The sequence below is a fragment of the Phalacrocorax carbo genome, chromosome 7 (genome assembly GCF_963921805.1).
Source record: "Phalacrocorax carbo chromosome 7, bPhaCar2.1, whole genome shotgun sequence".
NCBI lineage: Eukaryota > Metazoa > Chordata > Aves > Suliformes > Phalacrocoracidae > Phalacrocorax > Phalacrocorax carbo.
Window position 1 is genome coordinate 32338494 of NC_087519.1, and position 144179 is coordinate 32482672.

The window sequence follows — 144179 nt, forward strand, 5'->3', positions numbered from 1 at the left end:
TTTCAGCTCCCAGCTTCCCTGCGTGTGCCCCAGACACTGCTGCCCCTGCACTGCTTGTGGCTGGACACCACTGTCCTAAATTCACACCTGTGAGCAGCATAAATTCGTCTGTTTCCCACAGTCCATCGTGACAGCTCAGTGGCAGAATGGTTTAATACTAAAATAGATATGAGAATTACTTGGCAAGCTTCAGAGTTAGGCTTTTGGGTTTAAAAAGCTGAAGAAGAAAAAGGGTTGTTTTACAGAATATAAGGAAAATCATTCCCACCTTCATCTGACAACAGAGCTCATTCCTACCTTCTTCAAAGATACTTTAGACAGGAATCCCTTGATATCACCTAATACCTGAGAGGAGTTGCTGGACTCATCTGATCTTCTGAATTATCCCTAATGCCGGGTCATTTTTACTTTTTTATAACTTTTTACAGATATATTGGTGTACACTGTTGAATGTTACAACCACATATACAAAGAATTTCTTCTGCCGAGTTCAGAACTAATCATCCATGAGATACAGGAACTATAGAACACCTTTGCACTCTCCTGGAAGCACTTTTTTCTGTTTGTCTATAGAATAATTATCTATTAGTCTTGTTCAGCCTAACAGCAAACAGCTCTTATTAAATACCAGTTGCTGATATAGTTTCTTACATTGGTCATTTCTTTGATATTATTACTCACACAGCCTACCAGAGCAACTTTTCTTACCCCTGTAGGCTTGGCTCCCAAGCTTTACTGTGGAGTACCTGTGATATAGTCCTATAGCAAAACCTATGACAAAAAACGATACTTCAGAAGAATGAAACCAAAGAATCAAATCTGTAGATTCTCTATAAATTGATTCCCCATTTAGCTCTCCTGCTGGAGAACTTAACAGCTGTGTTACTACTTAGCAGTTGAGAGAGGAAGCTTTATAGAAATACATCCATGGGAACATTTTTTGGAAAAGACAGTTTTCAGAGGATCAAATCACAGCCTAAGTTCAAAGCTGAACAAAAGCTAGAAAATTGGAGAAAGCCGCTGGGCTTGAAGAGGTAAGCGATTATTATTTCCAGAAATTTCTGAATGAAATAACAGCCAAAAGAACTACTTTCAAGATTATTTTAAGATCCAGTACTGTTTTCCATATTGACTGGAAGATCTTACTGCAAACTTATAAATAAATAAATAGATAAATAAATAAATAAATAAATAAATCATACATTTATATAGCTTATCCTTTTTTCTTTTTCCATAAAAGATTGCCAAAAGCCCTTACATACACAAGTTAAAGACTAAAATTGAGATATGCAAAGCCCCCAAGTATTTCCTTACTTTTAACATCCTGCATATATTCAAATGGCAAACAGACTACAGATAACATATGCGAAATTTATGTTAGAATTCATTATAGCATATATATTCATATACTCATATATATATTATATATAAATTAGAATGGTTATCTACCACAATACCTATTTTTTAAATTTTTTGTTTTGTGCGGTTTTTTTTCAATAGTAACCAAAGATGTGTTAGGATTCTTACAGGCCTAATAATATTTAGCTAGGAATAATATTTAGTTTATTGTAGAAATAATGTTAAACTTAAGACAAGCTAGCACAAGAAAGAACACTTAGATCAAAGACAAACATTTCACAGCTTACTGGATCTGATTCAAAGTCAGCTGGAAAGTCCATGGAAATATTCCTATTTTCTTATAAATAGGCTTTCAATCAGGTCAGTGGATAGTACATTATGTACTAAGACCCCTTCGTGACAACTTCATTCGGTGCTGCTGGTCAAAAGAACAGCGGTTGCTGGCTTGACTGATTTTTGCCCCCGTTTTTACTAGTTTATGTCAAAATTGTAACGTTTTCCTGCATGTTTATTTGTGCACCTACTTAGTTACCTATGCCATGCATTTAATTTGAAACTACTTATGATTAAAAAAGTGTCTGTGCAATTACTTCAAAATGAAGAACCATCAGAAACATTATCAGAGGATTTAAAATTAAGATTAATTACTACAGTTAAGACATCACATAAAACCACACCACCCTGTACTGATATTAATTCCAGAAGCCATTCCAATATTTATTTGTAGCAATTCCAAAGGCCACAAAAACCCATTAAAAATATTTCCCTTTCTACAATTATTTATTTTCTTCCCAGTTGGCATTATTATGTTCACTTGAAAATTCTTATAAAATGTTTTGCAATTGTAGATATCTTCTTTTAATTAATTCACCAACAACTGATGTCCTCTTTTCACAGTAATGGACTGCTTTAACACTCTCTGATGAACTGCATTTATCCAAATTAAGGGGTGAAACTCTAGATGAGAAAGGTAAATTTAGGTAACAGGGAATTACTTAGAAAGTATTCATGAATTAGAACAAATACTTGACATAAATACTGCATAAAGAATGGCACTATGCACTATTTGTATTTGATTGTATTATGTTTTGGTTTATTTGACTTAGTAATAACCCAATTTCAATTTTAGGACTGCTGTTTTGATAATAAAATAGTTTCGTACGTAATTTAGGCCTGACCTTAGTTTCCCCTCAGACATATAAAACACAGTATATAAAGGAGATCAGTTTTAAAAATAATCTTGTACTGCTCTATTGATGAAGTGATCTAACTTCCTAATTGATCCAGCAGCTCATTACACACTTTATATTGCTCAAAATGGATTAAATGATAATTGCATTTGATGTAGGTCTTATACCACAAAACAAACCAAAAAATGATGAGGCTGCAGACTGGACAATCGATTGATTCATGCAACATTTATCTCATACTCTAAAATATATCTCATGGTCTGAAATATCAGAAAACTGCACTACTTGGGCTGTTAATTTTTAACCCCTTCCTGTAATATTTGTAGATAAGAATATTTACAAGATCAGACATGCTGAAAGAATTACTTTCCTAACACTTCCCAACTATCATTGAAAAACAGCAGTTGTTCAGATTACTGAATGCCCAGGCAGCTGTATTTGGGTCTCATTTGAACACATGCTGACATTTCAAGTGACAAAAGTAACAAAACAAAAACAAACATACATCTGATTTTTCAGTTACTTCTGTTTTCATTGGCAAATGATGCTCCTTCAAAGTCAATGTATGGGAGTGCCAGGAACATGACTTTGCCTTGTCTCCTGACTACTGAAATGGTACCAAAAAAACACTGCAAAAGGCAGTTATACAATTGTGTCCTCTGGCTTGATTTAATATTCCTCCATTGATTAAGTGCTAAGAAATAAAGCTCAGCACACTAGATCTCTTTCCCCTCTCTCAGAGGTTGCTCGAAGCTGGTGCAGTCTGGCCAGTGCTACACGAAGCAGCTGTAAAAAGTGAACTATTAAATCACTTGTCTGACACTTTCATCTTCCTTTATTTGCCTGTAGTTTGATCATAACCGTGGATCCAAACAATTGTCCTGATTCCATGATATTGCAATCGTAAGTGACTTATTTTGGGATGTTAGGTAGTTCAATAAAAAGAAGGAAGGGGAAAAGATTTACAAGTGATTGTGAAGAGACTGTAGACACAACAGAATTTTAAAACAGAATAATTAACCACTGTATGGGATATTTCATATACCTGTTTTATATACCTGCTACATCTGAAGTATTCTTTGCACACAATGATTTGTATTATCGGTGTCTCAAAGCTTCCATTCCTTTTGAAACATTAAGATCAATGGAATGGGGCTTAAAAATGCCAGCTGAGAATTCAACCCAAGAGCTTTTCAAATAGCTATTTTTCTCCAAAAAATAAACAGTGTATCAAGAAACTACCTGTTGTAGGATCTCATTGATTCTCAAAGTGTTGGTATACTGCTTTGCTGCAGATGAGGTACTATTATTGTGTCATATAAAGCATGGACTACTAGTCTGAATCCACTAACATCAGTCAATAACAAGAGCTGCTCTCAAAGAATGCTTTTACCTGCAGAAACCATTTTTTTCAAGGTAAAAGTACCTTGGTGCTGCATATTGGGAGCAGCTAGCACTCTTCACAGGACAGTGAAAACCTCAAGACGGACGGATGTAGAACAGAGGAAAAAACAGAAGCAATAGCTGAGCTAGAGGAACTGAAATGATTTATTCTGCATCCTGGGTGTATTTTATTATTATTTTTAAAAAGTATTTTTCCTGGTCAGTGTTTAGACTGTATAATATATTCAGAAAACTAAGCAGAAAAGGTTTGCATTAGTTCAACTCATTTCAACTTATCTCTAGGTCTATAATTTCCAGCTGGACTGCAAAATACTTCCAGAAATACCAACGATCTGTGTTAACCAGATCAGATAAAATAATCGTAGTTTTAGAAAAATCCTATTAGTATGTGAACAAACTATTCCAAACATTCCTATGGTAAAAAAAAGACCAAACAAACACACACCAAAAAACCACACAAAAACCCTCAAACAACACAAAACCCCCCAAATCAAACCAAAAACAAAACCCAGGACATGTTGCTATGAATGCCTGGCTATTGCTAGGACAGGGATAGGGAGAGCTATTTGCCAGGCTTCAGCTCACAATCCTCTTCCCAAATGATCTCAATAGCCCCCTCACTTCCTTTAAGGACAGCGCACCGGCAATTTACCCAGGAGTAAAATTTGGGTAAAAAAAAACTAACAAAGCCTATCTGAAAACCTCCTGGAAGAGAGTATTGCCCTGTTTTCCCTTTTAGGAAAAAGCTATTCCTCTGCAGTGTTCAAGGGACAGCCTAATCCATTGTAACTTCTCATGAAGTGCCACAAACGTGGTCTTGAGCACTGGGCTACTACTGGATGCAAGACTTAAGAGAATTAGGTATAGTTCTACCCTCAAGCAACCCATTTTAATGTTTTTCTTAAATTTCCCAAACCAATGGATTAGGCTGACCCTTGCTGGACACAACTCTCTGCTAGAAGGCCAATTAGATGCAATTTCGTATTAATTATGCTGCCCAAAAAGCCTGTTGTTTCTCCATTGGAACCTTGGCCTATTCATTTCGAATACAAAGATGGACAAAATTAAGATTTCTTAGTCAATCCAAAATGGTATTTTCCAAACTTTTAAGTGTTGCCATTACAATCTGAATATATTTTTATTTTATATATATATATAAAATATATATTATATATATGATTATATACACCATTCCTATTAATATATCAGGAGAGCCACGTCTTCTATGGCCTTTTTTCCAACTTGAGATCACATTCCTCTTTGCTTTTACCTCTTCTAGTTTTGTAATTTTCCCGTGACCTTTGTCACATTTGACCTTAGATATTTTTGCTTCTGCTTACTTTAGTAACGTTGCTTTCCTCTGTTGTAAGTCTCCCATATCTTCAAATGGAAACCACTAAGAGCTAAATATCAATTACTGTTGGTATTCAAAAGCTCCAGCTCTTAGCTTGGAATTGAAGAGATGGAGAAACTTGAAGGATAAGGCATTTTTCATTGTTACAGTCTTTACTTGAACATACGTAACAAATGTGCTTGACAACCCAAGTATGAAATTGCTACAGGCAAAGGGCATTAACAAATTGGCAAATCTGGTGCCTTAGGGAAGTGAGCAAGATGAAATTGCCTATCTGAAACTGCTGCTCTGTCACTGTCTAAAGACACACTTTCTTCAAGTGCTGCAGGGTGTAAACTGGAAGCTGTAACTTGCTGAGGGGATGCTGACTGAATGCTTTGAAGGAAACTTCATTTGTGATGGCAGAGAAGTACATCAGTGCACTCCAATGATATACTCAGCTGAAATTTCCTTCATTTTTAGAACCCTGTATCACAGATCTGTATGGAGTACCTTGTCAAACTCATTACATCTAGTGTAACTGGAACTATTTATAAGGCCAAGCACATTGAACTACAAATTGTCTATTTCTGCACAGGCCACAAGAGGTACTTCATGGTCTTTTCCTGTCTCATTCATTATACAGTATACACTAACCTGTTCACATGCATATTAGTCTTCCTTATAAAGGATATATTGAGATTGATATCAGATTGATATGCAAAGCAATGAGGCAAAAGTATATTTTCAGACTAATAAGCAAAACTTGTCCACTTGGTAAGAAATGGCATAAGGTGGAAGAGTTTTAAGAAAGTAGAGGATGGAGCAAAGTTCTGAGACCACTCTAACTGGAATTTTGGTTAGTGGTTAATTGTGCTTATAACTATGTGTGGTAGAACATCATCCTTACTTTAGCTCTAAATAAATACATGAGTAAATAAATGCTTTACTGCTACTGCTGGTGATATTAGCAAGGAATGTAGCTGCTGTCTGCCATGCACCATCAAAGCTGACAGGAGTTACACAGTCACTCATCAATGATTTCTGGGAGACTTTGGAGTGGCCTGGTGTTCAGCCTTACAAGGCTCTGGTAAATTTGCAACTTCAGACAGATTGCAGCGTTAGTGTTACTGACTTATAATGGCAGAAAAATTCACACAACTGAGGTGAGAGCACAGATCGTTTCCAGGACTTTGTGTGAATTAACAGTTAAAAACCTAAGAGCAGTATTTCCTGAGAAAGGCGAGAACTACTGCATAAAACATTTCAGACAAGGTTAGGCACAGCTGAGAAAACAGGGAATAGCAAACACTATTCAAACATGAAAAGAGAAGCATCTTAAAGTGTGATGTAAAAGTGCAATTTTTGTAAGTAATATGCTGTTCAGTGGGATGCCAGGCAGCAGCAATCTTTCAGCACTTGAGTATACATTCATTTGTGATTTGAGCTGTATAACCTGGTTATTTGCTGTATTTTGATTCTTTCAGAACTTGCATAAAATACCCCCATTAGGCAGTATTACATGTCCTAATCTGATTGTTGCTCAGGCAGACAAAACAGCTCTTCCAACAGACAGAAAGCTAGGATGTCTGCAAAACAGACCTTCAGTGATTAAGGATAAAGTTTCTTAAAGATCTATCAAAATGGCCATTGTACCTCCAGTTTTAAAAGTTATATTGTAGATAATGAAGTCACCCTCAGAACAGAAGCCACTGACAACTTTCTAGCAAGGGATGTCAACCACTAATTGGAATTCGAGGGTGTTAAACTCTGCTCTCATCTATACTGCAGAAACCCATAAGAAATTCCACTGCGTGCAGTGGTATTCTCTGTCAGTAAAACCAGTGCCACCGAGAAGAGTGGCAGGTGACATAATCAATTGCAAGGACTCTTACTCAGATATCCAGTGGTAAGTGCATTTCCATTGCCCATGGTAACCCTAATAATAATAGTCTGAACACTATTCAGACAAAATCATTATGACAAAAAGTTACAGTACACATTTTACTTCCTTTTTTAACCAGCCAGATCTCCTACTACAAAGGGATCCAAGGAGCCAAAGTAACAAAATATAAGAAAAATTTAAAATTACATTATACTTCTTTCCATTAGTCTGTCATCTCTGGAATACTTCACAATGTGACACATGTTGCCAGTGCCAATCCCAAAGCTTTTCTAATTTTAGGTCCTTCAAAATTTCAGTTGATAGAATAGTATTACTTCTACATTGTTTTCGTTTAGTCAGAAGCTACGCCACATTGTTTGTTTAGTCTCAGCACAACATGATGCCAAAGCTCAGCACCTGAATTCATCGAAGTGGTCAAGAATAAACCTTAGCAGAGCTAAGTAATAGGTACTATTACAATTCTTACTAAGAAAAAGGATTCATCACTGAAGCATCAAATATACAGCATAGTCATATTCTAATGGACCTTGGGAAAATGAAAACTAATTAATGAAGTTAATCTGCACCATAAAGTAACTGCTGTTGTCACTGATGCAAAACTGCAAGCAGAGGTAAACTGTGCATATCCAGAGAGCAAGAGACCAAGTGGGTACATACAGAACTACAGTAAAGAACAAACACATGAAAGATATGTTGCCTTTGCACTTTTAAAATTACTTGTATGTGTGGTTGAGCAGTTGCCTATTAAAATCATGATTGTAAACCAACAGTTTCATCATTAACAGTAATCATCAAAGGATCACCTTGTACAGCTCCCAGTTTTAGAAAATGATGATTGTCCCACCCACGGAAAAATAATGACTTCAATATATCTCACACTGCCCATAAATTAAGGCAACAAAAATCCTTTGGTTTTTTTGTGGAAGAAAACTGTTTTCAGCATGTATCTGTGGAGAGTTTGATAAAAATCAAAAGCAGCAGCTGTTACTGTCTCAGAGCTCTGTGATTATTGTATACAATTAACTAGTAACCTCAGTGCCCTTACTGGATAAATACTCACAATAACCAAAGGCATACTTGGCATTGTGAGTGGCAGCCATATTAAAGCAGTTGATTAAATCACCATACTTCTATTCCCTCTGTCAAAAAAACCTGAATCTTATTTGTACGTGGGAAAGTACTGACTGCAATGTATATGAATTCTGACTGAATCCATTTCAAATATTTAGAGCTGTGCAAACACTCATTTCCTCTTCATCGAGTTGCAATTGCAAAAATAAATCTGAGAATGGTGATTATATTTTTCTTTAACTCTATGACTTTTTTCCTCACTCCTGGTGCTCAGCATGTTTAGGAGAATCATCTACTGGAAATTTTGGTGTCTAGCTTATATCTAACCTGCTAGGGACATATATCCAGGCAGTTTAGGTGTTTGATTGCTTGGATGGAATATCTAGAAATGAGAAAACCACTTACAAGACTAGAGATATATAAGGCAGCAGTATCTGATATACTGTATATCATAAGGAGGTTTAGAGATCAACCTAGCCCAACAAAAAATGGAAAGTGTTGATCAGACTCGTAATTAGAATTTGTGGCAGGAATAGCAAGAGATTAATTCCCTCAGCAGGTTCTGTTTGAACTCATTTCTGAGTGAGCTAAGAGTTCCATATTTCTTAAGAGAACAGGGTCATAAACTTTATTTTTCAGAAATACTTACTACCTTTAGAGATATTAAAGCATCAGTGCAACGCCTTACCCACACGAGCAAATACACGTGGCTTTCTAAGAAGGATGTCAGAGGTTACCTATTTCACCATTTTCAGAGAGTTAACAAAGTCCATGTCTCTACCAACTGTTACTGTTTAACTTGTGGTTGTAACACACATATTCCTAGGTATATTTCTTTTAAGTAATCTTGCTCAGAGAATCAATCTAAAAATACAAAACGAATAAACAAAACCTCAAAGTTTTTAGGCCTTTCATTAGAAAAATATTCTTTTGATTCTAAGCTAAACATAATCATCTTGTTTACTGAGACTCCTGTACAGTTACTTCATTTCTATAACTGGCAGTGTTTGAGCAGACGAATTATAGTGCCTTTCAACATGGTGGTTAAAAATTAATAGTAAGCTAAAAAGCAAAAAGCAAATGCCAAATATGTAAATAGTGCTCAATAAACCATAAAAAATAAACCACTTAAATCAACACAAATTAAATGGTGACAAAGTAGATAGCGTTCAGCACTGTAACCCCGACCCATGACCCTTCAAACAATGCAGGTTATACACAACATTTATGTACTGCTCAGGAATAAAGCTCTCTGAACATATAAGATCAGAGCAGTGGCACCCCACATTCTTCCTGTATGGGCAGAAGACTAGCAAAAGGATTTACATTTTAATCTTGCATAACATTTTCCAGCAATCCTCTGTGGAAAGTCACGTATGAACTGACTTACGGTTGAAAAATAAAATTTCTCCTTGAGATGGTCAACCAATTTATATTAAGCTATACACATGTTCACTACAAGTCATACCTCCAAGTATTGATCAGCAGCTGAAATACTGACTGGCAAAATTAAAAATGACATTTAGAATGCCAGAAGCAATGAATTCCTTCAGAAAATGCCCAAATAAGTTCTTTTTTAGTTGAAATAACTTCAACAGATGCAGCAGAAGGAAGAAGATAAAGGCCAGTGCAACCTATCTGAAATTATTTCAGGAATCAATCACAAGTAACTCAGAGAGGCTTTATGAAGCAGCATAAGGCCTTCAGCTAGTCCTTCTATTTATTTAAATCAGTGAAACTTGACTGGTGAAATCAAAAATGGAATAGAGGAAAATTCAGCTCAAACCTCTCCAATCTCTTAACAGTCAGTAAACAGCATTTGAAAATGTAAAAAAAAATGCAGATTGTAAACATAAGTGTGTGTGTATTACTGATAACCTTGGCCTGCTTGTTTCTGTTGCATCAATAGGTGGCTCTTTTGAAAAAAAAAAAACACACCACTTTTTTTCATTATTGAAATATAACTTTTTATTGAACTTCAAGTATTTCAAGGAAGTATTATCTGTTTTGACAGACTTATTTGGAATAGAAAGACATTCAAAACAGCTAGAAGATTTAATAGTTTAGGCACTCTGGCAAGCAAGGGAGGACCCTGGTCCAAGTCTCTGTTCTGTTATTCAATATTTTGGGAGAGAAGTGCTAATTTTGTTGTCAAAAATATGAAAACATTTCTGCTGCTTGTGACTGCACTGAAAACACATCTTTTGTTAAAAGCTTTTTGGTTTTGTTTTTGTTTTTTTTTTTTTTTGTTAAAATAGTCTTTTTCCAACCAAACTCCATTTCTATTGAAATGATCAATGGCAGATAGCTGGATCAACATTTAAATTGCCTTCCAAATCAACACCCACCAATATAAATAGCATAGTATTTGTTTAATCTATTTGTCTACCTCAATTCATTCAACATCACTGCTCATATTTTATATTTTCAGTGTTTTCTTTGTTTTTATAACTAGAAAGTAAATTTTACATATTTCCCATATTAATCAACTGACGAGGTACATTTTTAATTACCTAAAAAGTTCAGTATAATCTAATAGTTTTCCTGATGATCTTGACCCCAAGTTAAAGAAGAAAACATGGAAAACATATTAGCAAATAGGTACGAAAAGCAGATGAAATGTGAAAAATTGATATGATGAAAAAAAATATTAAAATTTTAAGAGACTTTTGAGACAGTCATACATCTGGCACAAAGGCTTAGCTTTGGGAGAAAACAACAGATGTTTTTCTGTAAGAAACAGCAAGAATGAAGAAATGAAGACAGCTATTCATAGCTATAACAGGCCCATATGTACTGAAGAAGGAAACAAGATCTGTAAAGATACAAGGCAGTGGCCAAGAGGTTAGTGCTGGTATTACCATCACTGCTGCAGCACCTTGACAGTAGTTCTCTTCAGTGCTATGCTCCTCAGTTTTCATCTCATTTTGACTTACAAGAAACCAGTTGGTGCCAACAGAAATTACACTTTTCTCACCATTTCTTTGTCTTTTTTTTTCTAAACAGTAATGATTTTTTACCTGAAATAACCCCATTTTTCTCTACAAAATAACTGTGAATTAGGTACTGTCAGTCATGGTAAGACAACAGAGTATGGGAAGACACATAAGACACCATAAAGTTGAACCACTGCTGACCATGCAGCTTCTGATTCAGCCCATGAAAAAGGCTCAAAAAATCGGGCTCAAACCCAAAAGCTCTCAGAATAAAGTATATTACCTCCTTGACCTTCACCTGCTGCTGGGCTCTGACTCACAAGATTGTGTTTTCCCTTGTGGTGAACATTTGTTAAACCTCAGCCTCATTTATCATGAATGCTCACACAGACCTTTCACAGAAAAGAGCTAAATGCCAAAAATGAATTGATCTTTTTCACTGGGCACCTGGGCAGGCATTACAACAATGACACCTGAGGTGGACCCCTCCTGTTATTTGGCTTTAACCACGTTCCTCTTCCATCATCTTGTTGTAAACAGAGCACCTGCCTGGCAATTTACTAAAGGTGCCACTTAAAAGAAAGGATTGGAAAAGTTGTTAGATACTGAAGATTAAACTTAACATAAATTTCTTGTAGTTTTTTATAGTGATATAAAGTGATGATGAGAATAAAGGACACAAAAATTTAGCATAGAAAAAAATCCTGTTTCTATATGCTAGTAGTTCCCAAAGTATAGCCTTTGATAATTCCTTTTCAGCTGGTTGCCCAAAAGGGCAAGTTTTGTCTTTATTTCCAAGTGCTATATCACATATATTAGGGGCAAAGTTGCAGTGTTTTCCAAAAATCATCCTTCCAAATAGCATTAGAAACTAGGAGATAAGACAAAATGGAGGCAATGTCTGCTATCCAGACTTAGAAGTACAGCACTGGAAGCATGCACAGGTAGGAGGGAATCCTGTTCTTTGAAATATTCACCTCAAAGAGTGAACTACTCAGAAAAAGAGGTTTCAATAACTTTTTTTTTTCCTCAGCAAGAGGAGCATACAAGGCCTTTGTTGCATTAGAAGACATTTACAACATTCAGAGTTTTAAAAATTCTAGCCCTGGTTGAATACCCTTGCTTGATCTTAAGTATAACCAACCAAATCACAGCATCATTTCCTCTTGTCAGGCTGGTCTTTATCACCCATACCGGTCTCACCAACTGTGTTTGAGGTTCACAATAGCAGTCAGGGAAATGCTTACAAAAGGCACATGCTGTGAGCACTGGATCCTCAGTAACAGCAGTGTCACTGCACAGATGTGCTCTTATTATGCCACATTCATGGTAATGTAGATACAGCCTCTATCATCCTTCTGACCCCTGGCTCAGTGAATTTAACATGAGCCTAACAACTTCTTAATGCATGGTTATCTACCAGTACTTAAAGCCTGAAATAGATTAGCCATAAAACAGATTGTCATAGAAGACATAGACTGGATTAGAATAGGCTTTTGCAGGCTGGAAATGTAAAAAGCACCATGAAAAAGTCAGGTAGCAACTGGAGCTTCTTGTCAAGTGAATGGAGAGAGAAAGCTGGGTTCAGTCACAAGAAGTGCCTACTTTGAGCAACTGCAGTAACACGGGATAAATCACCCTCAGGAGGCATGTATTTCCCATCAGGGTCTGTAAGAGGAATAGATGCCTAAAGTTGGGTGAAATACATCCAGCTTTTAGAGAATCTACTAATTAGAATTACTTCTAATCATAACATGATGTGTGCTTAATTTTTCCACTTCCATACCACCACCATCCCTGTTTTTTAAAAGAGTAACTTTTTAGTTTAAATGTATACACAAAAAGCAATGGGCCTAATTAGGGGAGCATAAAGCAATATCCTGAAACGGAAACGAAAAGCAGAATTCATCAGCAAATTAGTTATGTCAAACCATCTGCTGAGTTTTTAAAATAACATATGTAACAATACTTCTCTACTTGTTCGCATAGCTCCTGCACCATGTATTCAGCTCCCTTTGTGTTCCCTTGTTTTGTGCTTGTCATTGTGGTTATCATTAAAAAACATCTTCCTTTTTTATTCCTATGGAGCTTTTGGGAGGTTTGTATGAAAAAACTTGTGTTATGTTGAGCACCATTAGATGCAGCCTTCCAAACAGTGGTTTGAGAGTCTATAAATGTATAACTTATGAAAGTGATCGGTTACGTGACATTCCATCATATTACATACTTAAATTGGATTCTTTTCTATTATAACCTACACTTTCTAGTATCTAAATTGCATTCATGATGACTTGCACTGATTTACTGTCATGTAATTTACACCATTTATGACACCACTAAATTTGGCTCAAGCAAAGCTCCTGCAAGTGGCAGCATGCTGTGCTACAGACAGATCTGCTGGGCTGGACCAGATGGTACAATTCTGTTTTGTGATTGTACTGGGAGGTGGGGGGTGGAAGTGACAAGACAAGAAAACAAAACAAAAAAGTTCTCACAGGAGAGAGACTAGAAAGCACTAGAAACAAGGAGGCACGGTTAGAAGGCAGATTAGCCATATTTACGGAGCCCGTTTAAATAAGGAGGTTCTGTTTCTTACCGTAACTCCTTAGAACTAAGCTTCATTTACTATAACAAGTAGAAGGTATACAAACAGGTATTAGTTCACTGAGATGATGTGAATAATAGCTATTAGGCAAATCATATCTTTCATTGAATAGTTCTGGGAAAGAAGGGAGAAGAGACCTCTCTGGCTTAGGTCATCTGCCTAGTACAGGGGAATTCTGATGCCTAATGGAGGACTTTCTATACCCAGTAAAATACTTAGAAAGTGCTGATTCTGTCACACAAATTATGCAAGCTCAGTGATATTACTGGGATCTGAAATTCTCAATGTCTGAAAAAAAAATGCAAAACAAAAAAATTCACAATTAAAACAAATCAGAAAATAAATTGAGAACTCTTTTCCCTTTGTTAACGGCAGTACTATAGTTATTATCGACCTAAACAAAAGGACAAGAGATCTCCCATTCCAGAAGTTAAAATTCTTATCACAGAATCACAGAACAGCAGGGGTTGGAAGGGGCCTCTGGAGATTGTCTTGTCCAACCCCCCTGCTTGAGCAGGGACACCTAGAGCAGAGGGCACAGGAAGGCGTCCAGGTGGGTTTGGAACATTTCCAGAGAAGGAGAGTCCTCAACCTCTCTGGACAGCCTGTTCCACTGCTCTGTCACCCTCACAGGAAATAATATTTTCCACATATTCAGGTAGAACTTTCTGTGTTACAATTTGTGTCCATTGCCCCTTGTCCTGTCATTCGGCACCACTAAAAAGAGTACAGATCCATCCTCTTGACACCCACTGTTTAGGTATTTATAAGCAATAATAAGATGCCCCCCTTAGTCTTCTCCAGGTGAAACAAACCCAAGTCTCTCAGCCTTTCCTCATAAGGGAGATGCGCCAGTCGCCTGATCATCTTCATAGCTCTCCGCTGGACTTGCTCAAGCAGTTCCACATCCTTCTTAAACTGGGGGGCCCAAAACTGGACACAGTAATCCAAATGTGGTCTCACTAGGGCAGAGTAGAGGGGGAAGATAACCTCTCTCAATCTGCTGGCCACACTCCTTTTCATGCATCCCTGGATACCATTGGTCTTCTTGGCCACAAGGACACATTGTTGGCTCATGGGCAACTTTCTGTCCATCAGCACTCCCAGGTCCTTCTCAACAGAGCTGCTTTCCAGTAGTTCAGCCCACAGCCTGTACTGGTGCATGGGGTTGTTCCTCCACAAGGGCAGGACCTTGCACTTGCTCTGGTTGAATTTCATGAGGTTCTCCTTGGCCCAGCTCTCCAGCCTGTCCAGGTCTCGCTGGATGGTAGCACAGCTTTGTGGTGTATCAGCCACTCCTCCCAGCTTGGTAACATCAGTGAACTTGCTGAGGGTACACTCTGTCCCTTTGTCCAGGTCGTTGATGAATATATTGAATAGGACTGGACCCAGCACAGACCTCTCGGGAACACCACTAGTGACAGGCCTCCATCCAGACTCTGCTGTATTGATCATGACCCTCTGAGTTCTGTTGTTGAGCCAAGTCTCTGACCACTTCACTGTCCACTCATCCAACCCACACTTCCTAAGCTTGTCTGCGAAGATGTTATGGCAGACAGTGTCAAAACCCTTGCTGAAGTGGAGGTAAACAACATCCACTGCTCTCCCTTAATTGACCTAGCCAGTCATGCCATCATAGAAGGCTATCAGGTTGGTCAAGCATGATCTTCCCTTGGTGAATCCATGTTGACTGTTTCTGATAACCTTCTTTTCCTCTATGAGGCTGAAGATGACCTCCAGAACAAACTGTTCCATCACCTTTCTGGGGATGGAGGTGAGGCTGACTGGCCTATAGTTTCTCACGTCCTCCTTCTCGCCCTTTTTGAAGACTGGAGTGACATTGGCTGTCCTCCAGTCCTCAGGTACCTCTCCTGTCCTCCATGACCTTTCAAAGGTGATGGAGAGTGGCTCAGCAAGAACATCTACCAGCTCCCTCAGCACTCGTAGGCGTATCCTGTCAGGGCCCATGGATTTGTAAAGATCCAGTTTGCCTAAATAATCTCTAACCCAATTCTCCTCAACCAATGTCTTCCTTTCTATAGATTTTCTCTCTCACCTCTGGGGGCTGAGATGCCTGAGGGCCAGCCTTAGCAGTAAAGAACAAGGCAAAGAAGGCATTCAGTAACTCCGCCTTCTCTACATCCTCCATCACCGGGGTACCCCACCCTCTTTCTGCAGTGGGCCCACAGTTGCCCCAGTCTTCCTAATACCGATGATGTATTTAAAGAAGTCCTTGTTATCCTTGACATTCCTTGCCAGATTAAATTCCAAGTTGCCTTGGCCTTCCTCATTACATCTTGGCGTACCTTGACAATGTTCCTATAGTCCTCCCAAGTGGACAGTCCCTTTTTCCACATACTGTGAACCTCCTTCTTCCATCTGAGTTTCTCTAGAAGCTCTTTGCTCATCCATGCAGGTCTCCTGGCTCCTCTGCCTGACTTCTTCCTCCTGGGGATGCACCGATCTTGAGCTTAGAGAAAGGGGTACTTGAATATTGAACAGCTGTTTTGGACACCCCTGCCTTTCAGAACCCTAACCCATGGGATTCCTCCAAGCAGGTCTTTGAAAAGGCCAAAGTTGGCCCTCTTGAAGTCCAAGGATGTAACCTGACTCATAGCCCTGCTTCTACCTCGCAGTATCCTGAGCTCTACCATCTCATGGTCACTGCAGTCAAGGGTACCCCCAACTCTTACATCCTCAACCAGCCCTTCCTTGTTTGTTAGGATAAGGTCAAGAGGCACATCTTGTCTCATTGGCCCCGCCATCACTTGTGTTAAAAATTTGTCCTTGATGCTCTGCAGGAACCTTCTGGGTCATGCATGTCTCGCTGTGTTGCTTTTCCAGCAAATATCAGGGTGGTTCAAGACCCCCGTGAGGACCAGGGCCTGCGCTTGTGAGGCTACTTCCAGCTGTCTGTAGAAGGCCTCACTGACACCTGATCAGGTGGCCTGGGGCAAATGCCCACAACCGTGTCACCCATATTTGCTTGCCTGTTAATTTTTACCCATAAGCCATCAACTCATTCTTCCTCCACCCCTAGGCAGAGCTCAATATATTCCAGTTGCTCCCTCACATAAAGGAGCAACTTCCCCACCTCACCTTGCTGGCCTGTTTTTCCTAAAAACTATGCAGCCATTCTTGGCAGCTTTCCAGTCATGTGAGCTATCTCACCATGCCTCTGTAACTGCAATGACAGCATGGCCCTGCAACCGCACACAAATCTCTAGTTCCTCCTGTTTATTCCCCATGCTGTGTGCGTTGGTGTACAGGCATTTCAGAGAGGTAACTGAGCCCACAGGTCAACCTGGAGGGGTGCACAAGGATCCACTATAGCCATGCACACCCTTGCAGTTGTTGGTCCTCTGATTGTCATCTCATGAGGCAGCTAAGGCATCTTTGTCACTGCTCTGGTTGGCCTGGCTTATTCCCCAATTGGATGAGATCACATTAGCATTGCCACTGTGGACCCAGCCCACTGTGTTCTTCAGTTTAAAGCCCACCTCACTGAGTTGGCCAGCCTGCTGCCAAAGATTCCCTTGCCCCTTCTAGACAGGTAGATTCTATCCCTCCCGAACAGCCTATGGCTCCTGGGGAATGTCCCATTGTCATAAAAGCCAAAACACTTGCAACAGCACCAGCCGTGTAGCCAATAGTCAGTTTGCATTATTCACCCGTTACTGGCTATCCATTTTTCTCCAACTGGTAAAATAGAGGAGGACATGACTTGGGCAACAATATTTTTTCATTATTATTTTACATATATTATATAAACATATATGTATACTTCAAATATCCAAAGTTCTTTAAAAGCAAGAATGAGGAACTTTCTATGTATCTTTAAGGGCAAATTCAGGTGAAGGTGACCTGTGTTGTTTTGACTTGGTATACAAAAGATATAAAACAGATTTAAAATTTATCATTCTTGCAAATAAGAAAATATGAACAGGCTTGTGTTTTCAATATTCTTGTTAAAGGCATAGTTCTACCAACAAAAAGTAGAGTTCCATGCATTAACCCTTGGCTAGGGAAAAAATGACAGTTTGGAGTTCAATAAATAGAGCTTTTACCACTGTTGGATTCAAAGAGCTAGCGATGTACATTACAATTCAATACAATTTTTGTTGAATTTGACTAATTTCTCCAAAAAAGTGTTTTGAAGTGTTTTGGTTTTAAGGTAACTTTTTATTGTTCTTGTTGTTTTTGGTTGGGGTTTTTTGTTTGTTTGCTTTTCTTGAGTGGAAGAGATAAAAATTTTGAATCAGACTCTGTTGAGAACTAGGGGTAGTTTATCACTGTCATCAGTATCGAACTCATTTTGTAGCATTATGCAGTAAGCACTAAATGATGTGTGAAATAAAAAAAAATTAAAAGAAAGAAGAATGCCTGGATGATCAGAGGAGCAGAGTTCATAGACAGCTGGATGCTGTGGTGGTATCCTGTTGTGCTGGACAACTCACTGTAATATTCTTTTCCAATAAGAAGAAAACACCTATGAGGTCCAGAGGTCACAGAACAGGAAGAAACACCTACACTAATCAAGTTTCCACTTTCAGGATTTCTTTTAGGTTTTTGGTTTTGGTTTGGTTTGGTTTGGTTTTTTTTCAGTACTCTCCCTCCCTTAACCTTCTCTTCCCCATTCATTTCTTTTTTCTCCTCCTTACAACATTCCTTGTAGTCAGTGTAGTTGTTCACCTGAATGCACTCGGGTAGAAAGGTCTTCCATCTGTTCATTTAAAAAACTTCACAGCTAACAAGCACAGAATCTATAAATAACATGTTTTAAAGAAACCTTTAAGAAGATCAGTTCTCTTTCCTTGTTTCTTCAGTCACAGAGATGCTGGACTGCTGTCTGAGAACTGACATGAATTAAAATGGCTATGCATCACTGCCAGGATTCATGGCAGAGGAATTATCAGATAGAGATAAATTTGTTAAACAAAGTCGTCACAGTCTCTCTTTTTCACCTATGCTGCTTTTCCCAAGCTAAAAATTATGCAGATTACAAAACATGTATCCTGTAGTATAGTGACTGTTAAAAAAATGTCACTTATTTTGCAGAAATGTTTGGTCTGAAATTCCTCCCTGCAAAGTCATATTATTTTGACAACAAAAAAAACCTCCTGTGTTAAATTTTTATTTCTTTAAGGGCCATAAAATCCATATATAAAAGATAAAAGCATGTTTATTTTCCACATTGTGGAGGAAAAATTATATGGACAACGTTGCCAGCAAGTAACTCTTTCTAGTAATTCCGCATTTTGAGTAAACTTATAGGAGCATACAGTGGTGCCAGGTCCTACCATTCTATCATAGTTCTCACCCTATATGGTGGAATTCATTATTAAATATCTAAAATAAATGTTTATTGTATTTATTGTGATATTTTTATTGCATTTAAACCATTTTAGTCCTGTAAATAAAACAGATTTTTTTATTTTGGACTCTAAGGAAACTGGAACTGAGAATAACTTTTAGTTAATTATGTAAACAGTCACGTCAGTTAAGATTCTGAACACTATATGGCTGTTTTAGAGAAAGAGTAGAGTAAGTATTGCTTTTGTAAATTAATTTTTTTTGGTCTTGATATTTTGATATTAGTAGATACAAACCTCATCTTTTTGTTTTTTTCTCCCTGAACATCCTAAACAGACAGCAGTGATTTTTCTACAGTACCTGGATAATATAATGGTGATTAGAGCTCTGGAAATTCAAAGACCAAATGCAGGACATTCATGGTCACAGACCAGGCACACTATACTTGTCTAAATTATTAATCGACAACCCACAAAATAATATTAAATACTTCCTCCACTTGCTGCCATAAAACCTGCCAAGATGCTGAACTGATCAGAATACACTGCTGTACTCAGACAACTGCTATGAACATGCAACTTTTAACTATGCCTCTAATGTACAATGCAGCCTTCAGAAAGCAAAACATCATTGTGGCTGGGTTGAAGAAAACCAATAATAACTCTTCACAGTAAAACAAATAAATGTGCCAAGACACCTGAATGAATCTTTTCAGAAACAGGGCATACATTGAGAATTATTTGTTGTAACGGATTAGGAGCACCACACACGTACACAGAGGGGATAGGAACGCAGGAAAATACAAAGGCTATATTCTGAATTTACATAATGAGTTTTATTTTTCCCTCTCATTCCAGAAATGGGGAGGGAAAAAAAAGTGATCAGGTACAAAATTCATAGTTTCAACAATATTTTCAACAATACAATAGTTTCAACACTATTAGATAGATATTATGTACTGTGCAAACGTTCTGTCCCTTTTCTTAAAATGGTTTCTGTATAAGAATGTACGCATAGAAGAAGGATATTAAGACAAAACTTTAAAGATGTATTTTGTACTAGGAAATCACACACAACTCTCTAAGATGTGTCTGGAGTTATAGAGATGTAATCAACAACCTTACTATGAAGTCTTTGGAAAGAACATTGGTGTTATGTTCCTTTTGAAATATTAGAACTCAAAATGCCAAATACTGAAATGTTACATTTTGCAATTAAAGACTGTCATGGTTTTAGCTGGGGTAGAGTTAATTTTCTTCACTGTAGCTGGTATAGTGCTGTGTTTTGGATTTAGTATGAGAATAATGTGGATAACATACCGATTTTTTATTTGTTGCTATGTAATGCTTGTACTAGTCAAGGACTTCTAGCTTCCCATGCTTTGTTGGGTGTACAAGAAGCCAGGAGGGGAGGGGGCACAGCCAAGAGAGATGATCCAAACTGATCAAATGGATATTCCATACCATATGATGTCATGCCCAGTGTATTAACTGGGGGGAGTTGGCCGAGGGAGGCAGTGATCACAGCTCGGGGACCAGCAGCATCGGTTGGTGGGTGGTGAGTGGTTGCATCAATTGTTGTTTAGTTCCCCCCAACCCCCGCGCCAAGGTTTTGCCTCTTTCTTGTTATTTTCCTTTTCATCATCATATTATTGTTATAATTATTATTACTATTACTGTTTTATTTTAATTATTAAATTCTTCTTATCTCAACCCATGAGATTTCTTACTTTGACCCTTCCGATTTTCTCCCCCATCCCACTGGGGTGGGGGGGAGTGAGGGAGCTGCTGCGTGGGGCTTAGTTGCTGACTGGGGCGTAACCACAACAAAGACAAAGTAATATTAATACACTAACTTCTGTGATCATATAAATATAAGAAAACTCATTGTCAAATGTCATCCAAAAAGTAATATTTTCTACATAAAGACATGGCAGTATAATGGTTTTGTACCACACTTATTTAATCTTTTACCTAAAGTAATAGCATGAATCTCATCAACTTTTTTGTGTGGTTATGGTGGGTTACAGTAGAAGACATGCATTACCTATTGTTGACTTGAAATGCTGTAGAAAGCTGAGAGCAAGCATTTAATCTTTGCAAGTTTGCCTATATTTTCAAAAAAAGAAATGTCTCCACAGCCTTGCTTTGGATATTTTCACATGCAAATCAGCAACAGCAGGACTACCATTTGTATGGCAAGGGACAAGAAGAAACTAATTTCTAAATGCACAGTCCTTGTTGTTCAAATATTCACTACAACCTGTAAAATATTGTATCACAATCTGAAGTTACACTAATCTCATAAGGGATAGTTTTCAATTCAGCTTTAAGTCTTTTTACACCAGAAGTACAGAAAGTAGGGAAATTGTTGTGAAGATACAGTGTTTCAAGAAATAGGGCAAGATGTAGGCAAGAGGATGACAGCAGACCTAGGGAGAGAGGGTAAGACCACAAAGACGATGTAAGGCAGAATGAAGAAGGGAGATCTAGATTTTTCAACATGCCTTGTAAAATAGTCTTTATATTAAATAAACTGCTGGATTATCTAACAAAGTCCTGCAGTGAGAGGGGTGCAAAACGGCTACAATTTGGGAGCTATTCCATGAAGAACAGAGAACCATGCTTAATAAAGCTAAGGATTTTCTGCCTTAATCTATATGGAATAAAGCTCTATTCAGAATTTTTGTAAAAGGGTGCAGCAGAGGCTACTTAGTGTGCCTGCTCTAATCCAGTGCTAGCACCAGGCATTTTTTGTATTTATTACAGGTATTGTAGAGACAGGAAGCATTTCTGGCAGGTTTTGTCTATTTAAATTAGTTTATTACCCAAAATTGTTTTTATAGAACTAAGAAAAAATGTCAGGGTTATCATTATTCAGGCAAATGTTGGGCAATAACAATGCACACACTATTTTAAGGGATGTTGAACACATTCTTTACAGCAAAAGAAACTGACACCTCTGATGTTTCTTGTTAGAAACTCAGAAAGCTTCTCTAGAATTTATGGACCCAAAAAACTACAAAATAATTAAAGCAGTTCACAAAACTTGTGAAACTAATTCTAATTTCCCCCACGTTAAAAACACAGACAGCCCCAATGATTTATCAAGACCAAGGAAAGGATCCGTTACATGCTCATCAGGACCCTCGTATCCCAGTTCTTCCTGGGACTGCTCCTTATTTATTGGCACCCTTCATATCCAATCTGTCATTCATCCAATGCTCTTCTTTCTTCATCTTACCATCATTTCCACACTACCTACAGAAGACTCCTGGTTATAAGCAGCTGACCACCACCCACATTTCCTGAGCTCCAGAAGTCATTTTAGCCTCAGGGAGGTCCCTTCCTGGTAAACACTGTAATTAGGGGTGTATTCATCCTCAGAGCCAAACATGTTCCAGAAAAAAACAGGCCTAGTGCTTACTGGATACAGTATTTGAGGAAAGTCATGCCAAGTAAGCTCTCCTTTCTTCGGTTATGTGGTTGCTCAAAGTTGAAAACAAACCACTGCAGAAGGAAAGGAAAAAAGTCCTCCCCAGTAGCTCAGCCAACTTTTTCAGTAGAGACATTCCCTTTTTTATTTATATGATACAGGCTTGGAGGCAGAACATCACACCCATTCATTTCTTATTGTGAATTGTAGTTTAAAAGCCTTTCTTCAACAGTAAATTACCTATTTCTACCATAAACACAACCCACATGACATGGGTTAATTGAAAGGATGTTTCCTAAGGCATTGACGTCCACTGTGGTGGAGCATTTTTCTTGTCAGCACTGTTGAATGGATGTCATTGGGAAAGAGGAATACATGGCAAATACTCAGACTAGAAAGCAGACAAATGATCGCAGGCAGAAGCTGGGAGCAGGACAGTATCTGAATAGCTAATCAGTTCAGGAGAGTACTAGGGTAAAAAACCCTGCTGAATTCTTTCCTTTGCGTGCAGCAGTTATGATAACATTCTTTAGCTTTTGGGGTTTCCTTGATGAAAACTTTTTACTAGTGCAGATTTCCAGGCCACAAATGATTGAAGGTTCTTCCTTAAATGATACGATAGTAGCACGTATTTTTAGTGTCCTTGGCAGTTTGTACCTTCACAGCACCTTTCAGATAACAGGTAAATAATCTGATTTACGCTACTGGAAGAAATTCTAAAGTCGTTTATCAGACTCCCATTGAAAGGCAGTGAATACTACTATCTCTTTTATAGAGGTGTGGCAGATTACTCAACCTTTGTACACCTTTCTAAAATTTGGCACTTTTTTGCAAACATTTGAGGAATTTGCTCAACTATAGCAAGTGGATGTGAGCTGAGATGCAGAGCAAATTAATTCACTACTTGTTCTCTTCTGCACATCTAGATGATTGATCATTTACTGTTAGTTTTTAGCACATTTGACTATGCTGAATGACATAGTGATGCAAAGCCTTTGTTCAGGTTTGGGATTAGACTGTTATTTTGCACAACTATCCACAAAGTACTAGCAGCTAAAAACAATATTATGAAATACGTTACAATAAAATAGCATGAAAATTAGCCAACAACAAGCTGGATGCCACAGTGTTCAGGTCTTAGCAATTGAACGCATGGACTTTGTAGTGAGAAGTATTTGTCTAATATTACAGCAAGCAGCCTCAGACTTACATTAAGAAATAGAGAAAAATCAGCTGCAACTTGACTTCCAACCCTTGCAAGGATTTATTCGCTTGTCTCAGTCCTGGGTTCATGATTTTTCTTCTAGTGACAAAAGCAATAAATACTAGAAAGAAGGATTTCAGTATTTACAACAGAAGGCAACAGGGCAGAAGCTGTTAAGAAGGAGCAAAAGAAGATGGTTAAGCCACCTTCTTTTCTTGCTTCCTTGAAGTTTAAGGTTCTGTTCTCTGGAGATTTTTCAGGTGTGAAATTTTTAATAGTTTCCTTTCACTGGACCATTATTTTAGGATATGAAAAGTGCATGGAATCTGGCAGCACTTACAGTTTTAACGCTTGTTTAAGCTATTTAGCAAAAATGCAAAAAGTGTATTTATTTTATCCTGTCAATTTTTGGGAGCACATCCTGTCAAATGTGTCTGGGGTTATACCAACACAGAGAATAGGCACATGACAGCTCCTTTTGAAAAGCGCAGAGAGATGTCAACCTTTACAAAAATCACGTGCTCTTGGACAATAGTGGGTCATCTCAGCTATGGACAACTGATCTACGCTTTAGTAGTTCAGCAGGCAGCCTAAATACTGCAGTCTGCAATCTCAAAGATTGCAATTCCTGCAAAACTGTGTATTCCTACACAGGTTTACCACACAGATTCTAAAAGTACTGTTGTTCCGCAGAACCTCTAAGTCATATAATACAGGCATAACCCAGAGTGTCCCAGGCAGCCAGTGCCCGAAATACAGCTCAGTTACTGTTCATGATGATCATCTATGATGTCCTGAAATAGAGAAAGCTCTGGAGTTGGGTGTTTCTAATTATGGTACTACTATATCATACAGGTAAGGGGCCTGAAGTGTACTTTGTGCCCCCGGGACTCTTTGCTGCAATCTTTAAGGTAAATATGTCCACTTAACTTTACCAGGCATTGCTACAGTTTTCAAGTGCCTCAGGAATATCCCTGTTACCAACACACAGTGCTTTGTTTATAGTTCGCATGAGTATTTCAGCTAGCCTGCCTTGTGCTTGCTTTCAATAGTGAGTGGAATAGATACAAGGGATTTATCTAATTTATCAGAGAGGGGCCAGGTGGCTAAAAGATCTATAAGATACTTTGATTTCCCTACATTTAACTTTTCATTGCCAGACCAGCTTCAATGCTGAAAAGAATAAGAATTAAAAATAACAGGATGATTGGTTTTATGACCTTCATAAAAAGTCTTAGTTCACAAACTATTACTTGGGTGATTCATTTATGTCCGGTTTGCAATATTAACATTGATAACTCTGCAATCATTCATAAAATTATTCTGGAGTTATGGTAATGTAAACTAAGTATTAAGGAATAGAGATGAGATTTTCTTACTGATGAACAAATTTATTGATGTCTATGATGTATCATTAGAAATTATGATCAGGTGATTATTGTGTTGGTAGTGGTAAAAAGCAGCATAATTTGGTTATTGGAGTATGGCTGCTTTCCATCTTCAAATTCTTGTTCTGTTAATATTGTCTGTTGATGGGATGTGTGAAAAATAACAGGCATTACCTGTCTGTATCTGAGTGAATATTGGTGGCCTAAGTCTCGGAGTGTTTTAGACCTATTTTTGCAGCAGCTTTCTTAAATTTGCTCACTTCATGGGCACTTGGAAATGACCATCATGACTGCAATATAAATCTCTAGAGTGCTGACCCTGTGCTGGCTTCTTCCAGCCTGTAAAATGGCAATAATATTACCATCATGGAAAGATATACCAATGCACTGTGCAGTGGCCACCACCTTAGGACATGCCAGCAATGGAATGGGCTCTGCAAAAACCTCTCATATTACTCATATAACACACTTCTTTCTCAGTACTGTTAGACAGGCCAACAAAATTCAAGACATAATTAAAGCAACGTACTATGATTCATTTCTTACTCCATTTGGTGTTACTAGTTGACTTAATAATCACTCAGCAATTTTGAGAACCTGTGATTGGCATTTGGTTAAAAAGGTTTAATCTGAAAGAGATTTGTAAGAAAGTAACATTAAAAGCAACAGTTGCTTTTAATGGTAAAAAATACTTTTAAATTTACTAGTTTATAACTTGATTCTCACTCTGAGAAATTTGGGAAATGTTTGACAAGCATATTTTTCTTTGAGTTTGGAAAACATTATTGTTTACCAAAAAGGAAAAATCTTTTCTAATACCTTTGTACACCATAAAATATAGTCCACAAAGGCACACTGTAAAAGAAATCCTTAGAGGAAACATAACAAGCAAATGCTGCCTCCTTTTGATTATAAACATTCAAAACAACAAAATTTTATTATGACTGCAAACAGTTCTAAAGAAGACATAATTCCTATTTTTGGAAGCACCTATGACAAATTGATGATTTTATACTGAGACCTCTAACAATCAGGTCATCATCCCAAGATTTATTACTTAAATGCTATCACAAGATCCCACTTTATGACAACTCTGGTAGTCATTCATGTGAACTTTTGTTTGGTTTTAGGAGCTCTCCATACCTCTCTCTCATTTCTGGCCTAACTAAGTTTGTGGGAAGGGCTGGGGGAGACAGTGCTAACTTTAGGATTTAAAAAATTAGACCAGGGGATCCCCAGTCTGTGCAGAATGTCAAGCAGGTGATCCCACTATGTGACCATGGGTTTTCAGAGACTCTAAGAAAAGATTTGAATGCACTCAATTCCAATCCTTAAATAGCAAAACCTCAACAAAGTAATATTAAAACCAAAACAGTCATGTCTGACATTTCCCATATTCAATGTTAATCTACAAAACTGAATTCCCATTACATCACCAAATCCCTTCACCAAAAACCCAAATGCAAAAAATATATAGATATATAACCCACATGAACTCAAGTATGCAAGAAACATACTGTTCCCTTTAGTTTGGATGGCATCTCACATCCTGCAAGAATTTTTACTAAAAAACCCCAGTCAATTCTGACTTCTAGCTTTTCTTTGAGATTTAGGAAAAAAAACCCAGCTTCCCTTGTAGTTCATGACACATCCTTCATTGAGAAATATTTCTATGACTTATAGTGGTAAACCTGTCTTATCAAATCTTATGACAAAATCTTGTAACAAAACTTTAACTTGACCAGTCTTTCATTCTGATTACTAAGACATGGCAAGTTTAAGTATGGGTATGCTTAAAAATTATTTTTAAACTTTTGCACTTTAGCAAGTGTGAACTCTAAGAATTATCTGTACTTCAGTTCCAACCTTATTAAGGCATGACCCTAAGGCTTTCGTTTGTAACTAAGCTGAATAACAGTTGACATTAGAAGCTCCAAGAATTTTTTAAAAAGGTGACATTTTTAGACAGCTTAAGTGGGGCAGGAAATCAGATAAATTCTCAAACACCTTGACCCTTTGCATTTATTCCTGGAAGAGAGAGAGAATTGAGTGCAACTACACAGATATATAAAAACTTCCATAATAAAAAAATTTACAGAAGCCATGCTACATAGTTTAGGCAAATATTAGCTAATCAAAAGACAAGAGAGAAAGTTGTTTCTATTTTTCAAATACTTTCATAAAAACCGGTCTTTTCATTTGTGGAGATGCATACATTTTTCGTGTCTGAAAAAGACTGCTGAAACTCTCTGCAGGAAAATACCCTATTGAGAAAAAAAAAAACCATTTCCCTCATGTCACACACTGGCATACTCACAAACTTAAAATTCATTGCCCGGGCTCTAACATCAGTTAGTATACATTAGTGCAGATCACAGCAAAGGCTTGCAGAGGTAAGCTGTTGGTGATGAAAATGCAGTATCCAGACTATATATGTTTTAGGGATTTTACTTTGGGATATTTATAACCTGAGTCTATCACCTGAATGCTCGTTAATGGTTGCAGCACATCAGGTGAGCTCTTTGAGCACATCTTCTAATTCAGTTTCATCTGACAGCAAACCAGCTGCCACGCTCTGAAACAAAAGCACTTGAGATAATTAGGAAATTCTCTTCAAAAGCATGAATCCTGATCCAAATTAAAGCCAGATTCATGTATACCACTCAGCCCTAATTTAAGCAAAGGCAAGCATCACCAAAAGTGAGCATGCTGCATTTTAAACTCCTGAATTTCTAGCCAAAGGGGTGACCGGATGGATGAACAATGAGCTTTTTTGAACACGTGATTCTTATTTCAAATGGCTACAGCCCTCTGTTGCCTTCTCCTTGCCCTTTCTGAAATACCCTCATGCTTGATGCAATAGTTCTTCACTAAATGTGTATTTTTTACCTATATAAGAAATTACCTATTTATACTTTATCTGTAGTATCACTACAGCCTGAGTTTGAAATTGCTAGGTCCAGTCTGCTGCTGCAATTAAGACTAAAATTTAACACATTCACTTCAGCAAATATTCCTGAAAAATGTATAAACATTTAGTTTAAATTTTTTTGATCATGAAGCTGCGAGTTCACATTGATTCCTTTTTTATTTTATAACTGTGGCTCATGAAATGTGTTTCCTAAGCCAGACACAAACTCATGGTTGCTTTCTAAAGAGTATTTGGCACCAAGCTGTTCTATAATCACTACTATTTCTTTATACTTCAGGGGTCTTCCTACTATTTGGGGGTGTGCTACTCCCAAAGTATGCCGGCATTTCATTGCAGCCTGATGTTGAAGTCACACACCCTTTACCTGGTACAACTATTTTGCAATTTTCTCCCCTCTGCAATTTAAGAAATCTATTGTTACATACACCAAAAAACTTCAGGGGGTTAAGATGCAACGAAATGTATTCATGCCCTGAAGAACTGTATTATTGAATCAGAGCCTAATCAATACAGTCAGAAGTTCAATATGGAAGTAAAAATGCTACCAACACGTCTTCAAATTTATTTTTTAAGTACTTCCCACAGTTCCGGCTTAATGGAAAACATTATCCAAATCTCACTAGCAGAAACAATTGTAGCAGCCATGCGTAGCCTCTATAACTCAGAAATAATCAAAATAACATGCAGCTCATTGCATGCATTTAAGTGCTCTGATTCTGAGAGAATTCTTTGTCCTAAAATATAGAAGATCCAAATATTAACACTTGGGGTACGATTTGAAAGATACTTGCTTTCCCTCATGTGCTGAAATTACAGTTTTCTCAAAAGATAAACTAAACCCTTTGGTGGGGTATCATCCACTGGTGATTCACAAGCACCACCTGCAAAGACTTTTTTTAAAGGGAGAAAACATGTAGGGGAAGGCAAAACAGTAAAAATCTCTTGTTTTAAGAAGCTAATATAGCCATTTCATTTGTATAAATGGACCACCTTTACATTATCTCTGCTTAGATTAACAGGATGCACACAAATTATTATCAGACCAGAGCTATTCTATAGATAAATATAAATTAACATAGAAAATCCACTATCATGCAATTTTAATATCCTACTCCCCCCGCCCCCCCAACCAGCAGAGCTGACTAACAACTAGCTATGAAGAATCAGAAATAACTGACTTAACTTTTATAGCTGGGGGAAGAATGCACCCGTAAATAATTAGGAAAAAGCGCCTTGGCCTTCTGCATATGTGTACACACATACACAGAGTGAATACCAGTCAGGAGTCTAGTGCCTACATTCCTAATCTAGAGTGCTGGCTGAGTCTACATTATTTATCATTATTATTCAATACTGCTGCTGATATATGGAAACATAAGGAGAAGAGATAAAAAACTAATAAAAATAAAGCTATGGGGAGATAAAAACCTGTTTAGCTGTGCAGATTTTTTGCTCTCTCTTTGCAACCTACCTTAAATTAAGATGGTGAGGTATGATATTTTCAACAGAAGAAATGGCAAAGTGGCTTTATACATACCGCAAATTATGTAAGATGTGATTCACAGGCATCAGAGCTAGAATTCCTCCCCTCCCCCCCGGTAGATGATTACTACAGGGTGAGGTAAGGTGAGTAAGGATGACCTATATAAAGTACTTTCTGGTTAGATAGTATTTTCTATGTGTAAAATAATAATAAAATCACAATCCTCTCTTCAATTACAAACAGCAGGATAAGTGTGAATGATTGTTCTTATCTTCCTTCAGATGTTACTAACTTTCAGAGAAATAAATGTGAAACTGGATGGTAATTTGGGTTAGAAAGCAAGGAGTAAAGAAGGTGCATTCTACTGCAGTTTTTCCTAATCACGCCACAAAAGATGAAATAGGTATATCAGCAGTGAGAAGGCCTAGAAGACATAGGCCATAAAGGTGGTACCTGATCCTGTAGTTAAATGAAGGCTCTCAGGTGCCATTCCAAGACAACTTATGAAAAAGAGGGTTGTTTGAGTTTGATGAGGTTGAATCCGTGCAATCCAGAAAAGTGAGGTAACAACAAAAACCTAGAAAAAAAAAAAAATAAATAATTTTTGATTTTCAAAACAACAAATCAGTTACATATATATCTTCCTCTTAAATATCTGCAATTTTCATACTATGACTTTCCTTGAAAGAAGAAGAAATTACTAGAAGTTCTTGGTTCCCTCAAATATTATTTTCTGTTGTTCTTTTGAGATTTCAAGCAAAGTACTCGGAATACCTTAGTGAACCCTGAAACCACCACAGTCATCTTTTTTTAATGACTGTTTTCTCAAAATTATAAACTGTGACAGTCTTACATTTGTACCCCATCTCTTTGCTTTCTGTGAACAATGCACAAATATTTACAGAAAGCAAACTGCCAGGAAACATATAAAAGAGCAGACAGGTTTCAAAGAGAATTTTGAAAATTGTTTTGCTCCCATTTAAAATAAAAATTCAATACTTTTCCTTGTTCTCCACAAAAGTATTCCTGACAGGTTGCCTCAGAGCCAGAGGGCTGAAAGCCGTACTGTCTGTAAAACCACAGCAGACTGTGTCAGAGCAGATCCAGGCAGCATGTCAGCTACAAGCAAGACTCTACCAGAAATTTTCAGCCCTGTTTTCTTAATGAAAGCAGACTTACATGATCACATCATCTGTTCATCTGTCACACTCACATGCATTCTTAGTTTACTGGCCAAATCACAAACTTCGAAAGAGATCTCAAAGGCAGACAGGATTTTGGAGAGTTTGAGGTTTTGTGTCTGGTTTGGTTTTGTGGTTTTTTTTTTTGTTTGGTTTTTTTTCATTGGGTTGTTGTTTTTTTTTGGGGGGGGGTGGGTAGGGTGTATTCATTTTTGGTTTGGGGGTTTTTTTGAGCTTTATGAAAATCTCCAGATGGATAAAGGGAAGAAATATGCAGCATAAGATCCACTGTTTGATTAGCTTTTCTTGCTGGCCTGTCAGCACATGCATAACGCTAGCCAGGTACAGATGCCTCCTGTCCAGAGAACAATGCAGGACATGAGAAGGAGCAGAAAGTATCATACAAGGTTCAAGGCACGTCCTAGAGAATGTTGTGGGGGAGTTTGAAGGCAGTGGGGTGAACACTGGAATTTAATGGGGGGATTTATAAAGGAATGAAGTTTCTTCCATAGGAACATAAGACAAATCTCTAGAAAACTAAGCTTCATTAGTTCTGTTGCTTACAAAAGAACATTTTTAACTTAGCTATCACTGTGGAACATTTTAATTACACCTAATTAGGAAGTTCTGGCAGAATTCTGATAAAACCTTTTTCTAGACACCACTGATGAATTGCAAGTAGTTTGGGCCACTGTAAGCACCAGAAGCAGAAATGAAAAAGAAGCATTTGAGGTACCTAACTAATCTTACATTATTAACATCAAAACTCAAGCACTTTCAGTAATTAAACATGTTTGAATGGTGAACACACTTCTGACATTTGCAATCAATTGATAATTCATTATTAGAAATAAATCTCTATTTCTTGAATGCTGCCTGGGTCATAAAAACACAGAAACACGAAGGTGGTCGAATTGAATCAGTCAAAAGTCCATCTTCCTAATACCCTCCCTTGACAGAGGTCAAATGTGAAGGTCCAGACAATAACATAGCAGCAAAGGAAGTCTATATGTTGCTTCCACCCGTGTACTTCCCGGAGTTGGTCTGGAGCTTGATATTTTATCCCTAAAGCACAGTATGAATGGGTGGGAGGGTATTTTTATTGAGCTCCAGTATCAATAACAAAACATAGGGTATTTTCCAACTATCAACAAAAACTACTTGCTTCTGTGAAATGTTATTTTAAAGGACAAATGAAGAAGTAATGGACAAGAAAATTGCAGACAGAATAAAAGTGGGGTAATAAAATGGATATTCTAAGACACAGTATGATGAGGTACTTAGAGATAAGAGAATGTGGCGCTCATTCCTGGAACAGTGCCTGGTTGAATGAGAAGACTCTGTATAGCCCAAAAGAATAACAATATTGCTATGGCCAAATTCATTCTTTCCAATTTCTAAGTTTGCCAGCATTTTCACAGCTCAGTTTTCCTATAAACTAGTTTCCTAATAATGAGAAGGGCTGCTGAAAAGAGACTTTCTTCTGTTATTGAATACACAAAATGTACAACAGAGATCAATTAGAAGTGAATACTGGGGTCTCTCTTTTAAGACACGGAATTAAGAACTGTGTTGAGACAACTTATTTCTGAGTGGGAGGAAGATGTCTTCACAAAGTATTCAGAGATTTACATTTTTTTCAAGCTCAAAACCATTTTTATTTTTCTTAAATAGCAGTTTTCACTACATTAATGTCAGTGCAGCAATAATTAACAGCAGACTGCAAACAGGGTGCTAAACTTGCTCTGTGTAACTAGCTATAAGGCAACAAAGAAACATCAGAGTGGTAATGATTGCCTTTTGTTTAAATTATTGTTCACAATCTTCCAGGAAAATCAATTTTTTAACCATAAAGCTGCATCAATACTAATGCCTAAGATAGCAGGAGAGAGACTTAATTTCTCACTCTCTTTTTCCTGTTATTGAATGGCTGTGGAAAAATAAAATATCCCTTTCCCCATAGCACCTTGGGGAAAAAAGAAAATTCCAGCTTTTGTTTCCAATCCCTACTCCAGCCATCTACAGCATCAGCTTAGGTGAATAGGTAGGGTACAGCATAGACGCTATGAAACATTCTTCCCTATGTTTGTAAACCAAGAACTGATTGAAAAGGCAAATAATGGGGGAAAAAAAAATCATTTAATCAAGTAGTTTTTAGTAGAATACATAACTTATCACTGGGGGGATTTCCTGACCTTTACAACAAGAAGTGGCAGCAAATGTTTATATAGACAGAATATCCAGAGAATTAATTAATTCTAAATAAATAAATAAATAAGAAATAATATTTAAATACGTGTTACGATGTCCCAGTCTCCAACTGGGGCTAGGAGTCAGTATATTATCCCACGAAAGGTAAATCCACACTTACTTTTATCTGCCTCAGTCGACAGACACTCATTTCACATAACAGGATTTCCCCTTTCATTTTGTTCTGCAGTGAGTAATATGTTGAATGATGGATGTGATAGAATTTGGAGATTTTTCAGAGGTTTGGATTCAGGAGCACAAATCACAGTAGTAAAGAGATGTAGGAGCAAAGTGGCATTTTTAAAAACTCTCTTTTGTGGAGCAAGGTCTCTCACTTTGGTCTTATTTTTACTGTTTTATCTTGAAGCACAATTCTTTTCGAGGCTTAAAGAGTTTTACAAAGGCAGAACATCAAGATTTAGGAATAAGTTTTCCAGGTACACTTAGTACACTTATGCCACTAACAAACCTTGTAAAAATAGCTTTCAAAAACTTTCAGCAGACTCAAATGGCACTAAACAATGACATGAAGGGAAAACAGCAATTAACTGGGGAAATTCAGGGAGTAGATTTTCATTTACAAGCTACATTCTTAGGCCCTCAGTCCAGATGCCAGCCTTCACTTTCAAATAGTCCAGTCATTGGAACTCTACCAAGCCAAAAACATAACAGGACTCTGAAGAAACTAAGACACCACAGCATGAAATGTAAATACGTAACACTCCTTTACTTCCATTGCCTGCTTTCTCGGTTAGTTTGTAACTTAACGGGATCCAATTCTAGTCCACAAGAAATCAAATCTTTATGGAAATGCAAAAATAACCCACAGAAAATGCATAAAGACATAGATTTTGTTTAAAAATCTCATTGTTATTCCATACGCTCTATATACTGTTTTGTAGCTCCGCAAATCCTGAGTATTTAATGACAGACCTAGCCCTCCCAGAACTGTGCCATTGTAAGAAGGCTAAATAGCGCCTTTATCATAAAGTACTCGGGAATCTTTCACCTGATGATCCTGTCATCAGTTAATTTTGCCATCTGCAATTCCAGTCTGTTTACAAAAAACTGAGATGTAACATAAAAGAAGAAAAAGTTAAAGCTTATATTCTAGAGGAACTAAAGATGCAGGATTCCAGACTATCTGCTGACTGACAGAATACCTGATACCTTTCTTCTTACTGGTGTCTGCAGTTAAAGGCTATATTTTTTTAAGCACATCTTATTAAATACTTGGAGATAAAGGTCTACTGAGACTTGATTACAGGTGTACACTGAATTGAGGAGAATTTGTCCTCTCAATTTTCTTAACATATTTTTCCAGCACTTTAAAAAATATTGTGATTTCTTTCTATGTAATATATAATTCTCAGAATTGTGTGGTCACTATTTAATATCTCTCTCCAGAAGTTTTTCCTAAATCTTCAGTGTTTTTAAGACAAATACACTTATGGTGAGAGCACCGTGTATTTATTTGGAAAACTCCTTGTTACAAAAGCAAGATCAATCAAAAACTCAATTACATCTAAAATTAAGATGAAATTAGAGTATTTTGATTCTTCAGACATTGATGGAGGTAGTTATCGGTTTGCCTGTCTTTTGTAAACATTACATTTCACTCTGCATTTCTTTTTGGGTTTGGGGTTTTTTTTTAATGTTGTATTTTCTTTCCTCACATCCAAGGGGCCAGAGGAGCAACACCCAAGACCTGGAACCATCATACGTGCCAGGGCAACAGTTCAGTAACGGATTCAAAACAGAAACTGAGGATCAAGACAAGCAGCTGGAGCCAGGATAAAAGTCAGGAAGTAAAAACCTAGATGAAAGCAACAACACGAGTGTCTAATTTTTGCCTAACCAAGGACCAATTGTTGATTGTGTTAGATGGAGCTACCTCTTAGCAACTCAGAGTGCCTATGTTTATAAGGGCCTGGCTTAAAGGGTTTGCTTATATGTCATTGTACAGAGAAAAGAGAGCCAGACTCTTCTTGGAAGAGCGCAGCAACAGGACAAGAGGCAATGGACACAAGCTGGAAATTCCAGCTGGAAAATTCCAATTAGACCTAAGGAAATTTTTATTTATTTCAACTATGACACTGGTCAAATACTGGAGAAGGCTGCAGGATCTCCATCCTTGGAGGTTTCAAGACAAGTACCTGCACAACTTTATCTCATTAGAACTGTTTGAGCAGGTGGGTTGACTAGAAGCCTTTTGGAGGTACCTTCCAAACCAAATTATTCTATGATTGTAAAACAGAGCAAACATTATAACAAAAACACTAGCAGTAATAAAAATATATCATAAGCAACAATGAAATGTTTACCCCAAGTTCTAAAATATGCATTCTGGAAAAGATATCTGTAAATCAGCAGCAGCAGCATCTGATGAATCCCACTAATACTGCAGCTTGCTCTCATAAGGGAAAAAAATAATCAAGGTTCCTACTAGAAGACTTGTGTGTGAACCACACTTTATTGCCTTGTGGTCCCTTTCCAATTTCTGTTTGTAAGAATTGAGATACCTCCAGCTCAGTCCTCGTAAATTGATAGCATTCCTGTATCAGTTACACTTGCCCCCTCTTGTTTGGCTTTGGTTTAGCTACCTCTAATACAACTCAGAAACTGTAATCAAGGAGGCGAAACAACCACAGTATCCATATTAATTCCTTATAAATCTTAGTAAGAACAGCTTCTCCACTAGTTTCATACACTTTCAGGAGGAGAAAGCTAACAACCTTTTGGTGTGTCTACAGATTACCCAGCTGCAGGAAGCACAGAGAATACCAACACCTCAAGCTTTAAGACAGTTGTATTATTCTGATACAGTAGCTAGAGACATTATTCCATTGTTTGTAAAGCCCTCCCTTGAAGACTGGACTGGCTTAGCATATTCTTTTGTTATCAAACACCATTTGTGTTACAATATGTTGTTATTTCTGTTAAATTAAATAATCCCCAGAGAATGTGGATTTACCTTCTAAGAACCTAAGTATCAGCTTAGGTTCTTTTAATAACCAGATGGTTCCCCCTTTTTGAATTAAATTTGGTTAAATAATTTCTACACTTGAAGTGTTCTGGTTGTATCATCAAGGACCATGTCCCTTGTTCACTTCTTCGTCTCCCTTTATTTTATGTAGAAAAGGCTTCAAATCACTCACTAAAAATCAGAATTAAAATTATTCACATACCATTTCTCCTTAATTTCTACATGGGATTTTATTAGCCCATGTCCCTAGAGCAGAGAAGGTGAAAAAAATTGATCCTCAAGAGGTTTGAGTTCATAGGGAATTTTCCTACTATTCTTTGTTATTGTGCAGCTTATTAATGAGAACAAAGCTGAGTTAAACACAAAGCTGTTCAGAGCTTGAACCTATTCAGAGAAACCAATGTTTCCAATGCCTGTGGAGAATTTCAAGGCAAATCAATAAGCTACAAATGCAGAGTTCCCTTAAGACCTTGCCTTGGATTCATTGACAGTATGTCACTGAGAAATATTTCAACTGAAATGTTTCAGGTTTATAAAACAGAATTTTCTGTTGATTTTTTGATTGAGAAATTTTCAACCAGTTCCAACTGAAAGCACTTTTTCTAAACATATTGCCTACCCATTGTGTAAGTCAAATAGGCAGAAATCTGCTGACTCAATATGCTCCACACTTATGACATTAGATTGTAATTTCCCTTCTCCAAGCCCACACAGAATGTCACTTATTAGGCATTAAGCCTTTAAAAACCAGTATTTTGGAAAAATTTTTAAGAATCTAGTATACTGTTTGTATAGTAATTAGGAGGATACTGAGAAGACTACTATATGTGAAATGTTTCTCACACTTCAATATGGATATTGACATTAATAGATTTAGTCATAGGCAAATTTTTGTTCAGTATCAACTACGTTCTGGCAGCCCAGGAGAAAATGGACACCACCTATACAACACCAACTGAGCAGGAAAACCAATTATAGTTTCAAAATTGCTTGTGAAGAGAAGGAGGAAATCAAGCCCAATTGATGAAGGATAGCTAAAATGTCAGTCATTTACAGGTGGAATCACCTACTCATACCTCTGTTTTAAGAAAAGATATAGTTGGCTTAAAACAGCCAATACATTCTGTAACATTAGTCTCTCCCCTTTGAGGAGAAGTTCTGCTGGCTTATGATAAGGAGTGAAAAGTGAAAAGGTATCACTAAGCTGGGAAAAAAATTTAAAAAGAAACACTGTGAGTGTGGATAGACTTATTAAATGATGGAAAGCCACGGAAAGCCACCAACATTACCATTTTGTAGTATTCTGCTGTAGGAGTCAGGGGGTTTTGATGTATATGATCTACATATTACCATTTTTATTTTCTTCTGCAGCAAGTTGCCATTTCAGTGAAAAGAGAAATTACTGTCAGCTTCCATTCGGCAAAGACAGATTCTTTGTGTGCTGTCCTATAAAAGTGTCACCATTAGGCTCTTCCAGATCTGTCTCCTTGTTTCATTAGATTTGACACACATTCTTCTCTGAAGTCAGAGGTTAAAAGGCTTTTGAAATCCATCAATTCCTTCCTCCTCCCCACCCCATTCTTGATTGCTGCCTCTCTCCTACAGACAGCTGAAGGCTCTGTCACAGTGCTGCTATTCTCCCTTTTGCCCCTTAGTACAAATGAACCCAAACTGAGCTTCTACATCATGCTGCTGTCACAGACCCATACTTCCAGACTCCTAAATAAACTGCATCTGACTTGGCAGCTGTGCTTTCTAGCACCAGTGTCTTGGCAACAAACCTAGGATGCCCTAGAGCTTCACAAAATATTTGCCTTAGCTAGTACCATTCATGCAGAGATCATTGCTTGTTGCTCTTCACAAAGAAAGCAACCAGCAAGACTGCGGTTATAGGTTGTTGGCTTCAATAGCAACTCAAATTTTATGGTATACTCTGGTATGTTGTAACAGTTCTACTTCCCTGTGGAAGCATGCAGGTTTTTTATCAGTCCAGTACAAGATCCTTACAAATACATGCGGTAAATTTTAAAGGGATAATAGTACAAAATGAATGTGAAAGTTTGAGTACTTGGCTAAAAGTGCTTGAACTTTAAAAGCCAGTGTCATAACAGAAGTGTAAAGCAGCCTTGAAGTAGGCAGTTGTGCTAAGGACTGTTCGGTAGGCTTACTCTAAAGCAACTTGTGCATGTATTCAAGCCCACAGCTATATACAAAGTAAAATCTCAGATCATCTAATTAGTACCATATGTTTGAAGGAAAGAATATACTCATTTTTGACCATGAGATATGTGTCTGTGCCAAAAGTTTACCAGTGCCCAACTTTTTTTGAAAGGAGAGGTCACTTTTTTATTGCAAGGAGAGCAAGCTCAGCTTTCTGTTTGCAGAGAAACAGTAGCAAGAAAGGGAGCAACTGAGTGTACCAAAACAATTAATCTGACCTACAGTCCACTCTCACAAACTGCAGGTATAGAATGTGCAGATTGATACAGAGCAGCAGCACTGAGCAATATGGAGGGAAATAAATTTCCTACCACCATGTAATTTACCATTCTTTTGTCCAGGGTGCCGTTTCAGGAAGAAGAAAAGTAGTGGGTTTTACTGTGGAATTTTTTCACTTCAGGACAGACACTGTTTCATAGATCTGCTCATAGCTGTAGCTTAGAACAGGTGTATCCTCAGCTGCTAAGACATCAGTTCATTCATTTCATCAGAGACAGATTTCTTTGCAGTTCTCTCCCCATGAAGACGAGGCAGCGATAAGACACTGAGGTCTGGCATGATACCCCAAGATTCCACTTCCTACTTTTCCTTTATGTGCTGAGTTTTATTTGGTTTTGTTTTTACAGTGTTCTTCAACCTGCAGCAAGGTTGGTGTTTCTGTTATTGAAATACTTGCTTAACTGAGCCTTCACAATTCCTTCACCAACTTTCAGATGGACTTGTGCATGTCCTTCTGAAAGCATGATTACTGCTTGAGTAAATAATTAACATTATTTTTATAATTTAATCATCTAAACTAGTCTTCCCAACTCCCCACTGTTTGCAACATCCTGCAGGATAGTAGAGGCAGAACTGAAATCATTTTAGCTATTCTGTTTTGTCCTTAACAACTTCAGTCCAATGTATCCCTCTCATAGAAGTAAGCTGTATGAACTCAAAGCCTCTTTTTGTGGTGAGACTTAAGAGACAGTACAACAATGATGATGTTCTTAGTCTCCTTGAGCTCAAGAAAAGCTAGAAGTACTTCAAGAAGGTAAAATTGTCACTCAGTGAAAGAGAGGAGGGATCAAATACAGCCTCAGGAATGAGGGTGATCAAACACACAACAGAAGAACCACAGCTATTACACGAGACAACGGGTCACAGACCACATTATTAGAACACCACAGACTTCCTTCATGTGAAGGGTATAAAGTCCTTTGAACAGAAGAGTCTTTAAATTTAAAAATGAAACACGAACATGGTGTTCCCAAATCTAGTCTCTGTCTTCCTCCTTGCTTCCTTACCTTCTACATCCTGTCCTATCTCTTGATCCAATTCACATGCTCTGCTTCCCGGGCTGATCTTTCACATAATCTGGAACTTGTATTTAGTGTCCACTTACACAAGCTAGCAATCTGTGTGTCCCCACACGTGCTTCTCTGACACCATTAACCCCATCATAACCCTCCTGCTTCAGACCACCTTCATCCCTGTGCCATTACAAGAATCGCTTTATACAGAGCATATATACAGGATTATGTTCATCCTTAAATTTCTGTGTTATCAGTCACTATGAGATATGCAAGTTGGAAAAAAGTTTTTGCAACAGGTTTCTGACAAAGACAGGTGGAGCTGTCATTCCACTTTGTGCATTGATTTGGCTCATACACATTCCTATCCTCCCAAAGTGCATAAACCTTGGTGTCTTGGACCTCTGACTGCAGAGGGTTGGGTATGCTCTTTAGGAGACATTCCCATGCCAAGACAACAAAAGAAGGATAAGGAAAAATCAATTATAAAGAAAGCTCTGAAAGATGGTTAAAGTTATAGACATTCTAGCAGCTTGAGACTCTATGACCCAATAAAGGATCAAGAATGTTATTTACAGTTTGTGGCTATTATAGTTGTTATTCATATATTTACTTAGTTGCATGCATTTTAGTTGTTATATCCATACTTCAGTAACACAGAGGAATCCCCATTGTGGGCCACAACTGACTGCTATATGCAAAATACAAAATTAAGGAAAATCCCTTCCTCGAACACCAAAAGTTACCTTAGCATATCTGAACAAATACATCCGCCCAGTTAAGTTTTGCCCAGCTCCTTCCCTTCCTGCCTTCTCACAGAAGTCAGTGTCAAAATTCTTATATTCCTAAATAATTGAAGGATGAGGCTCAACATATGCCAATTTGTTTGGGCCTATTCCCAACAGCTGGTTGCCCTCTAAGTATTGTCACCAGGGCAATTTTAAAATAGATTTTATCGTTCCCATTATCTTCTGTGGGCTGCAACCACTGTTGACACCACAGATAAAAAAACCACAAACTCCCCCCACTTCTGGTCTTTGCACTGTTCTCATAGTTTATAACTAATTCATAAGGGAACACAGCACTAACAACCTGTGTGTGCATGTTTCTATCTGCGTAGGGTGGAAAAGCAATTTAGATGTGAAAGATAGTGTAAACTTACTTGGCACTGTACACAAAAATATTTTCAGCTTGTCTGCCTGCAGATAGATCCTAAATAATACAATTCATTCTGAATGACTGATTATGGGAATCCTGCTCATAAATCCCAGACTTGACATTTTAAAATCAGATTTTCTTTTCATTTTTAAGCAATGAAATTACTTCTCCATCTTGACATGATTTATCATTTTCTGGATGAACTAGCTAACTAAACAGGCCAAAACCTCTAGCTGCAAGGATTCATTATACGTTCTCATCCTCTATTTACAGCATGCATCCTGTTTCTTCATATTTGTCTTAAAGGAAACAGATAAACATATATTTATTTTAAACATACTATGTTGATTCCTTTAAGGTTTTCATTCATTCCAATAAGCTGCATACAAAAGGTGCTACATAATACATAACTGAGTGCATATGGGAGCATGGAGATTTTTATATCAACTTGAGGAAGACAATGACTAATTAAATTTTTCTTTTCATATAATAGCCTGTGTGAAAATAGTTGTTCTGGCCTGACCTGTTCCCATAGGATGTATCTCAGCAATGAGTGATTTGCACTCTCACTGCAAGTCTCAAGAACAACTTTACGTTTTGCATTGATTTGGAGACTTTTTTTCCCTTCAGAGAATGCAATGTTACTCCCTTTAGAGCCATTCTGAAAAAATACACAAAGGATGACTTAAGCTTATACAGATACAAACCTGCATCAAGTAAAAGTGTGCCCATGCCTAAATGTCATGGAATTGTAGGACTTCCTGGTTTTATCAGCACTATTCCTGAGCATCTGCTCCTGTTACAGAAGTCTTTAATCAAAAAGTTTACTTCAGCCAAGTGAGTTATACAAAATAATAAATCCCATCATACCCAGAGCAGAAAAAAACTTGCCTCAAGAAATACTTTAAGAAACTTTGCACATATAGGTCACTACGTTATTAAAGGGAAGAGTAAAAGTACTGTGGCACTGAAGGCTGAAATATGAAATTTATTTTCCAGTAGTTTATAATTTGGCCATGAAAAACTCCTTCAGGCCAAATTTTTACTACAGAGACTTAGCTCAAACTCAGGTTCTCTCTGAAAGCCTAAGAACCAGTTCAGACATTAAGAAGATTAGTAGAAGTTACAGAAATAATGTATTTCTCAACAGAAATTCCATAACAAAATCAGTTGCAGCAGGTAGGCAACTGATTAAATTGTCAGTGTTTCATTTTTCCAGACTCATTCTCAGATTATCTGTAATTTTTGTATACACTTATGCAAACATAACTGTAGACTGGGAAAACACAGCGCCCATGGGCCCAACACACTATCTGATATTCACAATCATACATTTGAAAATGCAAGTTTTTGAGAAAGCTGTGTACATTTCAGTGACTATAAAGCATATCTTCTTATCTTGTAATGGAAAGACCTGAATTTTAAAAACTTTCAAATGTATAGCCTTGCATGATCCCAGACCTGCCTCCAAATAGTAGGTGTCAGCAGGGCAGACCACAACAGTCTACCGTGGACACTTACCATTTCTTTTGAAACAATATGAAACCTTTAAGTAAACCTGAAAGAATGCCAGACTAATTAGACAATTGAGATGACATTTGCTGCATTTTTGGTTGTGGTTTTGGTGGGTGGTGGCTTTTTTCTTTTTTCTACTGGTCTTGGTGTTTGTTTTCTTAGGGTAGATATAAAATCAAGGATTCCAAAACCAGATTCATGTTCAATACAAAATGATCAAACAGAGCCTTTCTCCCAGACACACAGAACCCTCTTTCCATCAAACTGGACAGCTTAGGACTTCCTCCTTCAGACTCACATGCAGTAGTCTGTTACTTAAGACCTCATTAATTTTAGGACAAAATACAGACAGAAAATGCAAAAATTTCTGAATACAATTTTTCTGTGCATAATTTGTCCCAATGTATACTAGACCACAGGTAAATGGTCTCAAGTGTGGCAGAAAAGGTATTTTGACATTCTTCTTTCAAAACAAAAAAAAATGTTGACAACAGTACAGTCTTTCTTGAGTATGAGGCAAATGAATGCTATGAAACTAATTTAGTTCCAGTAAAATAATATAAGAATTCTTCCTGAAGGACAGTAGTAGCTCTAATGGTATTAAGGGCTGTATTCCACCCAAATGCTAAGGACTGAACTGCATATTTAAAGACTATATGGGGCTATTTGGTTGGTCAGAGCAGTAGAGTTTTCCTGGTTTAAAAGTGATCTAGGCTTTCTCTCCAGTAGTAATTAATCAGCAATCTGCCACACCTTTGTACTTCATCAGTCAATTTTGCGAGTCTTGTATCTGTGCAAATCATTCCATCTCACAAACCACTGCAAACTAAACAGAACCTAGAAGGCCAGGCCTGAAATTGCTGTGATGCTGTACAATGATTAGAAAACCTCTTTGTCATTAAGATTTCTATCATTAAATTACACTTAAAAAACCCACTAATTTAATTTTAATTAATTTAATTTTGGATCTAATTGGTGTTGCTTTATCTTATATTGCCTACAAATACTGACGGAAACAGGAACATAGCTCCTTGTGAATTTGAACTAGTGAGCTTCTTAAATCAGATAGAATATTTTACAAAATTACCCTCCAATGCAAGTAACAAGGATTAGTCAGAAAATATACCATGAGATAAAACCTGAGGCAACAGACCTCAGGCTGCTTTCACTATCTACCTTTACTTTTTCATCTAGTGCTCAGATATTTTACCCTAAAAAATAGGTACCGATTTTGCTGTTTATGGAATGAATGCCTGGATATCTTTATCAGCAAATTATTTACAAGTGAAGATAGACGAGGAAATAAAAGGCCTGAAGGTCCAAAATAAAGTATAAAATGCCTAATCTGTATTCCAGTGTGAATGGGACTTCCTTGGCAGTGTCCTGGTTTCTAACATTGGCTCCCTATGCTGTTTTAGCATATGCAAACCAATTAATTTTAAGTTAAAAATGTTTAAGCAGCTCTTGAGCTCCAGAAAAACTTAATTCACTCCCTTACTCTTTCAGCTTTATGGCTATCAACAGTATTTTCATGCACTTTCCAAATATTAGTTGAGTTCTGTAACATAAATTTTTGTCCTCTCTTAGGCTAATCTCAGCATGATCCTTTAGCTTCAGTGGGCATTCATAACTGGCATTACTAAGCCAGAAAAAAACCCACGCAACCCTCACTCAGTATACCTGAAAACAACAGGTATTGCTTCAAACTACCACTTGCTAAAGTGAAGTTCTGCTTTTGTTAAAGCAATTTTCCATCTTCTATTTTGGCAGCTTATCACGCTCATGAGCTGCTACATAACATCCAAACTATTTTCTCTAACTCTAGCAGCTATTATTGCCTATGGAGAATGTTAACAAATGCAGAGACATACCTATTTCTTTACTGCATTCACTTAACAGAACATATGTATCTAATTGCCTATTTGTGTGAAAATCCAGTGGCTCCTGTGATTGGCATGGGCACAGTGCAGTGGCAAGCTCAGGCTAACAGGAGAGGTGCTAGAAAGTATGAAGTGTGGTTTCTGACAACTGTTAAATTCTCTGGGGACTCCTTTCTCTAATTAAAGTAGATTACACAACTTTGGTGAGATTATAACATATCAATGCATAAACATTAGCTCGCAAACTAGATTGAAGTAGTTCATATTCATATTAATCTCCTGGTGATACATCTTCTGTTGCTCTAACAGTTTAAATCTGCTGGAGCGATGGTGGCACCCTGTGGCTAGAAAGATACGCCTAAAAGCTGTCTACTGCTTTCTGTCTGCGGCATAGCTCTTTTGCTGCACCGTTCCCACTTTTCCTGTCATACTTAGAATGATGCTATGAATTACCAGATAGAGCAGACAAAAGAAACACTGGGTTTCATTACATACCAATAGGTCAAATATTCTACTTAGTCATCTTTAACTTGATTTCCAAGAAAAGGTAGGATAGACTGCAGTCCTAGAAATCACGAAGCAGCAAGTACTCAGGCCTCAGAGAATCTCTGAAGAGATCAGCAGGTGTTCAGAGCCTTACAACCCACTCCATCGTCGTAAGATGCTGAGGCAAGGTTCACCTAAACAGCACCTGGCACTGTAAGATTAAGCTACATGCTAGGGCCTCCCAAATGATTACTCAAATACTAAAATTATTAATCTCATTAAATAACTTTCATCTTTGGCTGTGCATTGGGTGTAGGTGGCAAGGTGCTGGTGGGGGGCCGCAGGGGTGCCCTCTGTGCCAGGGCTCCCCCCCGAGAAGGACAAGCTGGTTCCAGCCCGTTGCGCAGCAGCCCCACTGCGGGGCACAGCCGAGGCCCTCAGAGGAGCCAGGGACACCTCTGGGACAAACACTGCCCAGCAGCTGTCCTTAAAGCTGTATGAATTAAAGTATCCCAGAATTTTTACTTTTCCCTCCTCTCAACAAGAGAATCAAAGTCGAGTTAGCTGCTTTTGGAGCAGAAAGGCACAAATCTTAATAGAGGCATCTAATTACCTTCTTATGATCATTAATCCGCAAGCTGTTAGAAAAAAGCTACATGACAAGAAATTAGAATGGCGGGAGCGTGGTGATATTTAGGATAAGCAAATACCTAATCTTCAACAAAAGGGAAGATGAGATCATGAGCAGAAAATGGCTTGCTAGCTCTGTAGGAAAACAGTAACCACAGTCTTGCAGCTTGATCATCCATTTCCTGTGAGAAACAGAAGCCATAAATGAGGGAGGACATGCTTCCTTTGTTTTGGAGGGGATCAGGAATGCTAAGGGTAATGATCAGTGAGCTCATACACTAAATAAATCCCCCCGGAAATAAACTAAACTACTACACTAACTAAATCCACCCAGTAACTGTCTGGACAATATTTTTTTGTTTTCTAGCAATAGGTAACATAAGTAGCAGCAGACCTTTCTCAGCAGCATATAGAAGATAGAGAATGGAAGCATTTGGAAAATGAGAAATGGAAGTGATATTAGTATGATGTTGGCTAAGAAAAACCAGCAATTTTAAGAAAAAGCAGAATAATCTCACCTGTCTCAGTCATTTAGATAATTGTTGTGACATTTGCCTTTGAGATTCTGCTTATACTTTTTATTAAGTTATGGTTACTGTGTTGTCTGTATTAGAGCACCTTGTGTTTCATGCATAATTCTTTTTTATTATTTTTAGAAAAAAATTCACATTGCTCACCTATGGAGTCAATGGCTTTATTACTGTACATTGATTCTTCTTTCTATTCTCAACCAGTTCTATCTTTTCCCACAACATCCCATTCCTGGTGGACGTGCACTGTATACAACAGTATTTGCCATCCACTAGCAAGTGACACAGCCTATGTTTTCTCTTCCCAGAGGGCTAGAACCTTTTCCTTGAGATGTAACAGTCTGCTACACGACAAGGTCATATCCTTTGGCAATGCTTGGTAATATGCTTGAATTTAACCTTTTCTATGTGACAACGTATAATCTTGACAGATATCACGTGAATGGAGTTTTGGAAAAAGCTGTTTCTCAAAAGAATTCCAGTGTGCCAAAGTTTCAAAATGTACTAAAGAGGATCTAATAACTAATGGCATCTCATGTTGGAGAAAGAGTTGGCAAACTATTAGTTAGGGAACTATTAGAAAATAGTACATAAATACTGGCAATTTACCTCAGTTTGACAGTGTGATATTTTTCATAGAGACAAAAGTTCCATACCTGGTTTCCATAAATTTGTCTGAATAAATATTTAATAAATTTTAAGGAACATGGCAGAGGAATTTTACAAACCTGAATACAAAACAGGAATATCAGATTCTTGCCAATATTACATCTAATGGCATTTGTTCCTTTGTTATTGCTGCAAGCATGAGGAGATTTACAAATAATGAGCTCATAAATGTTTTGCAAAATAAAAAATTACCATGAGTTTATAAATGCTGCTTTTTGCAAGTTCTGCTACGGCTACTTACAGATATGATAGTTCAACTTTCCAAATGATATTTCTTCATTACTGTTGACCATACTGGAAAGAAGCAATGCAGATTTCAGCAGTGCACTACACAATTCATTGATGAGACACCAAACAGCCAACAACAGAAAAATGCAAGAGAACAGAAAACCCCAGTCCAAAACTTTATGAGCAGGGTCCTATATTCATACTTTCCCAAATTGATAGCTCCTTTCTCCTTTGCTTTAATCTTCACATAACAGATTATAAGGAAATGAACTATTTTTCTTCTTATATAAATCCCAGAAGCCTTTGCAAATTTCATAATACATGTGAACTGAGATGCTAGTGTTGATTTAGAATCCAAATCTGAATTTGGAAAACAACTGTTATGTAGGAGTCTGTATAAAACCCCAAAATGCGTCAACACACACCAGTGACTAATCCCTTGTGTTCATTGCTCACACTCACTTTCTTTAAGTAATTGAAATAGCACTTTTGAAAAAGGGAATCTGGGGGACATGGAGGGAAGTGATGTTTCTGTGTTGGTTTTTTTCAGCATCATAAAACCTGAGATTTTTGTTAGTGCTGGTTTCTATGAAAGCTATCCAAACTGACAATTCAGTCACCAACAACCTGGTTGTAAAATCTCTCAAGCTGATGTGTGGAGACTCTGCCTAATTTGGTGCCTTGGCCAGTAACGGTTCTCTGTCTGGAACAAATAAGTAAGTTTTTGTAAAGATCCAATGGGAGCTGGAGCCACATCACTGAACTGTGTGATGACCTCAGTAAGACAGAGCAAAGACTTTTCAAAAAGGTCAGTTTTGGAACCATTACGCTGTCCTCATTTATCCTTACCACTCTCACTCCTCCTCCCTCAGCTGTAAAAATTCTGTTACATACCAAAGAAAACAATTTATCAAGAATTTATTCTGTGCTTTTTAAAATCTCAATAAATGCAAAATTTCTGCTAAGAAGAGAAAAGTTAATAGAAAAATGTCCAAATTAACCAGCTACATTTTTTTTTTACAAACGCCTCATAGTTCATTCACTATTTGTTTTAAACATGGTTGTCTCTTTACAGTCCTGAACAGCAGCCCTTTGTTGTTTGCTAGGCTGCTGATTCACAAAATGAATTAAAGAAAACACACTACCTACTGGCAGTCGTGACTGTTGACATGTATCCTAAGAAATTCTTAGCTATCTGCCCAGTGATTACATTTCCCATAGTCATTGAATGACTTCTAAAATGTGGCTTTTCCAATACAACAACAAAAAACAATCAACTCTAGGTGGATCTCAATGGATGTTCTGGAACAAATTAGATTTCAAATGAGCTTTAATAAACCATTTCTTGCCCTAATCTTTTCCATTATTTCCACTGACTTGTTTCTCTCAAAAACAGGTCCAATGGGTGTATCCTTTCATGATGGTAAACACCCAGCAGATCTACACGGTGAGTTGTGCCACAGTGTTTTTCATTAGCTCACAACACAGACAGCTTTTGCTCTCCTCCACAAACCCATTCCTGAGTAAACTTTTTGATCTGAGTCTAATCTTGAAAAGAGACAGTGATAAAGTTTGTTAGTCAAGGGCTGATATCAGAGGTCTGCTTCCACACAGAAACGGAGAGTTTTAAAGAAATCGTTCAAATCATCTATTGGCTGTTTCCATCATTGCCTCAATGATAGCCTGTTTGTGTAATGCTGGAATCTTAGCTTAATGGTTATGAATAAAAAATTTTAGATCTGAACCTTAAACTGATGGAGCGCAACAAGAATGTGAATAAAATACTGTAGCTGGAATAAGACCACCACTGCTTGAAATACACTTTACATCCCAACAGCCTCCATTTTTGTTTTCTGATTTCACTGTCTCCGATTCAAATTTACCAACGTGTCCCATTCCTACTCCATTGTTTTTTGTGTGCATGTGTTTGTGGGTTTTTTTGTTTGGTTCATTTTGTGTTTTGTTTTGGTTTTGGTTTTGTTGTTGGTTTTTTTTTTTAATAATAAAGTACTAGAAATGTTGGAGTATCCTCTACACACCAGGCACATGGACCAGCCACAAAGTTTGCCACAGTACTCTATGCCTGCACTCACTGGAAGTATACTATACCACAAGAAATTAGCAGGAGAGACAATACGATGACCAATGCCTTAAGTTACTATAATTGCAAAGAAAATTTTGAGTAAAAATGCCACAGTAAACTTACGACGAGAACTGAATATCATGATACATAGGAAGATGAAAAATTAATCCTGTGATCCTTGACGAATGAGACACAGGCTAAAATTCTTTCTTTACTCTTAAATACAATGACCAGCAAAATACAACAATCATGTAACTCTACAGATTCTGCCTGTTCTCCAGTATGTTACTAAAAGTTAAAAGAATCCATACTTTTATACGTTATGCTATCGCTTCTCAGAAGGCATATGTGGTCTTGTACGTTGCTATGTCCTGTGAGTACCCTAGGATGAAATATCTGCTCCATTCCATTTCAGGATCAAGACAGTGGCTCTCTTTTAATGGGCAAAACACCAGTTTAGTAGGTATGATTGATCTGAGGTTATTCTCCTGTACAAAACTCAGTTGCACAGCAGGCCTTTGGTACCTTTTGTTTTGACACATGGAGTGCTTTCCAATGGATGCTTATCTGACCTGAGTAGATCATCCACAAAAAGAGAATGAAGTTCTGGTTATACCCAGAGAAATGATGAAGCATTCACTGACTGCAGTGATGTGCAGATTTCACCTACCTTGGACACCTACGTTCTGGTCAGATGTAGTTAATTTCATTTTCAAACAGCAAATTGATACTCAAAAGAACACCAAGTTTTGGTTTATGTTGTTAGATAAGCTAATAGCATTGGCCCATTGCTGAGAAATGAGATGTGACTTCATTTCTAATTATTTTCTCTTTACACAGCATATGTCACATTCATTGGTCACTGCCCAACTTAATAATTGCTTATCACTTTGCATGAATTTCTTATGATTGAAATTCTAAAAACATCTGCCTGAACTATGCCCATAAATCTCTTGGCATTTTATCTTAACACAGTTGTCTTAAAAGCCAGCTTCTCTTACAGCTATTTGGTGTTTTATTGATAGTAGGCTATTTGTCCCGTCTAAAGGATAGGAAAAAAAGCAGAGTATCTCTCAAAACTAATAAAAAAGTGCTTCTTCATTCACAGAAGCTGTATGCATAAGAAAATAATTTTTAAAAAAATCATACATCAGCAATTTGTGTATTTCTCAAAATGAAACTGCTAATCCAGGTCAGACAATAAGACTAGGCATTTCAAGCAAAAAGTATAGTATACAAAAGGCAATAAAAATATTTTATGAGTTTGTGACATAATTGTTTTCAGTTGTGTGTGCAATAATTATTCTTTCAAACACTTTGACATGTTAATCATGTATACAAAACCAGGCTTTGTCATGTATCTCACTAAAAAAACCCAGACCTGTGTAAACTGACAGATTTTTCCAGAACAACTAATGTAAAGAAGGATTTATGGAGGTCAATTCAATGCAATTTATTTAGAGAGAAGCATTTGGAAGTGTCAGCCCTGAAGATATCATATATTTCACTTATCTCTCACAGCCCAAAGTGTTAGTCTTGAAGCATTTTGGAGTCTTTCCAGAGCATGTTTCCACTAGCACTGGGTGGGAGGAGGGAGAGAGGGGACGAGAGAGGGAGAAAGAAAGAAAAAGAGTGTCTAATGAGATGTAAAAGTGTTTGACCTACCTGGTGAAGCCTTGACTTTTCTGTCAGTGTTTGCAGTTTGGCATGACTGATAATAAACAGAAAAATGCTTTCTGTCATCGTCTTCTAAACTGTCTCAGATTACACTGTGTAAGGTGCTGATGAATTGTATAGATAGTTTGCTGAAGAACGACACTAAAATTTTTTGAATAAGAGGTTGATACCAGTAAGAGATATTGTCTTTCTTAAATACTTCTTGAACCTAAAATTGCAGTTTAGAAGTCAGTTGAAGTGGACTGGAAGATGGACATGACAGCATATTTTGGCTTCAGAAAAATACTGCAGAATAAGACTACTATAAAAGATGTCTTTAATGCAGGATTCCTCTTCCTTTAATCACAGCCTGGTGCAGGTGTCCAGGATTTATTAGTTCACATTTCTTATATCCACCAAAAAAAATTTTGTAAGGAAATGGGTTGTCTACACAAGTGTTCATCCACCAGCCCCAAGATTCTGGCAGTGTAGTTGCAAAACAAGGAGCTAGGCTCTTGTCATATGTTAATTCTGCAGTTGTTATTCCAGAAAAATAACACACTACTCCATAGCACTGCTACTCATGCACAAAAAACCTAACCAGCCTCTGATCCAAAATGCTGTTATCACTTAATATTGTAGAAGTTCCTTTTTTTAAAAAAAAAAATAATTCTTAACAGTGATTGCTATGAGCCTTCAGCAGGTTCTCCAAGATGCCCATTTAATGCAGAATATGTGCTATGATTTTGAACCTTCTCACACCAGTTTTGTTGCTAAAGTCAGGTTAGACTTTAGGCAGTGTTATCAACCACAATATATTCCTTCCTCTACCCAGGCATAAGATAAACTTGTTCAGAGAAACAGTTAAGCTTACAGCACAAAATCTCATCTAGTAACAGGTAGACATAACCACTTACAGAGAAGAGCAAGGATTAATATAATGCATTCAAGACCACAGTCTTGTTTCCCAAGAAAGGTTAAAAGAACCCTACTGAGAACAGTATCAGATGCTTGTTGACAGATGACAGTAAAGGGATTATCTATGGGGTACAGAAACTCTATCTATCCCAGAAAGATATGCTGTGTGCTATATGGTATTGTTTTATTTTATGCTAGACTAAACTCATAGTAAAGATCATGCACTCCTGCTTTGAATGCCAACTGCAATTGCATTTGCATTTGTCCCCCAAAGAATTCTGGGTTGTTCTGTATCACAAATTAGTATGAAACAAGGGAAAACAATGAGAATGATCTGAATTGCTCTGCAAAAAATAATTTAAACTAATTCTAATGAATTGAGTGTTTTGTGAAGGAATCTCATTACCCAAATAAAATTAAAGAACGTTTAAAAAGATTGAAGAGTTTTGAAAGGCCCTTTTGAATGCCCAAGAGCCAAACCAGATAAAATTAACAATTATTTTTGAAATTAACTCAATGGACTGTTATGCAATAAGACTGTCTGATAAACACTAATTTAATCTAAACTGAGATTTCTTTGACTCATATTCCAGTTGAATACCTTCAATAGCTTTTGTGAATGAGAAACAAAATGTAACCAGGAAGAGAAATAAACAGTAACTATTCCTTTCATGAGCTATAATATTTATGACTATTCACATGGTCTTGTGACCTTAGGAGTGAGCAGGATCTAATCTCCACATAAGAACTAGGGATTGTACACCAATGGCACAAAAAATTAAAATCTGCAACAATTCAATTAAAAAATGAAGATATTTGAAACTAAATCTGAAATACCACAACTAACCTTTACACTAAAAATCTGTTGCAGCAGAACGAAAAAAAAAACCCATGCAGATCTTAACAGCATCTCCTTTATGTCAAAATTTAATTGCCCTCTAAAATTCCAGTTCTGAAATTTATATCTTATTTTACAGCAAAAGACTTAACCAATGCATTTGGTTTCCAACTATAAAAGCTACCACAGCTCTTTAAGGCTGTAATTCAAGTTTCAGTAATGAATGGATTTTTCCCCCTCTGATCAACTGCAAGTTAGTCAATGCTATCAGGCCAACTAAACCCTTCAAAGTCAAAAGAAAACAGCAGTAGTCATTAATGATGCTACCAGCTTAATTTCTAGAGATAAATTAAAGTGAGAAATAGGATCCAAATTTGTCTGCCTTCACCAGCTCATCCATTAGCTATATTTTGCTATATGCAGTGGACAAGCTGCTAACTTCCTTTATTTTGTTTTCAACTCTGGTTGTTTCTTTGATGTGCTGTTTATGTAAAACTGTTTCAACATGTTTGGATTTTATTCTTTATTATAAATTCCTGTCATACTGAAAAAGGCTAAAATGAGGTTGACCTGGTATATTCTTTCTCCCTTTACTCATACCCCAAAATTTGTTTATGTGTGTTTATATATAGAATCATAGAATCATTAAGGTTGGAAAAGACCTCTAGGATCATCAAGTCCAACTGTCAACCCAATACTACCATGTCTCCTAAACCATGCCCTGAAGTGCCATGTCTACATGTCTTTTAAATACCTCCAGGGATGGTGACTCCACCACCTCTCTGGCAGCCTGCTCCAGTGCCTGACCACTCTTTTAATGAAGAAATTTTTCCTAACATCCAATCTAAACCTCCCCTGATGCAGCTTGAAGCCATTTGCTCTCCTTCTATCACTAGTGACTTGAGAGAAGAGACCAACACCCACTTCACTACAACCTCCTTTCAGGTAGTTGTAGAAAGCAATAAGGTCTCCCCTCTGCCTCCTCTTCTCCACACTAAAACACCCCAGTTCCCTCAACCTCTCCTCAGAAGACCTGCTCTCCAGACCCTTCACAGGCTTTGTTGCCCTTCTCTGGACATGCTCCAGCACCTCAATGTCTTTCTTGTACTGAGGAGCCCAAAACTGAACACAATATTCAAGGTGCGGCCTCACCAGTGCCCAGTACAGGGTCACGATCACCTCCCCGCTCCTGCTGGCCACGCTATTCCTGATACAAGCCAGGATGCTGTTGGCCTTCTTGGCCACCTGGGCACGCTGCTGGCTCCTGTTCAGCCAGCTATCGACCAACACCCCAGGTCCTTCTTAACTGGGCAGCTTTCCAGCCACTTTTCCCCAAGCCTGTAGTGTTGCACGGGGTTGTTGTGACCAAAGTGCAGGACCCAGCACTTGGCCTTGAACCTCATACAATTGGTCTCAGCCCATAGATCCAGCCTGTCCAGAATGTATAGGAAGCAGACATACACACAATAGTAGCATACTGTATAATATTCGTTATTATAAAGGGAGAATCTCTGATCCAATATCAAATTCTGTTTTTGCAGACATGCTATTGCATATTGGTATCATCTAGATAAACAACCGCATCAAGTACGGGTATGGTATGAGAAATTAACAAAATAGTTTTTAAAATTACTAGATTAGTATTCACTGAAGTTTTGGGGTGAAAGGTTGGATTAAATAAGGGCTGGTCATGAATAAACCATAGCATCTGACAGCTTTAAACAGAAGATGGTCCATTTTTTTTCTTTTAATTTCTTTTACTTCACTGTACAATATCAGATTCTTTGAAAAGTTAGAATTTGAAAACCAGGGGTAATACAGAAACTAACATTCCCACAGGTATTGATCAAATCTGACCTAAATGTCCAACTCTGCTGCTAGAAATTTTAGATTTGTCTTTAACAATGATCCCATGAAGCAAAGAACATATCATCTATTTAGAAACGAGGCACATGAACAGAACAGTAACTTGCTCAAAGTTCAACGGAAGGAAGCATAAAACCAAAACACAGGCTATCTGACAGTTATTTAAGACCCCAGAATAAAAAATGACTCTTCCTACGAAGTCCAGAAAGGATTAAAAATCTCCAATATAGTTCATCTGGGGAAAATTTCCAGCCCATTTTTCATCTGCCTAGCTCTATTTTGGATAAACACCCAGATTTCTGAGCACTTACTGAAACCAAATTGAAATCTTGGATGCTCATTCATTATTACCAAGTACCATATGTCTAATTTTATTTTTGGAATTGTCTTTGGCAATAACGCACTCTGTTCAGAAGATTTGTGGCAAAGACTCAAATCTTATGGTTGAGAGGATGAGATTTTAGGTGGGGGAAGTGTGCTGCAGATACTCAATTGACTATGATGTGTGTCTTTTACCTTAGCTTTACAGAGTGTGTTTTGTTGACCTGTAAGCCAAGAACAAGCGCAAATGTGAAGAGATACAGAATAAAAATCTTTGCTATGACTCCCACACACAGGTGGAAGTTACGAATTTTGGCAGACAAATCTAATAATGTAATTTCCTGTTGTCTAAGATTTTCTCTTCCATGTTCTTCCAGAAGCTGGCTTATTTGGCTTTTTAAACTTTTAGCCTGTTGAGTGTCATTATAAATGCATACTACATATTTTTGTCAGGTTCACACTTAAAAGACACATTTCTCTGCTTGGGCAGTTCCATCATCAACACTGTCTGCCTTGAGTTACTACAGAAATTCCCCTGGGCTCAGATCCAGGGCCTCTCTCTCCTCTGTCACCAAATATGCCATGGCAGCTTCTACATGGAGCTTCTACATTTTTTCGGCCATTTCACTCAGACTATCTCAAAGTGTTTCATCTAATATACTGGTATCACAGGGACTTAAAAGCTGATCCCTTTAAGAAACCTTATATTTGCAGATATATATGGCACTCAGTATGGTGGGTTGACCCTGGTTGGATTCCAGGTAGCCCCCAAAGCCACTCTATCACCCCCACTCCTCAGCTGGACAGGGGAGAGAAAATATGATTAAAGGCTCATGACTGAGATAAAGACAGGGAGAGGTCACTCAGAAATTACTGTCAAAAGCAGAACACATTCAACTTGGGGAAATTAGTTTAATTCATTACCAATCAAATAAGAGTAGGATAATGAGGAAAAAAAACCCCTAAATTTAAAACACCTTTCCCCAACCCCTCTCTTCTTCCTGGGCTCAACTTCACTCCCTCTGAGAAGCGCAGGGGGATGCAGAAGGAGGGTTGTGGTCCATTCACCACATGTTGTCTCTGATGCTCCTTCCTCCTCAGGGGCAGGACTCCTCACACTCTTCCCCTGCTCCAGCACAGGCTCCCTCCCACGGGAGACAGTCCTCCACAAAATTCTCCAACGTGGAGCCTTCCCACAGCAGACAGTTCTTCATGAACTGCTCCAGCGTGGGTCCCTTTCCTGGGGCACAGTCCTTCAGCAACAGACTGCTCCAGCGTGGGTCCCCCACGGGGTCACAAGTCCTGCCAGCAAACCTGCTCCAGCATCGGCTCCTCTCTCCACGCATCCACAGGTCCTGCCAGGAGCCTGCTCCAGTGTGGGCTTCCCACAGGGTCACAGCCTCCTTCAGGCACATCCACCTACTCTGCCATGGGGTCCTCCACGGGCTGCAGGTGGATATCTGCTCCACCGCTAACCTCCCTGGGCTGCAGGGGGACAGCCTGCCTCACCATGGTCTTCACCATGGGCTGCAGGGGGATCTCTGCTCGGGTGCCTGGAGCACCTCCTCCCCTCCTTCTTCACTGACCTTGGTTTCTGCAGGGTTGTTCCTCTCACATATTCTCACTTCTCTCTTTGGCTGCAGTTAGCTTGTTTTGTTCGTCCTTCTTCAATATGTTATCCTAGAGGCACTATAACCGTCCCCGACTGGCTCAGCCTTGGCCAGTGGCTTTATTGGACATGGGGGAAGCTTCTAGCAGCTTGTCACAGATGCCACCTCTGTAGCCCCCTCCCATCACTACAAAAACTTTGCCATGCAAACCCAATACACTGTGGAAATAACCTAGCTCATATATTTATCCCACATGATTGTTTCCTTCATTGTAATTATAACTCAGTCCCTGCAGAAAGCTTTCTTAGTGCACAAGTCCCTCTCTACACTACTGCTGCTGCATGGTGCAGGAGGTTTTGTTCCACTTGGTAAAGCTGAGTGTTGGTGGAAAACCCTTGTTGCTTACAAAATATCTTCAGCTCTTCTGAAATTCCTCTTGGAACTTTACTGTATCATTAGACCCTCTGAAATTTTTTGAATGAGTGTTAATTTCTGCCCCAAGGCATGCCTGCAGTATTCCCTTGAACATGGAGGTTCCCTATGCAGTTTTAGAATCAGAAGTAATCATATTAAATCCAATAGCAAAAACACACCAGATTTATCTTCAGCTGCAGCACCATACTAGCAAGGTACTGCCAGGACCCAGTATACAGCTGTACATGGTACTGTACTTTGCCATGAAAATACACGGCAGTGCACCGTACTGTGCTGTGAAAATATACCTCAACACATGGCAACATTTTGGTTACTTATGTCAGGGTTACTAACTGTTTGGCAAAATGTCCCATCCTGTTTACTGCATTTTAGAACTTTATGTGAATAATTTCAAAGAAAACCTATTATTTCTTATATTAAGGAATGGCTTAAGAAATATTATCTACTGTCTGAACTTTAAGCTATGATTAAAGATTTCAGTTTTTCTTTCATTCCACATTTACTACTTTATTTTATTTTTAATGTCATATCAGAGCTGTATTATAATTGTATGACAGTCAGTGTTAAATCAAATGCAAAACATGCAGCAATGTTTAAAAAACTTACCATCCAAATTCAAGTGAATATTTATGTATCTTTTGTTCATGGAACATCTATCACATCCCATTTATGACTGTAGCTCAATATTAAAAGGTTCCTTGTCAGTGAAATAAAGATAATGTTGAGGCCTATCATCTTTCTTCATTTCCCATTTTCTCTCCCTAGAACAGCTTGAAATGCCTTTCATTGGAGCTACTGCCATGAAAACTTTGGCATTTCAGTAATGAATGTTCTTTTTTAAAATGAAATACAACACCAAGTTAGTTCATAGGCTGCAAATGCACCACAAAGCTATTAACAGAGATAAAGCACAAAAACCATTTCTGTATTCTTGGATGCACAAAATTTTTTACCCAATGTAGGAATTGTTTAAGCAGATACTGTGTACTTATGTACATGGGAGATGAAGGCAAGGAAGAACAGGACATATATAAGGTTGTTTTTCTTCTAGAACCTCCAAAATCCATAAGAATGTAAGCAAATTTACACCACCTAGTAGGACTCATTTGTTGACAACACTAATATGGCTATTGCTAAAGACAGTAGAGAAGTAGTACGTACACAGGCAGTTAACATGGTTCAGCTAATGAGTTGCTACAGCACATTCTCTCGTTCTTCTTTTTTTTAAAAACTAAATTAAATAGGAAATTCAGAAATGTTTAGCATCCAGTTCAAGAAAGCACTCTAGAACAGATACAAAGTTAAATATATGTTTAAGGCCACAGGGCTCAAAAAGGTCAAACTGAGGGGAGAATATGGGACAACAGTCTGGCAAAGACATCAAGTAGCAGAGTGAGGAAGGGACAGGCAGTATGCCCAAGTAATGGCCGAAGCCTAGGGAACTCCTACGTGCGCAGGAGTTTGCAGCCTGTTTAAACTGTGTCCTTGACACAAACATTTTTCCAGAAAACACATTGACAATTATTACTTTATAAACATTATTCTCCAACACAATGCCTATTTTGATTTTGAGGACAGCATAAAATATTTTAAAATTAATATGAAAATGGAAAATTCAAGGAATTCACAGTGCTGGACTGGTAAAGACAACAGTCAAAACAACTCTCTGGCAATAACGCAGTCTTTTTGTAAAGTCTAGGTCAGCTGTGCTTAAGAACATACTAAGCCTTGACTACAGAGCCGCAGCAGAAAATTACAAGCAGGAAATAAACTATAGAAATTAAACTGGGCAGCAACCTGTCACAGTTGTTAGAAACAAGAAGTACTTCTAGTAACGCCCAACACCTCTCACCCAGGAAGGAAGATGAAAGGAACATTACTCCCAAAACACAGTTTCAGCACTGCAATGCCATGGCTGCTCTCCTGTTTTACTACTGCTTCAGAGATTCATCAGCAAGTTAAAGAAAAACCCAATTCTGTACAACTCATATTGCCAACAGAGTTATTTTTTAAATATTTCTGTGTCTATTTCTTCATACTATTGTGTTCATTTCCTTTTCTCTCTTTATGTTCTCCCAGTTTAGATAAACCATTGCTCATGAATAGACTGAAGTAGACAAAAAAGTTGTTTTCAACTGCTTCGTCTTCCATGCTGGTGATTTACCTGGCTGAAGGATAGACAAACAATAGCTTCTATTAACAAACATTAATTCTCCTTAAAGTGGATGCAAATTCAACCTTGTGAAAACATTACACCAGGTAATATTGTCTACATTAGAAAGTTTAACATATGGGATTAAAGATATTAGAAGAAAGTTCTAAACAAAACTGTTGTATTAATAACATAGATTTGGTCATGCTTTAGTTTACGAACGCTTGTTTTTTTTCATGTAGCTGCCTTTGCAGTAATTTAGCCACAGCAGTGATATTCAAGTAATTTTAAGTGCACAATGCGACCTTTTGAAAACAAGTAAAATGGAACTCCCTGCTGAAATAATTGACTTTTCAATGAATATTAAGGAGAATATTTCTGCAAAGTAAGCTAGAAAAATGAAGCCAAGACTTTTCTAAGGTACAGCAAAATATTTTATTCAAAGCATATTGAAATAATTTTCCACTTCAAAATCCAAGATCTGTTTCCTAATGTAAACATGTGCTTCTGTATTCAAACATTAGGAAAAGGTGGCTGTGTTCTACTTATCATTTAAAGGAAAATTACTCAGTAACTCCTTAGCCTCAGCCATTCCTTCCAGCAGCTTACAAGATTGTTATCTACTGCTACAAAGTGGCATTGATAAAAACCAGGGAGGCAACTGACCCACAGGAGACAGACACATTTGTCTGTCTAAAGAGCAGAACAGAAGTGGGAAGCAGCCACAAGAAGCACCAGCTTCTCTCAGCCCTGATCACAGGTCAGGGCCCTCAGCCATCTCCAGGGGCTTGAGCACCCAACCTCGCTAGCACTTGCAAGCTGCTAGCAGTCTTTTGCATTGAAATTAATTTACTGGGACGCAAGTCAGAGTTCAGCACCATGAACATTTCATAGAGTGTTCTGCATCCAAGTCTCTTTCCTGCTTAATTCCTGATATGTGTGAGGTTATGTATATATAATGTACATTTATATATAAAACATCTCACATGCACTTTCAAAAGCTCCCATATCACCTATTTACTCCATTTGCAGACACATTATGATCTCTCAAGCAAATAGTTAATTACTTAATAGTTAATTAAATACTCACTGAATTGAGTAAATATGTAATTAAGGGGCTACTTAAAATGTGCATTATAGATATGACAACTGTGATGGCCTTCGTGAGTTTGGAGCACTCTGCCATTATAGCATCCCCAGAGAGACCTATTGATGCTGCATTTGTTCCAAAAGATGCTGCTGCTGCCTCTTCATCCTTGAACTACTTTCACTTACTTGGCCATATCAAGGGAGTTAAGCGAAGGGTCACCACTACCATCATTCCATGGCTGTTGTGTGTAGTAATCATGGTTACTTGTGGGCTACCATTGTTATGCTGTGTTATAAGACAAATCAAAGAGCGCCTGCGAGCGTTACATGAATATAGACCTGACCGCAATATGTATCCGCTTCCGCAAGTAGCTTTGTAGAATTTTAGTAGCATGGGGAGGGGGAGATGTAGGGGAATAGACAGGGATCGGCGACCGGAAGATTACGGGATATGACGGAAAGATAGACTCCTCCCCATAGGAGTGGCAGGAACAGGAAGCGCAAGAGCTATATAAGCGTGTGACGCAGCCAAATAGACGGACATTTTGTATCCATCATATTGGTGTCTGTGCATCACTGTCCCCAGGGTGGGTAGAGCCCTGTGTCCCGGAGATATGCGGCCCAAGATAAGTTCTCCCGTAGAAGCGTACAGCTACACATGGCTAAAAGATAAAGCTTAATATTGCCTCAGAGGGAAAAAGATATATTACCTTGGGATAATTTGATAACTGAGGTACACACTATATTTTGTAACCCTCCCTAGGTAATGCAATACCTTTAGCTCAGAACACCCACTGCATATAGCAATACATTGACTGCATAACATTCACCTGAAGTAATGGTGGGCTTGTTAGGCTTGCCTCACCTCAACCAACACTTCTGAAATATTTTTTTCAAACTCTTAGAAATTAAGATTAATATAAAAATAATCTGTCCCTCCACAGTGGGCTTCTCAGACTCAGATAAGTAGGAGGGGCAAAACAAATGGGATATACAAATTACCTATTCTTTATGTGTCAGTCCCAGACTGACTTCATAAACAGGGGCCCAAACCTGTACAGTAGAAATATTGAGAAAAATAAAAGTTGATCCAGAGTTAGTAATGTAAGGAGGAATGTGGAAAAGCACAAGTTCTCACTTGACTGCAAAATGTATACGGAATTTCACCTTCCTATTTTTTGATGAAGCTGAACTCTCGGCTCCCCCTCCTCCTTGAATGCTGCAATGTAAGCTCCCTCAGTTTATTAACTACTTGAACTATATTCTTCCCTAAGCAGAAGGGATGCTGGCATGGCAGAGTTGCAAGGAAAAGAGGCCTCGCTGTAATGGAGAGCTGGCACTACTGACTGAAGAGAAGAGAATGACTCGCACTTAGTCTTTAATGAAATAATTTAAATAAGTCTGTTTTCCTTGTTATGAAACAGGAGAAAAATCAATAATGGTTGATTGCCATTCCTATCCACTATGATTTTTCTAGAATGAACCCACACAGCTGAACTTGAAGTAAGGCAGAATTAAGAATACCAAATGTGTTAATAACAAAACAAAATTTTAGCGGTAAGTAAATATCAATAAATGAGCATTCCATCTCACTGTTACTTTATAATTGACACTAATGTTATTTCTTTAAGTAGTCTTAAAAGATAGACAAAAATCAGTTGACAAAAAGATAGATGTGGCAGTATACAGATCTATAACATGTACTGATCACCTTTAAAAAAATCCACAAGTATATTACTTAAGATAATAATTGTTTTATTCACTTTTCTTGGCATGGATTTGTACAGGTCCTTGACCATCTCCCTTCCCTAGTTTACCCTGATGTAATTAATTATTTTGCCATTACTGATGGAAGCAAAGTCTGACCATGTGAGAGCGTCTGAGGACAGGGAGACAGGGGTTCCCATAACATTGATTTATATAGGAAAGCAACCATATATGATGTTCTTCCCTTCCCTTGCTTTTATGTGCTTGCATTCTGCAGAAGATATGATAGCTTACCAGATGGTAAGATTGATAAGTAGCAATCTTAATATTCAAAAAATTAGCCTTGGTGACCTTTTTTCCCTTTCAGAAATATCTGAATTCACAAGTTCTGAAGGCAGGGGTGAACTAAAGGAGAAAAATGAAACTTTCAGAAGTTTGCAGAAAGTTACTTTTAAATTCAAGTGAACTGTATGGCAGCTCCCTATGTTGTCCTACTAGTAAGGCTACAGAGAGAAAGAGAAGAAAATAGTCTCAGATCTTACAGAATCAACCTGTAGTTTTCTCTCAAAAAATATGAGCAAAGGTTATAGACATAAATATAGAACGGGAGGAGATGGCTTAATCCAATCACATGAGCACTTAAAGAATGGCAGAATTAGAAAGGTAATGATGTGATGAGATTGCTCACCTAAGTAGGAGGTGTCTCCCACAAGTGATAAAGTTGAATTTAATCTGAAAAGGTTTTTTAGCATTCTACTGCACTCCTTTCTGACTTTCTTCTAGAATGATATTCCTGAGGCGTTACCATACATAATATATAAATGATCTCTGCTTAGCATTGCATTTATAGCAATATGAAGTATTTAAAAAGTTCATCATACACTACCTCATAGTAACATACTGGGACAAATTTTAAAATATAGATCCCCTAGGTGACTTTAGAAGAAATTCTGTTGTGCATATAAATGAATGCTTAGAAGGAGCTGCCAACATAACCTAAATCTTTGCAAAAGCAGAGCAGCTTTACTTTTATCCTACAGACAGGCTCACATTGAAATGTTTGTACCTGCTCCCTTCATGTCATGGCATTTAAAATCCAATCCCAAAGAAAGGATTTTGAAGGATATTTGGATCTGAACATTTTCTCAGGACAGTTTTGATTTTTAATATAATTTCCATTCAAATTATCCTTGGCAAGTTTTCTAGCCTTCAGAGCGGACTTACTTTCAAATGACCCTCTAGCAATCTGATATTGATAGAAAACCAGAACGATTCTCTTTGATTTCAAGACTTGGTTCAAACAAGGAAATTAAAGCACAATGCATGGGGCAGCAGTTATTTAAATTTTCCTTTTCCTAACAAAAAAAAGTAATATCATATTAGAATAAAGGTAATAATGCCTTGATAATAATAACCTCTAAAATACAAATTATGTCCATGCATTTAGGAGAATGCTTATTGCCAAAGCTTTTCTCATTAACACTGTGGGTCACTACCAACAGTGCCATCAAAAAAACTTGCAAAATAGTCTATATATGCAAAGTGAATGTAAAAATGAAATATTTAAAACTAAAATATACTGTGTATTTCTGGTTGAGAACTTGAGTATGGAACAAATTACCATCTTTCTCCTTGCTTTGTAACCTTTGTGTATTTTTATAATGTGCTACACTTTTGAAAGAGATAATGTCCATAAGCTGACCCTGCTCCCAAGTACATTATTGCTAAACTTGCTGATTTCCATGGTAGCTGTTTCAGATCTCCTGCATTGAAAACTAAGATCATAATCAGGAAAATTCATTATTTTTGACAGAAACTAAGTTTAGTGGTTCTTCCCACTGAGTTCAGCCAGTTTTCCTGAAAAAAATTGAAAAGGTAATTTAAATTGAAGTAATGGCTTCACAATTTGCCTCCAACATAATAACCAATCTGCTCTAACTTGTCAATTAAATTCTTCCTTTCCATATTTTAAATAATTCTCAAAATAAACTTCCTCTTTATAGCCTACACCACGTAACACAATATTAGCTAATATCACGTGTGGAAATAAAAGCATCCGTTGATCCGACTCACAAAAATACACTTGTCTTTTAAAGATGTAGATGGAGAGTTATAATCTGAGGAACTGTCTGTGGAATGTAACTTCACAATACACCATTTTCGCACTTTCTCTTTTCTGTTAGAAATAATATATCAAGCACACACAGAGGGGTTATTGAGTTCTTTTAAAAAGGGATAACTTCATTGATCCAGAAAACTGATGAAACCTCTCACAGATTTGGAGAAAAGGAGGCTGAGGGGCAACCATGTTGCTCTCTACAGCTTCCTGAGGATGGGATGTGGAGAGGGAGGTGCTGATCTCTTCTCCTTGGTATCCAGTGATAGAACACATGGGAATGGTTCAAAGCTGCACCAGGGGAGGTTTAGACTGGACATTAGGAAGCATTTCTTTACCGAGAGGGTGGTCAAACACTGGAACAGGCTTCCTAGAGAGGTGGTCAATGCCCCAAGCCTGTCAGCGTATAAGAGGCATTCGGACAATGCCCTTAACAACAGGCTTTAACTTTTGGTCAGCCCTGAAGTGGTCAGACAGTTGGACTATATGATCATTGTAGGTCCCTCCGAACTGAAATATTATTTTCTATTCTATCTTTCAGCCAATAAATGCCACCTTCAAGTCAAATGAACATTACGTTCTAGTAATCTGCTGTAGTACTTGAATTATCACACCTGAAAGACTACCTGTAACTTTATATTCATTTCAGCCAGCCTTAAACAAAGAAGTTGAAAAAGAGGAGAAAGACAACCACTCAGATACAGTTGTTAAGTTGGGATTAAACACCATTGGCAAGCAAAACCTCTCTCAGATAAAAGAATAGCTTGAAGATTCAGTTCAGCTATGTACATACACACAGAGCAATCCCTAAACAATTCCAGTGAAGTCAGTGAGTCTGTAAAGATGCACGGCCATAAATAAACTAAGCAAAAAGGGAAGAAACTTATAATTGCTACCACTTCATTCTTTTCTTAGAAATCCAGCATCTTGCCTGACTTTCTTCCTTTCTCTGCTTTCTGCATTCCCAATGCAACACCACAACCTAAAGTCCAACAGCTTTTTCTAAGCTTTGTATATTCCCATTACAAAAGATAGGAACAGGTTCTCTCACTTTAATTCTGAGTGGCTATTGAAAATTTTGTCCTTCCAATAAAACAGCAAATCCTTTTCTCTGGAGTAAATTTCCCAACACAACACACTAAGAATGTGACTGCCAGTTACATTAATAACCCACCTGCATCTTACATTCTTTTCATCTACCCAAAACCAGTTTCTAATTTATTTTCATGTACAGTGAAAATTCAGTCACAGTGGGGCATGAACTTATTATGTGGAAACACATTCAGATACTCTCACTCAGCACAGTTCCCTTTGATGTAAGTGAAAGTTTTGACCAAGTGAGAAAAAACAACAAAATTATTCATTGTTAAATCTTTAGGTTTAGATTTTTGATATCAGGACAAAACAGGACAGAAAGCACTCTGTCTTTCCAAGCAATATGCTAGTTAAGGTGATTTTTGAACAAAACACTTCTACTGGAACAGAAGATTTGGAAGAGACTGCCTTGACTACAAGGTCTCTCTACCACCACAAATAATTACATCATGTAATCTCTTTCACAAACTGATCAAGCTCCTCCTAAAAACTAGTTAGGCTTTTTCCTCCTGACTAAAAGGCTGTTCTAGAACCTTATATGTCTGATGATTATAAAGCTTGTTCTGATTTCCAGACTCAATGTACTCTCAGAAAGTTTACATATAATTTATACTTTAGCTTAAACAGTTCTTGCTTATTGTTGATTTTCCTGACATTTTTATAGAGTGCAGTAACCACCTCTTTCACCTCCATTTCCTAGACTAAACAAGCCAAGACTTTTAGTGTCCCCTTGTTACATAGGATGAATAAATGATGGAAAGCTGATTATTAGACAGAAAACAGAACTTTGTCTTTAGTGCCCTGGTTGGCATACTGGAGAATCGCATGGTACATTACTCTTTCCCATCTTGACAAAGGGGCCTCAAGTAGAAATATATCTACCTCTGACAAGTTTCTGAGTCAGAATGCCTCTTCTTTTCTTAACAGTATGCCACATATAGCCCATCGTGCAGTGCCGTACCAAATGGTAAAACCTCAATTTTATAAAAGTAAATTACCTTCATGGATTTGAACATAAATTTTTATTTACTAATAAGGCTCAAAAATTATTGTGAAAAATGGGCATGGACAAGCATTAATAACACACACACTTTTATATATAAAAAGAAAATTTAAAAGTTACATGTTAAAAGTAGTCATTATTGTGTAAATTCTTCTATAAATCAGTAAATGCACAGAAAATTAGTTCCAGTATTTCCCAACAAGGATGTGACAGTGCAAAGGAGAAGAGGTGATGTGAATACATCAGCACCAGCAAGACAAAAGGAGTGGGTTTAGAGGAAGAAAGTGGATGCTTGAAATACAAGAAATGATCTTCCACTCTGAACATAAGCGGTAGCCCAGAGAAACAAATACAAATGAGCCTGTGAGGGTGAGACACAGAAACAAGGCAAGAGTACAGTGGAAACAGTAGAGGTCAGAAATAACAATGTGGGCAACAGTGTAATTTGCTTTAAAAAGGGCTTGGGGAGATTGAATTTTACCAAAAAAGTAAGATGGGGCAAATAAATCAATGTAGAAAATAACTGTAATTGTTTTTGAACACCTGCTGAGCTCTAAAATTAGCTTGCATTCACCACAGAATATTGCTGTTCACCATGGAACAAAAAGAAACATCACCTTGTTAGGGAAGAACATATCAGACAAGGTTAACTCATTTATTTTTATCTGCCTGACATACTTTCTGAATCCATCACAGAAACAGTTAATGATCTGCCTTTAGAAACCTACAACAGCCAGAGGGATATCAGTGGAACCGGATTTTGCACTTATTGCTAGTCTGCAAATCTTCTCACAAAATGTTCTTCAGAAGGTACAGATTATTCCAAACTAAACTCTTTCCCAGGAACACACCAAATTTGACTGAACTTGGGAAAGGTTTCTGATGAGCAGGAACTAAAATATAAAAGGGTGTTATTGTAGCATTTGCCAATACAAGTTTCATTTTGTCCTGTAAATTACTTCCTCTTTCCAGATCTGCCTGCTTTCAGTAGTTTATTTACTCTGGGTTACTACTTCATTATTTAAAGTAATTTGTAATAAAACTAGAAAAAATTATTTTACCCATATTTAAAATTATGTTTTTCAGGCTTGAGAAAAGAACATTGACGGGGAGATAATAGTTTTCGCCTATTTGAAAGCTATGGCAGGAACATGGGTAAGATAATGTTCCCCCCTGTCCACAGGGGAGGGGACAGCATGTAATAAGTTTATGCAGGAAAAAGCCTTTAGGTCAGACACCAGAAAAACCTTCCAGCTAAAGAACTGAACTTGATTGCTACAACTCTGTTGCTACAGATTTTTGTAAAAGAGTTAGACAAACATCAGCTGGGAGGATATACTGGGTACAGGTTATCCTGCCTGCAGGCAGAGGGGTAGACTAAGATGAGCTCTTGAGTTCGCTCTCCACGCTTTCTGCTATGGTAAATTCTACAGTGTCAGGAGTGGTATTTATGTACATAGCAAGTTGAAGCAGATAGTGGCCATGCAGTCCTATTAATTTTTCATAACAATGAAGAGATAATGGAAATATCTCGGGGATCAATATGTTCTCTCTCCATAACCAGTGCTGAATGTCTGCCTTGCAAGATTCTTTTCTTTAGGGGCAATAATGGAAAATCCCATTGACTTTTCTGCATATTCCTTTTTTAGGACATCCAGCCATAAGAATCCCATTTTCAAGAACCTTGAGATGACAGCTTCGTATCACTTTCCTCTCCTTTAAAACAGCCTGCAACAGCATTACACGGTCCTGATCTTAGGAAAAGTTACTTTAAATGCTGATAAGTACACTTAACCTCCAACAACTGATTGGAGAACTTTTATTCTTTTTATTCTTTAGAGTGATAAACTGAAGTTATTTTGAAGTAAAATAAGCATCTGAATTACTTTTTTAAATTGTGATGACCCAGCTGTAAAGAATATAATGCATAATATATTTTCAAATTAAAGAGTGAGGATGATACAGTGTTATATACATATTGTCATTACTTTTAACAACAATAAGTCAAACCCTTAGACTGAGTGCAATTTAATCTATCTGGGCTGTGACCCTTTTGTGTTCAGTTTAATGCAGCAATATAGCATCAGTTCATCCCCTGTGGTTGAGTAATTGGAGAATGGACAAGCAGACTTTCCACAGAAGCAAAAGCAACGCAAGTTTGATGAAATAACCTATATGTAAAATTACATCCCCACAAACCACTTTTAACACTGAAAAGGAAAACCAATGTGGATTGCTATACAGAATGCACCTTTGGAAATTATGCCATTTAGCTGTAACTCTGAGACATATTGTTTAGAAGCCGAACTCAAACAGTAAACCACAGGACAGACTTGGACATAAATTATTTGGATATAAAAGCTATCCCACAAGTTATCAAATGCACGTATGTGGTGCAGAGACAGGAATTACTCAAGAAATCCCCTAGCAGAAAGGGTTTGGCTTTCTAGCAGTCTTGAATTTTTATTACAGAACACATAAACAGGAAGTTTTTATTATAAAAAGAAACAACATGGAAATGTTTGCCTGAGGAGGGCGGTCTGGCCTAACAGCCACCATGTCCTACCAACCTCCAGGTGCCTGCTTCTAAAAGTCTGTTCTTTGGGTGCTAAGCATGTCCAGCACAGCACCATCATGCACTACAGATAAGCAATATTAGGCCACATTTACTACCTTTACACAGGCCCTTCCTGCTTATGTAGCCCGAGGGAAGGAATTGCTTACCAAATAAGGAATTAGCAAAAGACAACAAGGATGACAAAACGTCACCTGTCATTGCCTTCTCTTCATCACGAGTGAGTAAATTGAAAATCATATCCCCATTGAGAGTAAAATTTTGACAACTGCAGTCAGGACTGATTGAGGTGAATTAAATGCAAAGGTATGCTTTGGTACACTTTGTACGCTTTGCTTCTAAGGCACCATTTCATTTTAAGCCCCAGAAGTGCAAGGGCTTGAAGTACTCTGTCCTTCTGCATTAGCCAACAATGAAAGGAGAGTTCTTCTTGCACATAGTTCTCACTACATATTTTAAAAGTTAGTAATCCCTACTGGCCAACATCTTTCAGTTCACTGTCTCAGGAGAGGTTACATACTACAAAAGCATAATGGCTCGTGACAGAACCGCTCAGCATTGCTTCTCATCTCTCTCCCTATAATGACATGGCTCATGGTATTTCCCTGACCTGATTGCTTCCTGCTTGTAGCATCTAAGTGTCCCCAAAAGGAAATTACATTTTACACCTCATGTTTTCACCAGTCGTGAAAACATGAGCTACAAAGGAAAATTACATGAATACCAAATATTACATGGGACAGGTAGCCCACTGAAATGACAGGATCAGTCAGCATTACAGCATGTTCTATGAGATCTGCTTCTGTCCGTCAGCCCTGCCATTAGAGCTTAGTTTCTTCTCTTTTTGTAGCAATAAACTGTTTACCATTTTTCCCCCTGATCAATCAAGTTCCACTGTGAATGATATCTATGTTTCTAGAGCAACTTCCACTTTTTAAAATACCCTTGCTGCACACGCATTCTATGATAACCTGAGTATTTTGCTACAAAACAGGAGAAAGGCTGTTAAACACTGAAGAGAAGACCAATACACAGCTCTACTGTGGAGAATCAAGTCACCCTGTACTTAAGTGCAGCTGTTGAGAATAATACACAAATGGTTGTTTTATTTGGAACATGTTAAGTCAGAATGAAATTGGGAAGAAGTTCAAACAGTTATAGATTCATTTCTTGTCATTTGCTGTGCTCTTTGCAATTTCTGTCAGAAAAATGATGTATTTGAAATTGAATGCTTCATGTATTTTGTAGATTATCACTGTGAGCTGCACTGCATTGACCTTTTCAGTATGCTGTAATATTATTTACTGCCATGACTATTTAGGCTCTTCTCTTCTGTCTCATGCTCTCTAAACTGCAGGTAATGGGAAAGAATGGTCAAGCAGTCAAACCAAAAAGTGTTTAAAAATAAATTTCAAAGTATAATAGAAAAAAAAATCTGTATACTTCACAACAGAAACTTTGTTTTGAAATTTTGATGCATCATCCCAGCATTGAAGTTGATGATGAACACAGTGTCTGGTACCAGGCGTACCTATTCATCCAGCAAAACTTGTAATGACAATGGTATGTGAAACACGACTAATTCATTTCAGCTACAACACTAAAACACTGTCACACCACTTTGAAGTACTAAAATGGCATTGGGAAGAGTCACAACTTTGCCTCTTGTTGGGATTAGGATCTTTCCCTATTTCAAATTACTCACAGCAGAATCTGTCCGTGGTATTGACTGACTTTGTTTTTCAGAGCAGTAAAGTTTATATTAATAAAACAGAAGAGATGCCTTGACATAAGTGGGGGGACGGAGGGTGGAACGACAGACATGACAACCAAACCAACAAACAAAAAAACCCAAAACACTGAAAGGCATGACTACTTTCTAAATATATCTATTTATGAAAATTAAAGAACTTGAAGATACATGAGTACAGATTCATGCTTTGTAACTTGATCTAAACAGATTCTTTATTAAAATCAACATATTTGATATTCCTGGATTACCAGCTTTGCCCTTCCTTTCCATTGAATAAATATTTTTTTTTTACCATTTCACCTTTAAGTACATTATTAATTATACCATTGATCTTTGCCATTCTCTGCAAAGTTCATAACATTAACAGTTGCATAAGTCAAGCACACGATTTCTAATATTGTTAAATGCATGAATGCATAGTCATTCTGCAAATTGCAACAGTTGCTCAATTATAATTGCATTTAAAAAAAAATAAATTGTTCTTTCTATGTAAGATAAAAGGCCCAAAACGTAGTGTAAGACAACATGGCTCTCTAGGCACCAGCTGCTTGATTCTGTACATCAGCATTTAGAAATATTAATATGAGCAAAAGCAGTTCAATGCCTTCAGTTCCTGTTTTGCCTTCAAAGCAAGGCTCAATACATCACTCCTCTAGGGAGTAAGGAAGGGTATAAGCTATGAACCACTGGAAAATGTATTTATTAAAGAATGTTCACTATTTCTATGGAACATACTTCAAGTAAGTCATTGCACCTCGTTTTCATTATCTTGCATCATTTACACCTGGTATGATTTTACAGCCCTTCTCTTTACTCTAAACGTACCATCAGCATATCTGAGTACAGGGCATAGCAGACAAGCATTTTGAAGACATTGCAGAAGATGGTGGAGAGTTGCTTGGAGCTAGAAAGTCAGTGGCCTCTAGATGGAAGTCAGAAGGGAGCAATAAGCAGAGTAAAAGAAGCAGCGGAACACTCACAAAAACAACGAAGCTGGGATATTTATTTGTAAGCAGAAGACAGAAAATCTGAAAAGGAAGTGATGTATTGAAAATGTTTTTATTCATGCCTAAGTGTATCACAGCATTCTCTACATTTGCCAGACTACCATATTTTGCCATAGTCATATCACAGTCATCGCTTCACAAAGAAGTAGAGGAAAATGGGGAGCATCTATTATAATTTTCAGCAGTGAAAAAAGTGTTTGAATCTCTGTCAAGTATCTAGATTATAGTAACTGTCCTGGGTTACTTAATATAGTAAGATGACCACAGTTTGTTAGATACACAGTATGTCTACCACGTGTCGTTATTTCTTGGTAACTTTCTCTTTGCTTATTCAATAAAATTATTTATTTCTGATGGAGGTACTTTGGGAATTCTTGGAACAAGTTGTAAATTGTGCAAGATTGCCCTACAGAAAAAGGGCTCTTGGAGTCATCCGATTCATATGCTTAATGAGGCTGTGGTAAGTAAATAAGGTGAGAGAAAAGCAGCTCAAATTATTTGTTTTTCAATTGGCAAACTGTTTTTCATGTTTGTGCTTTCATGGGGTTTGGGTTTATTGGGTTTTTTTTTAACACTTGTCTGAACCTTTTCAGAAGATGCCAGCGCTTATAGCATTTTTCTGAAAGTATGGCTTAGGTTTTGGTCCCTGCATGAATGATTTTTCTGAGCTAATGCAGGCTATCCCACAGGCAGATCATATGGTTGCCTAGAGCACAGGTGGGAGGAATATTCATTCCACTGAAGAAGAATCTGGTTTGGTTCTTTTTATTTTAGAAAATTGGAAACCAAGGATTTTGTGTAATCATACTGATGTCACATAGTAAGATCACTGAAAGATTCTGTTAACTTCATTTAATTAATAATTCAAGGCAATACTTAGTGCTAGTTGAAACAGCTTATTATCACCTTTTTTTCAGTTAAGAAACTACACCTCAGTCATGTATCTCCTAAAACAGCCCCGAGAGTGATCCTGAACTTAGAAGTGGTGATGGATGAACTGTCTTCATGAATACTGCTATGACAAAGTATAGGCACAGTGCTGAAAATTCAGCTCAATATGAGCATTTTGTGGAAAGGAAAAATATCCTTGCTAGTGAAAAAATTTACTTTACTGGAGAAAAATCTGCTTCAGTGTTATCAAGGGTATAACGAACACAACTAATGTTTTTGTATGTCATGCTTCTGTATGTCATGCTTTCATCTGAAGGAGACAAATGAGACAGCTGCAGACGAAGACGACAAAAGTATATATATCTGCGTCTGAATTTTAAATAAATGTACATCTGTGCATGCAGGGGGAAGAGAGAGAAAAAGGTCACAGGGACCAAAGAGAGAAAAGTCAAACAAAGGGAAGGTCTGACAGAAATGAGACAAAAAACACTAGAAGAGTAATTGAAAATGAAAATTTCTTTTATATTACGGGAAAACATTTATCAAGGGAGAAAAATGGCACACTTCACAGAATATCTGTGAGGAAAACATGGGGGAGAGTGGGAAAAAACCCAAAACCCACAAGGTTGAGAGCATGTGCAGGTATGAGAAGAAAAAAGCACAAAGGCCAAGTCCCTTAAAGATGCAATTACTTAGCAAAAAAAAAGCTTAATGACAGCATGAGTAACAAAACAATAGAAAGAATGAGCCATGGAAATAGAAATAAGCTTAGAGAGGGAACAGCTAAAAGAACTGGCACGCAGCTGCCCACTTGGGCTACGACTTGCCCATAGGCAGTTCTGCTGGTTAGTAGGGAGACTATGGGAGGGATCTGATTGTACCAACTCTCTTCATAGCATCTGTCAGCATGTTATCTGAGGCATGAACTGACTAATCCCAGTTGAGCACTAGCCCATTATATTCAGAGGCTAAAACACCAACATGAGCTTTTCCTGCTTTATGCTGTTAACAGGTCACTGCATCTGTATTCAAACTCATTATCACCACCTAAGAGCTGGGATGCTAATTCTGTCAGAAGCCAACAAAACTTCTGCCACAAACTGCAATGGAGACAGAATATCAGTAAAGTAACTATATAATGAAGTGTTTTACCTCTAGGTGCTGTCCAGAGGAGAATGGTATGACCTTCTCTTTCCTAGAATTTCAGTATGCTTCTTCTGTGATCCAAATATTTTTTGTAGCTCTCCCAAGACCAATGTATCTTCTAAAAAGCAGTCTAAAAGCCATACTAGGACTTATGTAAAATATGTTTACATTACAGTAAGTGCTACCTCATATTTTATACCTGCTGTGCTCTGTGCTGCTTAAGCATCTCTGCTGCCCATTTACACTGTTCACACCAAGTAACTTCAGGTTATCTCATTTCTTTTCTAATAATCAGATACTGCTTTGAAAGGGCCAACCATAATGACTACCTCACCCCCAGGAGCACTTTTGCAAGCAGTTCTGGTGCTTGCATCAAGATATTGGTCTGACTGTTCAGCTCCAATCTAACTAATCTAACTTTTAAAGACCTCCTCAAAGCAATGTTAAAAAACTGAATACTAATTTCTTCACAGACACTAGGTGCCTCAGATGTAAATTACCACAACCGCAGTTGCAAGAGTTCAGCAGTTCTGGCTATCAGGTTCAGCTTCTTACTGGCTGATGAGTAACAGATTAATTTATTAAGGTGACAGAGCCAGGTTTTGCTGTTCTCAGTAAAATCAGAAGCAGATAACAAATCAAACTACCTTCCTAGGACACATTGCTAATTGCACCATGCTGGCCATCAGGTACCCAAACTCTGCTCATGTGATTGTGAGTGACACAGGAGCTGGACACAGGTACTAAGACCTGATGTATAAAACTGGTAAGAGGTTATGGTGTTCTGCACATTGATTTGTTAAACTGGAAAGCCAGATTAAAAAGGGGGAAAAAAAAAAGAATAACTGCTTTCTGAGTTATCAAGGAAAAGTCTTGAAAAATCTCTCTCAAAAGATGTACAGGAAACTGTACAAAGATCTCTCCCAAGAACTAGAACTATCTTGATAAAACCCTACGCGGTTTTCCTCTGAAGCCATCTGGACAAAGGAAATGGTCTATTTCTGTAGGGAAAAGTGTTTAAGAAAGAAACGAATGAATTTTCATTTGCCACACCAGTTCGAGTTCCCATGTTATCTAATGAAAAAATTCAAGTTGCAAAGAGCAACATCTCAAAACTCCTTGGCTAATTTTCATCCAAAGAAATCTTGAGTAGAAAAAGGAAGCACCAGTCAGTAAACAGACCTCATATTTGCCAAGCTATATGGAAAGGAAACAAACAGAAATGTAACGTTACATATTTTTGAACTATATCAGCTCAGAGAAGCAGTAGCACATTTTGCACTGCCATTGCTAAATGTGACACTGGCGAGCCCAGCATATTCCTGAAGCGGACTAGTAACCATCAGAACTGGATTGTAAGATGATTATATGGCTTCAAATAGATATAGATAGACTCTCTCTGCTGTATCAGAAGTTATACAGTTCATAGGGCGTTGAGACACCTTGGGGATTCATACATCAGTGTTCATGGCTAAATAATTACAGAAGTAGTGACGTGCTATCTACAGGGATATAATTAAAAATCTGTGCAACACTGTGACATTAGAAACACAGAAAAATTTAAAAAAAAAAAAAGAAAATACATCTTTTCTACCTTCCTAAATATCAGTAATGTACATTAGAGCCAAAGTACCTTTAACCATTGTCCCTGACAGAGGAAATTACAGTAATCCATTCTCAGTGCAATACAGACATCGATGATAGCTTGTCAGTACAGAGGAAGGGGTAACATCTTTGCTTAACTGTAATTATCCATTCCCTGTTTTCAAGGTGATAGAGGGAAGAGTTGGACATAACTGCTCCTTCTGCTTTCCCCTCAAATAGCGCATTATCTTTGAGGAAGTGGGCTTCAGGTCTAAAGAATTACAATATCTCTCTTTAGTTGTTGTTGTGCACTTTTGTTTTTCATAAGAAGATAATGACAGGCAGCACATATAATACTATTTAAAGGTCATGAAGATACAGTTCAGGACCCAGCATTTCGAGTAGAAACCAGTAATAGGGACACAGCTGCTGCAGAATGTAGTTCAGGCTTACTGGGGGTCTGCCAATGAAACTGTTGGATTTACTCCTGTCTGCATGTCTGGATTTACTTTCCACAAAACACTACAAATGGCTGCAAATGCAGAGGGAATCATAGCCTTAGAGCAGAGGGAAAGAGAGAGGGATAAGAGAATGACAAGTTCTTGCAGTCACTGAAATGTGTGAAGTTGCTGATGGGTTCTGACAGTACAAGTTAACTTTTACTGTCAAAATACTTTTTCCCTTTCTACTCAAGAAAAAAAGGCCAAGCAGGATTTAAAAGTCCAAATAAGTGAGAAAACAAGACTTGGTAATTCACAGCACATGCTGTGCATGTACTATATAAGGATGTTTAAATCTGAGTTTTTCCTCAGCACACTCCTGAAGAGATAACAATACAAAAGCAAAACAAAAACCCCTTTTTCCTAGTGAACTCATAATACATTACTTCAAAGAGGGAAAAAGGATTAATAGAGTGTCCACTGCACAATTTCTTGCATTTGCCAGAGGAAGTCCCTGTGGCCTCATTACACCAGATATGTCTAAAAGAGCATACTTTTACTAAACATATATTTGCAGGTCAACATAAATTGTTTTCTGCATGATGACAAATGACAAATACAGGTACAGTTAATGAAATTTCAAAATCTGCACTCCTTTGTTCTGGTTTGGATCAGTTTAAAATGAGCCTCCAAAGCCTGACTTCGGTCCTCTTTCCTAGGCCGGATTACTATCCATCAGGGTTAACAAGTTTCTTACAAACTTGTAAGTCATCTTGTATCCAAGTGCTGGTGTAATACTGTTACTGATAAAACTGTTCTCATTCTGTTTTTAAAACAGGACTGGAAAACAAAGTGGTTTTTATTTTGTAGGATTGCACATCACAAGTGAAAGCTGTTCGAGTTTCAGTACACAGGTTTGCTTATGCCCATCATGACCTAAACCACCCTTATTATTCTAATCCTTGTCCCCTCTTGAAGAAAGGAACTACCAGTGAGGAAAAAAGTTTACAGAACATCAGCCAGAACTAACAGTAGGAAGCATTGCAATGGCTATTTCTATTACGAAGCCAACAGTGAATGCCTAAAGCTCAAATCTGTTTTCTAAATGAAAATGAAACAACAAAGTCACATCATTTTATCTCTACTTTTGCTACAGCTCTACTCATCCTTCTCAAGTTTGCTCCTGGCTTTACCTGAAATACCTCTCTAGTGAATGAAGTTTGTCTATCAGCAGTATCAGCAGCAGAATAAGACTGACTGTTTGAGGTTGAACTTGATGGACAGCAGCACATGGAAAAGGAAGGTATAAGCACAGCTGATTCTCCCAGACTCCTGGAATGATATTCCTCAAAAGGCAGGAATTATTAATTCATGTCTGCACAGGGTTAGACTTGGACTGATCCTTTAAAAACATGCAGGAAATGAGTTTGCAAATGGCTTAAATACAGGTTTCTCAAAGTGCAGATTTTGCATTAAGGCTCTGCATCTCCAGAGAAGCTCTCAGAAGAGGTCCCTGTTTTTCTACGATGTGCTGGATCAACCATCTGTTAAAGGAGACTGGTCCCTCCTGTGGAACTATGCCTTCATTCATTCAGACTAATATGATTCTGTAAGCTCAGTGGCATGATACTGAGCAAAATCCATTAAGTACATCACCCAAAGAAAGCAGCCTCATAAAACAGGAGAGTTCTGAATACATAGGGGTACTAACAGGAATAGTTACTGCACTGTTTTCATTTTTGGTACCCTTTTAGCTCTTGTAGACAGCTCCTTCCCAGTCTCAGGCTTTGAGAAACTCCTGTCTCTCAAAGCAGGCAGTGTGAATCTCTGACATCCAGCCTGGGCCCTGCACAATATGCATGCTACCTCTGCATCTCCACAGGTGTATGATTCACATCCCTGTGTCTAAACCTTCCCTTTTGGCTCCCTCTGGGGAAGTGGCAATGGTCATCAGTCATGCAGTCACTACAGTAACTGAAATCAGCAAACTGCTTCTAATATCTTTGCTATGCTGCCTCATCCTCCATAGAAACCCATTTGTCTCTCAAATTTTTGTAATCCGACACAGTCAGATGGTCAGAGAGAGGCTCCTTGGAGCCTGTTGCTTTTCAGTGGTAGATTAGAACATTCTCCCTTGAAAAACTAGTGTGTGACTTTCCTGCACAGCACTCAGTGAATGTGAGCTTTATTGATATATAACGAGCATTTCACTACTCTCATTATACTGAATCAATGCATGCACACAGAATTTCAAGTAAGTTGAAATAAACTCATTTGGCTGCCTCCATAAAAGTCCTATGAAAATATTCATACCCTTGTTACATATCAGCTTTACATCTGGCATCTCTTTTATTTTCCCTTTCTTTAATCATTTCTTCTACTCTTTTCCCAGTCCATCTTTCTCTTGCATTCTTTATTTTTATTCTATTCCCTTTTATTCCACTTTCATTCTGATCTTATTGCCAGAGGGCAAGAACTGATAGTGGTTGTACACAGAAAGCATGAAGTTTTTGGAAAACAGAGGGGAATGAAAAAAAATCACTCAAATACGTAATGACAGATTTCATTCATATTCTGGAATATCAGGGACTCTGAATGAACAATAACTGGATTACTTTTAAAACTACAAAGAAATAAAACAGTTTCCAGCCTTGAGTCATTTGTCACAACTAAAAATATCCTGCCTTTCAAGTAAGGAATATAACACTGCCAGGGCTACTTTTTTGCAGGTCTGACAATGAAGTTGTTAGATCATAAATGAAGATGATCATATTATTTACAGAACTTTGACCTGTAAATACCATTTCTTTCCAAAAGAATATTAAAATAAATATTAATCGGTGATAAAATATCAATGAAAGTAAAGTTTTCATACAGACTCAGTCTTTCATTCATGTCATGTTGTGGACACACAGTCATCATATCAAGTTCTGATCCTTCATGAATTGGCAGGCCTGGCTGGATATGCATGTAACTTAATAAACAGCTACCATGAATAATATTTTTTATCTAAAGAGCTATGATCCAGACTTTATATACTTGACAAGAAAATGCAGCTTCTTCATGTGGACATTTGGAAGGTGTTAAAATATTATGAAAAAGTTATTCTTGTTCTATGGTGGCCTGACATAGCACCAAGTGAGCACAATGGGATCAATTAAGCTTTGCTGGGCTGCCTAGACTTTTTCGGTTTTTGGTTGCAAAGCTTGAGAACAGGTGGTAGAGACTTAAGGGATTCTTTTGTGTTCAATGGTACAGCTTTTTATGTCCTTATCTTATGGAGTTGCCAGCACCTTGTAAACTACTTTTACTCTCATAAAAGCACAGAGGGAATGAATGTCATAACTTATTTATTGCAAATATCTATATTGCCATTAGGAAGAATAAATAGTGTTACACTTCAAAAATTCAAATCAGTCAACATCTATATTTGTTCTGATAAGAGCAATAGATATAGAACAAATGTTATCTCAGCAATCATTTCTTAAATACAGTTCCAGCACTATATATGAACTCAGGCACAGAAAGTAGGTCTACATAGCACAGTGCAGAAAAAACAGAGATATTAGCCCCAGTGGAATACCTTGCTGAAGTAGTCATTTTGCTTTCATTACCCAGGCCATCTCTTTTCCAAAGTATGTGACTAGCACTGCACAAAATAAAGCAGTCAAAATATAGAACTGGACAAGAAATTCCTAACATTCAAATTTTGGACAATATTTGTTTTTATTTTGGTTGATCCTTTTTGAAAAGAGAAATGACTTTTTTTTTTAAAGTATCATAAATACATCATGTGTACATTCTATACAGGTTGGCACCAAATTGTTTTAAACTCAGAGTTATACTGAATGTTAATGTGCTCCAAAATACTCAAGTGGAGGATCTAATGTCACCAAACGAAAGTCTGGCACTAACTGAAGTTTATTCCTGGGCTGAACCGGAAGATACTTAACAGAGAAGAAACATTGCTAAGCACAAATACAATTTTTCTTATGTCAACAGGAATTACATTTCCCCTAATAATTGATAGATAATTGTTAATCAGTTTCTAAGTGCTTATTTTATATTATTTTTATATCTTATTTTTATACGGTTTCATTGAAATTCTGCAAGCTCATTACCTAATTTTGCTCTCTTTGTGACTTCTGTGATCCACTTTTAACTTTTTTTCTTGTTGAAACACCCTGAAAGGTCAAAAAAAAAAAATTTCTATTAAGTGTATTTAGAGTTTAATTCTCAACACCATGTCCAATGGCATTAGCCATGTGCTCTTAACAGAGAAAAGTAATGCATTGACACTAGTGGAATATATTAAACCCCTGAACATTATGAAACATACCACAGAATAAAAACGCAAGTAGAGCAAGTAATGCTCTACTTGCCAGTATCCTCAAGTATCGTCATTCTTGCAGTTACGAGGTGGTGATCCAGCAAGATTTGAAGTAAATCTAGCAACACAGAGAAGCAAATATTTTTTCCTTGGTTTCTGTTCCAAACTTGGTGTTACTTATTTGAGCGGCAGAGTTGCTGAAACCAAGTTAAAATGAAGAACTACAGAAATCCTGAAGACATTTTCATTAATACAAAATTACTTCATTAATAATATCTGCTATTCTAAAAACAGCAGGGCTAAAGAACTCTCACTAGGTTGTATATGCGTGCTGTTCCATGGTGCTGAAACATTTTAGCTCTCATTCACTTAAAGGGACCAGTAAAAATCATACTTTTTGGTTCCTGGAAAAGCCAGGAGTTTGTATATGGCAATAAGGTACTTTTCCCTCATGCTATTTTTTGACCAGTTAGGAAGAAAAACCCCTCAGTTCAGAGTATTTCCACTCAACCTGTGCTGAAGTAAAATTCCTTTATTGCAGAAGTATCATCTTGGTATAACACATCCAAGAATATAAAATTTGAGATTAAGACACTTGAGTATTCCTGCTCATTTTCAATACCACAATTAAAATTCACAAGGTCAAATAAATCACTAATAAAAGACTGGTTCTCCTCACAGTAGTCTTAAAATCTTAGCTTTTGATTTGATTGAAACACTTTCAGCTGAAAACTAAATTGCCTGCATTTTCAGACTTGTCTTTTCCCTCATTCATACCCAAAGTCTAATTTTATCTTGCAAGTATGATTCTTTTCTTACTTCACAGTTCTCACCTTCTTTAGGAAACTTATTCACTCACCAGGATTACAAGGAAAAGTGCATTTTGAAATGAGGTAGTGTATTTTGCCAGGTAACTAACATTGCATAGAAAAAGAACTGTTGGGCACTAGGTTGCTATAGAAACTATCGGAAGCATTAAGTTCACTTTTTTACACACACCCCCCAAATGGCTATGTGGTATATAAAGGAAAAATGAAACCTGCATAGAACATGGAACATCAACATCATTCCCAGCCGATCCTGACCTTAGCTCAGCACCTGTATAAATTTCATGGGCATTTCCTACAGGAAGTCTCCATCCATTCCATTTGCGCAAGTTTGGCTGCCTTCCACAGCCAGCTTACACTTGATATGTCCATAAGCCAAATATTGTGTAAATTAAGTTTCTAACATTCAGCAATATTCATATTTTCTTTTTTCCCCTTTTGTTGATCATTCACTGGGCTCCAATTACCCATAACATGAATTACTCTGAGCTGTGGGTCTTATTTTCCAAATACCAAAGCAAAATAAAATAGTAGTTTGACGACTCCTAACTACTACTGATCATCTCTTTTTATTGCAGACCTGTTCTGACCCTCTTTATGTATGAAGGACAATAACATTACAGTAGCATAACGGAAGCAGTCCCTGTACTGGGTAATCCATACTACCAGAATTACATGTTTCATTTAGCATGACTAAAGGGAGATATAGTTAAAACCGCTGCTGAACCTAAATTATCCTTAAAATACAATACCTGAGTAAAGCCTGTGCAGAATGGAACTGCCCAGGGAGTTTGCGTATGCAGTGACACTACAGGGGTGCCTATGTAATCCATATGTGATAGAGGGAGAGCTCAAGAGCTGTCACGCTGCAAGAGCACTGCAGCGGCAGGACAGTAGTCAAGCTTGTGGATGGGACAGTATCAGCTCCAAATAAGAGCAGATTACATAAGCAAAGCTTCACCACACACTGCAGTTCAGTTCAAACTTTTGTTTATTTTGCAGGCATGTGGTTTCACTCCTCTGGAGAATGTAAAGCATGCGCAACCTCCCTGTTAAAGACTTCTGAGCAGCAAGTGATCTGCGGACTTTTTGGTTCTTCATTTCAGTCTTAATTTGTAATATTAATTTATTTTAAGAGCCTTTTTTTAGTGCAATGTCTCACTATGATATATGGGATATTAAACCATATATGGTATATAAACTGTATGGGTTATTGCTAATGACATTAAAAAGGGTAAGTAGAGCATTTCATGAAATACTCTATGTTATAATGGCTCTGTTGCAGCCTTGCAAACATCGCAGTGTTATTGAAGGGACATAGGGCACCACAAATGAGAATGTCAGGCATTCAACTACTTCAGCCACAGTTTTTGGTATTATATTATCTCCACAGTTCTCCTGTACAGTAGTTCTGCAGTTCATGTTGTTCACAATAAACAGACATTTTAAAGCCCCCTGTACTATTTGCTTGCAGTAGTGAAGTCTGACAAAGCTAAATAACTTAGGCTATTCTGCAAAGTGGCAGAATTAAGAGGTAGTGCTGTATTTGTGAGGAGAAAAAAAAAAAAAAAAAACACAAAAAAACCCCCATGACGTTGCATGGAATTTCTTGCTTTCTTGCCATACTTTTGCCCTATTTCTTCACAAATCTGTAATGCCTCAGTGACAATAAAAAGACCAAGAGTAAAGGTTTCAACCTCCAGGGTATTTTTTGTACTGATATATTTCAATCTATTTCATTTAATCTAGTATTGGCCACATGATAATGCAATGAAGCAATTTTCAGGGCCATTAAAATAGTTTACAATAAAAATTAATTTTGAGGCCAGGTATTTATATTCATCCCCTTGTTTTGTAAATCCTTCATACCAAATGTCTTGTTTACTTCTACACAATTATTTGTGGAGAAAAGAATTTTCAGCCTGACCAAAGTGAACAGAATGTGATCATCCGAGTTATTTGTTGAACTCACAGTAGTATAGTCATAAAGGACTCAAATGAGTCCCCATCAGGTTTTCTTTCCTGACTGTTCATGGGGTTGTCTCAGATATGCTATTAAAATAGGCTTAACATTGCCAATATACCCTACAGTATGCTCAGGAAAAAAGGAAAAACACTTTTTAAATTATATGAAATAGAAAATTAAATTAGGACACAAAAAGAGTAGGAGACGAACATTCAGAAGAGTCTGATGAAAACCCTCATTGGAGTAACTTATGATGAAATCTTTCCAGGCTACTTCTTCCCTCCCCCACCCTAAAGCATACGTAAATTAATACAATTACATCATATAATAATATTTGAGAAGAAATCTCATCCCTTGAAAATTAGAATTGCTTCACCTTCTAATAAACAGAGATCAGTAGCTAGATAACGTTGAATGATGTATCAGACACAGACTGACAGACAGCAAATATAAGCATAAAAGAGCTCCTGTAGTATTAAGGAACTATACAAACATTATCTCTTGAAAAAATTAAATTGAAACAGATAGGAAAAAATAGAAAAAGAACTCTTGTTTACTGTAGATAAACACACTTTTTTCCATTTTTCAATTTGCTTTCGCTTCAAATAATAAGTCTATTTTGTTTGCCAGGCAGATTCTTTGTCATATTGTGCCTTTGATTTTGATCGACATGTACACAATTAGAGTTACAGATATGTTAATTAACGTAGTGATTGAACACTATGACTGAATAGTGTTCGTTAAATGGGAGAATAAAATTCAATCATAATTAAACAAGTTTATACAAGTCAACTTTGTTTCAAAAGTGTGGGGTCATTCTAATAAGGAATTGATTTGGATGTATAACCATTATTCAAATAATTTTAAAGGTAACACAGCTTAAAGAAAAATGCCATTTTCTACACCAGCAGAGCATGTAATAATTTGTCATTACAAGCAGTTTATTTCACACAAATGTTCACTGCAGTTCCTTGTAAGCTTTATTCTAGAAGGAATGGATCACACTTTAGCATGATGCAACATATTGTCATGTTATCTGCTTGTTGCTACCCATTTTTGACCATTATTTTAGAGGAATAAATGTTATTTTTCTTTCCATGGGATGTTCCTTACTTTTAGAGGCCTGTGTTGCCTGTAAATACTGAACTGTAGTCACCTGCCCACTTAACACAGCTACTCAAAAAGCCTAAAATGCTCTTTGATATCCAGTTCAGAACACAGAGCACACAGCTACTTCAAACAGGATCTTCACAATTCCCTCACTTTGTAAGAGTTCTGATACATTTTCATTTCATTCATACAGGAGGGAGAAATGCATTGAATTGTGACTTATTTTATATCCCTGACACAGTGGATATCCTGTATTATTTAAATGACTATTGGTTAATAAAAGCATATTTAAAAAGTGAACTCTGTATTGATACCCTGATGGCTACTACCCCATCAACAAACATTTGTGTCAGTCAAAATCCTTGGGAAGACCCCCTCTGAGAGCCAGCATCATGTACCTGTCCTAATATTAACTAGTATAAAACTATAACTTCTGGGCTTCAATTAGCAATTAGAAGCTATAGAAACCCATTGCACTTCTGATTACTATGAAAATAAGCTAGCCCTTCTTACAGGCAATATACCGTGCCTCCTTCTTCATCAGAATGCTGCTTGGAAATACACTCTTTGCAGTTCATCCTATCCCTGAAAATGTGCAGGGAATAGAATAATTGTACAGAGTATGATATGTAGCACCACTCACACACACTGTCAACATATAAGTAAATAATATCACTTAAGGTCCACTTCCATAAAGCCTTATATTTGGATCACCATTTTCAGAGTTATTCTACAATATAACCCGTTACGACTTCTATAAATAATTGATTTTATTCTCTTTCTGTACCTGTCATTCAAGGGCTGGGTTTTTTATTTCTTTTGGGCTTATACACGAATTGTGGACTTCCACCAGGGCCTTGATCTTCTGAGAGGCTATTCCACCCATTTGGGTTCCTTCAGATGAATAAGCTGGAAAAGGTATTCAGGAAGAAAAATATTATTTGCAACTGGCTTTTTCAGACATACAAGCAATCCCTATAGAATGGGATTCCTACTTCACCTAAAAGTTAAGATCTACTCGAAGACATTCATCTTGGCTACCTCTGCATTCAGTAGGTATCCACTTCTGAATGATGACCAATCTATAGGACATGTACCCACAGATGCTGATATAACCCAAGTGCCCCTCACCACCAAGTACCGACAACAGGCTTAATTCTCAAAAAAATTAGGATTTTAATCTAAACTAGGCAAAGCAGATCCCACAGTAACAACAGCCAGGAAATACTTCAGTTCCCATTATTTTCAGTAAGTTGTAGTTTTATGCACATAATTGTCACATGAAATGCATTCATTTAAATCATCAAGAAATTTGCGTAAGATTAATGTAAAGCTGGCTGAAGCTGCTTAAACTTGCATCTGTTCTTTCACAACTAGTATAGGCTACAAGCACAAAAACAGTTACATAGGCCAGTGAATGTGTGGCAGTATTTTAGACAACAGTAACACCAATTATCCTCAGCTACCTCACCCACAACTGAAACTGCACAACTGAAGCCAGGCAGAGTTCAAGCGCCTTCTACAAAGAGAGTAGGAAAGACTATGACCTGGCCGGTGAGACACTCCATACCTTGATCCTTTCTCTGAGTGTACTTCTTGCCTATTAGCAGTTTACCATATTACTATGGCACTAACCAATTTGTTTTCAATTTTCCTTATGACAGTTACACTTCACATTGTCATTTCAAGCTGCTCCCTTGGGAGCTATAAAACATAGCAGAGCTGAGCATGTGCCATGTGTCAATTACTCAGGAAGCCACGGGCTACTGTCAAAGCCTTTGGCACTAAGAGCACTGAGTATTTTAACTAACACAAACAAACAAACCAACCTATGATCTGGGAGAGACTGATAAAGTGCTCTTTGGTGGAAGACATCACAGAACAATTCAAGGACAAGAAGAGGAGGAACTATAATGGTGTTAGTAAGACACTGCAAGAAATAAACATTATCAGAAAAAGAAAGGCAACATATCCTAAAACATAATGCAGATATAATGGGATTAGAGGAAAATTTTGGGCAGATGAGGAAGGAAAAATGAAAAATTAATTACAATAGGTTATGCCTGCTCCACCCGGCTGGTTGAATGTTAAAATATATACCACTAGCTGGCCTGTAGAAGTCACCAACACTTTCTATTCTATCTTCAATATACCTTTTTTTACTGAATTAACAGCAGTCTTCCATTTCTACAGTTCAGCATTACACTGAATGAGGACAGAAGGTGCCTTGTATGCAGTTGGTCCTCTTTTCATGTGCTCCAAAGAATCATGCTCTGATATAAAAATGATAAATTTTAAGCACCTACTACACATACAGGTTTTAAATTTTTGTAATACCCAACAGAATTTAAATCATGGCAGTAATTTATTGGCCAGATAATGAACTTATTAGTCACACACAAAATATATATTATCCAACAGTTTCCTAACTGATGTCACTAATCTATAAAAAAGTTAGATGATTTATAAAGTATAAAATTAAATCAATAACAGACTCTGGAAAGCAAGTTAGAAGATTACAATTCCCATTCAGGCACTTTGCTTTTATTTCTCACATTTTTCCAGCTAATGGAGTGAGAAACTACTGTTATTTCTCACATATAATGGCAACAGTGAACCCTGAAAATGAACACAAACACTGCACCAACACTGCAAGCAACTGATGTATATCCATGCAATTATCGGTGCTACCTTACCACAGAGAAAACAAAAATCTTCCTCTCTCGGTTGTTCTTAGGTCATGAACGCTACTATCAGTTTTCTTGCACTCATTGTGGTCACCATTTTTCTGAAGAAACTTATATCCTAAACATTTCCAATCTAAACAAAACACTTTTATCATAATATTCCCAGAAACAGACGCTGCATTATATTTTCTTGAATTGTTCCCTACCTTCTTTGTTCCTAAGCAGCTCCCTGCTAGGGTGCCTTCCTTCTGACCTTCTCTTGGGTGTGGAGATTTCCCCCCACCACAGGTGTGCCTCATTGGGCAGCACTAATTGTTGTGCCTGCCCCAGGTGGGGAAGGGCAAGCTTTCCCGGGACAACTCAGCTCATGGAGAACATAAAGACATTTTGCAACAGTCTTGCAGCAGTTTGTAGTGAAATATTTTGACAGGTAAAGAAAATACTTGGTTTCATTTCTCTCAACAAAAGAAAAAATACCCTAAAAGCAATTGAGCAAAATTAAAAACTTAAAGTTTAATAGACAGAAAAGTTTCTAATACTGCTGGAACTGGTAGGAGGTTTTTTAACACCTAGAGATATGTGACAGCTGCAAACAATGATGAATATTCATTCAGGGTTTCCAGTAAAGCCTACAGATTGCTGGGGGTGGGAGGGAAGAGATGGAAGTGTTTCACCTTTGCCTCTGCTTCTGGCTTCTGAAGAAAACAGCTGAAGGGTGAGGCTGCTCATTAACACTATAAGGGAAAAAACCCCACAGTATGCCATAGCAATTGCTAGAGGAAGTGGTATAGCTTTAATTGCTGAAAGCTGGTCATCAGTAATTGTGTTGTGTCCTCGTGCCAAATCCTGAGGCTTAAGTTTGTGTCGTGCTATCTTGGGTGGATGTTATGCATCAGTCTTACTGCAAATACTTTAAATGGGAAAAAATAAACAGGCCCAGATCCATTAAAGCTGACAGGATTCTACAAAATTGCCACAAGCAGAGAATCACTTTTGTTACGGTTGTTTTTTATAAGGAGCTCTTGTAAGTTTGACATGCAAGGGTACACAATACAGTATGGTCAAATGTAAATAATTATTTGAAAATTGGGATATGTTTCTGATTTTTTTCTTCTGATCATAGTTAATTTGTTTCTTGTTTTACCTCTAAGAAGGCAACCTGATTAGAAGCATGGTTTTTAGTCATTCACAAGAGTTTTATCCTTTTACTGTCCTGATTCTTTTCACCCTTGGTTTTATTGTTATAGTTTTCTAACCATATCAAACCAACTAGAAGAATGCCTCAAGTTATTTGAATTTTATACCGGTACTATCAAACACATAAAGGCATTCTGGGAAATGTTCCTGAAGCTTCTCTTTTTTAAGGTCTAAACCTTTTTTGTCATCTTGAAGAATTCATTACTTGCTCAAAAAGATATAAACCAATTATCTGCAGGGCTAGACATTGTGACTTAAATAGGATCTGTGTCAAGAACAAAGTGAAACAGGTCAGCGCAATATGAAGGTTGCCTAGTTGCACTCACATTAAAAAAAAGAGAGAGAGAGAGAGATTTATATGCTTAAGCACCTTTTGCAAAGGTATCTGACTTCTATGTAAACATCAGCAGTCTCCAAAGACATTTACATATTCATGAGAAAACTACAGAAGTACTGCTTAACTGAAAGAAGAAAAGTTGAAACAAGAAATAAAAAGTCAACCCAAAAGGGTTATAATACACAGAATCATATTTTAAATATGGACTTTAAAACACAAGACAGGATTTTAAATTATTGTGTGGATCACATTTATGATCCAGATGCTAGTCTCTGGTAACAGAATAAGCTGAGTATGGAGTTTGGAAAAAAACCCTTATGTGATTGTCATGTCAGTTCCTAGTTAGACACTAAATGCCTAACCCATGAAAACAATTGTCCCTTACAAAAGAAACAGACTAATGAAAGAAGAAGTATTTTCTTTAGAGAGTCATGATTTCACTTGTTCAAAATAATGTGTCTGGGATCGTTTACATGCTGTTAGTTGCTGACTCTTAATTGAGACACTAAATCTAAGCAAGGTCAAAAAGGTTTGCTTAGCAAGAACAAGAGAATAGTAGCACTCAGCACAGATCAGTCCTCAGGCAAACTGCTCTAACTCTCTAAGAAAAAGGGTAACAAACCTGAGCCAGGGAACACTGGCTTTTAATATCTAAGGCCAGGGAAGACTGTTTCAGACTGGAATTTTGAGAATTAAATGCTAGCTGGGGTAAAAATGAAACCCTAGGTTCTGATGTGAACTTCACAGTCACATTTATCTCAAGGGTGAAAAATGATGTCACAGAAACAAGTATTAACGTAAATTTATTTTCAAGTAAGCATAAGGCACTTAACACTCAGTGTAATTCAATGGAAGAAGGAAGAGGGCATTTAATTCCTTTAACATCTCTTGAAAAATCTTATCTACACAGTGAGAGTGCAGCTTGCAGAATGGGAATTATGCCAGGGCTGAGCAACACAGACTACTTCAAGGACCACCAATCTCTCTCTAAAAGTTGGAGGTTGCATTAAATCAAAACTAGAGGCACTAGTTCTGTCAGCTGTATTTCAAGGAGTGCATGACTCAAAAATAATCTACAAGTAGTAAGCCACTACTTCTAGGAGAAAATAAGCAGTCATAAGCAACAGATTACTTTTTTCAAAGTGACTTTAACAACATTCTTCTGACCAAAGAAGACATCTAAGTTTTAAAAATAAACGTTAAAGAAAAAGCTATCCCTAACCTGAGATATCAGTATCGCAGTCTTAAACCTTCAGAAATTTTGCTTTATAGGTATTATGGCTGGATAAGCAACCAGAATCCTATCCTCACTGATCAAGGTATAACAGTAAGAAGGAGGGAAAGGTAAGGAATCATTTCCTTAGTTAATTTGTATATGACATTTATAGATCTCTTTTTCATAAGAGTCCTCACAACAAACCAGAATTCTTTAGAGCAGCTAGTAGTTAGGTATTGTAAGTGGTTGTACAAAAGTCATCGATTTACTTCTTAATAACTACATGTGGTGGGTTGACTCTGGCTGGACACCAGGTACCTACCAAAGCTGCTCTATCATCGCCATTCCTCAGCTGGACAGGGGAGAGAAAATATGATTAAAGGTTCATGGGTCAAGATAAGGACAGGAACAGATCACTCACCAATTACCCTCACAGGCAAAACAGACTCAACTTGGGGAAATTAGTTTAATTCTTTACCAATCAAATAAGAGTAGGATAATGAGAAAAAAAATAAAACCCCACCCCTAAATTTAGAACACTTTTCCCCAAACCCTCTCTTCTTCCTGGGTTCTACTTCACTCATTATTTTCTTTACCTTCTCCCCCACAGTGATGCAATGGGACAGGGAAGGGGAGTTGCAATCAGTTCATCACACGTATCTGTGCTTCTTTCTCCTCATAGGCAGGACTCTTCACACTTTTCCTGTGCTCCAGTGTGGGGTCCTTCCCACAGCAGACAGTTCTTCATGAACTGCTCCAGCGTGGGTCCCTTTCCTGGGGCACAGTCCTTCAGCAACAGACTGCTCCAGCGTGGGTCCCCCACGGGGTCACAAGTCCTGCCAGCAAACCTGCTCCAGCATCGGCTCCTCTCTCCACGCATCCACAGGTCCTGCCAGGAGCCTGCTCCAGTGTGGGCTTCCCACGGGGTCACAGCCTCCTTCAGGCACATCCACCTGCTCTGCCAGTGGGTCCTCCACAGGCTGCAGGGGGATCTCTGCTTGGGTGCCTAGACCACCTCCTCCCCTCCTTCTTCACTGACCTTGGTGTCTGCAGGGTTGTTCCTCTCACATATTCTCACTCCTCTCTTTGGCTGCAGTTAGGTAGCTTGTTTTGTTCATCCTTCTTCAATATGTTATCCTAGAGGCACTACCACCGTTGCTGACTGGCTCAGCCTGGGCCAGTAGCAGGTCCATCTTGGAGCCAGCTGGACTTGGCTCTATCAGACGTGGGGGAAGCTTCAAGCAGCCTCTCACAGAAGCCATCCCTGTAGCCTCCCCTGCTAGCAAAATCTCGCCATGCAAACCCAATACAACAGACAAAGCAGAAAGCTTGATACAGAAGAAGTTGAAGCCACTAAAATGGAAATGGATTAATTATTTGTTCCTGGTTCAGGTAACAGAACTCTAAAATGAGAAATTTTGGAATTTGGAAGATCATATATTAAATCTGATTCCTGAACAACAATTCACTTTTAATGTAATATTTGTTCACCTTTAGAGTCTTTGTGCCGCTGAGCACATGTAAATATGTCCAGCAATGTGAACTGGAGACTTTGCGTGAATAAATGAAGTTGCACAACATATGAAAGAAGTAAACCAGCCTTATAAAAGTACATGACATTTAATCTGAAAAATATTATCTCTAGTGATGGTAATCAACTGAAATACATCCATGATAAGCAAACATAGGTCTGGTGTCAGGTCTAGATACTCAACCATATATACTTAAATCCACTTTTAAGAATCTAAACATATAGTCCTTGTTAAACAAAAAACTGAAGCACAAGGATAGTTCCTACTGACGTGGAAGAGAACTGAAGTCAACAGCATTCACACTGTAGCTTTCTCATGCTTAAAGTTAAATATTGTTAATTACCTTGATGAAACAAGTGGAAAAGACTGTGAATGCCTCTGAAAGTCAGAGTATTCATTTTGATATCCGAGTATGAATGTAGAACTTTGACAACAGGCTTTCATACTAAGAAGAATTGGTGTAATAATTACGGTACTGCATAAAGAATTTATTTTAGTTTAATAAATCCTTCAGAATATGTCAGCTGCATGTCAATTTTCCCACAGTGTAACACGTCTTAGGGTTTCTGATACCACTGGTCATACACATTCTAAAAACTCATCATTGACACATATTGGCACAGAATAAAGTAACTGGGTATTCTGGTACAAATAGAAGTGATTTGTCACCTTGCCTTCATTTAATTAAAATTAAAATAAATCACTGGTCATCTTTCACCAAACCCTTCTGCTTCTGTCACTAATAAGTTCAACTCACATTTTTTCCTATTTACTAATCTTTTCTAATCAAATTGAAATCAGGACCTTCAATCAGCCAGGGAGAAAATGCACAGAGGTGTTTCTAGATATGCTGGATTCCTGCATCTAATACAGCAGTGAATTTCCATTAAAATACAGGGAGAAAAACATAAAACTATGTCGATTGTAATAATATCTGGTTTGGCTATAAGTAATAACTACAAAGATGACTACTTGTGTAGTTTGAAGAGAAACTAAGAGGAAATAAGGAACCCAGACAAAAAAGAGGGAGCAAATTCTGTAAGCTATATCAGCAAAAATCAAGGGAATCCAAGTTATTCTGATGCAAGTTAATATTAATTCTGCATTATTTTAGAACCCAAACACTTTTGAATTATTCGGTCCTTCACCATCCAAAAACACAAAAAGATACAAATAAGGGACAAAGCAAATGGCTATTCCTATAACATGAGCTCTGCAGTACCTGAAACAAACATTTAAAAACTACTTATTACGGCTACCAATATTGGTACAGCTACTGCAGGAGCAGTTTGAGAAAAGGCTACAAAACTCGTTAAGTATCTTTAAGTGCTTGACTACTTTTTATGTATTTGGAGGCCCTTGCTGCTATGAATTTAATAACACATGATAGCATCAAGAAAGTTCTTTCTAAAGAACTGTTCTATTATTGAACATTTCAAAATTTATCCCTCTAGTTTCCAGAAAGTTTTTATGTTTCAGAGGCAGAAAAATCTTTAAGCCGTATTTCCACCAAGCGTGTGCCTGCATATGTGACTGACTGACCTGTTTGACAAATCAGTCTGCACTTGGAGGTGTCAAAATGCAGACAACAGCAGAAGGCATTGTAGTCCTGTTAACAGCTGCCAACTTTAGAGTTTATAGTTGGTTACCATCTGGGATGTATTTTTAAAAAAAAAAAGATATAGGTCAGTAATTTTACTTTGTGAAATTTTAAGAGATGATTGAGCATACAAGGTGGGGGGAGGGGGGTAGACTATGCAGCCACCGAAGGAGGTAACAGAAAGCCAAACAAAGATATACAGAGAAACTAATCAAAACAGAATGATACACAGTGAAATATAAAATGAAAACATAATGAATAAGTGATCAAAACATTAGTCACTTGAGATTGGAGCTATGGGGACTAAAGTGAATAATCTTCAAGAAGGAAAAAAAAGAGTGATTATCATAAAATATTGCCATGTCTGGCAAAGAAAATTGAAGGTACAAAGTGTAACTCTAAATAAGAATAAATTGAAAAAGAAAAGAAACACCCTAAACCAAAGTGATACAGAACAAATGGAACAGAAAAAGAAATTGTAAAAGAAACTGTGCAAATGAAGAAAGTAATAATGATAAATGGCAAGGCAAAAAGACAGAAAACTCCCTGAGGAAATGGTTCAAGGGAGCAAGCTGTTTAGTTATAAGGAAAGCCAAAAGTAATATTGCAAAAGTTTTAAAAAAAAAAAAAAAGGAGAAGGTGAAGGTGGATACGCTATTCTGTAGAGCATTTTCCATACCTCTTCTTCATTGTTAATTTAGTCAGAGACAGAAAAAGCCAAAGTGAATTGCATTACACGGTGTTTGGAAAGCGATATGATTAGACAGTGTGAAACCACAAGATGAAGCCATTAAAAACACATAAATCAAGGAAAAATATATATTGTATTTGACAATTGGAGCCTATGGAGGGAAATTCTGGGCATGTGACCATGGTGCAACCTTTTGTGATCTTCATCCATCTGATACCTGAAGACAAGGTCTTCCCAGCACTTCTGTGATACACATCCTTCTAACATACAAGCTGTAAACTGCATTTCAAACAAAAACCATCTGGTTGACAACATAGACCATTATGCTACAAACAGCTGTGATTGCACTCATGTGAATTTGAGGAGCTAGCAGAGACCAAAGGAAGATAAGCTTATTGCAAGAAACTAAGATGATTTGGCGAAGAGTTACACACACTTGGGTACAATGCCAGCTGAAGTTAAAGTCTTCAAATGCAGATAACCAAAGGATATGCTGATTTTTTTTTAATTAAAATTTCTTTATAAGCTTACTTTCAAAGATCAAAATATTTCTCCTTCAGTCCTTTCTTGAAATTTAGACTACAGGGTCATCAGAAAAGGAGTTTTAATTTTGAGTAGCAGAAATAAAGAATTTTTCATTCTCTGACATCCTGAAGTAACATGCTACCCATTTCACTGCTGCCATTTGGAATCTGGCCCTTTCATTTTCTAATGTAATCATTCAGAATAGTTTTGTTCTCTTTCAAATGTTTAACTTAGATTTTTATCATCTTGACTGATTCAACAGTCTTTAAATAAGAAACATTTATAGAAAAGTAGTTCTGTATTTAGCAGAACTAAGAAGTCTGCTGCTTTAAACATACATAAAAAACTAAATGGAAAATGTGGGTTAAAGGCGTAGTGGTCAGTACCTCATGACTGGCGAAAAGGGTAGGAAACAAAGTAAACTTTACTTAGCTAAAGTAGCCCTTTCTGCTTCCAAAGCACATCAAAATAAAAATGTTTAAAAATACTATGATTTTATGAGGTGGAGATTCTACTGTGCTTGGTACCTATCAAAAGAGATGTCTAACCTTTTTGAAGCTTATTTGGATGTCAGTTTCCACAGTTTCCTCCAAACTTGGATTAAAACAAAAATTTAAAAATCTTCTTTTTGTTTGGTTTACACTTGATTAATAATTTTATCAGGTGTTCCTTAGCTTTAGAATAATTAGGAACAGTGAGTACTCATTCTTGATTTACCTGCTCCAAACCTTTATAATTTTACAGAACTTTATCATATCATGACTAATACAGAAGCTTATCTGTATGAGTCTCATGATCCTCAGTCACACAGATAAGCCAATTCCATGATCATCCACACCACAGAGTTTACGAAGAGAAGTACCTTATGTGACCTACGTAAGCCCTGTTAATATACAATTACATCAGAATAACTTTTCCTATGTCTCTTATCACTTACTAAACTTCAAAAATTTACCCTGCTCTGAGAGGCTTTCGGCCAAATGACCTTAAAGTGTCCCTTCCATCTTAAATTATTGTATTAACATTTTGCCCCCGATTCTGAGTGTTAAGATAAATTAGTGATAGAAATATCAAAGACATCTTTTTGAAAATCCTATCACTACCATTGTCCTGTTGTAATTCTCTTTTCCTAACAAAGTGTGAGCTCTCAATGAAGTATTTCCAACAGGTAAGGTACAAATACATATTGAGGTAGGTATGGATATATAGTATTTCTTCTGTAGAATTTTTTTATCTTGAAAGGATATGTAACCATGCTACTGCTTTCCCTGTACTTACAGGATTGATTGCCTATTACTTCTGTCTACCCAACTGCACTTATGGTATCTGTAAAACTTAATTATCTTTGAGGCTTTGACCCCTTCTCAGAGTGAAACTTGCCATTGGGTTGAAAAGCTCTTGAAGGGGACAGAGATAAAACATATGACTCCAACAGAATGTGAAAAGTACTATGTTAGGCAGCACTAAGTACAAGGAAGGTATTTTGACTGTGACTGGAGACACATTCAAAGCATCAGGTTTCTGAGAGTAATTTGAAATCATAAAGTATTACATATTTGGTCTGAGTGTTTAGATAAATCATTGTGATAAGTATTCTTTTTTATGTTTGAGACAATTCTGGAAAGCAAACTTGAGTAGTCCTTAAAGATCATGAAACCAGTCACTATTCCATGTAAATTTTTTTCTTCAGCTTTGTCCAAAACATGAATAAACATAGGAAACCTATTCTATTGATAGAAAACAGTATTTCCCCCTAATTTAGTGAATGTGAAACAAATGAGAAGGAGGAATTTGGTAGTCCTTAAATAAGAATGTGTATTAAATGGTGTAATATCACGGCTTTATTAAGCAAAGCCTAAGATAAATACAGAATTACTTTTGATGAAGTTTTTTGTAAGTCCTATTTGAGTACTGTGAATAACAGAGATTGATTATGGTATAGACAGCTTACAGGACACTGCTGTATCTTTTCTATGTTTTGTCCTGTGCTGCTCTATTTCATTTCATATTAACTTTTATGGCAATGCTCTATTGAGTTTCTTCTTAGAATTGAGCTGTCAGTGCTAGCTGTCATTAAGGGTAACTTAGAGTTCCTAGAGGTCAAATCCAGCTCTACTCTGGCTGTGTTGGACACACAATTACTCTGGTGTTACATAATGTGGAGGAACAAACAAGGCGGTACTTAAGGAAGAAGGGCAGCAGACCTGTTACCCTTTCCTCTCATTAAATCCATGCCTCACACAGACGCCGGCTAGGCCAGGAGACTCATCTAAACATCTTATATCTGACTGATGGGGATTTTATTGTGTCTCTCTCGACCTGTAAAGTTCCTGTTTTCCATATCTGAGAACAAACACTTGATTGTCTAAGAGATTACTGGATTTTTATTTGTTAAAAAGAAATAATTTGACTTTTCAGAAAGCTAGAGAATGAAAGTGTGTTGAAATTTTTATTTTAGGTTTTTGTCCTGAGGTATGAAATAATTTTTCTGTTTTGGGCCTTTCAATTAATGTTGATGAGTATCACCATCAACCTAAGCAGGGCTCAGTGCTAATTGTCTTGAGCACTGAAGGATCATGGAGGAACCATCCTTCATGGAGCTTTTGCAGTCTCAAGAATTTACCTCTTTTCCATCTGTGAAGTCAAGCAAATATTTCTATAGCAAAACAATATGAGAAAAATGTTCCATAAACTTGTAGCCACGTCATGGCCATTCAGCAGGTTATTGCTGGAAAGTGCCAGCCCCATATTAGCAAGCCAGGTGTCCACAGATCAAACAGAAGGAGCCTGTGTACAGCCAACATTTCATGGCCTTCACAAAGCTCAGCTGTGCAAAAGGAAATCAAATTGGTTTTGTGTTGAGATAACAAACTATGATATAGTCCTAAGATTAACTACATTTGGTCTAAGCAGTTTACAGATGTTTATGACCTTCCACAGTATAGGGGATATAGCACATTTTGTGACAAACACATCACTTTAGAGGAACAAATCAATATACAATGCTATAGCAATAAAAATGATAAACACATTCCAGATAGTTAATTTGATATACAACTAACGAAAAACAGTTCCAAGCAACATAAAAACTAGTGAAATTACATTGGACTGGCCCTGCTACAATTGAGATGAGAATATAACCTGCTTCGCATTAAAGATAGTTCTAAAGCTGGAACCATAAGCTAAATGCAGATCTTATACTGAACAGATGACATCCAGTCAGAACTGCACATCAGTGGAAAATATGGAAGCAAAGCTGAGAACAAAACCAACCAAGGGTGAAAAGGTATGGATAAATCATGCAAATACGGCACTTCAAGGTCCAACAAGGTGTCTTTTGCAAGTCAAGTGAAAAATCTTAAAAATCAAAAAAGCTTGAACCAGAAGACATTATAAAAGGTTTCAGAACAGTACTAACACACTTCAGCTTCTCAGGCAAGTAATAACTACAGCGGTGGCATTTTGCATTAATTGAAATATTTTCACTGATGTCTCTGGCAGATCAGATAGGAGAAAACTGCATTATTCACGCACAGAGGTAATAAAACTATAAATCTCAATATATCTTAAAGGCACAGAAGCAATCCCTCAGCAATTAAGAATAAGGTTTAAAGGGCTTTCAGTTACATAAAGGAAGTTCTTGCACATTTTATTAGGAAGATAGCAGAGATTTGTCAAAAACAATTTCAGAAAGAATGTGCAAAAGGTGGGAACAGGGCCACAAATTGGAATGGCTACTATAATAAAAAAAAAGATTAAATTCTTAAGCTTCATTTGGTGGAATTACGTTTGGAATCTGGATCTTTTGCTCATTAGACAACGATGAGCATAAACTCTAAACCAATGTTTGTTATTACATAAAGAAGAAAAGAAATTACAGAAGAGGAAATAACTCACAGTTAATCATTTCATTGAGTGTAGATCTGCAAACTGTACACAGTTCCATTTCTTGTATTGCTCATTATTCTTGATCTGATGCAGGCACACCATGATAATAAAAATGGATGTGGCCCTGAAACAGCACTTTGCATTCTAGGAACAATTCTTTTCCAGTCATTATTACCAGCATTGGTAAACTATGCTATCAAATTTATCTCTATCTCCACCTGCGCAGGGATGTAATGATGGCTTCACCACGTTGCTCAACTCTCTTCCTGTGAAAAAGAGCGAGTCAAAGAAACCTTGGGATCTGACCATTCTTTTCACAAATATGCTTGTATCTCAAAATGATTCAAAAAGTTTCTTGTGCTAATAATTTTAAGTCACTCTCTGCTTTTAAATTGTTCATTCACAGCTTTATGTAACTATCCTACCTATGTAGCTTAACACACATAACAGGAAAGGACATCTCATTGAAAGACCTTATCTTATTGTTATGGAACCCTTTTTCTATTCTTGATAAATACACATCTAAGATAACTTAGTATATTTCTGTGAACACAATATTGACTAAATAAATTTTAGTTAAAAGCAAAAAATAAACATTAATTTAAACACTAAATCTGATACTTTCTCGTTAATTCAAATGCATCATTTCAGTCTGAATGCCCCAATTCTTCCTATCATTGAACAACATATACTAACACATTAAAAATTATATGCAAAAGAAGAGTTAAAATAAGGTACACAAATAGGAGGTAAAAGCATACCGATGGACTGTGACTTCCTTTGGCACTCTATCCCACCTCCTGTCTCTCAGTTCAGGATGTGCACTATTTTATAAAGAAAGTCATAAAATGTCCAAGTCTGAAAGTCCAAAATTTAAAGGCATAAAGAAAAAAGATATTCCGAAGTGTGGAAGAAAGTTCGTGATAAAAGGTTCTGTCCAGCTGATGACTTGGCTCTTGAGTAACTGATAATAACACATAGCATGAAAAAGTGCTTTCATATCTGCAACAGCTAGAACACTTCAAGGAACAGAAGATTCATAAATACTGGCTTATCATCTGGTTGAGATGTTTATGTAAAGGAACCAAAATTAAAAAGTATAACTTATTTCAATTTTTTTTCTTTTAAATGAAATAAAATAAAATTTAGCCTACTGTCATGATGAAATACATTAGATCTGTCAGAATCTTTCTGTAGGTCAACAATCTTTGAATCTATAATTAGCACAAACTGAAGCAGTTATGAATTTGTGTAAAAATTGTCACCCCCCGAAACTGTTTCTTCCTAAAGTTCTACAGGACAACTCAAGTGTGAATGAAATATTGTCTCAGACAGAAAAAGGAATGCCTAAGTGAAGGTTATCACTGACATCTGCAAAAAACCAAATTCATATTGGAAGTCAGATGGGAGATTCACAGATCACTTCCATTTTTTTCAGGCTCGGGGCTAGGAGGGAGAGGACAGCTATGTACAAAAGTACGATGCAGCTTTCTTAAGAAGGTAATAGGTAACTAGACCTATAGTCTTGTAACTGAGGATCAGCTTACAGATGAAGTGAATCAAAACATCCTTGCTACACTCTCTCAAAGTAGCACCATCTACTGACAGCTGGTGATAAACTATACTGTCATGCGGTGTTACTGCGACATCTCCATTGAAGCAGAATTATGCAATCTGTCACAAAGACTGCAAGAACTTGTCAGAAAGGTTAACATAAGCATCCAATTTTTTAGCTTTAAAAAAGGTTTTAAAGATTGAAGAAAAGGTGACCATACTTACCACTTTTTTCCTCTTAAAATGGAGAACTATGGGACCCAAATGGCAGGGGAGCTGCATGGCTCATTGGCAGGTGATAGATGGTATCTAGTTAACAGAGCAGGTTTAAGGCTAGCTGTAGAGTTTATTGAATACCAGTCATGAAAATGAATTATTCAATGAAGTATAGAAAAATGCATCAATCATTTATATGATTAATATTTTTGCAGATATTTAGCCAGCTGTACTGGATATGGTGTCATTCAGCTGTAGGTCAGTAGTATGAATCTGAACCAAGCTGCCAGTGTCAGAAAATGATTAATGCTCGATAATCATATGAAGGTCTTTCTCTAATTCTGAGAGAATGAAGCAATCCTGAATATAATATAAATGTAGATTTAACTGTACTTTGTAACTTTGTGGTAGATTCAGGAATGATCTTGAAAATGCTAACCAGCTCTAATGACTGCCTTTTGATATAAAAGAGAAATGTGTGTTTTACACAAGATCACTGTAAATTAATTAAATACTGATAAAAAAATGCTTGAGGGGAAAAAACAAGCCAAATGTTTTTAATAGATTAGTTCCAAAATGTTTTCAGGCTCTGAAATATTTTCAAAATTATTTCAGAATTCTGTAAATATACTTATATTTTTAATTTTAAAATATTCAGCAAGGTTTATTATTTATAGGTACTTTATAGTTTCCAATTACTTATATGAATATTCAAAATCAGAGGAGTTGAAAAACACTTTTATTCCAGTGGAAAACAATTTTACCATATTAAGATTTTATTTATATTTGAATTAGAGTATTTACTAAAAATAACCAGTATATAATATATATATTACATTTATTAAATGAAAATAATTAGTGAAAATAATAAAAAAGTATCTATACATCAGAGAGACAAAAGCATTCAGAAATCCTGACTGAATCAACTCTTCTTATTGCAGAAAAGCACTGAAGCATGTGTACGAGTGCAAGGTAAGTCACATTGTGGTTCATAGAACTTACACACATATTTAAGTGCTTTCCTGAACTGGACCCAGAGAAAGAAATATCTACAGAGTATTATCTTGTCAGTCAAATTGTTCACTTGGGACAGGAAGCCCAAGATAATCAAAGGATCTAAATCTTCACTAATTTTTATTTTAAGCCTAAATCCAAACTTGTTAATTTCTTAACTTTCTTTCAAACGGTCTCCTAAACCTGCAGACTTCTTCATATACACATACATGTATATAAACAATACAGGAGTAACTACGAATGTTCGTATGTGTGTATATTCACACAAGGGCTCTCAAGTGCCTGCATAATCAAAGATGTTTTTTTACTGTGGCCAGTACCACGTGACACATAAACTAAGAATTTCTGTAACTATCTCACCCTTTAGATTTCCTTGAAGCATATTTAACATGCTGTACATTGAAGAAAAGGGTAGTACAGCAAAAGAGACTGTCTTCTTACTTGCTAAATAACGTGAGCAACACAGATTCTTTTCCCTCTTATATTCAAGATGCATGGCCAAGTTTGGATACTACACTTAGTAGGTGCAACACAGTCCAGATATATCAGCTTTTCTGTACGCATGGTGCTCAGGTATATGCTGATTTCTCAAGAAGTGAGAGACTCCTGCATTAGGGAACACTCCTGGGCTTCTCCTGCAATGATAAAATTCTGTAGGGCCTTTTTTCTGGTACTAGAACTTCTCCATCCTCTAACCATTGGCTTGGTCAGTCCTGTTCACACTTTCTTGATCGCTGTCAGGCAGTGAATCTTGGACTGCTTCACACAAGGTGCAGTAGGTGTGATGACAGGGAATAGACTGTCTATCTCCTTCACACATCCCTAGTGGATGTTATAAGGATCAAGACACTGAATAAAAAGAGGCAACCCTCAATTTTTGCATTTTGAAAGATTATTATCTTGATTACAAGTAGGTAGCAACCTGGAAGCAAAAGGAGCAATCTCTCTTCCAGAATGATGGCACTACCTACAGCAATGGACCTCACTGCACAACAAATCCTGCCTTGTTTCATTCAGCTCTATTGCAAGATACCAATTACTGTGCACCCTGCTTTGGGATTCTTACCCCTGCACCTAAAGGAAGCTCGGGTGTCCACAATTCTATATTACTACAAAGATGTTTCAAGGAGAATACACTGAACATTACAATATCTCCTGTGGAACCAGTCCTAAAATACCCTCAGTTTATGTAGCAGCATACAACTGAAGGGAAGGGGTTGCACATACGCATATGCAAGCTTGGAGGCCAAAGGCACTATATTTCAGATTTTGATGCACAAGGAAGAATAAGTACCTGCACCACTTGTTTGGGTAGACTCTGTATGCATTTTACAGCAGGGCTTCATTTTAAATCAAATACCAGATATATACCAGTTTTCTTTTCTTTCCTCTTCTGCTTCCTTGTCCCTTAAACCCCATAGCAGATTGCTCACGTGAAGCCTCATAACTACTGCTTAGTTTATTCAGAACAGCCCCTGATATGTGATTCACTGTACCTTGAATGGTATTTTTACCAGCTGCTCAAACTTCAGGTTGGTATACAGCTGCTTCTGTTCTCCCAAATAAATGCTACCCGCTTTCGCCAACAGCTGTGGAAGATCCACCTTCAAATGTCAAAAAAGTAACAGGCAGCCCATGAGTTCCCCAAACACTCGTAACTAAACAGTGGCCTTATGACACATCAAGGGCCAATACTGCTTAAAAACCTTTCTCATATTTGCATGGGTATTAGCTAGCTAGGTATGAACACAGATATGCATGCAGGACAATACCATTCTTATTACAAGCTGAATCATTCAGTCAAGATTCCCAGCAATTTCAGAACTGCAAGGAAAATCAGACTTAGTGTCCATACTCATTGTGACATAAAAACAAGGCAAAAATGGAAGAAATCTCTCAGTATGGCACTTGCGTCATGGAGTGAGACAGAATTTAGACATAGACAACTGTAAAATATTAAAATGTTAGTCTATTACCTAGAATTGAAACAAAAAAAAAAAACCACAACAGAAAACAAACCTAATAAATTAGATTACATAATTTAATTTTATATGAATAGCACCTTTTATTTAATTGTTCTCTGCAGCTGGTGAGAAACAACATGCAGGTTTAAAAGTGAGGACAGGATCTTAAGAACGGATTTATCATCATACACACAAGTCTGGAATGCAGAATGTTCTGGTTCTTAGTTCAATGTTTTTTCCAACAGGTCACAGTGAGAAAAATCCTGGCTCTTTTCAAACTGGTAACAAGTTTTGCCACTGATTTTCATGCAGCCAGGATTTCATCCTGACCTCTTACAACCAATATTTTCTGTTTTCACCTCTGAAAGGGATCTCAGCCTTTGCAGAGGACAAAATTCCCTATGTCATGCTTTTATGACTTCTCACTCTTACTTCTTGGTCAGCACCTTCTTTCCTTAAAAAAAAATAATCTCAAGGTCTTGACTGTAGTAACTTGGCTCAAAAACAATTGGGTTTTCCTCATTCATCTCCTGTCTTGTGAGTTCAGTAAATTCCGTCCTTCGTCTGCACTTACTGTAGTTCATCTACATAAAAATTTATTTCTCTTCTCCTGTAATCTCCTAAATGCGGATGAGCACTCTTACTGTGGGCACTGTTACTGTGTATGAAATTTACATTTCATATGTAAATGTTTGCTCATCCTCCCTTTCAAACAAGTCGGTCAGTTTAGATATTCCCAAATCATTGATTTTGAAAGAACTACCTTCAGATATTTTCCTTCTTACATTCCCATCAACTGCAGTTTTCACAGTTTTAAGTAAACAAGGGGAATTAACATCTGTACTGAATTTCTCATTTAGATTGTGATTATAATAGTGATAAAAGTTTAACATTATATCAGTTGGCTGAAATATGTTGCAAAGAAAATTCAATTATTTCATGGATCTTGTTTAAGCCTTACCACTTATTCTAAATGGCTCTACACCTATCAAGGTTTAAAGTAATTTATAGAAAAAATTAGTAGTAAAAGAAAGAAAAGAGTCATTAAGTTTCATCTTTCCCTTGTTAGCCTTATTTCAAAGTTTTCACATGACTGCTTCTGAGGGCGCTCAGCACAAAATATATCGGTATTGCTCACCACTACCAAAACACTGCATGGTAGCAGGAAGGTCAGAATCTGAGTTACCTTGAATTGCATTGAAGATGCTTTCCTCCACCTAAGCCCTCACACTGATTCCCAGACTGCTGCTGTGCCCTATGTTGTTGCAGGATTGTCAACAGAATAGTAATTTCTAGAAAGACTTTTTTACCAGTCTCTTTCTCAGAATAGCATTTTAGGACAAACAGACTAGCTTCAGGGAAAACAAGAGGAAGATAATATCTATTGCTATACAGAGAATGGTCACCAAATGCCACATGGGACCATAAAAAAATCAAGAAAAGTGGCTGAAATCCCAAGTCAGCCAAGGCGTAAGAGGACTTAGATTCTTTCCTTACAGCGAACACTCCAGAGTAGAACAAAAGCTTTTAAATTCATAGTAGATAAGTTTTAATACACAACCCACTAAAATACCTACTTTTTGAGTAGTGAAAACAAAAAGCAAGTAGGGAACAGAGAACACTGAACTAGGGAGATTTATTAATTACTTCAGTGCTAAAGATGGAGGGAAAATGTGGCTCAGAAGGGTTTGTGCTTTAATTAGTATAACTCTTTTCTACTAGACTTTTCCCAGTGCCAGAATACAGCCTTTAAAAATGGAGACAAGTGGAAAAACATACTGAAGGGAGAAAAATCTCCATCACTGGGGGAAGGGAGAGGTTTTAGAAGCAACATTAGCAGTGGCAGATTGTCTTTGATAAATCGACTCCTGCAAAGTATTCCTCAGTAGCACAAGCAAGACTTTTATAAACTGGCCTACTTTGGTGCATAAGTGCATAAATAAATACTATGTAATTCCACATAAATACTTATAAAGATTGGCTTCTTCTGAAACAGGTCTTGTGAAGCCACAATATATGTGTAAAATCTTTCCACATGTAATAAATACTGTCTTCCTGCATACATATTCCCTCCAGGTCAATTTGAGAATTATTTAATGAAAATTATCAAGATAAATAATGCAGGAATAAACCTATTGAAAAATTAAACTTTCTGCACATTAGTTAAAGTCTAAACTAAATTAATTAAAACCTTACTGACAAGTAGTGTCATTGCAGTTATGATTGGCACGGTTAAAAGGATAAACTTGTTAAATGAATGTGTGCTTTGCACCAAATCAACTATGACTTACTAAAGCAATAGGTTTGTCCTTACAGTATCACATATAATACTGAATATTGTTAAACCTATCATATTTTTCCACACTATTTGTGAACTTGCTAATCAGCTGCAATTGATAATATGAAATATTTAGTTGTGTAATGTTTTATTAATCTCTGCTCATGAAAGGTTAATAGCAAATTTTTTGCTAGTACAACACAGGGCTCTTTCTGAATCTAGCAGCTTTGGTTCTTGATGGATTTGGATGCTGCAAATGATGGTCATAGAGTATCAGAAGCAAAAAGGTAACACTGTGAGAATTAAATGCACACCCACCAGCACCAAAAAAATGAAATGCAGACTACAGTCTGAAAAACAGATAAAGGAGTATAATTTGTCTCATGGCTCCCCAAGGATCTGGAGAAGGCCAAAATAATTAACATCCTGCAGTAAACTGTCCAGCATTTACTCCAGTTTAATGACATGACATGCAATTTTCAAGGAGTACACAGGGCTAATCTGCCGGATGGCTAAAACTTCAATTAACACAACACCACCAGGCTATGTGTGGGATGGCTGTGAATTATGATGCAAATATAATAAAATCAGCAAGGTGTATCAAAAGAAAACTTCTGACCTTCTGATTAAAGGGGCCCTAAGAGACTCCTGCGTTCCTCTGAATGCTGCATTTTCTCTTCTCTCTTCACATTCTCACTTCTTTCTTTAAAGTCAAACAGCTTTCACCCTCTTTGCCTTCCTCCAGGCCACTCCTTCTTGAGGAGACTTAAACTCTCATACCAGCCCTCAAAACTCCTATATTCACTTAAAAAAAAAAAACCACAAAGATTACCATTCTGAAGTAGTCTTTGGCTACAATCATGGCTGTGGACTCTCTACCATTGTTGTCCTTCTGCCCTCAAGAGCACATTCAGGGTAATGGCTCTAATGCAGTGCAGAGAACTCCCAGAGCAGAAGTTCCTCTACAGATACTGTCAATCTCCACTTATTATCTGTATTTGATAATATGCAACAATTCTGGTCACACAGAGGTAACAGCCAGAAGGGTCTGACAAACAACTTAAGTCTATAGGATGAAATTTAGTCAAAATAAAGAACCTAGGAACCTAGGAGGGATTATTAAGAAAAAGAGATGGACTTGTCCAAACGAATACTTACCTACAGAAACAGATTGAATTTACTGTAGTCGCACACGCACATGCCAAAAAAAAAAAAACCCAAACCAAAAACCCACCATTTGGTGAATGCATGATTACCTCTAGTTTTCACAGGCAGAAATATACTTTGTACTGCTAAATAGCAGAGTTCAGGCACTTACAGGACTTTCGCTTTTTACACATGTAACAAAGCCAATGATTTAAACATTTTAAAAAGTGTCAGATTAATCACAAAGACTCAGACCAACTGGGTAAATATTTTTTTCCTCTGTAGCTCTTTCCACCACTATGTCATGGTTTTGGCTGGGATAGAGTTAATTCTCTTCACTGTAGCTGGTACAGTGCTGTGTTTTGGATTTAGTATGAAAATAATGTTGATAACACACTGATGTTTTAGTTGTTGCTAGGCAGTGTTTATACTCATCAAGGACTTTTCTAGCTTTCCATGCTCTGCCGGATGCACAAGAAGCCAGGAAGGGAGGGGGCACAGCCAAGACAGCTGATCCAAACTGGCCAAAGGGATATTCCATATCATATGATGTCATGCCCAGTGCATTAACTGGGGGGAGTTGGGCTGGGGAAGAAACAATCACAGCTCGGGGTCTGGCAGCACTGGTTGGAAGGTGGTGAGCTGTTGCAGCACTTGTTTGGTTTTTTTACTCCCTCCCCAAGTTTTCTTCCTCCCTCTCCCACTCTTTCTCTCTTGTTATTTTCCTTTTAATTATTTTGTTATTCTTATTATTACTATTATGTTTTATTTTAATTATTAAACTGTTCTTATCTCAACCAACAAGTTTTCTTACCTTTGCCCTTCCAGTTCTCTCCCCCATCCCACTGGGCTGTGGGGAGTGAGTGAGCAGCTGCGTGGTACTCTGTTGCTGACTGGGGTTAAACCATGATGGCTCCCATAGGTCTAAAAGCCCAAGAGAGAGAGTCTTCATAATTCACAAAAGAATGACTGCACCACTAATAGCAATAGTTAGTAATTTGTTCATTTATTTAAACAACTAGCCTATTTTTAACTGTTTAGATTAAAACTTGTTTGAGAACATTAAAGTCAACACAAAATAAACTTCTTGTCACAATTGGTGGGTTAGTTAGCTACTCCCATAAGGGTAAATACAGACTGCCTGCACAAACCGTGGAGAAACTACACTAGCAGTTTGCAATGTAAAGTTAAGGTCAAATGGTTTAGTATCCTCAACTACCATGAGAAGGCAACTGCCTGGGATACTATCCTGGCTCTTATTTCAGTTTCAAAGAAAGGATTCTTAAACAGTTTAACATAAATTGAAATTCTTGCCACCTTGCTGAATAAGTCCCGAACCTCCAGGGATTTGGCTAACAGTGTCTGGAGAAGCACCCAGGGGCTATCCAGCTAATACTCTTATACTCTGAAAAATCTGCCTACTTTATAAATGAAAAAAAAAATTATGGACTCATGAGAGGATGTTACTTGTTATGGGTATTTTTTTTCAGCTTCAGCAAGAATCATGCTAGCTCTCCTAGCAGATTTACTAGTAAGCCATACACCGGTACTTGAGGTTATAATGTTTCTATGCAGTGTCATCTTCCTCGGAAAGTGCGTACACAAGTGCTACAGACTTCAGTGTTCAGGACTGAGCTTGATAAGAAAGTTAATGAGACTGTGCAAATCACATCACATGAGGTCAGTTAGATCACGTTCTTACACAGGCTGTTCCAGTGATGTAGGACTGCCCCAGATGAGGGAACAACCTAGAAACAAGTGTCTGGCATTTGTTAGAGGGAAAGGCTGTCCTTGGACCACAAAAGAAGGGAAGTGTCACACTGAAAGCCATTATTAGAGAGATCTCAGACCACCAGGCTGGTTTCATGCAAGACTTGAACAAAAACACACCAGAGTAATACTTTATCTCCTTCAAGCACTAGCATTCCCACTAGCATCATTGCATCTATCATTTAAGAAAAAAAGTACTAAGGTACAAGAACATTAAGCTCACCTTCAGAAATCAGTACATACAGTACAATACCACAGTCATCAAAAAGAAATATCTTTGAAAATAAATCCCAGTCAAAGAAAGATGCAGCTCACAGTACATCTCTTCCACACTTTGAAGACTCCTCTCACAATATCCCTGTGTTAAAATCACATATAAGAATACAAATCTGAAGTAGTTACAATATTGCCACTACACTCTCTATTTCATAGGGGAGTGAATGCCATGTAAAAATGTTTCAAGATGCCAGAAAACCAGGAGGAAAAAAAAAACACCAAACAAAAGCTTTACTAATTGTATCCCCACATCTGCACAGCTCCAGCCTGTGTAGGTAAGCAGATGCAGATCTTCGCTGGTTTCAGTGGGACTGCTGGTGTGCTCAAACTTACCTGTGCAGAGGCAAGTTTTTCTGGATGGGAGAGGATGCAAGCAACCAGGTGACTGTGAGACTGTTCAGTCCTCTGGAAGCTTTTTCCTTTAGAGATTTAGTGTAAGAACTGCCATACTCAATATCTTAGGGTTTTGGGGTTTTTTCGTTTTGGTTTTGGTTTTTTTTTTTTGTTCTTAGTTTAGGAGTGTTTTAGGATTCTTAGTGGGAATTTTTTTGGTTTAGTTTTTTAGGTTTGGTTTTGTTGGTGTTCCCCCCCGCTGCAGTCATTCATTAGGATATATGCATGTCAGTGGATTTATGTAGCATGGTATATTGATTTTACAACTAAACCAGTCTTTAAGCACAGCCCTGACCAATATGGCCTGAAGGCATCACATCTATTCTAGGTATTTTTATACACCTTATTAATAAAGTATCTGGCTTCAATCACAAGCACAGTCACTACCCTCACACAGTAATATTCTTCTTCTTTAAAAGTGGGAGATATAACCATGAACACACTAACCAACACTGACACAGAAAATCTGGCAGAGCTGAAGATAGGTCTCAAGTGTCCTGTCTGCAATTCCCTATTAAAACCATTCCTTCTTGTCCTTGTTAGAAACACAAACATTTATATCAATTATGAACAGAACCATCTTCATCCTTGAAAGATAGCTGATGAGGTGCAGCTGGCTTACTACAAGTCCAGACATTCTGAAATATTTTGTCTTCCCGAGACAAAATGATGCACGAAAGGAAGTAGTGAAAGCACAAATGGGAGACTAGTGGGGAAGAGCTATGGTCGCATGCTGAGGGCTGCATCTCATGGAAACAAACAAACCAAAAAAGCACAAGTTGCAAATGTTTGCTGAATGATCACCTGGTGCACCTAATCTGTAATTAGTGTTGATAGGTTTTTGCAATGATGTCCCAACTCATATATTACTCCAGTCACTTCTGTTTACCACTTTCTAAATGTTGCCAAATTATTACCCAGTAAATGGTAATTGCTCTGTATTTGTCTCATCATCATAAACATTTTTGACAAGAGACCTTGAGCTGCGTTAATACCCTGACAAAACATACCGCTCTTTTCCACAGTCCTAATCAGTAGTTTACCCAGTATAAATATCCATTCCATCCTGTCACTATCAGCAAAAATGCCAAAGCTGATGAAACATCAGATGCAATGACTGCATGAAAAACAGAGTACAGTAGTTCTTCTCAGTGCTTTCACTTCTTATTCCACAGAATCCCTCATATATTCCTTTGGCCATGTTGCCACAAAAACTAATTATGTTTCTTAATACAACATTGCTCTGTTCAGCTTTCCATCATAAATTTAAACAGCAGCTATATTTCTGCTCTTTCTTCCTAAGCACTACAAATCTGATCAATGCCCACTTTCCCCTCCTGAAATTTGTCAGTTCGGGATTTTTGGTCATATTGAAATGTGACTCTACCAAAATGGTCCATCCTACTCCTTCTAACAAACCACCACCATGACTAATTGCATTAAAGACAAAGATGATTAACATCTAAGGAGGACCATCACATGCTAAAATAGTAGAAAACCTAAGTATATACAGGAACCCTCTTTGCACTAACTTATTGTTCCTAAAAAGAAAAACAAAAACAAAACCAAACAAACCTAAACTTTAATCTAAAGGAACTTGTTTATCTCCTTTTTAATATCTAACCAAACACTGATATTCCTAACAATAGTGCCTCAAAAGCTGATTTCTAGTATACTGTAAAAGATAAGGACAATTAGCCAGTTATTAATGAAATTATGCTTTGTAAAGGCTTAAAGAAATCCTTTCCCTTACCCTGTACTCTCCCAAGCACATGTGAACTGAAACAGGAAACAGTATAAAAAAGGTATCTTATATGCTGAATTATAGGTTCTTCAGGTACAGTACAATCCACCCCACCAGATAGGGAACGCATCCATGTTTTATAATATGTTTCTCTTCCTAGAAAGTGGGTCCCAATTACTCTTAAAACATCATAGCTGCTACTTAAGAACCTGAGCACCTGTATTGGGTGCTTCTCCTGCACTCCAACAGTTCAGAGGCTTCTCCAAACAAGGGAAGTTTCTCTTCTACAGGCAAATGCTATAATTTCTGTTACAGCACAAGCTGTTTTAAGGAGCTGATTGGCCTTACAGTTATCTTCTTCTATCTGGAAGGGATCAGAAAACAGCCATGGGTGCAGGAGAACATCCCCAAAAGTAACCTTCAATAGGTGGTAAAATGACTTCTTTTCTGGAAATTGAGACAAGATGAAGTTGTGCAATGCATTGCACCTCTGAACTGCAGTGTGCTGCACTGGTGGTTGGTTTCAAAACTCTTGGGGAGCTCTTGGGATGTGACTGGCAGACATATCCAGGTTTATGAGATACTATATCCTCTACCCCTACACTTCGTAAGCTAACCCTGATAAGTCATTTCTCCGCTTTTGTTTTGGTTGCCTGTGCCCAGGTGCTGGCAGCTGGGGCTGCTGTGAGGAGAGGCCAAGGCTGCCCTGAGCTGGACACAGACAGTTCCAGCTGCTTCTGCAGCAGTGCCAGCACCACCACAGGGCACAGCTGAGTCCATCAGAGGAGCCAGTGGTGCCTCTGGGAAAACTTATCAAAGAAAGGGCAAAAATGCAAGAGAGGAGCGAGGAAAACAGTTTGAGAAACACCAGTATGAATACCCAGGTAGAAGAACGAAGGGGAAGGGGTGCTTGAGGTGTTGGAGCACAGATTTCCCCACAGCCTATGGGGATATTCCCTGAAGGAGCTGAACCCTGGGGAGACCCCTGTTGGAGCAGATTTTCCTGAAGGAACCACAGCCTGTGGAAAGGCCCCATGCTGGAGCAGGGGAAAGGCACAAGGAGGAAGAAGCAGCAGAGATTAAGTGTTTGGACTGACCACAGCCCCCTATTCCCCATCCCCCTGTGCTGCTTGGGGCAGGGGTGAAGAAGGGAAAAATGTAGAGGAATCTGGTATGAAAGAGTGAAGTTGAGCCTTGGGGAAAGATAGCAGGGAAGTTGTTGTAATTTGTCTTTGTTTCTCACTATCCAAATCTATTTTAACTGGCAATAAATTATGTTAAATTTCCCCAAGATGGCTCTGTTTTGCCCATCATGGTGACTGGTAAGTGATCTCCCTCTCTTTATCTTGACCCACAAGTTTTTTCCTCATTTTCTCCCCTGTCCTGTTGGGGATGGTGAGACAGAGAGCGGCTGGGTGGGCATCTGGCAGCCAGCCAAGGTAAATGCACAAGTGTCTTACATTTTTTTCTTACTCATCAATAACTCAATAGCAATCATGATACCAAGAAACTAATTAATACCTCTGTGGTGTGGTGGTGTTCTGTACCAATGGAAAACACTGTTTTTCTATAAAAACAGAAAAAATAAATAGGATTTATTAGGTAAAATCTTACCTTTGGATTTAACCAAAATTCTCATCACAACAAGGGAAAGCAGAACTTTACCTAAGGAATGGATGTGTTCATGCATAATAATTTCACTATGCCTGCCCAATGGAAGAAGGATGCTTCTCAGTAGACAGTGAAAAAGCAGTCTGGATGATTAAAGGCCCTCTTTCCAGTCCCCCAATCAACATTAAAATGAAGGCTGAATGTCATTAAAATAATGGAATTAATACTAAAACTGTGATATAAAAAAAGTATTATAGATAGCATGTGTTCTATTTTTATGTATTTTTTAAAAAATTATACATAATCCAATTAGTTATTAGTGACTTTTGCCCAAAGTTAAATTCTTCATTAATTTCTTACATATTATCTATTCCAAATTAACTTTATAATTGTTGATAAGCTCCTAGAATATGGTTAACAGTGGTATTCAGAAACATACCTGCTAGCTAAGGAAAAATAGAAAGGTAGATAAAAAAGAAAATAACTTGAAAAGAAAAAAGAAGACTTGAAGAAGCATATGTGTATAAAAGGAAGCTGTAAAAGATAGCTTTTACATTGAGGACTCTGGCATTATTAAAGTACAAAAAAAAATCTATGTGTGTATTAATACTTCTATTAGATAACTGTACAATAACATGGCTTTTCCAACAACAACCTCTTTGAAGATTCTTACATTTCACAGCACATTATAAAAGTCACATAATGACCATTCCCCTTAGTGAAATCATCTTGTTTAAAGGGAGCTCAGCTAGCTCTTTTTTGTGTGTAGATATACCCTTGGGCGACTTAAAGCAACCAGAAAGATATGATATCCTAAAAATATCACTGACCAAGTTCTTCTTGATTCCACCATCTATTCCATCCTTGTCTTAAATGTCCTCAAGCTATCAGCTAGGAGCCAGAGACTTGAGCATGCATTTCTCCTCACTCCAGTTATCACAAACATCCTAGAGAAAGAAACAAAATATTTCACATTGGTGAGATGAGAAAGCACGTGGCAAGACTTCTACTGTGTTTCACAGACTGCTCCTAGTAGTTCTCCTTCACAAGAAGCTCATCTGTCCCTGTCTCTTTTGTGAGCTGGTGCTAATTTCAACTTCATGTCTCTGTGGTTTCCAGGTGAGATCAATTTAATATTTTAGTCCAAATACCAGAAGCAATTTAATTAAACTAGGCACTAATCATCAGATTAATTTGATTTTTAATCAGGGAATTGTATAAGTGATGGGAATACAGAAAGGTAACGTAGTTCTCTTTCACGTTCTAAAACTGTCTAATTTAGGCTCAAATAAACAACTGTCCCAGGCACTTGGAAAAAGGTACTGAAAGAAGCTGCCTTTTATCACCAGTGTCATCTATAGAAATTTTGGAAAATTTTGCTGAAACAATGATAAAATATCAGGGAATTACAGGCATTATGACAGAGGGAGAAGGATGTAAGGCATTTTATTACTTGAATATATTTTTATGTTAACACATTCACAGAAATCTATGACTCATTTGATATAGCCCAATTAACATGCATTCAAGATGTTCTAGCTATAAAATGAAATTAATTCAATTCAGAAGCAATAAACTTCTACCCAACAAGAACTTTTTAAAGAAAATATCTGAGCATTTTAGGGCAATATCAATCTAGTAAATCATCTTTGGCAAACCTATTTCATGATCAACAGTAAAATAGAATTCTTATTGTGGGGACAAACAGTAAGAGTAACTCTGAAGTTAGATTTCAGACAATAGATTTCAAACAGGATATTATTTCTATGAGAAGTGAGACAGGAATAGAAGTCAAATGCAGACACCGATGACTGAACTTTTCACCGTCCCTGATACACCATGTCAGTGGACAAATGTTGTTATAAAACTTCAAGTCATAACCAAAATCGTTTTTGTAGTGTGCTAATGCCTCAACATTTAACGTCTTTGATCAGTCACTATAATCCCTGGTCATCTGTTATAAAATGTTGTGTTAAAGATTCTTAGCTCTTCTTAGCTAAAGATGCTTTGCTGCATAACTCTTTTTCAATCTCTAGCTGTGAAAAAAAATCTTTCAAAGAGCAGATTGTAGATGGAAGCCTGGTCTTTGCTAATGACAACTGAGCACTGAGTGTTAGAGCAGCTTTGAGAATCCTGCCTGCTACCTGTATTTTTTCATAACCATTTTAAAAACATAGAGGATTAAAAAAACTTGGAATCAGTATTTATTATTACTCTGTGTACAAGAGAACTTGATAGCTTCAGTCATGCTACTTGACTGCCTCCCTTTGTATTCCTCCCTTTGACTATGTTCTTGGAAGATTTCTGCACCCAAACAATCCTTTACAAGATCTTGTAAAGGAAGCTGTATTAGAGAGAGTGCTGCTGCTTTCAGAACTCAGAAAAGCTCATCGTACTCTGCCTTGCACAAGATGATTACTGCACCTTGCACCTGTGCTTGAGGCTCCTACTGCTGCAGAGCTGCATATTGAAATAAACCTCTGGGCATTTTGGTTGCAACAACCTACCTGTCACAGAGACACCTCTATTTAAAACTTTCCTGTGCTAAAAGTGTTTGGTCTAGAGCTGCAAATGTGGTGAAGTGTCTAGGGTCAGGAAATGCAGCATTGCTTCATTATCAAAATTTGCACACACAAGTCTCAGCAATGTAGTTCTAGAATAACTCCTGTTTTCACACACTTTTTCTAAGAAATGGGTTCAGTTCCTGCAGCATTAACCTAAGAATAGCACAAAAAGTGTAAATGTGGTAGTGATGCCAAGAGCAGATGAGAGTCCATAACCTCAGGCAGCTCAGCTTTGTGCTGCCTAGGGAAAATGAGTCCCCTTGCTACTCATCCCAGCTGGAAACAGCTAGGGTGTCACAAACAGGAGTGGTTTACTTTATACATAATACATGTATCAAAAATTACACTGCCCATCAAACCATTTGATCTAATCAGGATACCTTTAACTGTAATCAACACTGATTCATTATCTTAAAGCTAGGATTTGACAGGAAATGTACTTGATTCAGCGGGGAATTATCTGATAAGGGGATATAGCAGATCAAATGGACTTAGCAGTAATCCAGGATAGGTTCACAGTGCATTAACTCAGCAAGTAACTCTCTTATCAGCCACAACACCAACTGCGTAAAATGCATTATACAACAAACTCCTTTCAATATGCCATGTCTGTTGTGCCAAGTTTGTTTTGTTCATTCTTGTGAAAAGTGCCAGACTGGAGATACTAGAATCCAAGTCTCTCTTTTATCAGCAGAAAAGCAAAGAGCAACTGCAGCTCCTGTATACTGCTGTGCTTCAGCCCAGCTCTGGAATGGCTGCTTCCAGGGCCAGGAATAGCTTTTTATCTGCCATACTAATTCATATTTTATTAAATACAGCAGTCTTGTTACAACATTATTTCTTATTAACTTGTTACAACAACCTTACTGCTACCACAGTGGTTACGACTAACGATCAAGATTTTTGGATATTTAGGACTGGAAACCATCTTATTCATACTGCAGAGACTAAGGAACAGACATCAACAACTTCAGCCATATCTAAACTGGGGTAAATTCAGCTTTGTAATCTACATGGAACATTCTTATCAGTATCTCAATATGTCCAGTACTAACCATTAGACCAGGTAATTTTGTGAATTATTATAACACCACAATTAAAACAGATTCTTCTTACATGTCTACCTTAATTTAGCAGTCCCAGTGACTATTATTCCTCTGAAAGGGCTGATAGCTCATCAGTCACATAGCTAAGTTACTGCAATGCTTCTTCTTTGAGAATTCATTGGAGTGGTTTAAGGCAGAAGGTTTGCAAATGTCTCTGACCTCAGGTGAGGAGAATGATGCTTTAGCAAAACAAAATACACAGAAGATATATAGAAGATGGAAAAACTAGTGAATGCCAGGCATAAAGCTTGATATTAAGTGATGTAAGCAGAAATGTTTTATTTAAAAGATGCCATTCATTGGAGTGCTTCTTTCTGATTATCAGAGATGGCAAGAATTTTAACGAGAGCTTCTTGAAAGAAATGAAGACTAAACAGGACATTCTACCACTATAACTCATAAAGCCATGTTAATGGAGAAAACTGCCATAGCCTCAGCTTCAAATATTTCAAATTCCATATTGTGAGCTTCTGAGCCGGAGTATGATCTCAGTGTGGTCCTGCGTATGCACACTTCCTAAGAGTGTACACAAATGCATGCATATAGCAGAGCAGTACTTGCACCTATTCATCTGAATCTTTTGAGGAAGGAACAAAATTTATTATGTTTAGTTCACAAATGGTTTTTTTAAGATCCAGCCTATGTTTGACATTTTTACAGTTTATTCACAGGAGAAAGAAAAGTAGACTGTAAAACAGCAATACAAACAAAACATAGGTGCCTGTTTCTTGCAATTTCTTCTCCAAAAATGCTTAGTGTTGTGATCAGCATTTCCGTTACAGCAGTGAATTTTAAGTGCTTTATTCCAGTTTCACTCCCAGCCCACCATAAAAAATCCATGGAGTCAGTGGAGCAGCACAGGCGTAACCAAGGGAAGCATTTACTCATTAGCAGTTAAGGCCACAGTCACAAGTGATTTTAAGTCCTACAGCATATCACAAATCATAATCACATTGAGCTGCTCATAGCATCTTCTTCTCCATTTTAATTTCCAGGAATAAATGAAGCAGTACACACTCACAGTTCCCAGAGCACCTCCTTGAACATGTGCATCTTTTTCTAGCATACTTTTTAGGGCACAGCTTCCAGCTTCATCTGCCCATTTGTCAGCTTCTCATGCATGCATGCCTTCCCTTCAGCCAAGCTGCCACTTACACAGAGAATGACCTCTGAACTGACTGATTTCTCACAAGCCAGTCTACAGATTTCTTTCTATTACAATGACTTGGGAGAAAAAAATCACCAAGAATTTACTCTCTGAGGAGCTGAGAGACAAAGGTGGCATTTAGATATAAAAATGAATGTAAAGGTCATTGGTACATAGATGAACAAAATGCTGTCCTTACTAGATTATATTTTCTTACTCTGTGTAACATGACTTGTCCCCAGGTGTGAGCATTTGAGGGGACATTCTCACAAGCTGGATTCTCACAAGCAGTAAGGTCTTTTTATTCCACTCTGGCAGTGTAAAGAGACTTGAAGAAAATTTATTGCTACTTTAAAACACCAAAGAAGAGTAAGGAAGCTTTGATGTGGATATGAATAAAACCCTTTGCTTTTTATATAACTGTGATAGTAGCAGTGATTGCGTTTGCAGGTGAGTCAGCCCACGCATGACTCTGTTATCCAACAAATGTAATTATAAAGGAAAACAAGATCTTTGCCTAGGAAAATATCACATGCAAAAATCACAGCACTCTGGTCTTCTGTGCATGTCTCCCCAGCTATCAGGTACTCCACAGGACACAAATAAGTAATCTAAAGGCTTATGTCTTACCAGTAGTGCCTTATGTAAACAGAAAATATTCACCCTTTCTTTGTCCTGTCTACTCACCTTTCATATAATAGGAGAACTAAATGCCAAACACTCTTTTCATAACACTGCTGTCTTTGCTCATTTTCTTGCTCTTTTCCTTGGAAATGCAGAGTGAGCACACTGAACTCAGCATATCCTGACAAAGAGATGGGATTATGTGCTTTTCCTTGACTTCATCTGTGGATGAGACACTCTAGCACAATTCACCAGACACTTCAGATAAGAGTAGCTTGAGAAGACAAGGAGATAAATGAAATGAAGAACAGAAGCTAGGGTATTACATTTGTGCTAGCATTAACATACTTTCAGTCTAACTGGATTTCACAGGGTAAAACCCTTGATCCACAGCACTTCAGGATTTGACATTTCTGAAGTATGCATCTATTTTCCTTTAACTGATAGTTTTTCTTTTTTAAATGCCTAGACTCATTTCCTAATCATGCAAATCATGTTGTTTATGTTAAAAGTCAACCAGTACTTTCCTTCATTAACTTGTCAGATAAATTCTGGATCCATTTCAAAATTAATACTTTGGCAATACCTCAGCATAACCAGTTCAGCCAACTTTGAAGGAAAAATAGAGGAAAATATATTGTCTTGCTTTTGTTGAAAAACTATTTTAATATTCTATCATAATAGTTTGAGTCTTTGGAAGAGAGATTCAAATTCAGTATAGGAGTATGCCTTTGTATAAGGAAAATGTTTCTCATTTTTCTTCCAGAAAACTTCTTCCATATGACTAGCATAAATTTTATTTAAAAAAAAAAAAACCCAAAACAACCAACCCAGACCTATGAACTTGAACATAACCAAAAAAGTTGGAATATAAGTTCTTGGATAACTCCATTTTTACTCAGCAAGAATGGGCTGTGCCCACAGACAAACTTAATTATACAATGAAAGAAGCTAAGTTAGTAATTATTTTTTCTGTTCTCTTACCTAGTAGTAGAAAAGACCTGCAGCCTGCTCCTGGACATCATGTCTCCCTGGAACACACAATGACATGGCAGGAAAAGGGCAATGAGCCAGGAAAAGACAGCATCTAGGCGTAGATTTGTAGCTATAAGTTGCAATCCTAGTAGTCTGAATATGTGCCATTAGATACAGGAGAACTGGCTACTCAGTACTGCAACCGAAGCCAAGGGAAGATGTTCCTTATAATGCTAAGAACAGGTATCTTCAGTTCTGTGTCCTTTTTATTGACATTAAAAACAATACACTCTTTTGATCTTAATGTTTTTAGACATTCATTTTCCATTTGCATAACTGGGCTAATAAGGGGTTCGCTTTCCTTGGGAAAGAAAATCCTACAGTATTTGTATTAAGTGCAGATGCTAGGGTAAAGAGTGCCACAAAAAAAAATTACTAGGACTTTAACATCATATGTTGAAAAGATACATTCTGTAGAAAACAAAAAAAATAAAACAAAAAGCTGTGTTTTCAGCTAATGCAGTAGTGTTGTACCTCTAGTTCTAATGGACTTTATTACTGTGTGAAGTACATATAGTCAAAATGGGTCTAGAATCAAAACCTAAACAGACCATGTTGGGAACTAGAAAATGCCATTAGCCTTTGGCAGCCTTATTGTCGAAAGTATTTTACAAACAACCTGGGTAATGGCTTTTTATCGAACAACAAGCTTTCATAGAAATGACGGTTGATTAATATTTTGCATGGATCTAATCCCAAAAGAGCTTTTATATCCATTTCACTCCTACCATGAAAAGATGGAAAGTACAATATCTGCACAACTGCAAAATCTAGGTAAGCTTAAAAAGAATTAACCCTAGATATATGACACAATTTGGAGCATAAGCAAAAACATTTCCTTCAAAATTTCTGAGCAATTGGACCTTTTTTATTGTATAAAATGCATTGGAACTCATTGACACCTTGGTGAACCTCTTCCTAGGAAAGTTATGCTTGTTCTTGTTCACTGGCTTTTTTCTGAAACCAATATCCTATCACAGAAATTAGCAATCTTGTGCACTAAGTACTAGGCCACTGAGTAAAGAAGAACTCCATAGCGCCACATATTTTTAAGAGAAAGGCCTGAAGTTCCCTTGATTCATGAAGAAGGAAGAGTATCTGAAGCTGCAAAAATTAAATGAAGTGCAGGCATCTCAGTCACACTGAACTAAGTGCATAGAAATAAGAAAAGAGGTAATGGTAATATGTATGTGGCATTCCCTATTCGATAGTTTACATGACCGCTTGCCTATGTGTCTGTGTAGATGTGACATGAAGAGAGATAAAATACACAAGACGGAATTTGCACAGAATGATGCTGCAAAGCATAAAATGCACCTAGTGATGATAGACATAGTAATCCTCAACCACCTGCAGGTAAGCCCCCTCTTTCTGTGCGGATGTTTGTTTCAAAGCTTGTCTGTCCCTCCTCTACACTTCTTATACCTCTGTCTGTTACCCCCAAAGCAGAAGGCATTGAACTGTACCAGAGCTGTTACAGTTCTGATTCCTCTCATACTCTGAGCATTCCTCTTCAGCCACATACATTCAGTTTCCTTCTTTGGAAACTGGGTCTTTCTTACTGTATGTTCAAAAAATTGTCAGCCAGTGGCTTATAAATTCATTGGCCAGTTTCCCTGAAATTCAACCACATGATAGAAGACTTAAAAATAATCCATGCTAGACGCCAGAGAACCCACACAAAATAAAGCTCTTCACGTATATCTTTATGCTGGCATAGACTTCAGTCAGGGTTTCTTTAACATGACAGGCAGTCAGCTAAATGCACAAATGCAGAAGAAACCAGGCTCCCTCAGTCACAGTTCCAAAAAAAGTCACTTCAGTCCTCTGCAGCACTGATAACAGCTTTTGAACCTGGAGCAGAACCTTCAGGAGGACTCATCCTATAATTTGCAGGGCATACAGTGGCCACAGTTACTGAAACTTGAGCTGTGACCATCATATAGATGGATTGTTTCTCTCACATGCAGTCTACTCCATCCTCAGAGCCAATGGCACTGCTCATGCCCACAGCACCACGGACTGCAGTGTCAGCCCCTAATTATAACTATCTGGGAAGCCAGCAACTGCCGTCAATGGTTTTAAACTCAAGATATATCTAATTATGAAATAATTCAATTTTAAAAAGAAGATATTTTCATTCTAGGAAGAAATTCAAAATATTAATTCCCAGCTGATGTAATCTACATAATTTCAATGCATTCAACAGAACTACACCATTTTAGATTAACTAAAAAGCTAGATTCAGAATGCAGCCCTTTACTTTGATTAACTAACTACCTGGCATGCATTTCACTCATTCTCAATTTATACAGGGTACAAAATCCTTGCTCTTCTCCAGTATTAGCAGAAGCTTTATCCTCTTAATTATTTAAGGTAATACAATGAGGTGGTCACTGACCTGGTTGAATAATGAGAGAGACAGTCACTGAGCTTTAGATTATACTTCAAGCAAGCTAAATTGTCACTTTTTCTGTGAAGACACAGCTCCAGTAGTTTATTCAACACTGCCATCTGTACTTCTCACAAAGGAAATGCATTTTTTCACAATAAAACATAAAATGCTAGTGAGAGATAAATAAAGCCTAATCTTTTGCTTAAATTTACATCAGAGAGTACTAAAGCATAGCATTTTACCAACAGCATTAACCTTCAAATTAGAGATTCTTACCTTCTCCTTTGCAGTAGTGCAACTTCTGCACATTTCTGGCTTTTTGGAAGGTTTGCCGTTAGAAGCAATAGCTATATTAAAAAACTAAACTATTTGTTTCAAAATCACTCCCAGAAGATAAAATACAGTTGGAGAAGCCTCTAAGAATAGTTGGATAGATTGAAAGGAACTATAGTTGAATTATGTACACCTTACATACAAATCCTTTTGTGCATTTTACTATCTTTTTTATTACATAAATTATTTTTTCTTAAAATTCTTATTCACAAATACATAGAACAAATGAAGTTTCTAAAAATGTTACAATTTCGACTGCATCTGTAACTCAACCACAACTTGTTAATGCAAGTGTGATTTTTCTCAGAGTAGAGGCTGTGTGCTATAGACTGTCCATATGAAAAATATGAGTTTACAACTGTAAAAAATCAGTATACTGAAGGCAGCTGCTGAATAGGATACTTCATGTTATGCCAAAAGAATGACCGATCAAAAAACCCCAAACCACCATCTATTCAAATATCTGATTTCCAAATGATGTAAGCAGAAAGTTACAGGTAGATCTACTCTCAGTTATAGGCCAGATGACCCTAGCCAGGAAAACAGTATTTGTATGAGCTACCGCAGTACTTGCTTCTCAGTGACAGCACTAGTACCAGATACAAGTCTTAGGACCCTTACCTTGAATCATAGCTCAAGACACAAGGTACATATTCTAGCCTCAAATTTATCTTGAATATTTGATTAATTCCAGGCATGACCTAGAAGCACAGGTATGCTCCATCATAACCCACAACATACATTGGTCGTATCAGTCTTTAGAGCTAACCAAAATGTTTTCACATATAGAGATTTTTCTCGAAAGTGAAAATCTGAAAATCATTTACATAGTATTACTATGTTTTCCACCATATTATACAACTTTAAATTATTTAGAAAGTGTTCAGTATCTAAACCCTAGTTAACAAATTATTTTCATAAGACTGTAAAAGTATATTAAAATACTATCAAAAATGTTAAAAATAAGCTTGTTTGGGATAAGTAAATTGGAAAAAATATCAGTATTTTGCCACTTTTAATTACATTGTATTTCTGTTTTTCACTCAGCTTTGCCTTTAGGAAGATCTGTCCACTTCTTACAAAATCCAGTAAGCCCTTATATCCAAGTCCAATTAAAGGGGCTCAATAGGAGATGGACAACAAATTATTATTTGTGTCTCTGAATTTCTTTGTCAAAAGCAGTGATGTGACTGGTTGATCCCACCTGGTCTGTCCTGTTAAAAGTTGTAGCTTTTACCTGTCTTTTCTAAACACTTTTTGGGCCAATGGCAAATTAAGAGTGACTCTACAGTATGATGTTACTTCAGGTAGAAGCACACTCTAAGAAATGTTTAATTTTATACATAAGCTGGAACAAGGGGAAGGACAGAGAACTGGGATTATATCCAGAACCTTCTCTGCATTAGACATTAGAAATTGTCAGGAGAAGTGGAAGATCCACACTCAAATCCCCACTCCAGATTAGTCAAAGGTAGGACTGTTCTCATCTGTTTTCCAGATGCACTACTGTATATGAGGTGGGAATGGCACCGCCACTATAAAGAACCTCTGGATATAGACACAAGCTTGCTGGTGAATCCTGCCATGTCTCAGGTATGGGCTGTGGCAGTGTCATCAAGTAATCATGCATATATCCAGCACAAGAAAATTTATAGGGACTTCACCAGCAAAAAGTTCACTGCTGAGAGACAGCTGCCTCCATGGTCAGTCAAGAGCTGAGTAGAGGTTTTTGTGAATACTAATGACATCTAAATACTGGCACCAAAAAGAAGATTTAGTGCCTATATGTTCATGCAAATCAACCCTAAAGAGACTTTCCCCACCCTAGACTTTCAAAAAGAAAAGCTTAATTAGTCATCAATAATATTTTTTATCTTCCTGGCAAACTATTGCTGGATACAAAATGTAACTAATCATGTCAATCCATTTTCTTCTAATGTTGACACAAAATATCATATACCTCCAGGCCGGAAGGGTTTCCTCATTTTTGATATTGGGATATTTTCAGACAACTGAAATAACCTCCAGACAGTTGAGTGACATCACCAAGGGAAGGATGCAGGAGTACCAGTGCTATTTCACACACAATTCATCATTACTCTTTGCTCTCTAGAAATTTAGCCTCCTACAGCCTACCCTTGAATTTTATCTTTTGCTCCTTCAGAGAGAAATGAGTCAGAAAGTTTAATAGTTTGGCAGCAAATCTTTGAAAGAAACTGACCTTAGAAACAAAACCCAGAGCACTATCAGAGAAAAAAGTTAATAGACAATATTCTGATTGTTGCAAAACCACTCTTGAAAAGCTACTGGAAGATAATTTAGAATTATGCCATTTAAAATACAGCCACTCTGTAATCATCCTCTTCAGTTTAAATCTCATGAGATCAGTTCTCCTGAAGATATGTTGGTAAGTGTATTACTGCATTCTTACTGCTGGAAGGCTTATATGCACATATCAAAAAAGGAGTGTAGAGACATTTATTTACAATTTTGCTGTCAAAGTTGGCATGATTTTGGTAACTGTGCGAACCCATCTGACAAGAAATTCACCCACCAGAGTTCACAGATCACTAACATTATAATGGCTCTAAACTGCAGTGCTCTGACTTACAGACTGTCACTTCAGGACCACCCAGCAAATAAGTCAGCACTACCCTCCTGCTGTAGTACACCTACTTGGCTTCCCACCAGTCATCAGCAAAAGAGTAGCAAGATTCTGTCAAAAAAGCATCAAGACAATTGTCACCTGAAGGTAAAAAAATTGAATATTCCACTAAACATTGTCAAAAATGTATTATGGGGAAGGGCAGTCCTCAAACATTCTCAAAGATTTAAACATAGGTACAGATATTAAATAAATTCCCTAATGCTACCTTGCATTGGCACACCTCCATAACTTTCCTGAGAAGAAAATAAAGCAGTTTCCTGCATGGTACACATTGTCGTTGTTGGATTCTGTGGTCTACCTCCTCCTTTAGCTCCAGAAAGGTGTCCAGTCTCAATCTGAGCATTTATTCATAACATAGCAAGGACTTGACTAGTCAAGATGACTGACAAGCCACTTGACTTTGCCAGATACTGTATGCTCATTGGCTACATTTCTAAATTAAAAAATTAGTAGCCTGGAAGCAGAGATAATATCAAATTATACCCAGCATGCTAACTTAAACCACCTTAAACAAATTTCTACTTCCTTAAATTCAATTATTCCCATTTTTCTGACAAATACTGCTACTGATATAAAAATTGTAGTCCCTCATAAAGAGCATAACTTTCTGCCCATTCTATTTATAGTTTGGTATAGAATGCTTGGATTTGAAAATTACATTAAATAACTCTTTGCAACACATTGATAAAACAAGTGTAAGAATGCCTCAGAATAGAAATCTGATCACAGACTGTGTAGAATCTCCACTGAGGTTCCCCTGCCTTCTCAGAGAAAACTCTTTTCCTGATGTGGCTATGCAGTCTTGGCAAGTCCTGATAGTGCAGAATTGTCTCAATAGTAAGTGGTAAGTTTTCTGCTAACAAGTGTACTCTAGGTAGGTTAAAAACTTTCCTTCTGTTACTACATATACGGGATATCACACCAATGCAGGAGAACGTGAGTCTCTGACTACTGGTGCCACACACAATGTTATTGAGCACTCAGCTGTGCTGCGTAGGCTTGGGAGGCATAGAGCAAGTAAAGGAGCTGGAGTAAGAGTTTCAACACTCTATCTGATAACAGAACTGGGGAACCTCAGTGTTTGTGTGCCTACCAAGAGAGGGGCAAAGCACAGACAGCGTGGGAAGCAGGGGTCCCACCTACAACCAGCAGTTGTGACATGATGGTTCAGAAGCTGTGAGTCTGCAAGAACACGTGCTCAGAGAATAACAGGGAACAGCCCTGCTCCACACAGAGGAGATGGGCTGTGTGAGTCTAAACTTGAGGAATGATCCATTTCTCAAATACTTAAATTTTTGTTTAAAAGTTGTCCAATGACTGGAAGTTACATTATCAGTAGTAGTCAAATGAAATGTGATATTTACTCTGACTGAAACATTTAAATCAGTTAAGATTCCCAGTAAAGCCCTCCTGAAATCTGTATGTAGCACATTTGGATTGCAACCTTTCTAGTCAGTGTATGAAAAGAGATAGATTTAATATCTTCCTAGTTCTTTTTTGTTGGTGTATGAGACATATGACAAAAATCCAGATAAAATTCTTCTGAGTTCTTTTATGTATCTCAGATAAAGAAGAATTACATAAAAGCATTTTTATTATTATGGTTTGACCATTATAAGTATTTCTAATAGGGAGTTAAGTCTCCCACATTGAAAAAGTATATCACCATTATTTATGTGAACAATAGTGTTAAAATAGAACATTTATGGGATGGAAGGAGAATAAGGAGGGTTGGTAACAGCTGCCAGAGAAACTGGAAGTATGTAATGAGTTTCTAGTCACTAACTAAAAATGAAAAAGTTCACATAAAAAGAAGTGATTATTTGCCAGTAAGCCTTCAAGTACATCCTTTGTGAACAGCCACAAAGGGAAAACCTGGACATACTTTACAACATAGCTGTAATACAATACTCAAGTTCATATTAGGCCACTTCACTGGCTTCAGTAATGAAACCAGCAGAAACATGAAGTAAACCCAGGCTGGTGTCTCTAAAAAGGGTTTATGCTAAATTTCTGATGTGATTAGAGTTTTTTAATAAATATTAATGATTAATGAAATGCATTTAGTGATGTCACATTTCAGAGTCATATCTTCCTGTGCAGCTAAGAAACTGAAAAATATGGCTATGGATCTATTTGGTTTTAATGAAAGAAAGACTGCAACTAGGTGCACTATTATATATTTAATGAAAGTTTTTGCATGTTAATTAACTAGCAACTGTCTTCTCAGAAGTGTGGCGTTTATCAATGTGATGTAGTTTTCCAATAGCCTTATTTTCATCTTTGCATCTTCAAATAAGATGCTTATGTTGACTGCAATTATCTGCAGAGAATTGTTGACATACGTGCTAAAGCCATTTATATTTCCCTTAAAAAGCGAAAGTAAGGCACAGCTATTTAAAGATGACATTACTATTGCATAGTACCCGTACCAGCACAAGGGTGGATATCTTATTACGCACAGCTCCGGCCATGACTATGTTATTAACCTGAGACTTGAAACAACAGACCACAAGGTGTTTTTCACATTAAATTCCCAAGATACCAGCACACTCTTGGGTATGATACAACCTCATTACCTTCCCCACCCTCCTTACCAAGCTCAGATTAGCAGAGACTTGGACTGCTAGACACTTGTGTCTGTCTTTGGCTACAAGTCAGAGCCCCACAACCTATTCTAGTATCTGCTAGTGAAACTATGCCTAAATTATTTATTGCATGTGCTTACTCATTTAAAATTTTCCTGTTTGATCGTGAGTCAAAACAAATACTTCTTTAGCAAGTGTCAATATTATCCTGGAAAATGAAGTCACAAGAGACACTGGATTATTTTCATTAAGACTTTTTTTAAAAACAAATGTAATCTTTTTTAATTTTAAAAGCTATGTGAAAAGTTCCTTTCCATCATTATGTCTACATGTTAGGTCTTCTCAGCAAACTCATTAGCATATCAGTATCTATTTTTACACAGGATCACACAGGTTCATATAATTTATATCATCTTTCGTGTTCTATCTGTGTGTTTTTCCCAGTGCTCCTGGACATGCAATCTACAGGTGGCAGAATTCTCATGCATGAATTACAGCAAAATGATTACATAGAGCTAACTTCAGCAAGACAATCTCATCCACTTGGATAAAAAGAGAAGCAGTACGTGCCAACCCTATCATTTTACAATATCTATTCCATGGGAGACCTTGCTCTTTTGCCTCATGTGGCAATAGTGCCCTAAGCTGAACATCCAGGCTCAGCCTTGGCATTTAAGCATGATAACAGAGGTTAAATAAATTCATGAGATCACAAACAGGACTGTCAAATTGTGTAACTGGATTATCAAAGAACATCACAAAACCCCAACCTGGCTGGCTAGTTCTGAGACAAATCGGTTCTTCTCACTGATTCAGATAATTTGTTTCCGAAGATCAGTTTCCTATATCCTTGTAGCTGGCCTAATACTGAGTTATTGAAAACATTTTGACACATTCAAAGAGCTCCATTCAAGTTCCTAAAACAAATGGCACTCAGTGATTAGCACCACTGGCGAACAGATGCGTGGCAGATTAATGAAATATTTTACAGTCTGATAGTATAAAAAGCACATCAGAAGTCAAAATAAGCATCACTATTCTTTGATTAACCTTGCTTTAAAACAAATGTATAGACCTCATAATGAAAACAATAGAACACCTGCAGAGAAATTCAAACCTGCACAGGAATTATATGGAAACCCTCCAATCACATTGTACCCAAGCAACAAGAGATTATGAACCTAAGAATGCACTGGAGATATTTTCTTCTTTGTGTTTTCTTTTTTCTTTTAGTAACAAACTCATGTAGAAAAAATACTTAGTACATGCTTTGCTGTTTAAACATTGCTACCACATAACAGGTCAGCTCATCCAACAATTCCCATCTCAGCCAGGGACACAACTGCAGGACAAAGTAATCAGTCTCTCCTTCTCTCCCCCTCTTTGGTCTGTGGCAGGTATTCACCAGTTTTGCAGTTCCTTCCAAGTTCCTTGTTCAGAATCTCCTTAGAAATTAAGCCCTTTTTAGTTGCCCTCTGGCTGACGATTGTCCTGAATTTGCTTCTCTGATACTTCTTCCAGCCCTTGCATATGCTGCAACTTGGCCTATTTTCCTCTATTTCTTACTTGAGTTAACCCTATTCTGTGCAAGTTTTGTTAATCTCGTCATGGTATTAAAGAATGAAGGATCAAAATCATGCATGGAAACTTGGCCTCGTGTCCAGTAAAGTATTGGTCGAATGCACTGAAAAGCTTGTGTTGGGCTCTGTGCCAGGCTGACCTCTTTAATCAGGTGTCAACAGACATTCTACTCTGTAAACTAAGAACATGGACTTGTGTTCTTTTTTCTTTTGCCCATTTCAAACGTCCAGAAATTTGTGAACTAGCAAATTTGATCTCAAAGAACATATAGGCAATATATCAGAATGAAGAACTAGATAGCATATGTTCATAAGGGCAGTATTTTGCTGCAGTGTTGCAAACTCCTCCAAGAGCACTCCAATGTTGTACTTTCCTGCAAGGTGAATGGGAAACCCTTGCAGTTCTTTGTCTTTGAGCCACTGCTTCCTCTTCCCAACCTGGGCACTGTCCAGTTTTACAGTTTACCCTTGAAGACAGGATCAAGTAACAAAGCTAAATGGGATCCCATTTCATAAAAATGCAAATAGGTGGCATAGAATTAATCTTGAAAAAATGAGGCAGGTCGTAAGTCAGATAAGAGCCAAGCCTCCTTACTCTGATTTAGGACACTCTCAAGCTTCAGCAAAAGAAATGGAAATCTGTGAAAGGATACCTTGCTGAACTGTGACGGACTATATCCAAAAGATTAAGGCACAAGACAGGCATACCCTGATGGATTTATTCCATTAGTCTGCAGAAAAGAGGGACATTAATGTGAAGAAATTCTAGTTTAAATCACTGAGCCAATTTTAATTTGGCTGTAACTAAGTTAGCTCTCAATAGTACTACAAGTAGAATAAATTTATCCTCTGGGATTGATGTTTTGATTGTGTAGCTTAAATATTTTATTATTTACCTGATAAGTTAATTTTATATTACACTACCTTTTTGGTCTAAGGTAAGGATACTAATTTCCATTCTTGTGGTCAAAGCCATTATCTCCAAAGCATTTATTTAGATGGTACATTTCACTTTAAATTTGCTTCTAGCTTCAACTGTATTGTTTTCTAATTACATTTCTGGTGGAGGTTTCACCCTTGTATCTGTATGAGCTGTTATTCACAGTTAGAATTTTATTGCACCTAAATTACAAGTTTGGAGTGTTGCTTCACATGTGATTAATTTGAGTAATTGTCAAGACTCTGCCAAACAGCCTGTGTTCACTGAGATGAGGCTTTATAAATTAGACAGGCAGCGGGTCTACCAGGAGAGTTTGTGCAGTACATAAATACTCTGCAATAGCCAGTGGTGTTTTCATGTGTAATTAGAAAATGCATTGTTCCCCAATTAAGGAAATTAATTAAAAACAAGCAGCTGGTAATCAAGTCATATTGCAATATAATTTTCTCTAGCACATGCATTACTCTCAGGTGCTATCAATGTACAGTATTAGTTTCATACTGTAAATTTAGCTCCAGAATATCTGACTATCTGTTTCTTAATATATTCTTTTCACTTATTTTTCAATTGCTTTTCGTCTAACTCTACAATTGATCCTGTGGTACACATAAAAGGCAGTGGCTACAAAATATAGAATTTATTATGGGATATTTTTCCTCCTTTCCACAATAGTCCTGGTAAAAGAAAAACCTAGATGAGGAAATATTTCATCAATGAAAAATGCAAATTAATTTCATTGTTATGCGTGGTGTGATGTCATTGATCATGTAATATAATGAGAATGATTATCATATTAACACTTGAAAACCTTGCTCACTTTATCAGACATTTAACGTTCTCAGTAAAAATATTTGACTCAGAAATTGCACCATTTGTTATTTTCATTCTAAACACCTCAGAGTTCCCAAGAGAAGGTAGATAATAGACTAGGAAGCCTCTGGAAATAGAAACACCTGACAAAAACTAAAATTCAAACACTCAAAACAACCTGTCCATATTTCCTTCATTTATCAAGAAATGCTTAACAGAGACACTTAGAAAATCCAGAAAAAGTTTCCCCATTTGTAAGGGCTGAAATTTCAAAAAATAGAAGTCACAATAGCTAGAGTAGCCCTTTCATCTTCCGTCATTCAAAAGTGTTTGGTTATGTTACTCAACGCAGTAAAGATATACATGCACACTCCACATATTAGATATGATAGACTTGATTCATAATTGTCTTAGATTTTAATACAAACAGATTGAAAAACATTCTTTCAAGACATTTTTGATCCATTCCAGTTGGGAACAATACCTGGGTCCCTGTCCAAGGCTCTAAATACACTTCATTTTTAACCAAGCTTGGCAGAAAAGTGCCAGGTATCTAAGACTAACAGTATCAGGAAACCAATGTGTTTATGACTAACAACCTCCCCAGAAAAAAAATACATAAGGGTAGAGCCCTAATGGCTGATTTTCAAAGCATCACACAGTTGGAGCCTCTTGCCATGCTAAGGCATGAAAACTGGCTAAGTACAGGAATACACAGTTTCACAAAGAACATCTGCTCTGGCTTTCCCCTCTAGCAGAAAATTCAAAGTGTACCTCTCAAGTACAGAGGTAACCTCAGTCTGCATTTCATAGTGACACTTCAGGCATTGTTTAGGATCAAAGGGTACATCTCATTCATTCTTTCCTTGCATGAGAGACATTGGCCTGTGCTTATTAGGGGGAATTCCCCTATAAAGCTCTGCTCCAGGTTTTACCATACCCAACTTAGCAAAAGGTTACAAAGACACCAAGTCCCACTGAAAGATGCCTGTCCACCTTGTTCTATTTTGATTCGCTATGTCTAAGAAAGCAGTGTAGCCTAAATTCATAAGTTTCACCACAATTCACCTTCCTTATCAACAACATCATGTTTTTCCTGTTACCTGAGGCCAATACTATATTGGCCTATGTATTGACCTATATGCTATACTATGCCTATCCCTATAACACGCCCTCACGGGTCAGTACTCCTGCCTTAACTTAGATCGGTGGCTTAAACAGGCTTAACAAGGTGGCTGTTTGAAGGAAATGTTAATCACATTTTTTTCCCAACAAAGACATTACTTTGGTACTGTAAAAATAAGCACGTATCTATTTTGCAGTATTACAACCCTGAATTGTTCTTAGCTAAAATATTCTAAATGTAACTAGAAGAATCAGCAGGAAAAATATTGAGGAAAACCTGGAGTTCTTCCAGATGGCAAAAGGTTAATCTCCTTTCACCTATTTGTCTGGTAAACTGTGCTGCTTCAGAGGCAAGTAACTAAATTTTCACACCTTATATGAATCTGTCATTATCTGCTTTGAACACTGAACATATGCTCTGTTAATATAATACCCTTACATTTTGCAAAATAATTATTCATTTTAACTGGTTAAGCAGTAATAATACTCTCTTTGAGGACTTGAAAATAAATAGGATTTCCTTTTAGCTTTAATTTTTCATTGATGACTAATTCAAATATATCCTATATATTTTATATCCCTTTCTGCCTTTGCTTTTAGATACTTTTCCGAAAAACAGTCATGCAAATAACTTCTTAACTTAAAACCATAATACTTGCACTGACAAGGCTGAGGGTGTATCATGCAGAGCCATATTGATGTGTTTTATAAATAGAGTGATTCATTATTATTAGTGAGTGCTGGGAGTTCTTCAAGAACTCTCTCTTGGAAGCACAGAACCAGTTTATCTGCTATCAAACAAAGGGAAGTAAGCAGAGCAAGACCCCCTTGGCTCAACCATGAGCTTCTGGGCCTACTCAAAACAAAAAGAGAAGCATACCAGCAGAGAATTATCTGTTGAGAACTACAAGGGCATTGCCAGAGTGTGCAGAGATGAACTTAGAAAAGCAAAAGCCCAGCTTGAATTGAAACTGGCCATAGACATCAAAAATAACAAGAAAGGTTTCTTCAGGTATGTCAACCACAAGCAGAAACAGAAGGAAACATAGGCCCACTGTTAAAAAGAAAAGGAAAGTCAAGTCACCAACAGTGCTGAAAAGGCAGAGGTCCTCAACACCTTCTTCACCTCTGTCTTTACCAGCACTGTTGGGTCCCAGGCTTCGGGAATGAAATTGCTGGTTGATCCAAACACTGACCCACCATCAGTGAAGGAAGAGTTAGTATGTGAATTATTACAGGAGCTTGACCCCTACAAATCAATGGGCCCTGACACCATCCACCCGAGGGTGTTGAGAGAGCTGGCTGACATCATCGTGAGGCCACTCTCCGTAATCTTCGAGAAGTCATGGAAAACAGGGAAAGTCCCAGAGGACTGGAGGAAGGCAAATGTTACCCCTATCTACAAGAAGGGCTGGAGGGAGGGTCCAGGTAACTATAGGCCCATCAGCCTTACTTCAATCCCTAGGAAAGTCATGGAACGAATTTTCCTGGGGTCCATCACAAGTCAAATGAAGCACGTGATTGGGAAAAGCCAACACGGCTTCACTAAAGGCAGATTGTGCCTGACAAACCTGGTGGCCTTCTATGACAAAGTGACTTGCCTGGTTGACATGGGGTGGGCGGTGGACATTGTCTACCTGGACTTCTCCAAGGCCTTTGATACGGTCCCCCACAGCCTCGTCCTGGAGAAATTAATGTGTTATGGCCTAGACAAGTGGTCTGTGCAGTGGGTGAGGAACTGGCTGACAGGTCGCACCCAAAGGGTGGTGGTAAATAGTTCTTTTTCAAACTGGTAACCTAATACAAGTGGAGTCCCCCAGGGATCGATATTGGGCCCAATGTTATTCAATATCTTTAGAAGTGATCTGGGTACCGGCATCAAGTGTAGCCTGATGAAGTTTGCTGATGACACCAAGTTGAGTGGGGAAGTAGACACTCCAGAAGGGAGAGCTGCTCTGCAGGGAGATCTGGATAGGCTGTAAGAGCGGGCCAGGAAGAACCTTAGGAAGTTCAACAAGGAGAATTGTAAGGTCTTGCACCTGGGAAAACATAATCCAGAAGTGCAGCACAGACTGGGAGCCACCTGGCTGGAGAGCAGCTCTGTGGAAAGGGACCTGGGGGTCCTGGTGGACAGGAAGCTCAACATGAGCGAACAATGTGCTGCTGTGGCCAAGAAGGCCAACAGGATGCTGGGTTGCATCAAAAAGGGCATCACCAGCAGAGAGAAAGAAGTCATCATCCCACTCTATTCAGCACTTGTCAGGCCACACCTGGAGTACTGTGTACAGTTCTGGTCCTCGCTATAAAAAAAGGATGTGGACAGGCTGGAAGGGGTGCAGAGAAGGGCCACCAAGATGATCAAAGGACTGGGAAGCCTGCCATATGAGGATAGGCTGGGAGAACTGGGTTTGTTCAGCCTTGAGAAAAGGAGGCTTAGAGGGGATCTCACCACCATGTACCAGTACTTAAGGGGCAGCTACAAAGAAGACGGAGACTCCCTTCTTACAAGGAGTCACATGGAGAGGACAAGGGGGAATGGACACAAGTTGCTCTTGGGGAGATTCCGATTGGACACAAGAGGGCAATTTTTCACAGTGAGGCCAGTCAACCATTGGAATAATCTCCCCAGGCAAGTGGTTGACTCGGCCACATTGGACACCTTCAAGAGTCGTCTGGACAGGGTGCTGGGCCATCTTGTCTAGACTGTGCTCTTCCCAGAAAGGTTGGACAAGATGATCCCTGAGGTCCCTTCCAACCTGTGATTCTGTGATGCTGTGATAATAATCCTGGATACAGCTGTTATAAAATGGTGGCTTTTACACCAAAGTTTAAAGCTACACAGAATGGCAGAGAAAAACAAGCTAACCTAGCAAACTTTTTGTGAAGTACTGTAATGTCATCTTTATTCAACAACATTTAACAAAGTAAAAATTAGAGTGTGCTGTGCTATAGAGTGCTTTGGCTAGCTTGCTTTTAAGCATGTTACCTTGTCTTCATCATACAGTAAGGACATAACTTGGAAAAAAACTCAAAAGGAGACCAGAGAGAAGGTAGATCTGAAGTAACACTGTATGTAATCCTGTTACATGAAATTACTGTTTGTCCATCTCTCTTTCTTCTCTTCTCATTGGGCTTTATACTGAACTGTCTTATTTGTTATGACTCTCTTGTGTTAATGTCCTTTCTTATCATCTCGCAGGTCCATGAAATTGCGCAGAACTGGAGATATGTTAATGCAGAACTCAGAATACGAAACAGAGAACAAAAATATAGACAAGGAAGCAAAATAACCCTTATTGTTCCAGACTATACATACACAATGAAGATAAAGAAAGATGACGAGAGACAGTGACGAGAGCCATGAATTTGGGAAGCTGTTGAGTAGAATATTGCAGGAACAGCCCTTTATTTGGCAAAAGAGAAGATTTGACTCCTTGTTTTTAAAGTCAAATGATATTTCCTAAACAGCAGCACAACTTCTCTAACAGTTCAAGCAATAGCACTAGCTACGGAAAGGGAATCCCATAATAATGGAATTCCCTTTCCGCTCTTCTAATTGAAGTCAGCTTATCACATTTAGTAAAGATTATAAAAAACCTACGGCATACGTATTTCAGAATGCCACAAATATGATAGGTGTTTCTAATACACTGGAGTCAGAAAATAATAAGCCTTTGACTGTAAATAATCTATAGGCCCAGCTTTGCCTGTACTAGAAAGAGTGAAAATGATGTGATAAATCAAAACAGAAATAGAGAATTGAGCAGCAAATCTGACCCTTCTCCGCATTCAGTCTTTATGTGTCTCAATGCCAAATCCATTGTGCCCAGATGGATTTTCTATAGTTATTTAAATGGACAACAACAGATCACATACACACTTTTCAGTTAGAAACAGTGTTGCTGACCCCCAGTCTGCTTTTTGGTACAATTTTCTTATGGCTTTAAGGGAAGAAAATCCATTAGAGTGTAAGCTGGAAGTGCAGTTTACATGCTGATGCAGTTCACTTGCCAGAAAAATCTGGAAAAATTATATGTCAGGAAGAAAATTAAGAACAATGAACATAGATCAGTTTCCATGCAACACTAACAAGGAGCATTTGATTTGAAAAAAAGCTAAGGGGTTCTTCCCCTCTAGCTTTTTCTTATTCCTTATGCACTAAAACTGACTGTTTAACATGAAAACTAAATCAGTGAGAATGAATGGCTCACTGGAGATCAGAAGTCAGGTGCTTCCATCCTCTAGTGAGCAGGATATTCAGTATAATGGAAAGCAAGAAAAAAGATTTCGCTTTCTCACTACCTAAATGCAGTTAAGTAGCAGTACGGCTAGTAAAAGAGAGATTCAATTCCCTACAGTTTGACGTTAGGCCAGAAAAAGAGCTTAGAGAAAAGTGGAGAGTGTCATGCATAAACTGTACACCAGTAGCTAAATTCAGAGTTTGCCTTGTTATTTGCTGCTTAATATTGTTGTGGCATACTGAAAAATGTCTTGCCTATGGTACCTTAGAGGATATACCACCTAGTCTTATTGCAATCAAATGAGCTTTCAGACCTCTACCAAGGTCTTCCAGATTATTAGAGGAAACAAAATGGGTTATAGGCATTTTAATTCAGTCTTACTCTTTTACAGCTTTCTATCTGCCATCTGTTAACCAAACCAGAGATCTTAAATGCTGCTATATATTCAAGGTAACTTTCTACTGCACCCAGATGTCTCCTTTGAAATGATGTTACCAATTAAGTTGCTACCAGCTCTATTTTAACGTCTTTCAGACTGCAGACTTTTCACATTAGTTACTAACACATCGTTACTGTCCAGAGAGATGTGTGGGCACGTTTCTTTCTATGCTAACAAACACACAATATAGTCAATGTATGACTGTTTGTTGGAAAATATTGTACTGATTCATGGTCAAAATTCAGCATGATTGAAACTTTCATTATGCTCTTTTAGCTCATGCACCTGGGAGCTATCTGGTTACCTTTTCAAGATAAAATACAATAACAGGCTAATCTTTATACTGGCTGTGATTAAAACTTGCAGCTGCAACGCATTGTGATAAACAGAAAAACTTTATATTTCTTCACTCTCTATTTAAGGTACCCTACAGGTCTCTGCAAGAGAAAAATCATTTTAGCTGAAACGAAAATTAAATGAGGCTGTCAACCTCTTTTGCACTTCTTCAAGTAACACAACAATTTTTCCTTCCCTTGCAAGAAAAAATGAAAAGAAAAATATTGAATGAGAAAATCGTTTTCAACTGGATGGTGAGAATAATTTAACAAGCATCACTTTAGCTTTTTCAGACATTCACAAGCAGAAAGCATCTTGCTGACTGAAATGAATCTAATTCTTTCAGATGGCTGCTAGAGTCCACCACACTACCCTAGCGAAAGCACACACAGACAAAAAATCTCATGTAAAAGCCAACACAGCAGAGTTAACTCCTTTTCACTGGTTCAGAGCAAAACAACAATTGGCAGTTTATCTGAGAAAATGGCTATAAATAGATGTTATCGTGAAAACTAACTCTGAGCCTATCTTGGGCAGAGGCTTCAAGAGGGCATTAAAAGCAGTTTTAACTGGACTCCCACTTGCAGAACTATATGCTCATTGCTGGAGCCACCGCCTCTCATCTTCATGAATTCTATGCCACTTTGGATATAAAATTCAATAAGGCTCCAGGTGGTAGGTCACAGTCACTCAGAACTGTAGATTTAAACCAAATAAATCTCAGTTACAAACATACCTTCTTCTAATAATATCCACCAACAGTGATTTTAATTCCTTTGGCCGTTAGCTAGTTCACACTTAATACTCTTTCTAGACAACAAGATTTTCTAGGTTAGGACCACAACCTGACTAATGCCGAAGACAGGTATGCCCATGCTTCTTTTATTGCAAGAGCCTTTGCACAGCAGTTTGCACGAACACCTCTGCAAAACGTTTTGGGCTGATGAGACAACTAATTTTCCTCATCATTGGGTACACCTATGCTGGGCAACCAGAAGTGTACTAGTGAAATTAGAGATGCTCCCACGCTAACGTCTGCTGATCCACAACTGATCAGGTGCCCCTCTACACACTGTGCCACTTATCTTGCGCAGCTGGGGCACTGCCAGTTGAGGCAGCTCTTTATGTACTCCTATGAACAGAGTGGATGTGTTTGCTACTGTTTAATGTTTTCCTGAGCCTGTGGCTAACAAGAAAGGGCCATAGGCTTTCACTAATATTAATACAGCTACTAATGCATTACAACGTTTATTTTTGCATCTTCAGAATTAAACCAACATCTGAGACAATTTCTAATTGATCTCTTCTCAAAACCTACTGTACATGAAATCCTGGCCCTTCCTCAATAAAGTCATGCTTCATTGGGCAGAATATCTATTCCTACTAATCAACATTTTCAAACAACAGGGTCAAAGCAGTTTTATTGTCCTTCATTTTCTCATTATATTGAATTAAAAGCAGAATAACCACCGAAGCTTTTCCAATGTCCCTCTATTGCCATCTAGTGTTCATATCATGTAACCGCATGTATTTATATTTAAACCAGTAGTTCTCAAACCAGGCTTCCAAGTGTCTGTAGGTCCATGGAATATTTCTAGGAGGACTGCAAAATGTAGCTATAAACTACATTCACTCTCAGCAGACTTAAATTTTCAATTCAGTGGTTCGTTCCTCTGGGAAAATTTTACAGGTCAAAACATCAAAGAACATAGATAATCACTATATACTTACCCATATGCATATATATAGTGACATATATACATACACATAGTGCGTGTATATGTATAGTAAGTCACTATATATCTAAAATTCACCTGCAGCCTCAAGATAAAAACCAAGAACGCAGCTTCCATGCAAGCACAAAACAAGGTGTAACACAGACTATTTCTTCTCTTTTCCTCTGTACACATCACAACTTCCTCCCGCCATATTCCAATAACATTAATCCAGCTACAAAAATCATTAAATTGTTTTAAATACAATGACATATTTTGCCATATATTTTGGCATATATTTCAGATATCTTCTGAGTTCTAAATATATGAAGTCCATAATTTTTTAAGGTCTTTCTACTACCTTGAAAACTTAATGTAAAATTCAAAACAGCATCTATGATTCTGATACAAACTGTTGATTTATGAAGCTGGAGCAGCAAGAAAGTTGGTTTGCATTGGGAGGTCTGGGATTAACTCACCAATTTTGTAAGCAGTCATGTTGTATTTCTCAAGTTTAATACTTAAGGGATGGCTCCAAAACCTGAGGTATTTAATGAATCTTTAAGCTTAAAAAAAAGAATCTATGGATCAGTGCAGATTATGTTCAATAAATTGCATGCTCTTATAATTAAATTGCATTCCAAATTTCAACCAGTTTTTCCTCTGGCATTCAATCCATGCTTCACCTGTCCTTAGGAAGCGTGCTAGAACAAGAATCAGAGAGTATTTTATTGCACTATAATTTACTCTGACCTTTTCCCTTGTCACTATATTAGCAGGAATGGATGGGACAACAGAGGTCCGTGAATCACGTCTCTGTCAGCTCCCACATGATAAGATTCTGCCCACGCAGAAATGTAGCACTGTCTGTGAACTCTTCCTTTTTTATGTGTGTGTTTGCAAATGCAGTCTGACTTGAGAATACCTAACCTACGTCTGCCCTTCCTGGCATCTAAGATGTCTGTGTTTGGTGAGCAGTTCCTTTTAGTGTTCCAATAATCTCTCCACTAACTGTCAATGTCCTTATTTGGATAAATAACAAGACTTCCCTGAAAAAGAACATTCCTTTATTTTCACCTCTTCCCCAAAAGACAACATTTAACTTAAACTGAGTATTCCAAAACATCATGTTTTAATGTTATGGTTCAGTTTTAGTTTGGTCTAAAATGATACAAGTTGCTTTCACATGTTTTTTCAACTGTTTTTTACACACTTAATGCATCTGAAGTTTTTCCCCAGTAAAAACTACTTTTATTCTAAAGCAATAGCTATCACCTTAAAGGTAACAATAGCAATTGATCTACCACTAGTGTCTCTAGTAAATGTGAATTTCACTGCTTCCATTAAATTCCAGACTTAACTCACTGTACAGACTTTTGCCCATGATTCAGATGCATATCTCCTGCCTTCAGTTCTCAGATCAGTATATTCCACGTCTTCCTAGTTTATTCTAGCCTTGTTTATTTTGCTGGAATTCTTTTAAAGACCAATAGGACATCAGTCAGTTTGTTTCACCCTTTTCCTCCAGAGCCAAAAATCTTGCCACATATGAAAAATAGTTCTCTAAAACTTTAGAGCTTATTTCAGCTTTAGAAGATATTAATTCACTAAGGAATTCTGCTAAGGCTGTCCTAGCTAATTAGCCAGTGCTTTATTTATGAGCCTTTGTTTTCTTCAGAGCATGCTATACTATACTTTATTAATCAAACACATAACTTCTGGACAGATCCAAAATTGTCAGCAGAGTTACTGAAAATATTTCCTAGACTCCAGTGGGTTTTAGATCAAATTCTTGATAATTATTGTTACACATGTGTTTGGTCTCCTGAAGTTTAAAATTCTGCTACATATTAAACATTACAGATTCAAAAGACATCAGGCAAGCTAAAAGCTGTTCCATCCTTCTTCCAGCTAAACCTCAAATTTAATTCTGTCATTTTCTCAGAGGAGATAACTATATATCACATTTGCTATACCATGTCTAAGAACTTTTCCTTACAGCAGTCACCAGGATATACTTTATATATTAGCAGTTCATGGAGAGATTTTACATCTAGAGCTTCTATTGAGATGAGATGCCTCTGAGTACTCTGCAACATCAAGAATCACTCACATGGTCTACTGGTCCCATCAGCAGAAAGTTGGCTGCTTTCCTTACTAGCTAAAACCTGATAACATGATAAACAGCTTTCACCTACGTCAGTGAGGCTCTTCTAACCCCTGGGCTAGAAGGAATACAATGGCAAGTCTTTCTCAGCAGTCTCTGATGAAACCCTTTTTTGGAACATGTAAAATGCTCATCGTGGCAGTGGAGAGAGCCCAGGTATCCCTTTGTGCAGTCCTAACCACAAACACATGAGCTGTAAGGAAAGCAGCATCCTCCTTCTTCAGCTAGTCCTGCTCATTTTCATCCCACCAAAACTTAAGCTTTCTCCCATATCACACAAGTTTGGGGGACTAATCATCAGGGGTTTGCTATTGCCAAAGAAGCCAGGCTACCCTAGAGGCTTGGTGTAAATATAGTCACTCTGCTGAGTGCTCCATGACAGGTGAATGGATTTAGATTTAAGCCTAAACAATAAAATACATAAACTAGAAGAAAAAAAAGTGGGTTTAACATTGTGACAAGAAAAAGCATACTTGGTGGGAATCAGATTTTACTACAGCATCCTGCCTGATGAATTAAGTAATTTTTCTCTTATGTTTTATATGAAATACAGCCATTTTTCAAGCATCTGGGTCATAAGGAACAGTTTCTGCCCTGAATCTCTGTTTGGAATCCAAAAGACCAAAAATAGACGAAGGTGAGAGATGATTCAGAACATTTTGGAAGGACCCTAGATTGAACTTATTACTCAGATTGCCAAGGAAATCTTTTTATTATACTAGTCCCATGAACCAACACTGTGACTTGAGCAGTCAGTGTCATTTCTCCTTTCCGAACTTTTCATTTGTTTTACAATGAAGTTCTGATTTTTTTTTATTTGCATTGTTCTTTATATTTTTAGCCAAAGTTTTAAAAACCCACACTAGATGGTGCTTTCTGATGAGGAAACCCTAGGCCCCTTTTCTTTAAAACATTCTCTTGCGCCAGCACTGGAACAAAATAAAAAGAGCATTGTAATTATGGCTGGCTTTGAAGAACCATGCTATCAGATTCCCAACACTTGCTTTATTTTTGAGGAAAGCAAACTCATTACAGAATCATTAAAATGTAAACTGCAGAATAAAATGAAGTTCCTTAATGCTTCTTTTTTCATTGCGTGAAACTCCAGTGTTACAAAGTTAATACACTTTGTGCAGACTAAACACATAAAAATAGTGATTGTAATCATACAGGGCATGCTTGAGATATTTTACTTCTACAGATATACATTCTTAAGTTTTTTATTTAACTAAGTATAGAAATTCTGTTTATATATAAAGTACTCAATATTAATAAATAAAAATAATCTTTCTTCATGGCAAGTGACAGTAAATTCTGATACTGCCTGAGAAATAAGAGGAGAAAATGTTATTCCTCTAAATTAAAAGTAGGGGTAAACAGTCTACTGGAAGTGCTGAGATAAAGAAAATTTTATTCTCATCTATGATAAAATGAAGTTAGCTGTAGTTTTCCTGGACCAGTGGCCCCTGATCTGTGGATATGTTCTTTATTGACATTTTCATTTGGTCAAAAAGAGATCACACTGTAGGAAAGAAACTGTGGTCAGGGTTAACAAATCAATGCTTTAAAAGAACTTCTTAACCTCTTACACATTCCTAATAAGTCTATAAGCCTCATGTGTGTGACATTTTTAATTAGTTTAACAAATTCTCTCCCAACAGCAGCTAAGCATATTCACTCAGTATGGAAAATAACTTAATAGTTAAATAAATATGATGACCGATTACGACTTTAATGAACCAGTGCTGTAAGTTAGCAGACTGATGAGCTGGACATAGAATGAACGTGAACTAATTATATCAAACTGAAGAATAAGCTGAGCTCTGTCTCTATAATAGCTAATCCTGCAAGGAAGATAATCACTAACAATCAGAGAGGTGTTATCCTCACAACCAGCTGAGGTATGCACTTGGGGATGTACCGTGTACCTTCCCACTGAAAGCATTAAACTCTGCTCTCTGCAGGAACTGAGGCACTGCTGAAAGCTTTGATTCCCACAGAATGCCTCGTTCCCTCCGTAGTCACAAATTTATGTAACAGGGATTAATTGGTTATGACCGGAGCAAACTCATGGAAGGCCTGAGTCTGTCACACTTTCTGAGGTAGATTACTTTTTGATGTATGCAGCCCCACTCTTTCACAGGAATGCCTGCGTAGCAAGGCACTGCACAAAAAAGGACAATGCACTGAACTGTAAAGTAGTGGGAAGGAAATCTCATTCTCAAGACTCAAAAGAGCATTTTGCTGATTAATTATATCATATTAGTTAGTTATATTCTTATGACACACCTTGGATTAGAAATCATATAGGCTGTGAGGCAAAATACCTCCAGGGAGCTTTGGGGTGAAAAACTTGCTGCTTTGGAAAATGGGATAATACACCCACATGGGACCCATCTCCAGAGACCACATGGATACTGCCTCCCATTCCTCTTATGGGAAAAACTCCTTCCACTTTCCAAAGAATGACAGAAAAAGAGAATCAATTTTAATCACCAAACTCAAAGTCTGGGCAATGTAAATTAGGCAACTTCTCTGTAAGAAAAAGCTGCAGAAAAGAAGTGTTTCTAGAGCAAAATACTACCAAGTTTCACTGCAGTTTCTGCAAAAGTGACTTTTTTTTTTTTTTACAGTGAAGTTTTGATTTTGTTATAATTTTTATTTTATTTTGGTTTTTTCCCTAATGAGAAGACAGTGATTCTCTTCAGGTCACATGAATCTGCTCTGAAAAATTTTTACTTGTTGCATTTAAGCTGAAGTTCACTTTGGATCATTTCAACAATAGTCAATATTCACCAAAGTTGCCAGAATATCTCTGGTTTCCACTCTGCCCAGAGCCAGAGCTTCCTGATTAGACTACGTGTCCCAGAATTCATCACAGATGAGCTCCAGACAGCATCCCTGCTGTGCCATCCTGTGACCCTACCCACAAAGGTACATGCAGGTCTGAAGCCTCAAAACAACACTGCAACAGTCCTTATCCACACAGTATGATGTCAAACACAGCTGTTACAAGATGTTTTTGTGAAGCTGAGAATTCCTCCAAGGTCTCTTTATTCATACAAAATTTAAATAATATGTGTTGACTTTAGCAAACTACAGATTATTATCTTAATCATAAACTGACTGAGGATAAATGCTAAAATACCCTCTGAGATCAAAATTCTACAGTTAGACCACCAAAAAAGTAATATAACAAAAGAAAGTAGTAATGTAACACAGATCATGCAACCCTATTTAATCTGACTTGACCTCTATTCACCTATAGAGACAGAAGTAGAAAGACAAAATGATGGCAGTATCCCAGATACAGAACCATTGTACAAAAAAGTTTTTGCCATTCTTTGATGTTTTAATATTTGGTCTGATAGCATCAAAATTGAGCGTGGAAAAATTAAACAGAACTTTATCTATCCATGAACATTAATTGGATACAGAATACTTGAGAACCTCTGAAAAAGTGTGGCTTTCCCAGAAGCACCTCTGCAAAGGAAAAGGTGTGGACAGACACCTGATTCTGATTTCATTTATATTGGTATAAATCAGAAGTGGCAACATATCACATAAAAAATGCGGGGATTTGAGAACAAAGTGTGAAATGTGTAATTTACAGCAGCTTCTGAACAAAAGTGTGCAGCCCTATACCTAGCCAACTTGAAAACAGAAGAAAATAATGTTGCATAGAAATAATTCAGCTTTCTCCTTCCATCTTATGTCACATAATCAAACAAACCAGAGAAACCTCATGGACATTATGATCCAGAATTATAAGTAAATATAAATCTTGATAAGTCATAATTCCTTTAAGCATTAGGGAATGTGAAAGGTCACTTCACTTTACCAAACATCAGCACGAACCTGTACCATATAACAGCAATTCTCAGTGATCCAGGTGAAACAATAGAGTAGCTTCTGAAATAAAAATTCAGCTGTGACTGAGTTTGGGTGTATACTTGACCTATAAAGATTATAATAAAAATGTAGGTTTGGGAAAAACATTGGAACTAGCTATGTTCTCTGCTTTTCTTCTTTTTCCAATCTCATATGTCATACAGAAAACTCATCTCATTCACTGTCCAGTATTCTTTCCCAGTTCGGCTGGCAGGCTCCCTACCTGAGGTAAGAGAGGTACAAGGTGCCAGAGCCGTGACCTATATCCAGTGACAGTGGCATGTATGGTGGGATTAAAGTAAGAGTATAGTCAACTCTGCCACTTATCTCACAAGTCTGTCTTAACCCATCATCTCCCCACTTGCTCACATTCTTCAGCTTGCACACAATAGAACTGACAAAGCAACAGAGAATATAGCAAAGTTATTTTTCTTCAAAAGGTTTTTGTTTGTTTCTTTTGTTTTTCGTGAGGGCAGGACTGTGGGCCTCCAAGGAGTTCATACAGACCATTCCTGTTCTTCTTGCTAGCTAAGCACTTCTGGACACAGCTGTCAGCATTAAAATACTGTTGTTTAAATGTTTTTCTTACTTCCATATGGAATACATAAAAAGTCCAACCAGTCAACAGAGTCATGGTCTCATTCACCCTTCCGAGTAGCTGCAGCTTTAGACATCTGTTAAAAATCTGGGTAGAAGTAGAAACATTAAAGAAATAGTTTCTAAGACTGACTGCCCCTCTAGGAGAGGTGGAATTAGCACTGAGCTAGGAAAGGGAAATCAGTGGCTTTACAGCGCAATCACTTCTACTGCCCTATAAACCTAAAAAGCTATTTTGGAAATATCCTAAATGGAGGCTCTGCTCGTTGAACAGGGGGCAAAAATGTAGATTGATTTGATAAGTCCCTTTTCAACAATCCATGGGACTGATAGATTTTGTGCAGTCCCCATGAGGCTCCAGGACATGCTCCTTTCATCCCTTCTGCTTCCCAGCTACATGCCTAGCCCAGCTGCCTGGCAGTGTGAATTGTGGTTGAAATCTTTAGGAAATCTTTATGTTATAATGTCAAAAGAGTTAGACAATTTCTCCATCCCTCCTTATTTAAGTATTTCTACTTCCAAACATCATTATTTTTTTAATAATTATCACCTAAATCTGCAGTTCACGCTTCTATCTCTTCCTTCTCAATGGCTCACCGCAAGATTTGCTACAGAGCAAATGAGTTCCAGACTGATGTAAAATTTATTCTTTTATTCTTTATAGTCTTTGTTCTACTAATAACAGAGAAATTAAACCAGCCAGAGACCTAATATTCTCAGATTTACTTAAATCAAGGTAAAATTCAACAAGAGTATGCATATTTTACTCACTACTTTTCAATTCTCTTTTGTACAATTTGATTTTATCTTTTTTATCTTCTTGAAAAGTTATTTATCTTGGAATCGGGGTTTTCTGATTCTGAAACAAGCTGGAATCAATTGCAATATACATAACTATTTGCAGTAATAAGACACAGTGGCCACTGAGCCATTGTAATGATTGAATATTTTTAAAACAAGCTAATTCAGAGCAACTTATTTCAGTAAAGAACATAGTGGCAAGAAAGTGTCATGATGGAGAATTTGGCTAAAATCGTAGAAAGCATAAAGGAATAATGCTGGAGATCATAAAGTGATGCCCTAGGTTATTGTAACAACAGAAGTCAAGGAGAATTTTATCAACTTTCAGTAGACATC